A 101,233-nucleotide genomic window follows, 5' to 3' on the forward strand; every position below is an offset into this window, starting at 1 on the left:
GGGAAGGTGGAGCTGTGCACAGCCCCTTAGAGGAAGGTTGGAATGAATATGTGATAAATAAATAAAAGGGAAGGGAAGGGAAGCCATGGGCGGCCACAGTATTTCTTGAAGAATATTGTGCTTCCCACTTTCAATGGTACTCATGTGATCCTTGCAGACACAGTTAAGGGAGGTTATACTAGATCCAGCACTGCTGCTAGAGAAGCAAGTAAATGCAGCTGCGAAAAGGGCTTTCTCCCAACTCTGACTAGCCAGGAAGATGGCCCCTTACCTTGACAGGGCCAGTCTGGCCACCTGGATTCACACCTCAGTCACATCAAGACTAGACTACTGTAATACACTCAACACAGGTCTTCCCTCAAAGTCAGCTCAGAGACTCCAGCTGGTATAGAGAGCAACGGCTCAATTATGGTCAGGAACTAAGTAGTGTATGCATACTACTCCCATTCTGCAGTCGCTCCATTGGCTGCCTATCAGTTACCAGGCTCGATTCAAAGTTCTGACCGTCACATACAAAGCCCTCCATGGCAGGGCCATATTATTCCTAAGGCTGACTAGGCCGAAGCCTAGGGACTCCGCAGTTACTTGTGGTCCGTAAATGTTTTTTGCTGAGGCACACCCCTACATAAATTACAATTAATTGATTCTCTTATATAACCTCTTATATAACCTCTGTAATAAGATAATTAACTGCTTCCTTATTGAAATGAAACAAATTGTCTCTTATATTAAAATAATTATCCCTAAATTATATATTTAAAATAAATAATAAAAATTTTATTCACTTCAAAATATTACAGTATTGAACAATTATACCCCCAAAATGTGCTTTCCTAAAGAGTTCTACTCTCACAATAAAAATATTTTTAAAATTGTGAATAGGATTCTTCAGGAGACCCTCAAAACTGATATAGGGCTACGTACTGTGGTCTAGTACCTACTGTACCAAGGTCAGGCTGTCAGTTGTAGTGAGGCAAAAGACTGAAGTGCCGGAGGGGGCCCAAAATACCTGAAAGCCTAGGGGCCCAGCTATGGATTAATACGGCCCTGCTTCATGGTCTTGGCCCCTCAAATCTGCAGGACTGCAGGTTCACTTATCTGAAGAGGGCCTTCTGCAGATATCACCCTGCAAATGGACAAAATCAACAGCTGCCTGCAGATGCCTATTCTCTGTGGTGGTCTCCACCTTATGGAATGGGCTATCTGAAGTGAATGTATTCCTACGTTCTGCGTATAGAGGGCAAGCCAGGATATAATGAGGGAGGCCCTCCACTGAATGACCACATATACAGATGCGTTGGTCAACTGGCGTATTTTTATATTGACCCACTAGCATCTCCGTAGGCATTGTTTGAAAGCGCAATGAAGTAAAGGTCCTCCTAAGATTATACGCAGTTATGTTGGAGTTAAGTGACAGGGACTGTACACTATGCTACCGAATACTGTCTGTTGATGTCCTGCTTAATATGTTATGTCAAACTACTTATGTTTTGTTTCAGCAAGATCCATCTCTGTATTCCTGTATTTGAATTTATGCTAAAAAGATCTAAAAAGATTTCTGCTACGTGTACCATATGGTATTGTTTTTTGGAATGTCTCAGTTGTTGATCATATTTTCTTAAACTGCGTAATCCGCCTTGAGTCTCGGTGAGAAAGACAATGAAAAGATGAATGAATGAACTGAACTTCTGCCTGTCTTGGAGGTGTTTACATCTTAACATCACAACAAGCTCTTGAGGAAAGGCATTGAGTGCCACGGTGGTGTAGCCATTAGACGAGAACTTGAGAGGCCTAGGTTCCATTTTTATTCCAGCCATGACGCTGACTTTGGGGCTGCCACTGTCTAGCAGCCAAGGTTACCAACTGGCCAGAGGAAAAGGTCTTGTCCCTTTAACAGTTTAATGTGTGGAGCAAAATAATATTGTGTGATAATTGCTGCAGATCAGTTGATACTATAGAGACAGCAAGAAGGACCCATTTAAAAGTCAGCATCCTAACTCTCTGCTATCCAACCTCACAGGGCTGCTGTGAGGATAAAAGGATGAAGAAACTCCCTGAAGGAGGTGAGAAAAAAAGGGGGAATGAGCAAGCTGATTTCTTGGAGAGGCAATAAAGGGCATGCTTACTAAAGGGCTCTGAGCGACATGGAGGTGTAATATGGCAGGGTTGCCAACCTCTAGGTGAGGCCTGGAGATCTCCCAAAATTACCACTGACCTTCAGATAACAACGATCAATTCCTCTGGAGAAAATGGCTGCTTTGGAGGATGAGCCCTATGGCACTGTACCCCACTAAAGTCCCTCCCCAAAACCTCCAGAAATTTCCCAGCCTGGAGTTGGCAACCCTTTGGGGTGGGGTCCACCTTCCTCCAGAGAGAGATTCACCAATATATAGAGTTCACGAATGATTTTTAAAGTGAACCAGTCATGAGTTTTAACATGTTACATCACCATATCGCATTGGTAAATCTTCAACCTTTTAATCCCCCCCTCCATTCATTATTTGTGTTTCTTTTAAGCTCAAACTCTATATTTGATTGGCTGATGCCAACCAGCCCTGCGCCTCCGAGCCGTGACGTGCTCCATGACGCACGGGGAATAGCCTTTGCCGCCGGGGTGATGGAGACCGCTCTCGTCCAATCAGCATCTTGAGAGAGCTCGTTAGCATAATAAACCAGCTGGGGGAGGAAGAAAAGGGGAGGGGCTTCCCTTGTGAAAGAGAGACCGAAGAAAAGCAAGAAAGGAAGAGGAAAGTTTCGGGGAGCGAATTGATCTTTTTAATGGTGACGCTGGGGAATGGGAAGGCAGTTCTGGGGAGGCAAAAGGGCTGGGGCGTTGATCTGCGAGGGAAGGGGACGTAGGAGGCAGAAGGCAGCCAAGATTTGGGGGAAGGATAATGGGGGTAGTTGGAGGGATTAGGGTTACCAGCCTCCAGGTGGTAGCTGGAGATCTCCTGGCATTACAGCTGATCACCAGGCCACAGAGATCAGTTCCCCTGGAGAAAATTGATGCTTGGGAGAGTGGGCTGTATGGCGTTACGTCCTGCTGAGGTCCCTTCCCACCTCAAACTCCACCCTCTCCAAGCTCCACCCGCCCCCCCCCCCCCCGGCTCCAGGAATTTCCCAACTTGGAGCTGGCAACCCTAGGACTTCCTTTTCATCCCCACACTTTCCTTTTCCCAAGCACATGGGATGATGTTTTGCAATTTCCCCCACCCTCCTAGGCTGTGCCTGGTCTAGATTTGGGGATGTAGTCTCCCCTTTCAACTTTATCTGACCTGCTGGTCTGGTTTTAAGTTGGGAGTTTGGGGGAAAATGTCAGATGTAAGGATTGCCATCAGTTGAGTAATTAGTTATCATTGTATTATTAATGATCATAATGGATACTTAATGTGTGGAATTCACCAGCCAAAGTTCATTATTTGTTTTCTGTATCTGAAGAAGGGAAAATTGACTCTTGAAAGCTTATATGCTCAGAATCTCATTGGTTTCTAAAGTGCCAGTGCCCTCAGATCCCACCAACACAAATTATGATTTTATGATAGGCAGAGGCTGGCCATCAGTTTATCTAGCTCAGGGTTGCCTTATATTGCTGGTGGCTGCTGAGGGATAGAAAAGGAAAGATAGTTGACATCCTGGAGCTGGAGACACTGGGTATCCGACTTAGGGTTTTCATGCGTGCAAAGTATGCGCTCAGTCTTGGAGCCATGGCGCCTCTTTGCAAAATCGCAAGACATGCATGAAGCAGCTTCATATAGAGACAGACCACCCCAATGTTGTTTACTCTGAGTCTTGAGTGGCAATCGCTTTCCAGGATCTCAGGCCGAGAAATCCTTTTAACTGGAGAAGCCAGGGACTGAGCCTGAGACCTTTTGCAGGTAAAGCAGATGCTCTGTTGCTGGACCACAGCTCCCCCCCCCCAATGACATCTTAAAGGTATGACATCCCTTCCCTTCTGCCCTCCAGATGTGAACCTGCATGAAGGAATTTCCTGAATACCACCATGCCTGCTGCAAGATGTAACGGCCACTCAGAGAGTTTTGCAAAAGGATTCCACAAAGGCATGCAGATGGCAAAATAGAACCTCCATGTGCAGAGACAGGCTATTTCTGAGCAATTGAACCTGGGTCCAAACCATGGCAGAAAGCTGTCAACTTCATGGGCCTGTGGGCCTCTTGGAAGCATTTAGCTTGCTGTTGTTATCAGGAGCAGAAATCTGGATTATGCATACTCATAGGCTTGGATCCCGTGGATCTGTTCTATTAGTGTTGGTTAGAGATGAACCAAACTGTCACGAGCTGGGCCATTTTTTCGGTTTGTGAACCGGTGGTTTCTCAGAGCTCATTTCTGATGAACCGTGACGAACTGCTATGATTTTTAGAGTGGTCTGTATGGTTTGTTTTTTGATTCATCACTGCGCCAATCAATCTGTTACCTAGACAACGGGGGGATGGGCTTTCTGCAGACCTTCTGCAGCCCTGGAAGTGACGAGCCAAATGAACCAATTCGCGAACTGGGCAAGTTCATGGTGGTTCGTGAAACATGATGAACCACGAACCGCCATTTTCCCAGTTTGTGCCCGCCTCTAGTGGTGGTGATTTCCTCCCATTCAAGGGGCCTTTCTCTGCAGCAAGAAGCCCTTCTGAGCATCTTGTGATGTGAGGATAATAATAACAATAACATTTGATTTATATGCTGCCCTTTGGGATGACTTAACACCCACTCAGAGTGGTTTACAAAGTATGTCATTATTATCCCCACAACAAAACGCCCTGTGAGGTGGGTGGGGCTGAGGGAGCTCCTAGAAGCTGTGACTGACCCAAGGTCACCCAGCTGTCTTCAAGTGGAGGAGTGGGGAATCAAACCCGGTTCTCCAGATTAGAGTCCCATGCTCTTAACCACTACACCAAACTGGCTCTTCTTAAGCTGGAGAGAAGAGCCTTTGGAAGTGGAATGGATCTGCAGTATCCAGCCAGAGTTTTGCTGTGTAGTTTTGCTGTTTTCATTCTGGTGGCGTTATCCCATGTGAGAGGCATTTGCCCATGCAAAGCAAAAGAGTCATTGTAATTTGGGAATTTTTCCCAGTCTCTCCTTGTATCTTTCTCGGGGCTGGTGAGATGTATAATAACACAGAGCTGTCCTTCCAGGTTTGTCAGCAGGATTGGCTGTGGATAGTTCTCGATGCAAAGAACCAGCGATGTCCCACAGCACCAAACAGCATGCCACAGCTCTCCTGTGAGTGTTTGAATACCTTTCCTCCTTGCTGGGCATTGTGAACCTTTGTATTTTTTTACTTAAAGTTCTTTATACCTCCCCTTTTCAATCAAATTATGGTTTTTACCCAAGATGGCTTACAATATCATTTTTTTAAAAAAGTTTATGATAACCATGTGCTGAAAGCAAAAAAATAGATCAGCAGTAGCCCTGTAAATAACAGAGACAAAAATGCAGCAATTGTCACTCTGTGCTGAAGCCAAAGATAAAAACAGCAGGCATTAAAATAGCCAGCATCTCAAACTATTGCAAGAGGGCTGCATTTACATTCATGTGCTCATTTCACAGGTGTGTATGTGCACAGGATCTTTGGGGGTGGATGGGCTGCAAACTCATATGGTCTGTTCAGGACATTCCAGAAAGAAAGCTGACTCCCCCCTCCCCCTTTCTTTTAAGACTCGTGAGATTGTGACCTCTTCCACTCAGTTATTTGCCACAGGTCTGATGCTGCTGGGAGGGGGGGGGCGCCCCACTTCTCCACAGCATCATGGTGCATTCATGCCCCTGCTTGGGTTTCCTCGGCATTTCTCCGCTCTTCCCGAAATCTGCTTTGCTGCAGCATTTTGCAGGAAATCACAGCAAATCCTGGATGCCTGCCGTGTGAGTGTAGGGAAATACGGATTTCCCCAGTTGTGTTCACACAGCATCCATTTCCCCTTCCCTCGCCCCTACAGTGGCCATTCCCCATGCAAATGGCCCCTGGAAGTACTGGGGGAGAGAAAATGCAGGGAAACCACTATCTGGAAGTTACATTGCGCTGCAGTGCTTCTGTGCTGTACTGTATAGATTTAATTTTAATCGTGTATACTCAAGTTACAGATGTGTGTTTTAGTAAACTTTGTATGATCTTTAATGCCGTTCACTAGCAGATTGTGGGGAAATGCAGGTGTCCTTTTATCTTTGACAACCAAAGATAACCATGGTAGTTAGAAAAGAGTAGGTCAATGATTTTTTAATTGATAGAAAAGACTAAATATAATCTGTTAATCTAGTTTCAAAGATTTACAAGAAACCGAATCAGTGCAGGTGTGCGATGATACAGTAAGTTAGCTTCAGCAAAATGCCACATGATTAAAAATACAAAGAATCGGCTAAATTAAAGACCCATCACAGTTTTATATGTGATGGGTCTTTTATATATCACAGTGTTGTATGTTAAAGATCTTAGAGATGTCTCTACAGATAGCAAAGGTCATTGTATTAAAGGATGTCACCAAGATAAAAAATTAGGGATTTGATGGGAATCTCATGTACAAGATTTTAGGTGACAAATATTATAACAACAACAACATTCAATTTATATACTGCCCTTCACGACAACTTAATCCTCACTCAGAGTGGTTTACAAAGTATGCTATTATTATCCCCACAACAAAACACCCTGTGAGGTGGGTGGGGCTGAGAGAGCTCCAGAGAACTGTGACTTGTCCAAGGTCACCCAGCTGGCTTCAAGCGGAGGAGTGGGGAATCAAACCAGGCTCTAGAGATTAGAGTCCTGTGCTCTTAACCACTGCACCAAACTGGTTCCAGTGGTCCAGCAAGATATGTGTCTGGAAATTCCAATGCATTTCATAGTACGATCTAATTTTAAATAATTTATATTTAGTTTGCTTTGAGAAATGTTACGTGATTTAATTTTCATTTCATGCATAAATTCATCACTGGTTGGATTAAGTTTATTATGCATTTATATTTACTATCTCTACTGGACAGTTCCAAAATTTTAATTAGGTAGGGATAAATAAGACTGTTACAAAGCAGCCTTGCAAAGGAAAGCGTTGCCATGTGGAACAGTCCAGTCTAAATGGAATGGGGTGCGAGAGCGGGGCTCACGCTAAAATGTTTGTACCAGGCCCAAAGGCCTGATGCTGGAGACCTGCAACCCAAACCTCCACGTTCAGAGGTAGTATACCTTTGAATATCAGTTGCTGTAGGAGAAACATTGGAAGAGAGCTCTTGAGTACGTACCTTGCCCAACGCTTTCCCAAAGCTGCTTCTGTGAACAGTATACTAAACTAGGAAAGAGAGACTGTGTTATAGCAGTTAAATTGATTTGCTACGATCTGGTTCCAAAGCCTCATTCAGCCTGACCTCTCTCGTAGGGTTGTTGTGAGCCTAAAATGGAGCACTGGAGAGCCACCTTGAATTCCTTGGAGGAAGAGAGAGATAAAAATGGATAGATGGGTGCTTGACACAGTATTAGCTACCTAAACTAACAAATTCATTTCATGGCCAAATTTATTTTATGACGGATTCTCAGTTTCTGCTCCATTTTCTCCCTTGCGAGGGTACCTGGCTGGTGTTGTTTTGCCCGATCTCTTCCTTTGTTGATGGAGGCACTGGGGAGGGGGCCCGTGTTTTGCCGGTGCAGAAATCTAAGCTGTGATATGGCATGGTTCAATTGCAGAAATGCTGCCGGAAAGACCCAGCACGGAAGCTTCCTGGTGGCTGTTAAACAGGAGAAGGGTGAGGCCTTGCGGCCTGTTGGCGAGAAGCCCCATGGCGAAGAGGAGGTGAGCCCCCTGGTGCGTTCCCCTGGCCAGGCTGTGGCCGTTTCTTCCACCAACTTCTGACCGTTGGGGTTGGGAATGCTGGAATTTGGGGGGTTGGATTTCTTCTTGAAGGTCCCAGACTGGCTCAACCCTCTTCTTGTTGGTTTCCATTGCAAGATTTTTATTGGTTTTGGTGGGCAGCCTCTTGTGAGAAGGGAATGGGGAGACTTCTGGGAATTTGGGGGCCAAAAACTGAAGTGCATTACTTGGTATAATAAAGAGTCCCATAGCACCTATAAGACTAACCAACTTTATTGTACCATAAGCTTTTGAGAACCGCAGCTTTCTTCATCAGATGCATCTGCTGAAGAGAGCTGTGGTTCTCAAAAGCTTATGCTACAATAAAGTTGGTTAGTCTTAAAGGTGCTATGGGACTCTTTACTATTTTGCAACTAAAGACTAAGATGGCTAACTCCTCTGGATCTTGGTATAATCAGAATTTTTTTTTTTAAAGTTCCTGGGAATTGCAAACAGAATTTAATGCCTGGGCAATCCCAGCTCTTCCACAAGAAATCATTCTCCAATGTGCATAAATTATACAAAACAGTTGTTTAATTTTGCACGCTTTGCTGACCTACTGGGAGAGCTCAGCTTCCGGCCCGTAGCAATGAGGGAAGAGGCAGCGATTGTGTCGCTCTAGGGAGTGATCCAGGAGCTTAAACCAGTCCTGCTCCATACCTTACCAAGCATATCTTCACAACCATGAGGACTAGAGTCTTGATGGAGTGTTTAAACCTGAGCCACCATCCTTAGGAAGGTAGGTTCTGTGACCCGTAGCCATCTCGTGCTCCTGAGGATCTGCCGAATAAATCAGATACGCAGTGAGTTTGAGTCCCGATCATAGCCATCTCTGTTTTCGTTTACAGCCGGTGAAGAAGCGGGGCTGGCCGAAAGGCAAGAAGAGAAAGAAGATCCTCCCCAATGGGCCCAAGGCCCCGGTGACGGGCTACGTCCGCTTCCTGAATGAGCGGCGGGAGCAAATCCGCATGCAGCGCCCAGACTTGCCCTTTCCAGAGATCACAAAGATGCTGGGGGCCGAGTGGAGCAAACTGCAACCCACAGATAAGCAGGCAAGGCTTCTTTCTGGTTTGGAACTCCTGTGTATATTCTTCTTCTTCTTCTTCTTCTTCTTAAGCAAGACAGCTTAATTGTGGGGGAAGGAATAATTCGAGTGTGGCTATGTTAGTCCACATAGAGAATAATATTAAGGAAATCTAGCTTTTATTAAATACAGTTTCATTGGTAGTTCACAATATGCAGGCTTAACTGTAAATATACTCCCGAGGCACTGGTGTTGCCAGATCCTGAATGCAAATGTTTGCCATGTATTTTAGGAATGTGGTTAGAAAGTTGTGGCAAATGATACTGGCGTTAGTTAATGATACACTGGGATTTAACCTACCCCTGAGTCCTCAAGCTGCATTCCCTGAATATGTAAAGTGGGGACATGCGTGTGGAGGTTGATTTGTTCCTGCATTTTTGAGCTGTGTGGACTGTCTGCAGTTTTGCAAAAAAAAACCCAAGGCACTCTGTGCATGCCCAGAGGTGCTTTCATTTCTTTTCTTTTTTTAGCAGTCTTTTGCCCACTTGGTATTGTTTTCAGGGGCATCTCGTTGCTCACTGTGGGCAACCAGGTGCAGACTAGATAGACTGATCCACTGCGGCTTCTCTTACGTTTGTACGTTCCCAGAAAACATGGCTGTTGAGTTCTCTGGTGGCAAATGATCTTTTCTATATCATTGCACACACTGTCCTTGTTAGAGATGGCATGAATTGCCCCTGCCATTTCTTCCTCTGCTGCCTCAACATTTAGATTTCAATTTCCTCGCTTTTCTCTTTTTGCTTCTGAAGGTTTCTTAAAGGGCTATGAGCCCCAATGATGCTATTAACATAGTAAAGTAGTAGTAAGAAAGAGGTTTCAGGGATGGAGTAGGGAGGGTTTTATTTTATTTATTTCCTTTGTAGTATCTCTCCTTTCTCCCCAACGGTGACCCAAAGTGACTTACAGCTTCCTCCTCTCCGCCATTTTATCCTCACAACAGTCTTGTAAGGTAGGTGTATGACTGGCTCAAGGTGTTCATAGCAGAATGAGGGCTTGAATATGGATCTCCCAGATCCTAGACTGACACTACAAACCACTTCACCATGCTGGTTTGACTGTCGTATCGGAGAGACCTGAGTTCAAATCCTCACTGCACAAGAAACTTGCTGTGTTTCCTTGGGCCAATCATTCTCCTTCTGCATATCCTACCTCACAGAATTGTTTTGAGGAGGGACACAGAAGAGAGAGGCATACTCACCAAGCCGACCTCCTTGGGAGAAGGGTGAAATTTAAAATACATTAAATTGGGGGAAAGGGGTGCATTCCGATGTTGCAATAAACCCTGGTATGTGCAATGAATGTTGAGCCTTGCCGATGTCAGGAGCAAAGCCAGGTGTGTTTGCTTCCTGCCTTCCATCAGGGAGGACATCTTCCTTACACTGCCATCTCCATGGCTAGGCAGCTGTGAGTGATGGTACTCGTCGATGAATTCTCGTCTGTGATTTCGGACATAAATGACAAGAGAAGCGGTCATGAACAAAGCCTCCTCATCTGCCAGCCTTGGCTTGCTGGCCCCTCTGCATTTGCATATTGCAACTTCACCTGGTCTCGGACGCAAGTCTGATTTACAAGCCCCGGTTGGTTATGATGTCTGAATGTAGCCAATGGTTCTCTTTCTAGCGATACCTGGATGAGGCAGAGCGGGAGAAGCAGCAGTACATTAAAGAGCTGAGGGAATACCAGCAATCCGAGGCCTACAAAATGTGTGCTGAGAAGATGCAAGAGAAGAAGATCAAGAAAGGTGCGCTTGCATGTTCTTTCTGAGGCCGATCTGCTCAGCCTTAGGCCAGACAAGTTGGAAACCCAGTGCAGTTTCAGAAATGGAGACTTATTCACCAAACTGTGTATGCTACAATGTGACAGGATTAAACAAAGGTGCCCAGGAGCCCTGTTTGTGGAAGAGGCTTCTAGTTGTGTCTGTGCCACACTCCTTCTTGGGCAGTAGGCAGGGCTTTTTTTCTGGGGAAAGAGGTGGTGGAACTCAGTGGGTTGCCCTCAGAGAAAATGGTCACATGGCTGGTGGCCCTGCCCCCTGATCTCCAGACAGAGGGGAGTTGAGATTGCCCTCCCTGGAGAGCAATCTCAACTCCCCTCTGTCTGGAGATCAGGGGGGCGGGGCCACCAGCCATGTGACCATTTTCAAGAGGTTCCGGAACTCCGTTCCACTGCGTTCCAGCTGAAAAAAAGCCCTGGCAGTAGGTAATGTCTCTGTCGGAGGTGGGGGAAGTGGGCTCTTTCCGTTGTTTCTCTTGCTGCAAAGTACAGCAAAATGGCTCACTCAGAACAAGCTGCCTGCCAAGTCCCTGCATGAGTTACTGCTTTGGGGCTGGCCTCTTTCCTGGTAATAGATATCCCCAGTTTAGTAATTCTGTAGAAAAAGGGTGTGTGTCATGTCTGACTGTACCCATTCATAACATGCCAATGATATTTCTGTATATGTTGTATTGTCAGGGGTAAGTCCATTTCGCATGCTTCCATAGAATCTTGTTGCTAGCATTCCAGTGAGTTCTCACTCGTTCCCGGGTGTTTACCAGTTAGGTTTACTGCTGATGTTATGTCTTCTCCCTCTCTGGAACTGATAGCCAGAATGCAGGCTGTTCTCGCACATTTCACACAGCACCAAGTTGTTTAGGATAAGGGAGGGGGGATTGTAAGAGGCTTGTAATTTTCCTATGTAACCCTTCTGGTCAACTTTCTACTAGAGCTGCCTAGGGGCCTGCCTTGCTCTTAGGTAGACCTTTGGATCTGATTATGGGAAGAACTGATTTCTGAATAAAAGTCATTTAATCCAGCATCAATATCGTGTTGCAATGAACCAGGGATCTGTCTGGTGTAGTCTGTCATCCAGAGCCTGACAGTGTGTGTGTGTGTATTTATGCATACTCTTCTGAAATTAGATAATTCTGGCTCTTCCACCCTCTAAATGTAAACTTATTTTCAAACAGAAGAGTGAAGCATACTTCTATTTTTTTAAAAAAAGCATGGTTTGACTCTCTGGCCATTAATGGCGTAAAGGGCTAGGTTTGGATTTTAGGTTTGCATCCTGCTTGTGCTGCCAGGACGGTTCTCTAAGCAAGTCACCATCTTCCTCCCTTGGCTGACTTTTTTTTTTATCAATTCTTCTAGAGGATGCTGTGTCTGGAGCTGTCAATACCCTCCTGAACGGGTACAAAGTAAGTCCCTAGGCACAGTTTTGGGCCAGACCTGAAGTCTTCTCTTAAGTGCATCAAGCTTCTCTTACGTGGCAGTGGGGAATTTGGGGTGGGGGTTAATTATCCGGCTGCCAGAGCCCTTGGTTTCTTATAGTTCATTTAGCACTAGAGACAACAAACTTCTGGACATTTTGAAGCTGAGGAATCCCTCATCTTCCCCATTTTGGGAATGGGGAAAATAGAATTTTGGGGTTGTGATGGATTAATTAGTTTCTTATCAATGTTTTTCTACTGCTTTAACATCATAAAATGCATCAACTAATGAGCATATTTGTGAAATTTAGATGTATAAATGCCTTACAAGTGACATCCTAAAAACACTTCTAAGCCCTTCTGAACAGTGGGGTTCTGAGTAGACCTGTTAGGGATGGCATTGTTAGTTTTCTACAATTGAAATTGTGACTATACCCATTACTTGATAGAGAGGAAGCTGCTAACTGGTGCACCTGTCATGTTTTATCTTAATTTTTGCCATCTGAAAGGTAGAAAAATATAGGTTGAAAATACAAAACAAGTTTTGTAGTTAACAAAAAGGAATGTGTTACTTGAAGAGAAATATTTTCGTATGATCACAATAGGACTAGGAGCCCATTTGGATCTTGAGTTGGAACTGTGTGACATTAAAAACACTGAACTGTTCAATAGCATATTATACGTGTTATAGCATATTAAATGTGGACAAAACGACATGGCTTTTAGGGTCCTCTCTGACCCTGGCCATCTTATGTCTCTTTCCTCCTTGCCAGGCTGGGGAGAGTGGCGGTGATGGCTTCTCCACATTCGATACCCCCATCTTCACAGAAGAATTCTTGGACCAAAATAAAGGTACCAGCTGGCTGAGCAGAGATCGGGGGGGGGGGGGGCGGGCAGTGAATTAGTGGCTGGTTTTGACCAAACCAACAAAAAAGATTGACATTGACATTTGCCTCTAAACTCTGATCCCGAATGTTGCATACACAGCATTGAGTTGTAACTCTGCAGTGGTGGGAGAATTGCACTGTGTATGTGTTTAGCAGTACTCTTCTTCATCTGATTACTTTGTGTACATCAGGGACGATACCGTAGCATGGCAAGCAGGTTGAGTTGACTAGAAAGTTGTTCTTCCAGTTGGAGCATCCCCCAGTTTGAGAGAATGTTGCCACAAAGGGACTTGGAGGCGGATAGATTTGTCGAAGGGTATATGATGACTGAAGCGAGAAGGGTCCATGGAATTGATCTTTCTACTGCTCTCTGCTGTCTAGGAAAGGGTTATGGATCAGGGGTGGAGCATCCGTTTTGCCTGTATCCCACGTTTAATCTCTAGCATCAACAGATAAAGCATTTTATTTAGTTTTGCCACCAAGTCGCAGTTGACTTATGGCGACCTTGTATCTTTTTCAAAGCAAGAGGCATTCAGAGATGGTTTGCCATTGCCTGCCTCTGCATAGCAACCCTGGACTTCTCTGGTGGTCTCCCAGCCAAGTACTAACCAGGGCCAACCCTGATTAGTTTCCAAGATTTGAGGAGTTCAGACTAGCCTGGGCCATTCAGGTCAGGGCTCAAGTAATAGTTGCTACGAAAGACCCTTCTCTATCCCAATCAGTTTGGGCAGTCTTGAGCTATTGGGACCCATCTGTTATAAGGCAGCTTTATGTATTTATTAGTGAAAATTCACAACTGTGCTTGTAACTTGAGGGTCTGTTGCTCAGCTGTAGAACATCTATGATGCTTTGTTACAGGTGGTAGATTAGGGGCTCACCTTTATTCACCCTGATTTTGGGAGCAATGGGCAAGGCAGAACCAGGATGCAAACTTATCCATGCCTTTTGTCTCCCTCTCCCACCCCATCCTCGGAGCAGCCCGAGAAGCTGAGCTGCGGCGCCTGCGCAAAATGAACACCGAGTTTGAGGAGCAGAATGCCATTTTGCAGAAGCACACGGAGAGCATGAGCTGTGCCAAGGAACGGCTGGAGCAAGAGGTGGCCATGGAGGAAAGGCAGACGATGGCCCTGCAGCAGCAGCTCCAGGCTGTGCGCCAAGCTCTGACGGCCAGCTTTGCCAGCTTGCCCATCCCAGGTGTGTGTGTGTGGGGGGGCGATCTTGGAGCATTCCCTTCCACCTATGTAACAAAGAATCTCATGGTACTTTTAAACTTGAAACAGGTGCTTTTGTGAGCCAGAGAAGTCACCTTGTTCGATATGTGCAGCACCAGTGTTCAGTTGGCAGAAATATACATGCAAAGCAACAAACAGCCAAAGGCAGGGGAGGCTATTGCCAAGAGAGGGCAGACAGTCTAGTTTCCCGGCATGTAGACATGTTGCTAAGCACACGTAAAACCGAAATCAAATCAAAAGAATGATCGGCTGAGAATGACTAGTCCCAATGGGTGGCCAAAATAAGAATTGCGTACATGAACCTTGAAGGAGGAACAGTTACTCACTGCTCTGAGTCTTAGTCTGCAAATGAATCCCTGTCCCGCAGCTTCTCAGCAGTCTTTGCAATTCTTTTGTGGAGGGCTGCAATTTTTAAGACAATTACTTGAATGTCCAGGAGAGGTTTAAATACTCCCTATCTCTTAGGTTCGATTCACATGTGCAGGAGAAGGACGTGACAAAGCCTGAAGGGTGGTAGAATGGACAGCAGCACTTTAGACTGCAGTTGTGGGGGTTGCTGTTTTAAGTGGTCGTAGATCCAGAGGAGTTAGCCATGTTAGTTCGTAGTTGCGAAATAGTAAAGAGTCCGGTAGCACCTTTAAGACTAACTAACTTTATTGTAGCATAAGCTTTCGAGAGCCACAGCTCTCTTCGTCAGATGTATCGGATGTTTTTAGTGGGGGTGCAAAAACTCCCTGCGAGTAAAAAAAAAATCTAGCAAAGCAGGGACCAAGATCCTATCCTCCCTCTCTCTGTTTGCTGTGCTGCTTTTCTAGTTGCAGCAGGGTTTGTTAGTTTAGCCTAGGGAAGCATTTCAAAAGCACAGTCCTCGGTCTGAAGTGGTACAGACCATTTTACCACCTTGGGAGTCTGCTGCATCATTTCCACTTCCTTCTACGTAGGTGAACCAGGTCTAAGTCTGAGGATTTGGGAAGGAGCCAGGGATCGGAGGAGCAGAGCATGTGCTTTGCATGTAGAATTGCCCAGTTCCAGGGCTTTTTTTCTGGGAAAAGACGTGGTGGAACTCAGTGGGTTGCCCTCGGAGAAAATGGTCACATGGCCAGTGGCCCCGCCCCCTGATCTCCAGACAGAGGGGAGGTTAGATAGGGGAGGGCAATCTCAACTTCCCTCTGTCTGGAGATCAGGGGGCGGGGCCACCAGCCATGTGACCATTTTCAAGAGGTTCTGGAACTCCATTCCACTGTGTGTTTGTTGTTTTGGGGATAATAATAACATACTTTGTAAACCGCTCTGAGTGTGTATTAAGTCATCCTGAAGGATGGTATATAAATCGAATGTTGTTGTATTTCTAGCCCCTAGTGCTGCATAGAGGAGCTCGAAATTTAGGCAGGCATCCTCAGAAGCAGGGTGGCCAACTTGGTGACATTTTCAGTTGTCAGGCAGAGGGCCACTTTTCTACCCTTTCCCTCATCTGGTAGAATAAATTAGGCAAAACAAGTGGGTGTTAATAGGCATATTGTGATGGAGTCGACCCGGGCGACTAATGGGTTTCTCCTCAACAGGCACAGGAGAGACCCCCACGCTGGGCAGTCTGGATTTCTACATGGCGAAGCTGCACAGCGCCATTGAGAGCAACCCGCTGCAACATGAGAGGCTGGTGGTCCGAGTGAAGGAGATCCTGTCCCGTATTGCCAGGTGCGCTGAGGGGCTTATCCCCAAATGGGAGCAGGACTGTTGCAAGGCAACTTTGTGCTTGGGTGGGCTGGTCCTCTTGCCTGGGGGAGGGGGTTTATGGCTCTGGAAAGGTTATACGATGCACTCTATGGGTCCTGCAACGTCTTCTGCCCCTGTTGGTCCCACTTAGCACCCAGGGATGACAGGAATGGAGCTTCTGGGTTCTAGAACTCTGTGGTCACCGAGGGGCTGGTTCAGGTGGGGGGGGGCTTATACACATGGAGCAGGGAACTGTGGGATAAAAATTAATTTGTGCAGCCCCCAGCCTGCCTCAGAACCATGCAGTAAAGCTCCCTCGGATCTACCAGAACCCCTTCCTGCAGCCTGGTCCCCTCAAAGGGAGTGAAGCCCCATCCAAAATGGGCTGGATCCTGGATTTGGTAAAGGATTGACCAGCAGCGTCTCCACTCTGTCTGGAACTTCTGGGCTCCTGTTTTAGAAAACCTACTGCCTCACATGATGCTGTTCAAAAGGAAAACTAGATACGTTGGCACAGTTTGAGTCCTGGGCATTAAAAATCTTTGCATGCGAACAAGCAAGCAATTGCAAAAAGGTTTGACTTCTGCTTCTCTTTCCTACCCAGTGAGCACTTGTGAGCGGCCACGGCTCTCCCGGAGCAGCTTCACTACTTTCAGACTTTGAACCCGCTGTGGTGCTGGACTCCCCCTCACAGCTTGGCTGCCTTCAACCTCCAGAGCGTCTCTCTGTGCCTCTTCTCTTCAAGGAGCCTTGCGATCCCCTTCCTGTAACTCCCCTTCCATGCTCTACCCTCCATTCTCCCTGCTCTTGTCCGGCAGGCCGGTAGATTTCAGAATAGAGCTCAGCATAATGAATTTCCTTACCTGGGTGGGGTGGTGTCGGATTTTGTGCTCAGTGGAGTTCTGATTTTCACAGCACAACTTCTAGGTTGGGGGGGGGGCGGGGAGAGAGAAAAAAAAGTTGACAGTAGGGAGCTGGTGCTGCAAGACCAAAGAGGTTATCAGTACCTATCAGCCAGGGTGGCCCGAACACACCACCTCATCATGGGTAAGAGCTTTTTTGCTGCCCAGAGATGGAATTGTGATCTCTGGGGATGTGGCTGGCCGCTGTGGGAATGTTTGAATCCACTAGATCATGTAAAGATGGGCGCTAGGCAGAACTCTTTCCTCTAGTCCAGAGCTGTCATGGCTGGTAGCAGTCCTTCCAGTCTGAAAGCAGATCTCATCTTCCTCCCGGCCTCTCTCTGCTCATGATCATGTCTCTTTTTCCTCAGGGCTCTCCTCTTTGAACTTCTTAGAATATCTGCCTTGGAGCGAGTCAGACCCATGTAGTTATAGTGCCTCCTTTGACAGGCTGTGGCTCTCCAAGGTCTTGTGCAGAGAAAGGTCTTACTCTTATCAGAGAGTGCCATGGATTGGCCCTGGGACCTTCTTGCATGCAAGCTGTGTGTCCACCATGCAGCTCTTGGCCCTCTGGTTAAAAGCAGAAGAGCAGAATTGTCCATTTCTGCCTTGGGCAGAGTCAGAGCATTGGATCCTCCAGTTCAGAATTGTCTAGTCTGGCTGGCTGAAGCTCTCTGGCAGAGAAAGGCCTTCCCCGCAACTTGTTCCATTAAAACTTTTTTTTTTAACTGGAAATGTTGGGAATTGAACTTGGGTACCTTCTACATGCAAAGAAAGGTGCTCTGAGCTGTGTATACACCCTGGTGTTTTTGAGGGTGAACCCTGCTCGCTCCTTTCTGGTCTTGTCAGAAGCCATTCTGCATTTCCTTGATGGTGTATCTGTTCCATGCTTCCACGACAGCTGTACATGAGTGACCAGCCTTGGCAGTTGATGTCATAAGAAGCTTGCCTTTCTTCTCTTCATCAAAAATAAAAGCTTCTGGACCGTGTGGCTGCAATTGGATGCCCAGACACTGGTTGGAATTCAAAGACAGGAGGCCAAGTGGACTTCTAGCAAAGACGGCAGCTTCGGAGAGTAAACTGGCTTCTCATCAATTTTCAGGGTTAGAAAGGGCAATAAATAAATGCATACATTTGAATAATGCTTTGCATAATTATATCTAGTTGCAGGGTCTGGTTTGCCGGTGGAAAAATCTGAATTCCTGTGGTATAAAATTTGGACATAGGTATTTATTTTTAGCACACCCACACATACCCCTCCCAAGTCCCCTTTCTCCTGTGGCTCGTGGAGCAAATAACCAGTCTCTATTCCTTCCTATCTCTTGGTGAATTAGGTCCAGTTCATTCATTGAATCTCTTTTCTTAGTTTTATGTACTGAACCAAAAAAAAAAGAGGCTATTTTAGTGATGAGGATTATGAATGCAGGAACTGTTTGTGAACATAAAATAAAATATTTTTTAAAAACCCACTAATGAGTTTGTAGAAATTGGCTATCTTTCTTTCCCACTCGCCCACTTCAAGAGTGTTACCTGTCATGTATGTATAACTATTAAAAACATAAATAGCAATGGGGATCAATAAGGGAACACTAAACCAAACAAAAAGATCTTCAGCCACTGGCAGAAGATAATAGCTTTTATTTATTTGTTATTTATAGTCTGTCTCATTGAGACTCAAAGAGGATTACATAGCATGAGATTAGTACAGTGAATATCAAGGACATTTCAATAAACAATGCCATAGGGTATATAAATACGAATTTGCAAAGATATAACATCAGCAAAAATCCAATACAGAGTAGAAGACATGCAGAAACAGAGCATAAGTAATTCCAAGACTGACATACTAAACAACATAGAACTACCTAGTAGGATCATACTTAAATCTGGTAGAAAGCATTTTTTGCAGCTGCCTTAACTTGTTTTCCTAGCAGTAGCACTGGATCCAGTATAACCCCTAGATTCTTAACTGAGTCTGCAAGGGTGAGATGAACTCCATTAAAAGTGGGGAGTGCAATGTCCTTCAAGATCTCTGCCTTTCCAATGAGTATCACTTCGTCTTGTCTGGGTTCAGTTTAAATTTGTTCACTTTCATCCATTTGACCACAGCCGTCCGGCAGCAACCCAAGATCTCTACTGCATCCTATGTATTACAAAAATTCCCTCCTTGGGGAGGATACGCCACAGTTTTGGTCCCACAGCCAAAAAGCCCCTTTCCCGTGGGATGCTACTCATCAAGGGTTCCAGGGTGGTAGTGTACTTGCTATATTTTGTCCTCTTTTATACAGTGCATAATTAACTTTTGCCAACTCACTGCCAACACTGAGATGATGTGTTACTGCACAAGTGGCTTTAAATGGGATTTGGCAATTCATGGAGGAGACGTCCATCTATGACTATTTGGCTATGATTGGGGGGGGGCAATTTTATCTTGGTTTTAATTTGGAATTTTTAAAATTATTTTGTAAGCTGCCATGAACTATGTGGAAAGGCAGGGGATCAATGCTTTAATAAATAAAATTAATGGGACCTCTATGTTTAGAAGCAGTGTACCTCTGCCAGTTGCTGGGGGGCAGCAGCAGGGGGAAGCTTTGCCCTCCTCCATACCCTTTGATTATAGGGTTGTAAGCTCCAAGTTGGGAAATTTCTGGAGATTTGGGGGGTGAATCCTGGAGAAGGCAAGCTTTGGGGAGGGAAATGACTTCAGCAGGGCGTAATGCCATAGAGTCCACCCTCCAAAGCAGCCGTTTTCTCCCGGGGAACTGATCTCTTTCGCCTGGCAATCAGTTGTAATTCCGGGAGATCTTCAGCCACCATCTGGAGGCTGGCAACCCTACCTTTGAAGCATCTGGATTTCTGGACTAGCTTCCTGAAGCAGATCTGGGACTGGCCAGTGGCTGCATGGTTTTTTTTCCTATGAATCCTGTGTAAACTTAACTTAAGTTCCATGATCGAAGAAAGGCAAGATTTAAATATTAAACAATGCAATAATAAAAAACTGACAAAACTGGAGATGATTTTCGGAGATGTCAAAGGTTTTGCTTTCTTTTTTGGTGTAATAAATAGATACGGGGAGAGAATAAATAGATACGGGGAGAGAAATCTTTCTCTGTATCAGGGTTGGATGCCTTAGAGGGAAGACTTCTAACAGTGCAGTCCTAAGAAAAGTTACTCCTGTCTATGTGCATTGAAATCAATAGGATAACTGTCCATAAGATGCCACTGTTAAGATCTTAAAAAGGGAAATGCTGCATTTATTAAAATGCGTGCAACTATAAAACTGTTTTGGAAGATGCAGTGTATTTTTTTAAATAACTGAGTAATATGTAGCACTTTCCAGAGTTCAAAGGACTACCTTGCAATTGTTACGATAGCCTTATAAGGAAGTCCAGTGTTATTGCAGGTAGAAGAACAGAAGTGAAGAGAATGACTTATGGCAAATCACTGCAGAGGTAAGATTGGAACGGAAAGTTTCTTGATTCCTAGGTCAGTCTGTTAGTAACAATTTATTGTTGTTATTAATAATTAAAAAGAAGGAATAATAAAAGAATAATAAGGAATAAAAGAAAGAATAATAAAAAGCAAGTTTGGTGTAGTGGTTAAGAGCAGCAGGACTCTAATCTGAAGAACTGGGTTTGATTCCCCACTCCTCCACTTAAAGCCAGTTGGATGGCCTTGGGTCTGTCACAGCTCTTCCAGACCTCTCTCAGCCCCACCCACCTCACAGGATGTTTTGTTGTGGGGATAAAAATGACATACTTTGTAAACCTCTCTGAGATGCATATACCTGCATCTGATGAAGAGAACTGTGGTTCTTGAAAGCTTACGCTACCGTAAAGTTGGTTAGTCTTAAAGGTGCTGCTGGACTCTTTGCCATTTTACTATTATTACTATTATTTTCTTTTTGCATGCTTACTCCAAAGTGATGACAGACTTCAGAAGGACTTTATTCCCTACTAAGGCAGCAATACTACACATGCTTATTTATGGCCATATTGAGCATAGTGTGGCTTTCCTCTGAATAAAATACAGTTAGGATTGTGGTGGAAATGTGTTTAGGATCACAGCAATCCTGCGCACATATATGGGGGGGGGAGTAAACCCCATCAAATTCAGTGGGAGTTATAACATTCCCTTATGTGCCTTTCTTGCTGGTTCCCCTTCCCTCCGCGTTTTCTGTTACTATATACTATTTTTTAAAAAAAACTTTCCAAAATTTTAATTTAAACATGCAATTTATTGACATGTTCTTGATATTGACTGTACTAATCTCACTGTATGTAATCCGCCTTGAGTCTCAATGAGAAAGGCAATAAATAAATAAGTAGCAAAATCTCTTTCCCCCGCATACGGGGGAATTCATTAATTGATTCAATATCTGTTTTTTAATTGCCTTGCTGCCCTGCATGTAATAGACAAATAAGCAACGCCTTTCCGAGAGAGAGAGGGGGGGGGCTCTCAATTCCTTCTGATTTATCCTCTTCACCCCTCACTATTTGCTCTTTCTTTTATATGAATTTGTTTCGTTCCGTTTGGGTTGGGGGTGGGGGGTGGAGCAAGGGAGCCAGGCTCCACGAAGCGCAGTTAGGCCTCGGGCGTTGCCAGGGGCAACGGTCACGCTCCCCCTTGTATTGATTCGAACGAGGCGAATCAGAGGCGGCGGAGGGCGGGGCTGACGACTCTCCCTCCCGTGGTGCACCGCGCGCGGGCCTGGGAGGAGTGGGCGGGGCCAGGGCCGGGTAGGCGGGGAGGGGAGGGTAGAGAGCAATAGCGACGCCATATTGGACGGCCCCGGAGGAAGGGAGGAAGGAGGGCTTCCTGGGCAGGTGAGAGGGCGGTGTTGTTCTCCCTCCCCCGTGATGGCTTGAGGCAGGGCTTCCTTAGGGGGGGGGAGGGGGGTTGATTGACAGAAGCCCCCTCCTCCACCAACAAATAGGAGGGGGCCTGGGAGTGATGCCCCTCTTGGCTGTGGGGGTGCATGGGAAGGAGGCCTTGCGTTCCTGCAATGGAGTGAATTATTGAGGTGCAGTGGGGAGGGGCAATGCAGGGGAGGGGTCATGGTCAGAGCTGCTTGTTCGTCAGTGGCGTATTATGAGGATGGGGGTCGTGTCGTGTGAATTGACATTTGGGAGGGCCTGCGTTGTAGGTCGCGCATTTTTAGGGTAGAGTTCTCTTAAGGAAAAAGCCTCTCGGGGGTTATTGCAGAGGGGTGTGTGTGATTAGGTAGGTTTATGAGGGCGTGTGAGTATGTTAATAGGGTGGATTGTTGGAGTGTTTCTTGGTATGGAAAATATTTGGGATGAAGAACGGCTAGGGGTCATATTTGAGCTGCCAGTGTCCAGGCAGGCTAGTGTGAGGGGATGTGTGGGGTAAGATATCGACAATGGGGGTATGCATGGCATATTTGGGGCATAGATTGGCTCTGGTGGGGGGGGTGGCATATATTAGAGGATGCCTTTTTTTAAAAAAAAAGCCAGGGGTTATTTTAAGAGTTTTGGTAGCTGACCAATCCGTGGGGATGAATTATTGATTCTTAAGTGCGGTATAGAATATGGAGTGGGCAGTTGTACAGGGTAAGGTGGGTTGCCTTCATTGCAAGAAATGTATTGTGGGGGTAGATTTTAAGCCCAGTTTGGAGGTGGGGTGTAAATGCAGGGGGGTGCATTTAAATAGAGTGCCCTATAGCTTGTTGGAGGTGTGAGTTGCAGTGCTGGTGAATTTTGGCTGAAGGGGAATGGTGGATTACTGAGGCAGGTGGATTAGGGGGGGGGGGGTTAATGGTTATTGGAGGCTTTGCAATCTGTATGTTTAGTTGGGATTGATGGGAGAGAGAGGAAGTCCTCTATAAAGGGAATGTGGATTTTTTAAAAGGGTCACTTTATACCAGATGATCTGTTGGTTGCAAGGAGGTGATGAGATGGAATAGTGCATTTTAAGGAGCCAAGCTGAATAGGGGGGGAGGGGGATTAGGACTGATTGTGAGAGACAACTGCAGGTACTTTGGGGGAGGTAAATACTGAGGGAGATAATGTATTTGTGCCTATCCTTTCTTAAGAAACTCAGGGTAGGGCACATTCCAACCTTACTCCTTTTATCATCATAACAGCCCTGCAAGGTAGACTGACTGTGTAACTGGCCTAAATTTATCCGTTGAGCTTCAAAGGAGAGTGGGGGTTTGAACTTGCTTTCCCCCCCTTTTATAGTCTGCTTTTAAGTATGTCAATTTGTATGGGGAAGGGTGTGAATTAGTTTTAGAGGTGTATTGTGTCCATCAGGTCATTATTGGGGCTTTGTTGCAGCTTTGCAGAGCGGCGCAAGTGTCAGATTTGGAGAGGGAAGCCATGGGTTTGAATCATGTTACTCACTGAGTGACCTTAAGCCACCTGTTGCCTTCTGGCCCTGGCCTGCCTCTGAGAGTTGTAAAAAAAAATAAGGTATGTGCAAAACATCTTGAAAGAAAGATTGATGATGAGAATACTATTAGGAGGGTCACCACGCATGATTCTGTAGCCAGCTTTTGGGGGATGTTGTTAAAGGTAAGCCTTTATTGGGAGGAATTACCATTTAGGGTATGTGCTCCCAAAGAAATGTGGAAAGAACAGATGGGGGGGAGAGTCTTGGTGCTGAAGCAAAGGGGTTGCATAAACAGCCACAGTCAGCCTGATTTGGGAAGTTGGTGGGGATTTCTGTGCACGTTTGATGTATGTTTATTTCTTTTAAAGCATTTGTATGCCTCCTTTCTACCCAAATAGGGTTCCTAAGGCAGCAGACTTAAAAAATATAGAACAACGTTTTTAAAAGTATAAACACAATTCAATAAAATCACAGTGAACTGGGAGAAGATCCATTAATTGTTATTGGGGATATGCCAAACAAAAGCCTTTACTCGCTGGTGAGCAGTTAAGGGGGACAGACAAATCTCCACGGAAAGGAATTTCCAAAGCTTTGGTGCCACAACTCAGAAGGCCTTTTCTTGGGCCCATCTAACCTCAGATGATGGCAGCATCTGAAGCCAGACCTCCAGAGATGACTGGAGTGCATGGGTAGCTTCACCTTGGAGAAAGTGGTCCTTAAGGTATGCTGGCTGTCGCTGTATAGGGCTTTAAGGGTCAGTACCAGCACCTTAGCCCTGACCTGGATAGCCCAGACAAGCCTGATCTCATCATATCTTGGAGGCTAAGGGCCAGCCTTGGTTAGTAATTGGATGGGACACCTCCAAAGCAGACCAGGGTTGCAGAGGCAGGCAATGGCAAACCATCTCTATTAGTCTCTTACTTTTGAAAACCCCACCAGGGGTCACCATAAATCAACTATAACTTGACGCCACTCTCCACCACCAGCAGCACCTTGAATTGGGCCCAGAAACAAATTGGGAGCCAGAGCAGAAGGAACAAGACTGGTGTGATGTGGTCCCTGTGACCCACTCCAGTCAGCATTCTGGTCACAGCATTATGTACCGACTGTGGCTTCCGGACAGCTTCAATGGAGGCCCCGCATATAGCACATCACAGTAATTTAATGTAGACATTAACAGGGCATGTACTACTGTGGCAGGCTCTTTCCTGCCAGGGAAGTTGAAGCTGGTGAAAAGCACCCCTGACAACTGCTGCCACCTGTTTATCCAGCAAGAGGCCGGGATCCAGCAGCATCCACAAACTATGGACTTGGTCCTTTAAGTGGAAATGCAACCCATCTCGAACAGGAGAGAACACATTTCCTAGGTCAGATCTTCCCTGCACCGGTATCACCTCCATCTATTTTGCTGGGATTTAAGTTTCAGCTTGTTAGCCCTCATCCACTCCAAAACTGCCTCCAGGCACCTGTTCAGTTTCCACAGCCTCCCCAGGATCTGCTGCTAACGCAAGATAAGAGATGAATGTTATCCTCATGTTGGTGGCAACTCAGCCCAGCTCTCCAGATGACCTCTCTCAGCAGCTTTACATAAATGTTGAAGAACATGGGGGGGGGGGTGGAACCCACTAGGTCAGAGGTGAAGAGGCAGAGCAGCAGTGGCGGGGGGATATGGACAGCTGGGGGGGGGCAGAAATCAGGGTGGTTCTTCTCATACAGAAGGATTACTTTTGTGATGTATTCCTGCGATTCCATATTGGGCTGTGACCACTTAGCTACGTCAGTTGGAAGCGGAGGATACTGAGTGTTGAGAGACCACATACATATATATATACCTTAATTCTGCAATATAAATCATAGAATGTGGCACTGGGCATGGAATTCAGGTCCCTTAGAACATTGGCCTTTCATTTAAAAGAGAAAAAGGCAAACTTCGAGTCCTTTGGCTTGATGAAGAAGACTGCTGGCAGTTGCTTGAGAATATACCCCTCCCTGTGACCAATGGAAGCCGACTAAATTATATTAAAGTTATCATTCTAGTGGGTAATTTTATACAAGCTCATAGGATCCAGCTCTTCCTGGAGCAGAAATTTGATAATGCAGCAGCCCTCAACTTTTGCAGAACTGGCAGGACTTGAGCAACCTGGGTTTTGAATTGTTTGCAGCACTGATTTTCTGTAATAAAATTGCAATTCGTGTCCTTCACCTCATGATTGATAGCTGGGATGACAGCTTCCCAGTTTGTCTCATCCTTACTTGAACTGTCTGTTTTGCTGTGTAGCAGCAGATTACGTTGGAAACTCCATGTATGAAAGGACGTGAGGCTGTGGAAAGATACCTTGGCTGTCCTTCCTCTCTCTTCCAACCTTCTCCACCATGGACCAAGATTATGAAAGACGCCTCCTTCGCCAGATCAACATCCAGAATGAGAACATGATGCCTTGCGTGAGTTGCAAATTATTGTTTGATACACACTTAGGAATTGACCTAAATATCCAGTCCCCTTCCATGGCGATCTGCAGCGTCAATAGTCTCAGTGACACAGAAGGAGAGAAGAGGAAGAGGACAATGGAAAAACTCAGGGAAAACCAGGTGGGCTGGCTTCTTCAGGATTTGGGGTAGAATGGAGAGAAAATAGTGGCTGTGATGATGATTTCTAATAAAGTTATTGGCCCCTGTACAGGTGATGAAAGCAGGACAGTGTGTGAGTTGCAAATTATTGTTTGATTCACATTTAGGATATACATCCGCAGAACAGGTTGGGGTCTCTGCTCTCCAGGTATGGAGGAAAGATGTCTATGTACGTTATCCAAAGGTGGGGCGGGGCCTAAAACAGCCCTATGAAGATTGAGCATGCTGTAGAAGACAAATAGTTAAGAGTAACTGAGAGTCAGACAAAAAAAAAACGGGGAAGGGGAAATGAGCCTGTTGAAATCTCTGAAAGCTTATAGGATTCTGGGGAGAGTTGGGTGGGAAAGAAATGGGTTTTCCAGATTGTTTCCTTTCCCATTATTCTTGGTCATGAATTACACTACATTGGATTAAGCATTTACATCTGTGGACAGTGTGGACCAAGTACTATAATTCTTCTTGCCCTTTTCATCAGAATTAAGATTGTCATCTTCTCAGGGAAATAGCTGTCTCTTTAAAATGTCACATCACTGTCACAAAATAATATGAGAATTTTAAGCAAAGATAAGCCCTGAACTGGATGGTCCCGATAGTCTGATCTCACCAGATCTCTGAAGCTAAGCAGGGTCAGCCCTGGTCAGTATTAGGATGGGAGGCCACCAAGGAAGACCAGGGTTGCTATGCAGAGGCAGGCAATGGCAAAACCACCTCTGAACAGCTCTTGCCATGAAAACCCTACAGGGTTGCTATATATCAGCTGCAACTTGACAGCACAAAAAAAACAGATATATGGAATTTGTTTTCCTTTTTTAGCTCTGGAATATCATGTGCGTGTGTATTTTAACACCATGTTGGGTGCAGGTTTCAGAAGAAATACAGTGACTTGTAAATAATCCTCATGTTTCTTTCCTGGCATTTCACTGGCCATAGGTATACATGTTTTTTCCCATCCTATTTCAGGTAGCAGACATGAGGAGGACTCTGACCCCTTCCAATTCTCCCGTCTCCTCTCCTAGTAAGCACGGTGACAGGTTCATTCCATCCAGAGCTGGGGCAAACTGGAGCATCAGCTTCCACAGGATAAACGTGAGTGCTGCAGAAAGGCTGCAAGGAGACGGGTGAGCCTGGGGAGGAAGGGAGAGGGTGGCTGGAGAGTTTGGGGAAAGGCGTTACCTTTTCAAGAAGCTTGGCTGCGTGGCCCTGCTCTCTGGCTCTTGGCCGCCTCTTTTTCTGTGTTGCTTCTCCTTGCTTTGAGTTCCCTTTGCCATCACTTGCAGAGGAGCTGTGTAGTGGGCTGTGGGGTTCCTTGCTCTTAAGAGAGTGGGTTACTTTTACTTGCAGCTGACCTGGATGGTTAGCACAGGACTTTCCAGAGTCTGGCTCAAGGCAATTCTTGGGCTTTTTGGAAGCTTTTCAGGGGCTTCAGAAGCAGTGGGTGAGTTTTATTCTCAGAAAGAGAATCTGTAACACTGTTTTTTTTTTCATGCCAAGTGCTGCTGTTTGCAGTAGATGGATGTACTAAACGGTACTCTTGGTTCTAGAAGAGTTGTGGCTGGTGTTGCAAGCGCATGCAGTCCAGGCTGTGCCCCAGATCTTCAGGAGTGTGCTGGGGGGGGAGGGTTCATTGACAGATGAGCCAGGTGTGGTCAGGATTCTCTGCAGGCTGAAGGATTTTAGAAACCACTGGGTTACTGTTAATCTCTCTGCACCTCCAGGAAAATGAGAAGTCTCCAAGTCAGAACAGGAAAGCAAAAGATGCCACATCAGACAACGGCAAAGGTAGCTCTCTTTCACTTGCACATGTCCGTAAGCGTTGAAAGGTGGATTTGAACTGCACCGGGGACTAGGCCCAAGTGATCATCTTGGCACTGCATCTTTGCCCCTCAGATTCAGACCCAGTTTTAGAGTGTTGCATTAGGATCTGGGAGGCCCAGGTTCGAATCCCCCACTCTGCCATGGAAACTCGCTGGGTGACCTTAGGCTAGTTACACCCTTTCAGCCTAACTGAGAGGCGAGAAGAATGATGTAAGCTGCTTTGGGTCCCCTTTGGGGAGAAAGGGAGGGTATAAATAAAGAAAATAAATGCCAAACTTTTTTCCAAGCACCTTTCAAGATTCCATGCTTCCCCCCACCCCCCTTCTGTAGATGGCCTCGCTTATTCAGCCTTGCTGAAGAATGAGCTTTTAGGAGCTGGTATTGAGAAAGTGCAAGACCCCCAGACAGAGGACAGACGGCTGCAGCCCTCCACGCCTGAGAAAAAGAGTCTTTTCACGGTAGGGAGGAATGAATAAGCATGTCTGCGAGGGGTGGGCCTCGAGCTCAGGAATCCACCTGATTGGTGTGATGCATCTGTGGGGTCTCCTTTCCTGCCCCATTCTGTGGGTGGAGGCTGTAGTCTGCCAACAAGAGGGGAAGTGGGAGGGGTGCTTTTGGTCACCTTCCCTTCCCACTGTGGATGAATGGTGTCTCCAAGAGGACACGTGGTCTCATGGATACGCATGGATGTGTCCCTCCTTGCCTGCTCTTTTAAAGGGGCCATGAGCAATAGGAAGCTGCTCCCTGGATTTTGCGGCCTTGCCCCTTGTGACCCTTGACCTCCTGGACAGCTGCTTGTGCAGGAAGATTCCATACAAAACCTCCCCCCCCCTCCTTGTTGTCCTCTAGTACTCCCTGACCACAAAGCGCTCCAGCCCAGACGACGGCAACGAGGTCTCGCCATATTCGCTCTCCCCTGTCAGCAACAAAAGGTTGGCTACCAAGTGGGCGGGGGTGGGTGGGGGTGCGCTTGTTAATACAATGTGAGGCTTTTGGGCAGGGGGCTGTTTTCCCACCTGTAGCAAGGAGCTAGTATCCAGGTTTCCCTCCCTGTTTGGTCAGTGCTGTTTGGTGGTTGATGATTTTTGAGCTATGGGCTGGTGCAGAATTTAGCCCATTAAAGGATGCTGTCCTTTGCAATGTCCTTCCACCTCCATCTATTGGCCCATTAAGGGATCCTTTGCACTGTCCTTCCACCCCCATCTCTCTCCTCTTGCCCTTGGACAATAAGAGGGAGTGATGGGGGGACATGCTGCAAGAAGGGAGGAGATGGATGCCCTTTTCTCTGACCAGGTGTGTCCCGTGCTTACCGTTTCCAGTTTGCTCCATGAGTGGAGGGAGAAGAGGCAAATAATAGTCTGCCATGCTGCCTTATACTGAGTCAGATCATTTCCCCTTTACTTCAGTGTCCTCTGATCTGATTGGCGGTGGCGCTTCGGGCTCTTGGGCAGAGAGCAACTATGCTCAGCATCTGCTATTTGAGGTCCTTTAACTTTTTCCTCTGCCTCTATGGTACTATCATGCCCTTGGTCCATATAGTGTGCTCTGACTGGCTGTAGCACTTAAGGGTCTTGAGCAAAGATACCAGAGATGGCACCCACCACCCTCTGCATGCAATGCAGGGTCTGCGTCTCCTGAGACATAACCCCCTCCCTAGTATGTGTGAGATTGGGGGTGCTTCTGTTAAACCTCCTTAGACATTTTTATCCCTTTCCCCTCACATTGCTTATTTTAGTTAAGTGTAATAGGAAGATCTGTGGAAAGGGACAACTTAACATTTTCTAATATCTCCGTCCCCACCTTTCAAAAGTGGCTTCCTAGATCAAGTAACTTTTGGTCTGTTGGGACAGGAGGGATGCATGGCTGAGGAGTCAGAATTGTGAACAAAACACCTAGGAATGTTGCAGACAACGTCTCTCCATTTCGTGCGCACACACTTCTTCCATTTAGTCTATGGTACTGTACCCCAAACTATGACCTGTCTAGCCCAGGTGAGCCTAATCTCAGCTAAGCAAGGTCAGCCTTGGTTAGTAACTGGATAGGAGACCTCCAGTGAAGACCAGAGTTGCAGAGGCAGGCAATGGCAAACCACCTCTGTTAGTTTCTTGCCATGGAAACCCCACCAGGGGTCGCCATGAGTTAGCTATGACTTGATGGCACTCTCTACCACTGCTATAACCCAAAATATTGATTACCATTGGAAAATGTCATTTATCTCATTCTGTAAGAAGCATCAGTTCATGACCCACAGGTGTTAAGACAAATCAACTTTCTTTGTACCAGTGGAGCATGTTGTCAAACTCTGGTGTTTTCTGGTGACAGCCCTAGGGGTGCTGCCCATTTATTCCGGTGACTCATCCAGGGGCGTGCAGAAAGAACAATGTCTCATGGGTAAACACGGGGACAGGCTTTTGTGAAGATAGGTGACTCTGACATTTGTCCTCCTTGGCATCTCTTTTCTGTCTCTAGCCAAAAGTTGCTAAGATCCCCTCGAAAGCCCACAAGGAAAATCTCAAAGATTCCATTTAAGGTCTTGGACGCTCCAGAGCTGCAGGATGACTTCTACTTAAACCTGGTGGACTGGTCATCTCTCAATGTCCTTAGTGTTGGCCTCGGGACATGTGTCTACCTCTGGAGTGCCTGTACCAGCCAGGTGAGAACCCTCTTCCCTCCCTCTGAGCAGTTTGCAAGACCCTGGTGGCTTTCCTACACAGCACCTCTGAGATCCATCCGCCCACACTGCTGTGTAATTTTTTTAAAAAACCACTAAATTTTTCTCACCCTTTGTATCAAGGAACTCATAGCATTGTGCATCCCTCTCCTATCACTCACTGTGAAGTAGGTTAGGGCAGTTGAGGGGCTCTAGGATTAGCCACACAGCTAGACTCTGAAGCAGCAGCACAGAAATGTCCTAAATAATAAATACACGTGTGAGCCCCTGCCCTGCCCACCACTCCAGCCCCGCCCTCTGCCGTGACTGTCTCCTGCAGGGGCTCCTCCCTCCGCCTCAGATGTGGGTAGGGGAGGGGGTTAAGGCAACCCAGCTCCTCCTCCTACCCTGCTGAACTCTGGCCACCTCGCCCTCTCTCTGTGCCTGCGCCAGTAGCCTCAGCCATCTCCTTCCCGGCTTCATTGGGAAGGCCCTTTTATCCCGTCTCCCCCACCACTTCAGCCAATCCTGCCACCTTCCTCCTCCTTCCGCTTGCTCCACCTTCCCGCTAACCCTCGCCCCCTGTCCCTCTGATAGGTAAGCCCCTTCCCCGGGCCTGTCCTCCCCATTCGGCCAATTGCCTGCCCTCTTGTCCCCCTTGAGCCCTTCCCGTCTCCTCCCCCCACCCCATCCTTTGCCCAGGCTGGGCTCGCCCCTTTTCAGGCAGGCGTGACCATTTCCGGCCTGGCGGGGCGGTGGTCTCATGGCCAGCTGCCTGGTACAGCACGCTCCTCCCCACCCGGTTGGCCGCTGGGACGGGCGGCCAGGTGTCGGCAGCAGAGCCTCCTCTGATTGCCTCCGCCTCTGCCGCTGAGATTGCTGCGGCAGCATCCCGCTCACCAGCTGATTGGCAGTGGGCAGCGTCTTCCAGGCCGGCATCTCCCTGCTCTTTGGCTGCTGGGTCGGGCCGCCCCGTGGCTGCTGGGCCTCTTCCTGGTGCTGCGGGCTGGCCCCAGGTGAGGTAAGGGGGTCGGTTAGGCACAGGCCCTGGTGAACTGGGCACTCTGGGCAGAAGGGTGGCACCGGCTAACCCGGGGCCAAGTCTGGCCGTGCCGGACAACGTGGTTCTCCTCTCTGCTATCTTGTCCGCCTATCAACCATGTGATGTAGGTTAGGCTGAGTGAGAGCAACTTGCCCAAGGTCACCCAGTGATCTTCATGGTAGTGTGTGGATTTGAATCCGGGTCTCCTCAGTCCTAGTCTGATACTGTAAACCAGGGATCCCCAGACTGTTTTATTTTTGAAAGATTTTATTTAAAAAGAAAAGCTATAACAATAGAAAGTGCATAAAAACATGTACAAGCGCTACGTTTAAGATTAGATTAAACTAATAGAAAGATAGATACATTCAGAGTATCTAACAGCACAACTAAATTGTATAATAGCTCTCATTCCCTCTCCTTAGTTACTTATATCAGAACTTTCATATTGACAATTTTTAATTATTTCTCCTGTGTTTTATCCTTTGTATCAGGTTACCTTAATTTATCTTAGTGTTAACATAAATAATCAAAGAAATCTTTTCCATTTTCCCCAAAATTCAACTATTGGTCTATTATTTATTTATTTGATTTATACCCCACCCTCCCCACGAATGGGCTCTGGACAGCTCACAGCGTTCATAAAATACAATAAATTAATCATAAAACTATAAAATCAGTAGTAATCTTAAAAGTCATTAAAATAGTCCAGACACCGTATCCATGGGCTACTTAAATAAATAGTCAGGAGTCCATATAAAGGCATACATATGGCCAAGGGCATTCCAAGAAAAAGTGGTGGTCTTAGGTGGAAGGGGGGGGGACACCCGCTGGTCCTCAGCCAAAGGCCCGGTGGAACATCTCCGTTTTACAGGCCCTGCAGAACTGTAACAGGTCCCACAGGGACTGGATCTCCAGCAGGAGAGCGTTCCACCAGGCCGGGGCCAGGGCAGAAAAAACACATAAGAAGTTAATTTAGCCATTGATGCATATTCGTAGATCTTACCTATCCACTCTGACCTGTCAGGGCACAGATCGGTTTTTCATTTCACTGCATGGTGCTGTTGTCACCATGTACCGGAAAAGGGGGTCCCCAGCTTTTTTGAGCCTGCTGGCACCTTTGTAATTGTGACAGGATGTAGTGAGTGCAGCCACAAAACGGCTGCCAGAAAATTGCTGCTGCAGGAAGCTATGTTTATGGGAATATCCTTGAAATTGACTGTACTAATCTCACACTGTGTAATCCACCTTGAGTCTCAGTAAGAAAGGTGGACTATAAATGACATTAATAATAATAATAATAATAGCTGCCATGTTTTCAGTCACAAAGCAAAGATCCTTGTGTTGTGGTAGCTGGTGGCAAAGCAACATCTAAAAAAATCTACACAGCCAGTCAGAAGCCTTGCTGGGCAAAAGCCCCACCTGGCCCCACCGGCTTCATAAGAACACTTGGAGGGCAGCATGAAAGGTATTGGTGGGAACCGTGAGGCACCATGCTGGAGACCCCTGTTACCAGCTACCGCACTGGCTCTAAGTTATGTATTGTTGCAGTTATTTCACATACAAAATAAAAGATTGTAATATTGGCAAAATTTTATCATGGAGTGTGATCTTCTGCATTGGTTGGACTCCGCTGTGTTTCTGCATTCTTTCAGTGCAAAGTGTTTAGATGGATTTTGAAATGCGCAAGTACTGTTTTCACTACAAGGTGTCAGCAATTTAATTCTACCTCTAAACTGGTTTAGATATTTTTTATGGGTAAGTGGCATCTGAGTTTTGTAAATAAATACCTGCCTTTTCTCTCTCTCCTTAAGGTGACTCGGCTGTGTGACTTGTCCGTGGAAGGAGATTCTGTCACCTCCGTAGGGTGGTCGGAGCGGGTTAGTATGCAGCTGTTGAGGCGTAGAGCCAGAGGCCCAGTGCCTGCTGTGCAATTCGCCTGGAGGAGAGCTTCTCTGTTGATTTCTGTAAAGCGTAAACCTCTGCTGCTGCCTTTCGTGCAAGACGCTTCCTTGAGTCAGTTCAGCCAAGAGTCCTCTGGTTGTTGCCTCCAGTCAGAAAGTGAGGCTGATGTCACTGTCACAGCGCCAGCCCTTTGCAGTGGCCCTCTAGGATGGCCCTCTCTCCTGCCATGAGAACCACGTAGCCTCACCGCGGACCAGTGATCCTTCTAGGCTAGCATCCAGGTTAACACAGCCAGATGTACCCAGAAGACCAGCAAGTGGGACATGGAATCCAAAGCCCCTCCCCCCCCCTTGTTGGTGCTGCCTAGCAATAGAGGTTTCAGAGGTTTTCTTACTTTGAACCTGCAAGTTTCATTGAGTCATCGCACCTCATAGCCCCTCAGGGGACTTCACTGCCCTGTGACTTTTTCTAGCCCCCTTTTAAAGTCATCTGTGCTCGCATCCATCGCTTTAAACTTAACAGTCTCCAACTCTGCAGCCTTCTCTTGTAGGGAGAGCACTGCAGCCCTTTCTTCATCTTTTCCGGCCCAGCAGATGCCCTGGGGGTGGGCGCTGCGACTGTATGCAAAATGTGGATGCGCTGCAGGTTTACACGTGGTCATTGCAATATTGCAAAATAGTAAAGAGTCCAGTAGCACCTTCAAGACTAACCAGCTTTATTACAGCATAAGCTTTCGAGAACCACAGCTCTCTTTGTCAGATGCATCAGCAGACACAGACGCATCAGCAGATGCATCTGACGAAGAGAGCTGTGGTTCTCGAAAGCTTATGCTGTAATAAAGCTGGTTAGTCTTGAAGGTGCTACTGGACTCTTCACTATTTTGCAACTACAAACTAACAGGGCTAACTTGTCTGCCTCTATTACAGTATTGGCCATCCTGTTTTCAGTTTCTTTCCTAATCTTCCCTAGCGTAAAATTGGTCTTTCTTTCGGTTGCCGCACTGACGTGTAGTGTTCATTAGCTCTTCCTCGTGACTCTTCACGTTTCCTTCCTTGTTAGGATTTTTCACTCAACTGTAATCCATTTACAATGAACCTCCTTTGCTGTGTTGTTGCTCACAGATTTGATTTGGAGAGATCCTTTGGGGAGTCGTGAATGGTCAGGTGTGATTTCCAAACTTGTCGTTGTAGAGAATCTGAACCTTTTTCTTTTCATAAGGCACTTGATTAAAGCTGGTAGTTCTTTGTACCAAGACTGAGCCGCTTGTTTCATTTTTTTGCAAAGGGAAAAATGATTAGGAATAAAATCATCTTCCGCTTTTTTTAAAGTGCCATCAGAAATTTGTTTGCTAGAATTGGGATAAGCACAGAAAAAGCCAACACTGTTAAGCGATTTTAAGGGTGCAGCATTAATTAATTAAACAACTACTTTATGGCCAAAGCTTTTAATGGTGGTTGTATTTTGTGTTTTGGTGTAACTTGTCTCTCCGCCATGATTTGCTGGCCACAGTTGATACGGTATGTGAACTAGAGGCCCCTTGGCTGTCTTCGGGGTTAATATTTGATCATTTCAGCCCTCTCGGGAGGAGGTGGACAGGATCCTGCAAGTGGTGAGGCCTACCACTTGCCTGCCGGACTTGTGTCCATTCGGGCTGGTGAAAGCCAGTGTCGATGGACTACGGGATTCTTTGGAGGCTATCATTAACAAGTCCTTGGGCTCCGGGGTTTTCCCCGGGGTGCTTTAAGTAGGCGGTGCTGAGGCTTTTTTTAAAGAGATCTTTGGATCCCGCCGACCCGCTCAGTTACCGCCCAGTCTCGAATCTTCCATTTCTGGGCAGGGTGATTGAGCGGGCGGCGGAGAAACAGCTGCAGAGCTTCCTGAAGGAGACCTCGGCCCTGGATCCCTTCCAGTCCGGCTTCTGCCCAGGCCATGGGACCGAGACACTGCTGGTCGCTCTCACGGGCGATCTTTGCAGACACCTGGATCGAGGTGGCTCGGCACTGCTGATTTTACTAGATCTCTCAGCAGCATTCGATACGGTCGATTATGACCTTTTGACCCAACGCCTCACCAACGCGGGAATACAGGGGACGACGCTACGCTGGCTTGTCTCCTTTCTCCATGGTTGGGGACAGAGGGTGGCACTCGAGGAGGAGTTGTCATCCCGCCACCCACTAGTATGTGGTGTACTGCAGGGGGCAATACTCTTCCCGTTATTGTTCAACATCTATATGCGCCCCCTCGCCCAGCTGGTGCAAAGTTTTGGGCTTGGGTGTCATCAGTACACTGACGACACCCAGCTATATCTGCTGATGTACAGCCAGCCTGGATCAGCCCCAGATGCCCTGGAGCATGCTTTTGAAGCCGTGGCTGGATGGCTGTGACAGTCAGCTGACGTTGAACCCCTCAAAGACGGAGATCCTGTCCTTGAGTCGTGGGAACGTGGATTTGGGACTCCGGCTCCCTGTACTTGATGAGAGTTAGGAGCCTGGGGGTGATTCTGGATGCCTCCTTGAAAATGGAGGCCCAGATCATGGCGGTTGCCAGGTCATTGTTTTTCCATCTTCGACAGACCAGGCAACTCGCCCGCTATCTCCCGACTCGTGACTTAACTACAGTTTTCCAAGCAACGGTCACCTCTAGGCTAGACTACTGTAACACGCTCTACACAGAGCTTCCCTTGAACTTGATCCAGCAGTTGCAACTGGTCCAAAATGGGGCAGCGCAGGTCATCACCGGAGTGCCTTGCACTGCACATATAACACTGGTACTGCGCCAGCTGCATTGGTTACCGGTGGAGTACTGGATCAGATTCAAGGTTTTGGTACTAACCTATAAAGCCCTATGCGGACTGGGACCGGCGTATCTATAGGACTGCCTCTCCCCGTATGAGCCCCAGAGGACGCTTCGATCCAGTGATCAACAGCTGTTACTGGTCCCTGGCCCCAGGGAGGCCCATTTAGCGTCGACCAGAGCCAGGGCCTATTCAATCCTGGCTCCAACCTGGTGGAATGCTCTGTTTAAAGAGATCAGGGCCTGGCTGGATTTGCTATCCTTCTGCCTGGCCTTTAAGACAGCTGTTCTGCCAGGCATATGGTTGATGCCTTGGGCCTCCCTGCCGGCCTCCTAAAGGTAACTGTGGCCCTGCAAAGGGTATCTACTACCTAGCCTTTGCTATATATTTCTGAATGTGGTTGGGTGGTGGTTCCTGGCGGAATCTACTGCTATGTATCTTTTAAAAATCTGCTGTATTGATTGTTCTGTGTTTTTAAATATTTAAGGAGTTCTATTGGTTTTAAAGGTATTTGTATTTTATATTAGTGTATTAATTGTAATCTGCCCTGAGCCTGCTGATGCAGGGAGGGCAGAATATAAATAGAATTAAATAAATAAATAAATAATAAATTAACTAAAAAAGATAGGAAGGAAATAAACCCTCAGACGAGCTGATGAGGACTGAGCATGCATGCCGTGGGGAGGGACAGAAGGTTGAGAGCAGCTGAGAGCCACCTAATGTAAAAGGGGGGGGGTGTTGACCTGCTCAAGTCCTTGAGAGCCTACAGAATCCTCGAGGAGGCAGATCTTTGGGAACTGCCAAATTTTCCTCTCCTGCACTTGCTTGCAAGCCCTTAGTTTGTATAATCTTTACACTCAAAAGTTCTGCCTTGACCTGTAAAATCCAACAGTCCCACACTTTTGTATATACTTAGCATCTTTAAGGTGCTATTGGACCTGGATTTTGCTCTTCAACTGCAGACCAGCACAGCTACCCACTTGAAAATATGTACTTATGCTTTGCTTCAGTTCTGTTTTCAGATATCTGGTTGGTCCCAGGTTTGTGCAATTCAAATCGTACTGCATTGTTTATTGGATGTCACAGCCTGTTGATTGTGTTGACTTACTCTGTGTAATCCGCCTTGAGACCCCGTGAGAAAGGTGGACTATGAATAATGTAAATAAATAAATAATAACCTGACTTGTCATGGACTGACCGAGCTGTGTTTGAAAATGCGTGGTTGAGGTCTTCTGAGATAACAGCATCTGGCAAAAAGGGTTGGGTGTAAGGAACGTTGCTGGTGTTTGGGGGTGAGGTTTCTGTGCCTTTCTTACTCTTTGCCCTTAATAAGAAACACCAGGAAATCTATCGCAGGGCAACCCAGTAGAAATGGTATCGGGCGTTGCCGTGGTGGGCTTCTGCCAAGGCCCGTGGCCCAGCAGAGGGTCTGCTGGAAATGTTGTGTTGATCTCCCAAGGGAGAGATGTGCCTGGTGGCGGTAGAGGCAACAGAGTACTAAAGGGTTTCATGCTGTCCCTTTCTCCAGGCACTGCTCCCATCACGGGTGCCTGGAGAAAGCGACAGTTTGAAAGGGGCCATCACTCTAGAGGCTTCTGGGACATAGGAGTGGGCCTGTAGGGCCGCCTGGCATGAGGTGATGGGAGGGGCGCTGCAGGGGGTGGAGCCCTAACTCTTTTGAATGCCTTTTGGACCCACCATCAATAGAGCTAAAAGTAATGGGAGAGAATCAAGCTCCATTTTCACTGTGGCTGTGGGGAGCGGGTACAAACGCTGCCTGAGGTCCAGTTAAAAGACTTACAGTTGATCCTGTATCCCCAAACTGGAAGAGAGAGAGGTTCTTCAGTGTCTTAAAAGTGAACTAGAAAAAGAGTCCAGTAGCACCTTTAAGACTAACCAACTTTATTGCAGTATAAGCTTTCGAGACCCACAGCTCTCTTCATCAGATGCATCTGACAAAGAGAGCTGTGGTTCTCGAAAGCTTATGCTGCAGTAAAGTTGGTTAGTCTTAAAGGTGCTACTGGACTCAACTACAGACTTAACACGGCTAACTCCTCTGGATCTTAAAAGTGAACGGAAGGCTCCTCTGGACCCAGGATAAGGAAGCAATTTCCCGAGTTTTCATATCATTTTCCTGAAAGCCTTGGAGGCTTAGTACTCCTCCCCTCTCCCCTTGCAGAACCCTGAGTAGACCAGACCTTTGAACATCCTCCTTCCTTCCTCTTTCCTGTCTAGGGCAATTTGGTGGCCGTCGGGACCCACAAGGGCTTTGTCCAGATCTGGGATGCCGCGGCAGGGAAGAAGCTCTCCATGTTGGAGGGTCACACGGCCCGAGTGGGTAAGGAAGGCGGGCGAGGTGGCCCATGGGCTGTTGACGTGGCACTGCAGAATACTCCAAAAGAAAAGAAACCACTGAATGGCAGAAAGACGGAGAACCTCAAATAAATGTGATCACTTGTATCATTATGCAAGTGTGAAAAAATCACTTTCAAAAGCTGATTAGATTGCATGAGGCTAAAAGAATTCCATACGTGGTTGTGTTAACTTGGTCTGCGGGATTTCTGTATTTAACGCAACCCTGTGTGGAATTTTTTTAGGCCTGTGCTGTTCAGGTTTGATGGTTTCTTTTCCATATTTTCATGGCTATCCCAAGAGATGTGACAAACACAGGATCCAGTAAATTTTTGTGGGTTCTAAAGAAAGTGGATGCCGCAGGAAGGTTTAATAATCTCATTTTAGTTTCATAGAAATCAATTGTACTTGTGCAGTTTTGTGGTCATCTGCTAATCTACTGAGGCTTGTTTTTACCAACTAACTGGTAAATCTTGCCTTAATCATAGACGGTCCTAGATTTCCCAGAAACGGGTTAGAGGAGAAACCAATTTTGCCAACAGAATCGTCTCTGAAGCCATGCGTGAATTGTGTTTTATGCCCTCCCCCCACATCTTGCCAGTCAGAGTGAAACCCTTTCCTTTGCCGAATCAAGTGTTTGCAACTTTTGTTTGTTTGCCTTTTAACTTTTTGGATGTTTATGAATGCATTTCTGACCTCACAGCAGCTCAGGCAATAGGATTAAGCAGAGGAGAGAGGTGGTCCCTATGGTTGGCTGTCCCTTCTGCCAGTAACTTTCCTTTTCTCTTGGGCAGGCCTGTTAACGCTGAGGCAGTGTGCTCATTTCAACTCTTGTCATTGCAGGAGCCCTGGCTTGGAACGCGGACCAGCTTTCTTCCGGCAGTCGGGACAGGATGATCCTCCAGCGAGACATCAGGACCCCTCCCTTGCAATCTGAGCGGCGCCTCCAGGGCCACCGGCAGGAGGTGTGCGGGCTGAAATGGTCCACAGACCATCAGTTGCTGGCATCTGGTGGCAACGACAACAAGGTGCGGTGACAGGAGGAGGATGCAGTTCCAAGGGGGGCTCACGAAACGTTTCCCTCCCGCAGATGCATTTGCTTAGAAATCTTATACGCCGTGTGTTCTGTGACCTGCTCGAGTTGGCTCATAGCTCAAATAATACCGCATAACCAAAATGAGCCAGGGTGTAGAAACAGCATTTTAAAAACTGCTGAGCAGCCTCAAATGATAGTCATAAAACAGTCCTCCAGCTAAAATCAGACCATAAAACAGTTTAAAATGATGGACCTTTCCAGCCCATCAGGAATCCAGCCTTGCCCTCTGCGACAGCAAACAAGTCCTCGCCCTCTTCCGTGGGGCCACTGTCCCATGTGTTTGAACAGCATGATCGTAGTTCCTTTCAGTCTACGCCAAGCTAATCATCCCCGGTTCTTTCCTCGCAGGATTCATTTTCTGTGCCCTCAGCTAACTTTGTTTCCCGCCTCTGAAATTGAGGGAGAAGGGGAGGTAATCTTGGTTAAGATCCTGGTTACTGGAAAAGAAATCCTGGTGAAGAGGGAAGAAGAGTCTAGAAATTAACCATGGTGCCTGCCCTTTGTAAACAAGCTCAGTTCTACTCATCACACCTGAATTGAACTGTGTGTTGTTGTGAATAGTTGAGAACAACAAATCACTTACATGGGCCCATCCCAAGCGAGGCAGTGCTGTCGATCTCTTCTTCTAAGTAGCTAGTGGTACTTCCTAGACCTGCCCACATCTCTGCTACTTCCTCTCCCTCCAGTGATTGCTTTTCCCCCCTCCCAGTCACCACCGCCTCCACCGAAGTGGCTCCAATCCAGGGCCCCGTTTCCTCTTTGATGGTGATGCATATATTGTTGTCAGGGCAGCGGACGCAGTGTTGCGCACACAGCCCCTGGTCTTGAATCCCAAGGTTTTCATGAGCCTGTGTCTCTCTCCAGCTTCTCGTCTGGAACCACTCCAGCCTGAGCCCTGTCCAGCAGTACACGGAGCATCTGGCAGCTGTCAAAGCCATTGCCTGGTCCCCCCACCAGCACGGGCTGCTGGCCTCGGGGGGCGGGACAGCCGACCGCTGCATACGTTTCTGGAACACATTAACGGGGCAGCCTCTGCAGTGCATCGACACCGGGTCGCAAGTGTGTAACCTGGCCTGGTCCAAGCACGCCAACGAGTTGGTACGTGGCACCCCTGCGCGGTGGGGGAATGCTGCCTGTTCAAGGCTATTACGGGGGAGGAGGGAGGGGACTATCCATTTGCCGCCTCTTTAGCAGGGAGCTCTTGTGACATAACATGCAGCGTGGTAGGGTTGAGACTGGGGTCCCAAACTTTGGGCATGAAGCTAGCTCCTTGGGCCAACGGTGGGAGAAAAATGTAAGATGAAGGGAAGAGACGGCTGTCTACAGAGTCAGGCCAGCAGTCAGCCTATTTTGCTGGCAGCTGCTCTCTAGGGTCTTGAGCATTTGCTAGAACTGAGCTTGGATGGAACTGAGCATGCAAAGCATTTGTGTGCAAAGTGAGTGACTTGCGTGTATTTTTCAGGAACCTTTACAGGAAACCCTGGAAGGGAGGCCACGTCTTAGCACCACTTTGCAGCCACTGACGGGGAAGGGGAAGAACAGCTGCTTTGTGTGTCAGAATTCCCAGGCTCAACCCCTGACTTCTACAGTTAAAAGGACTCCTGGTGCTAAGTGTTAGGAAAGCCCTGCCTCTGCCAGTCAGAGGAGATGAATTTGGGCCAGATGGACCATGAACTGATTGGGTATCAGGCCATGTCTTCCTACTATGTAAAAAGGCAAGCCGTGTTAGCAATGACTCGTTTTTTATCCCCGTGCAGGATCACTCACAGGCCCCTCCATGGGGATACAAAGAGTTGTTGGCAACATAGCTTGCCTTCCCGCCACCATGACAGGCTCCTTGTTACCTCCAGAGGCCTGAGAAGGCTCAGCACAGCGGTAGGAAGCCCCAGTACAGTGGTGCAGCCCTCTGGTGGCCCCGAGGAAGCCAGTGCAGCGGCAGGAAGGCCCGGCACAGCGGTGCGGCCTTCTGGAGGCCATTTCCTAGAGCCCATTGTTTACACAACAGGCTTGGTTGCTAGTTTATTCATATATACATTCAAAGGTGACTTGAGATTTGGAAGCCCACACTTCGGAACCTCCTCAAGAGTTTAGTTCTCATTCCTCCCCTGCCCCTTTCTGGGACTGGAGTAAGCCCCATCATTGTATCCCCCTTTATCTTGACAGGTGAGCACTCACGGATACTCACAGAACCAGATCCTTGTCTGGAAATACCCGTCCTTGACTCAAGTGGCAAAGCTGACCGGGCACTCGTACAGAGTTCTCTACCTGGTAAGCATCCTCCTCCTCATCCCTCCCCAGTTTTGTATCTTGAGAGCAGCTGAGGTGTGTCCCTACCTCTCCCTCCTCAGCCCAGAGAAGGGACAGGGCCCTGGTTTCAGAGGGGCTCTGCCAAGGAGCATATGTAGTTGCCAATTGAGAGAACTCTTTGAGGACCAAACAGCCTTTTAAAAATTGCCAAATGTAATAAATCATAGAGTTGGAAGGGGACTTACAGGCCATCTAGTCCAACCCCTGCCAGTGCAGGAGCAGCCTAAAGCATCCCTGACAAGCAGCCGCTCCTTGAAGACTGCCAGTGAGGAGGAACCCACCACATCCCTAGGCAACCAATTCCCCTACTGAATTACTCTTAATGTGAAGAAGTTTTTCCTAATGTCCAGCAAGTACTTCCTGTAGTTTAAACCCATTGTTTTGAGTCCTATCATCTGTTGCCAACAGGAACAGCTCCCTTCCCTCTCTAAGTGACAGTCTCTTGAATATTTAGAGACAACAGTTCTGCCTCCCCTCAGTCTCCTCCAGACTGAACATGCCCAGGTTCTTCAGTCTTTCCTCGTAGGGCTTTGGTCTCCAGGCCCCTGATCATCCTGGTTGCTCTCCTCTGCACCCGTTCCAATTTCCCCACCTCCTTTTTGAAGTGAGGCCTCCAGAACTGCTCACAATACTCCAGGTGAGGTCTGACCAATGAGGTATATAGTGGGACAATGACATCCTGGGATTTGGGTGTTGTGCCTTTGTTGATTGCATTCACCTTTTTTGCTGCTGCATCACACTGGCTGCTCATATTTAGCTTCCCATCCACCCATATCCCAAGATCTTGTTCACTCCCACTGCTGCTCCGAAGTGTATCCCTCATCCAGTACACACGTTTTACATTTTTCTTACCCAGATGGAGAACTTGGCACTTACCCATGTTAAATTGCATCTTGTTCAAATCTGCCCACTTTTCCAGTGTACTCAGATCTTGTTAAATTCTATCCCTGTCTTCAAGTCTGTTTGCTCCTCCTTCCAGTTTGATGTGATCTGCAAATATAATGAGTAATCCCTTCACATCCTCATCCAGATATCATTGATAAAAATATTGAAAAGAACTGAGCCCTGTGGCACTCCACTGAACACTTCCCTCCAAACAAATATGATGCCGTTGACAACTATTCTTTGGGTGTAGTTACCCAGTCAGTTCCCTTTCCATCTGACCATCCTAGAATCTAGTCCACAGTCCGCTAGGGTACCCATCAGAACATCATGAGGAACCTTGTCAAAAGCTTTACTGAAATCCAGATAAACTACATCGACAGCATTCTTGTGATCCAGTAAGCCTGTCACTCGGTCATAGAAGGAAATGAGGGTCTGGCAGGGCTTCCCCGTATCACCATGTCACGTACTTGAAGACTGAAGCCTTTAATATCTGTTCCAGTATCTTCCCTGGGACAGAGGTCAGGCTGACTGGCCTGTAGTTCCCAAGAACGTCATTTTCCCCTTTCTTGAAGATTTGAGATGACTTTTGCCCTCCTCCAGTCTTCCGACACATCACCTGTCTTCCAAGAGGCCTGGAAGATGATTGACAGAGGGTCTGCTAGTTCTTTTGAAAGTTCTTTAAGCACTCTTGGGTGCACCCCATCCTGACCAGGGGATTTGTACTCATCCAGTGTAGAAAGGTGCTTTTCCACAAATTTTCTGCCCATGTCATCCCGCAGCTCCGAAGGCATGCTTTGCCTGCTACCATCTCTAGGAGGGCCTGTTCTCTCCTTCAGGGAGAAAACTGAGGCAAAGTAGGCATTGAGCCTTTCTTCCCCCTCTCTCTATCCTCTGTCAGAGTTTCTCCCATTTTCACAAGAGAGAAACTTTTTGTGTTTAAGGACATAAACCATCTTGAATTAGTTTAGTAAGTAACATTCTGCTCTACTTTAGGAGCTGGTTTGGGACTGCAAAGCAAGATAAATGTTTATTAATGTTTGTTTCTGGTGAAAGCAGCTGTGTGTGTGGGGGGGGGGTGTCCTTGACATCTGTTGGCATCCTTCCTCTCCTGCTTGTTCCTCTTTTCTAGCAGTGTAAACAAGGCTAATTTGAACCAATATTTAAACAAAATGCTTTTTATAATAATCCTTTATAAATGAATGCAACCTAATTATTATAAACCCGTTTACAACATATCTACAACGTATAAGTACTTTTACATCCAACCTTACAATACCTAGATACAGTGAAATATAAAGTCCACAATATTGTTATTAGCAGATGCCTTAAAATTATACATTCCAACTTCAAAAGAACGTGCTTTCTGTTTTGAACTACAGTTGCGGCTGACGGGTAGCCTCAGGTTATGCCTCGTTTCATCTTAGCTTTTATCAGAACCACGATTTCCACAAAAGACAAATAGCTTATCCATAAGGCACAACAACAACAACTCCAATTTAAGTACACTTTTAAGCCACATTAGCCATTAAACCATTTTCCTCCCGACCAGTGTCCTCCAGGATTCCCCTCTTGCAACTATACGTATAATAATTAGGTTGCATTTTTATAAAGCATAAAAGCATTTTGTTTAAACATTGGTTCAAATTAGTCTTTGTCACTATGGTTGTTCATATTGCTGTCACTACACTGTGTATCCTCCTTGTTATTGTTGTCCCTCTTTTCCAGGCAATGTCACCCGATGGAGAAGCCATAGTTACGGGTGCTGGGGATGAGACGCTGAGGTTTTGGAATGTCTTCAGCAAAACCCGCTCGACCAAGGTAAGACATCTGCATGTCAAGTTTTGCGCTACATGCAGTTTGAAAACAAACTCTTAAAAGCTCCAGAACCCTCTAGAGTCAAGTAATTTTGCTCTGTCTCAACGATGAAGTGTTTGATACAATTGTACCCAGTGCAGAAAACCTGTCCTTGGAAGAGGTCATTTGCCGTGCCTCTGTATGAGTTGCTGATTGGAGCTGAAGCACTCCTATAGTAGAACTGTGGACATAGTGAGTTGGTGACCTTGGAGGATAAATCCTACTATATAAAAGGCTAAGTGTATTCAAGGCAACTCACTTCCTACCCTGTTGCGCCATCAGAGGGCGCTGCTGTGGAGGGAAGCCCAGATGAGACAGCCAGACCTCCAGGGAGCACGACAGGGTGGGAAGCCCAGGCCGGGATCAGGTGTGAAGCAGGCAGCAACCCCCACCCTCCACCTTCACCCAGCTGGGATGAGGAGTGGAGCAGCTGGCAATGCCCATGCCCCACGTTCACCTAGCTGGGATCACGAGCGGAGCAGGTGGCAATGCCCACCTCTGCTTCACCCAGCCGGGATCAGGAGTGGAGCAGGTGACAATGCCCTCCCTCCATTCACCCAGCCAGAATCAGGTGCAGAGGAGGTGGCCATACCCCACCCCCCCAGCCTTCATCCAGCCGGGATCAGTGATGGGGGAGGAGGGAATGCCTGCCTGCCCGCCCTTCCCTTTCTAGAGCCTGTTATATTTTTTCCCACAACAGGCTTTGTTACTAGTAATATAATAGTAATATTTTATTTATATACTGCCCTTCAGGACAACTTAACGTCCACTCAGAGCGGTTTACAAAGTGTGTTGTTACTATCCTCACAACAATCACTCTTGAGGTGGGGCGGGGCTGAGAGAGCTCTGAGAGAGCTGTGACTGATCCAAGGCCGCCCAGCTGGCTTCAGGCAGAGAAGTGGAGAATCAAACCCAGCTCTCCAGATTAGCGTCCTGCCGTTCTTAACCATTACACCAAATCCTCCTTCCACAGTCTAAAACTGAACGGGCACTTCTGCTTGGACCCTAATGTAGTATATGGCACAGTATGTAATAAAAGCCTCGACCCCCAGTGCCTTTCTGCTCAGTTAGAGGGAAGCATGCCTGGAGGGTGGGGGTGGGGGGGTGAGTGTCTGAAGAGATGTGGTCGTGGAGTGCCCCTTAGGCAGGGTTCGCGGCAGCGGGGTGATGAGAGGGCTACGGGTTGCCTTTTCCAGGTGTTGCTTTGCTTCCTGCCCATTAAGGCTGGGTTTTTTGGCACATAACCCCTTGATGTGGTTGGCCGATGGGGTGGATCCTATAGCTGGTCTTCCCCCAGCAGTGGAAGGTCTTGTCACTCAGCCGTGACCCAATTATGATGCTACTGAAGGGGGGGGGGACTCATCATCTCTGTGTCTGAGCAGAGTGCTCCCTGCAGGAGGCCCCTTCCCCCACCAAGGCACGGGGTATCATGCTGACAGTATTTGCAAGTTCTTGTGTGTGTTTAGCCGTGCCGTAACTAAAAACGCTGCTTGAGTAGATGGTAAAGTTGATCAGCGAACTGAACCGTGTGCTCCTTACCTTACCTGTCCCTTCTCATCATAATGAGGCAGTAGATTGAGAACCAGCATGATGTGGCGGTTAGAGTGTTGGGCTAAGATTTGGGATTTTGATCTCTACGATGCCATAGAAGCTCATTGGGTGACCTCAGACAAGTCACACACTCTCAGCCCAGCCTGCCTGCACAGGGTTGTTGTGAGGATCAAATGGAGATAAAAGCTGCTGCACTGGGTCCCCACTGGGGAGAACGGCAGATGTAAGTAATAATAACGTAATAACAATTGATTTATATACCACCCTTCAGGACACAATGCCCACTCAGAGCGGTTTACAAAGTATGTAATTATTATCCCCACAACAAAACACCTTGTGAGGCGGGTGGGGCTGAGAGAGCTTTGAGAGAGCTGTGACTGACCCAAGGTCACCCAGCTGGCTTCAAGCGGAGGAGTGGGGAATCAAACCCGGCTCTCCAGATTAGAGTCCCGCAATCTTAACCACTACACCAAACTGGCTCTGGAGAGCCAGGTTTGATTCCCCACTCCTCTTGAAGCCAGCTGGGTGACCTTGGGTCAGTCACAGCTCTCTCAGAGCTCTCTCAGCCCCACCCACCTCACAGGGTGATTGTTGTAGGGATAACAATAATAACACACTTTGTATACCACTCTGAGCAGACATTAAGTTGTCCTGAAGGGTGGTATATAAATTAAATATTATTCTTGGGGCACAGATGTAGATTCCTTTAATCCTGGTCCAAACGACGAGTGTTTCCCTACTAATACATTGTTGGGGTTGAATACATCTCAAAATGTTATAAAAATTAGATTTTTAATTTCTAAAAAAAAGGGGGGGGAGCGGGTGATTTGCACTTAGCAAAGGAAAAAACCCAACCCTTTTATAAATATTTATCCTTGGCAGTAAAGAACAACAAAGACACTTGGGAGAAAATGAAAAACATGTCATTTTTCACTCTTATTTTGCTAACTTCTGTTCAACTGGGGATAAGAATCAGTCAATCTCCATGCAAGTATATACTGGAATTTACAAAAAATTATAAACTAGTAGGTAGGTGGGCGTATAACACCACAGGGTTGTTCATCTCCTGAAGGTTGCAGCATGTGAAACTGTCAAAGGTTAAACTGCGTTTTCTATCCTCTTGAGCCAGTTCATGATTTAAGGGCTAATTGCATAGAGGTTACAGTTTTCTGCTAAATGTTCAGGTTTAACATGGAGTTCAAAAGGACACATGCTAGTGGGTGATTTATGGTAGGAGAAATCTGTGTCTGTCTCATGGCTTTCTTTCCTTTTTTCCCAATCTTAGGAGTCTGTTTCAGTCCTTAACCTCTTCACCCGGATACGGTAAAGCCCGCCAAGGGTCTGTGCTTGGGAGAAGGCGGGAGAGGAAACCACTAACGTGATGTGCATGGAGCCTGACGTCATCGTCTGGGGGAGGGGTTGGGGGGAAATGCTATGTCAGTCTGTTCAGAAGGTCTTGGAGATGCTTATTAAACACCTGAGTATGAATGCTACCAGATGTTATTTGGGGGGGGGGGGGGGCGGGACTGGAAGCTGCCAAACTTTTTTTTCTTTTAGTCTCGTTTGGGTGAAGGAAACTGTAAATCTCATCCTATTCTTCCTTCCATGCAAGCAGTTGCCGTGGCTTCAGATGGAGAAAAGTGTTAATATTATATATTTGTGTGTTTGTGTACACACACACTGGACCTTTTTTTTAAAAAAAGAAACCAAGATCCAGCTTGTTTGCTAGTCTCTGTTGAGGATAAAGTTATCATTACTTTTGTCGGGTGCCTGGCAAGAAAAAGCCAGATTTTACCTTTTAAAAAAATGCAAAGAGCGTTGAGTGGTTGAGGGGGCAGACCAAGAAGATACGGACACCTCTTTGGCTCTGCACCAGTGAGCGTAGTTCTGACAATGGGTTCACTGCTGAGCTGGCTACCGGCAGGGGCACCAGAGCGTCACCCGTGTCAGGGAAGATCTTAAAGGGAAGAGGGAATGCCTCCAGCTGTCTGGGCACAGGGAGATAAATGACTGGAATTTCTTGTCCCAAAATGACCAACGCTCAGCCTTTTTGCCCTAAGCATGCTTCAGGTGAAAATCCTGTGGACTTTAACATTACTTGTCTCCAAGTAAGCCTGTATAGCATCATGGCCCACAAAGACCAGAGTGATGCCAGGTGTTCAGTTTTGCTTAAAGATTGGAGGGGAAGGGGGGGGGACTTAGTTTGGGATGAGGAGAATGTCCCTCAAGATTATATAGATTTTTTTTCCTCAGAGAGGAGGAAATGAATGTCTCCCTTCTATTGTTTCAAACATTCACACCAATCGAACTATGACCAATGCTGGTCCAAAGGTGGTTTTTCCTTTTGTTGGGGGGGAAGAGTTAGAACACACTCTGTTTAATGTGCGTACGTGTGTGTGAGAGAGAAAAGCACTTTGTGTTCTTACATGTTGCTTTGAATTCAAAGCTCTTCCAGCAGCCTGTCAGAGCCTGGTCTGTGTGCCAATTGACCCCAAGCTGTATGTTTTTGGGGAGGAGGGGTCGTTTTGCCTCTTGGGAAAGCAAATGCATGCTTGTGTGGGAGTTTGTATGTGTACAGAAAATAGACTGTGGTCTTCTTTGATGTATTGAGTGGGGGCGTGACTTCCTGGTGCTTTCAAACTGCGGAAGGGATGTGGGGAGGGAGGATCCTGTGTGCCAGTGCGTGTGTTTGTGTGTGTGTGGTCGCAGAAGCAGCCAAACCTTGTCTAATTCTCCCATCTGCACAAGCAGTGGGAACACCGTCTCAGACTTCTCCCAGCTTGGACTGGGTTTGAATGCTGTTTGTTAGGGGAAAGGGGATGCCTTCAGATCCCAGACTGCCAGACCTCTGGAATGCGCTCGTCCCACTGAAAGAGACCAGGCAGCACTTGCAAAAGGACGAGCGCCCGTGAGCCATGTGCAAAGCCAGCATTCTACTGAAACCGCCTCTCTCCCGTTGACACTCAAGAGACCTGGAAGGTGAAGAATGCGTCTCTTGACAACTGTGTGTTCCTTCGGAAGGAAGCCGTTCGAGTGTCCCGTTGCTGCAGGCGGGGATTTAAGGAACAAAAAGCTGCCTGTGGTGCTGTGTATTTGTGTGTGTGAAAACTCTCCTGTGAGTAGCAGGAAAAAACTGATAGCTGTGTTTTTTTTAAAAAAAAGTTTTGAGTGGGGGGGTTGGAGGGGGAGCATTGTAAGCTTGCAGTCCAGTATGTATTTTCCTTTCTGGCGGGAGTTCAGTCAGCAGGGGGGATTCTGATGGCATTCTTCCCGCCCTTTGGTGTTGTTATATATATACCATCTGTTGAAAAGAAACACGGAAATCCCTTGTCACTCAAAATACTGTAAAATTTAATGTACATGGCATTAAAGGGATTTGCTGATACGCTTTGTAAGAAGTGTGGTGTTTATCAGGGGTTGATGCAAAGTTGTAGAGGCCAGCATCGATTCTCTCTTCTCCACCCCCCCCCCCCTGCCCCACAGTATGTGCTACATCTGTGACCAAGGCTGCTGGAACAACCTCTTCTGCCCCCCAACTAGCCTCTGGGTCCTCGGAGAGATTGTTCCTTTTGGACAGAACAAAAGCAGAAAATGGGGGTGGGGAGGAATTATACCCAGGGCTGCGGCTGTATGTATATGGTTATGCCACAGGAGTACAGAAAACAGTATTGGGTTCAGGATTCACCTTCCTAAGCATCCATTTGGGTTGCAGTTTTCTCTGAAATAGTCCAGTAGCACTTTTAAGTCTAACCAACTTTATTTTCGCATAAGCTTTCGAGAACCACAGCTCTTTTCGTCAGATACATTGTCAGAATGCTGCATCTGACAAAGAGAGCTGTGGTTCTCGAAAGCTTATGCTACAATAAAGTTGGTTAGTCTTAGAGGTGCTACTGGACTCTTCGCTATTTTGCAAATACAGACTAACACAGCAAATTCCTCTGGATCTATGACCAATTTTATCTGGGTGTCTTTTCTAAAAAGAGATGAGTGGGCCAGGTAAGTGGGGGTGGAGATTGAGGATTTGTTTTGTTTTAGTTCTTGGCTTCTCCAGTTCAATAATCTGTAAAAAAAAAAAAAAAAGACCCCCTTTCTCTGCCAAAGCACCTGAAGTGCTGCTGTTTGTGGGAGAAAAGAGCGCTGAGCTTGAGGGGAGGAACTAGAGGCCTGGCTTGGTATCAAGAGGCATCATTTATTCAAGAGCCTCAATATACTGCGACATTCTGCCCAGAAGGCACAGACAGAGCATGAACCTTGCATGCCAGAAGGTTCAAGACTTGTCAGCTCTGGTTTAAAAGATCGGTAGTATCTGCTATGCGGGAGAGCGCTCTTTGCCTGAGACCCATTGCCTGTTGGAGTTGACAAGACTGAAACACGTGCTGTGACTCAGAATTAAAGGAGTTCTTTTAAACAGTCAATTCCTATGACCGGATATGTAGGGTTGCCAACCCCACTGTTATGACCTGTACTTTCTTTGGGGTAGATTTTTCTTTTAATCTTCCCCTTACACCCTCTGGGTAGTTTGCTGCCACCAGGAATATATTATTCCAAAATATTTTATTCAAATTTCCCCTTTGGTAATGTGTTTAAGCATCAGGCTCCTTCGTGGTTCTATGTGGCCCTGAGCATAGGAATGGGATATAGCAATGACAGCTACACTGGGATATAACAAAACAAAATAAATGTTTATTTTTCAAGAAGCGTATTGGTTTCATAAAAGTAGTTCTTAGTTCTTAAAGTTACTTCCTATAAACTCATTCACACAGATCTCTTCTAAGGCTTCACACACAGTTAGCCTCCTTCACTAGACTCAATAGTTCTCTCACAAATACTTCAAATATAGGCAGCACACAGCTAGCCTCTCTTTCTCTGACTCTCATTCACAGAAATATGAAACCTGCTCAGGCAGCCCACAGCTGGCCTCCCTTTCCCTGACTGAGTGTCCTTTCACAAACACGCTCAATTCAGGTTCCACACAGGTTATATTTCTGTCATAAATACTTCAACATACTCAGGCAGCACACAGCTAGCCTGCTTGCTTTGGACTGAAACCTTTTCTCCTCTGTCAGTCTATACTGCGTTCACTCCGCCCACACACTCAGTCATCAACCAATCACATCACTCGCTCTTCCCTCTCTCTCACCCCCACTCTTCACCTAGCTCAAACCAAGCATTTAAAGACACATGCACACATTTACTTGGAATCATTACACCCACCTTCAGAAATTGCTGGAGATTTAGGAGCCGTGCCTGGGGAGGGGCCTCTGGAGACGTGATGCCATACAGTGTGCCCTCCTAAGCTGATTTTCCTCAAGGGAAACTGATCCTTGTAACCTGGAGGTCAAGTGTGATTCCAGGAAGAACTCCAGGAGATTGATAACCATAGGTGTGTGTGTTAGGTGGGCAGCTATGTTGGTCTGTAGTAGGACAGCAGGATATGAGTACAGTGGCGCCTTAAGAGATCTACAGGATTTCTAGGGTATGAACTTTTTTAAAAAATAAAAAGGATACAGAAAGGGAAAAGGAATTTTATAACAGTTGCATAAATCATATATATATAAAAAAAACCACAAAGAATTTCTCCCCACCATCCCCTTCATCAATTTAAAAAAAATACTTCCTGTGAGATAAAGTAATACTTCTATTGAAATACATTTATATTCAACTTTTTGAGTTACAGATTTAATAGCTGATCTATTTATTGATCATTGTTCTTAGTTTTCAGCTACATAATCAAAAAAAGCTTTCAATTTTTCTGAAATTCTAGGATTGGCCTGGTGTGTGTATAAGATACTAACTTTGCCATTGGCGCATATTCATACAGCTTATTTGTCCATTCTGTCAAATCTGGACAGGATTCTGCCTTCCGTTTTGCTGCATATACTACTCTTGCCACTGTCACCATATATTTAAATAGTTTGCTGTGTATTTTTATATTACTTGGTAAGATATTTAATAACGTATTTTTAGGGTTCAGTCCAAATCAAAACTTTAATATCTTTTTAATTTCTTTGAGTATGTCTATCCAATATTTCCTTGCTTTCTTACATGTGCATCGCGTGATAGAATGTTGCATCTAAATTTTGACATTTCCAGCACTTTCCACTGGCTTTTGCAATGTCCTTATGAATAATATACAATCCGAAGAACATTTTATACCATTTCTCGCATAATATTTGATATTCTGTAAATTTAATTTCTTTAGTCTATAAATTTTCCCATTTCTGAACTTTTGCATCTATTTCATCACACGATTTTTACTTGTTCTAATTCTTTGGCATGTTGCAGTAAATTTTTATATACTTTTTCTAAGAGGCGTTTTGAATCTACAGTGATTAGTTGTTCTAACACTGTTTTCTCTCTTAGCCAACCACTGTATAGTTGGTCGTTGAGTTTAGACACTGTTTGGTAGTATATCAGCCAGGAATTTTTTTTCCTTGAGCTTGAATTTCTTGCCATGTTTTTATTTTTCCTTTTTTATCCATCATATGTTCATAGTTTATGTAATCAGTTTTGTTTCTTGTAATAATACCATAATAGGCATTGATTAAAGATGCCAACGGCCACGTTGGCAGACTTACTCTATTTCTGCATTGGAACCATGTTCTTAGCAGTCCATCCCTCAAGATATGAATGCCATCTTGCCTGTGAATAGTTTTTAATGATATCTTAATCCATAAATAATTAAAAATTCCTTCTTTGGTATCAATTTTCTCCAATTTTATATTTCTTCTGTTTGGATTTATAATCCATTCTGATATCCAAACCTAATGCAGCTGCTTGACGGTACAATTAAAGTGGGTTAGCAGAGTATGAGCTTTCTAGAGTCAGAGTTCCTTTCTTCAGATCCCTGATACCTAAAGAAGCAAGCTTTCACTCTTCAAAACTCATACCTGGAAAATCTTGGTCTCTAAAGTGCCACTGGACTCATAACCGTAGATGTGTTGCGAGTCAGACCTGAACCTCACTCACTCTCTTAATATTATTAGTAACATAATGCTTTCAGTGTTCAGATGGAGGTTTTAATCTTTTATTTAGACTTACTTCCTTCTGCTGATACAACATTAAAAACCCATACAACACTCCAATGAGAAAATCGTAAAAAAGATTAAAACCCAATTCTTTTGCTGAAAATGTTTCAGAGGAAATATTGTACAGAATAATGTGCCTCCCCCAGGTGGCTTGTAGCTTCAGAGATGGAGGAACTCTTCTCTGCTGCTGTGATTCCCCCTCCCAATTTGGATCTGTGTGTGTCCCGGAACCCCCCCAAAGCTGCCTGCTCTTTTCCTTAGGTTGCATGCTCCAGTTGCTAAGGGATGGTTGCCAAGAGGTGAGTATAGCAAACAATGACCCTTTTCTCACCTGCTAGCAAAAGGCAAACTCTCATAGGCTTGGAGGGAGTGGGGGACTTGGTGTCTGACCATGGATTGCCTTGGCTTGGATTACAGAGATCTGGTGTTAGATCGGCCTTATGTCCCCCAAAGCACTCTGGAGTCTGATTTTCCCACTCCGCTGTATAGGTGAGTGTCTTCCGCTTCCCTGCTCATTTTTGCAGATAGGTTGTCTTCCATCTCAGAGACCACTTCCTATGGTCTCGGAACCAATCACCTGCCTTCTGAACAAACGGTGTTTGAAATGAGGTTTATATTTGTGTTTTGCTGACTCCAGAGTAACTGCAACCGACTTTGTACAGAGCAGGCTAAAGATTTTTGTTTAGGAGAAAGTTGTGCAGTGGTTTGTAGTGGTGTCCCATGGTCAAGGGACACCAGACCATATCTGGCATTCCTCCACAGGTTCCTGTCAGGTCTTGCCAGGTACTTCCCAAACACTTCACTGCATCACTCAGGTGTATGAGTTAAAGATGTGTTTATTAAAGAAAGATACCAGTATCAAGATACTATGACAGGAAAATTGGCTGGAATGCCTAATGGTAGTAAAGCGGGGTCAGTTACAGGGTACAGTCTCGGCCCCACCCCACCCCCTCACAATGGGGCCGTTGAAGGTTTTGGCGCACATGGCATGGGAAGAGAAAGGAGTTCTATTCAGTCTCTACATTTAGTCCAAGATCATTTTCCGAGGCTTCAACAGGAACTCATCTCCAAAACCCCTTGCCTGAGAGAGAAGCGGTTAGCAACAAAGTAGACAGAATACCGGTTTCACTTTGCACCTACTCAGAGGCACTGCAGCACAATACTATAACACATTGCAGTTGATGCATGGCTGACAGCCTATTTGACAGTTCCTTAGTATATTGACACCAGAGGCCAGCCTTGTGTCCTGGAATTTTATTGTTTAAATTCAAGATACTTCAATCTAAATGTTGATAAAAGTAATTCAAGTAACAATATAATTTTTTTTTAAAGACACTTTATTTTAAATGGCTGCCTGCCTTTCTGCTGAAAGAACCTTCTCTCCAGTTTGCAAAATGAACATGAACTTCCCAAGAACATCAGCAAGCGCTGAACATCTGACAGGAAATGTGTGTGCATGCGTGCACCCACACAACACATCCTTCCTTTGATGATCAATGCAGTTCATGACCTTAAAACCTTCAGATCAGAATAGCTGCTAATGCAAGGATCCCCAAACTCTACCTATTTTAACTGGAATTATTCTAGGCTGGGGACTGGTTTTGGGTCACAGGGTGTGACTTGCCTCCAAGCAAAAACTGACTAAACAATGAGTAATTTTAAGCAGCTAAATGTTTTAGTACAAAATCCATGACCTGTAAAAAATTAAAAAGAGGGCTTTTGTCTACTAGTTCTAACTTGCTACCAAAAATGTTCTATTAATTATGATTACCATGGGGCAGTTGCTGCTACTTTATTGCTTCCCCAACTTGAGTCTCAAGAGTTCCTCCTCATTTCTAGAGGAGTTAGCTGTGTTAGTCTGTAGTAGCAAAATCAAAAAGAGTCCAGAAGCACCTTTAAGACTAACCAACTTTACTGTAGCATAAGCTTTCGAGAATCACAGTTCTCTTCGTCAGACGCATCTGATGAAGAGAACTGTGATTCTCGAAAGCTTATGCTACAGTAAAGTTGGTTAGTCTTAAAGGTGCTTCTGGACTCTTTTCCATTTTCCCCATTTCTAAACCTTGTCCCTCTAGATCTTTCTGTTACCCATTTCCACCTCTCCACTTTTGATGTAGTGGCATTTGAAGGAATACAGATGGCTTTTCAAAGTGACATTTGCTAAACAGAGCCTCCAGTTTCAGAAGCAGGTTACCTGCATCTGGGTTGCAAGCAAGTGAAGGCAGGTCCCTCAACCTTTTAAGAAAAAAAAATTCCACTGAAGCTGGGCCTGTTCTTTTTCGACTTGATGGAAAACTCCTGTGGTGACTGCGCTTAACGGGGCAGGGATGTATGGCTAGTCCAAAGCTTCCCCCACAATTCTGAGCTTTTTTTAAAAGCCAGTTTTTTAGTGTTCGAGGGATCAATTTCCTGCTTGTTCCCCAGGAGGGCTTTGCCATAATGATTTGTTACAACTGTGTAGAAGAGGCTTGCCTCCTGGTCTACTCACAACAGCCCTGGGAGGTAGGGGAGGCATTTTAAGTGACTGGGAACTGCAAGTCCTAGTTCATAACGGCTGTTCTCGCCACACCCCGCTGCCTCTGCACTTTCCTCCCTTTCTACAGTGATGAGTACCTAGCATTGAAGGCCCCCCGCAATGCGCCTGTCATCAAGGAGGCTGTGCGCTGGAAGTTCACCCCCATGGGATGGGATGCTATCCCTCAGACCTGGTACACAGGCTTAACCAACTGCCCCTACCGCGAAGCCTGGTACACACTCACTGACGGTGTTGGCAGGGAGGCCTACCACCGATGGTGTAAGTCCCATGCCAAACGGAAGAAGACTCTGCCAGCCGGTAAGGAAATGCTGATACTGGTCTTGTGTATCTCCCCTCAAACCAGACATTTGACTAAAGCAAACTTGTGTCCCGCCAAGACTATGTTCAAGTGGGCAACTGCAGGGATATATAGATCAAGATGGGCGGCCATGTTAGTCTGTCTGTAGCAGTGGAAAGGAGCCAAGAGTCCAGTAGCACCAATAAGACTAATAAAATCTATGGTAGGGTATGAGCTTTTGTGAGCCACAGCTCACTTCTTCAGCTACACGTGTATCTGGTACACATGCACACATTTGATTTTTGGTAGTGTTCAGTGCATTGGTACTTTGGTAAGAAGTATCTTGTTAGAGTCTTCCAACTGAAGCAAGGGTGCTTTTGGGGTGGTTTAAACTAAAAGTGTACATTTACATCAGTAGTACAAAGGGGTGAGGAGAGAAAAGACCAAATACTTGGGCAAATGCACAGTATAGGTCACAAATTTGGGCAATGGAGAAGTTGAACCTTTTGTGGAATTTCTATTTCAAAAATTATGCCACCTAACATAAACTTCCAAAAATGGGAGAGAAATTTTGGCTGAGGAGAATGTAAAACTCACTCTCAGATGGTTGCAGGGCGGGGCAGAGGGGGCAGGCAACGTGGCCCCAGTGAGCTGGCCCCCGATTCACAAAATGGGAGTGTGCCCTTTTGTGTGTGTGTGTGTGTGTGTGTGTGTGTGTGTGAGAGAGAGAGAGAGAGAGAGAGAGAAGTGCTATGAAGTTGCAGCTGATTTACGGTGACCCCTAATGGGGTTTTCATGGCAAGAAATGGGCAGAGGTGGTTTGCCATTGCCTGACTCTGCATAGCAACCCTGGTCTTACTAACCCTGCTTAGCTTCCAAACTCTGACACGATCGGACTATCCTAGGCCATCCAGGATAGGGCTAGAAAATGTAAAAGCTACTACCCTAAAGAAACAATGCCTCAAGGATTGTGTTGGCCTCTCACCAACTGTCTTTATTTTCATGCCATGCTTCCTTGCAGCTTATGACCAGCATTTGCGGGAGAGCAGCTGGTATGACCCAACTGTCCCTGCTCAGTATCTGAAACCCGCCACTCGCTGGGGTGCCTTTCTCTGGCAAGACAAGCCCGTTCCTGGAAAGGAATATGGTAAGAAAGCATTGGCACGGGGGAGATCTTTTGGTTGTTGCCCAAAGCACCTTGCCCACCTTGCACCTTCTTCCGCTCTTCAGAGCCCTGCAGTGGTTTTGTACAGAGATGCCACAAGTACGAGGAGGCACCATTCTCAGCAGCCTTTGCTTTGCATATAATTTCTATTACATGTTCATTATACCCTTCTTTCCCGTCCTCCAACAATTCTGTGAGGTTTTAGGGTGATAAAAGCTTTTGGTGCATCATGAACCTGGCATTCCCTCAACCTAGCTTACTCCTCCCCTGCCCCCCCTCGTACTGAAAGTTACTGGACTTCAGCTACTTCCATACAAACCTTCCTTACAGGGTTGGTATGTGGACAAAATGGAGGTAAGAACGCAGACTGCTAAACTGAGTTCCTTTAAGGAAGGGTGGGATTAAAAGAGATGATTGGCAAGCTCCCTTATGATGGGGGGCAGTTTGGTTTGGGACACTGGAGACTGAACATGAGACATTTCAGCCTGCAGAGTACTTCTACCAGCCATCACCCCACCAATTCTGCCTGCTTTCTCTACAGTTGTAAACCGCAATTGCAGTGCGAAAGAGCTACCAGGGAAGCCTGGCTACGTCCCGTCTCTGTCTCTATACACGCCCGTCTTCACAGCCAAGGACTATCGCACCTGGAGAATGTTCAGCCATCAACCTTCCACTAACAACCAATAAAACCTCTGCTGGAAGTGCCTTGCGTGACTCTGCCCCCAGGGTGCCCAGCAGCAGCAGCCTGGAACAGGGTTGTCTTGGGAAACTCCTGGAGATTTGGGGGTAGTTTGGGGTATACGAGGGGAGGGGAGGGACCTCTACAGCATACAACACTATAGATTTCACTATCTCAAGCTGTCTTTTTCTGAAGGGAAGCTACTTGCTGTAGTTGGGAGACTAGTTATCATTTGGGGGAAATTCCAGCTACCAGCTGTGGACCTGGTCCTAGGATTGCCAACTAACTTTATGGCTTGTGTGTGTGTGGGGGGGGGAGTAGTAACTCCTTTTCCTAAGCCCTCTGGCAGCCCACCTTGTGTGAAATGTCCCGAGCCTCCTGCATTTACTGCAGCGCACACAAAATTATGCCGTCATGACTTGACATATCCTGACTCCTCTGTCAGGTGCTTAGCATCACCTGTCATACCCAACAAGACCCTGTGTAATATTCATTTGTGCTCTGATGCTATGGGTATAACTAAAGGCTGAAGCTATTTCTTGACTGTGATGTGAAAGTACGCAAGGGAGGGGCGGTCTCTACCGTTACCTGTATGTTCTCCCACACCCCTCTTTCCTGGGTCTGAGGTGCTTGCACGGACACTCATGGCCTTGAGACTTTTCCTACATCAGCTCTGTTTTTTCCCACCTGGATGCTTCCTCTGGAACGTAGCTGACTGTTTCCTTAAGGAGGTGGGGATTTGGGAATTCACTCACGCTTAGGGCCCCGTGGCGCAGAGTGGTAAGCTGCAGTACTGCAGCCCAAGTTCTGCTCATGACCTGAGTTCGATCCTGGCAGAATCCGGGTTCAGGTCGCCGGCTCAAGGTTGACTCAGCCTTCCATCCTTCCTGAGGTCAGTAAAATGAGTACCCAGTTTCCCGGGGGTAAAGTGTAGATGACCGGGGAAGGCAATGGCCAACCACCCCATAACAAAAAGTCTGCAAAGAAAATGTCATGATGTGACGTCCCCCCATGAGTCAGTAATGACTTGGTGCTTGCACAGGGGACTACCTTTACCTTTACTAGAATCCTATATATGCTTTGTACTTGTACAGAAACGCCATTCCCCTCAAAGAGGGAGTAAGTTCCTGAAGCTAGCAGCTTACCAATAAAAAGGGCTTTTTTTCTGGGAAAAGAGGGGGTGGAACTCAGTGGGTTGCCCTCGGAGAAAATGGTCACATGGCTGGTGGCCCCGCCCCCTGATCTCCAGACAGAGGGGAGTTGAGATGGCCCTCCGCGCTTCTTGGTGGCGTGGAGGGCAATCTAAGCTCCCCTCTGTCTGGAGGTCAGGGGGCGGGGCCACCAGCCATGTGACCATTTTCAAGAGGTTCCAGAACTCCATTCCACCGCATTCCAGCTGAAAAAAAGCCCTGCCAATAAAGTTCTTTAACTCATGCAGTGAAGTCTTTCTGAGAGTTACCTGGCTGATCCTTACAGACTGACAGCAATGGCATTTCTCTCCAAGCACAAAAATCTGAGACATGTGCACCCTGTTTTCCATTTTAGCCTCTTCAAAAAAGACCTTGTATGTAGTTTGAAGAATGGAAAAACAAAAGTTCAATCTCTGTCCTTCACATGAATCTTGCAACCCACACGCACTAATACTGGACAATAGCCCCTAATCTCTTTAAGAAGCCCTACTGGAGGGATAGAGAGTTTTGCGAGTACAGATACATGGTGACAGACCCCTGTATGGATGTGTATACCCACAGGGTCACAGCCACCCCACTCCACCCCAAGATATACAGCAGTAACCCTAGGGCCTCTTGTGTGGGTGTCTTATGGTGGTACAGCCAGCACTTCAGTAAATGTTGTGTGAGAGGAAGAATGCTTCTTCCAGTCGTTGTCCTCAGGATTGGTTATAATTCTGCAACCTGGGCATATCAGTTCTGCAATCTAAAATGTCTTCACATAGGCTCTTTTACATAGTGGAGGCTGGAATTGGGGTGTGGTGTACCAGACAACCTTTTGCGGATTTAAAATATGACACTTTTGTGCATTCACAAGAGGCTGTTACCCCATCCCCACCACCTACTCTATCCCCCGGAAAAAGAAGTTTCCCCCCTTTCAATTAGTTCCGGCCGGTTCCCCCAGTACACCCACTTTCTGCTGTTTACAGCAAGGAATTAGAACAGCAGTTGCCAAGCATTTGCCTCTATTCCATTTGGCGTAGCAAAGCAAATGTTATGTTTTGCAATATAAATTGCTAGATTTTAATCTTCCAAATAGGGTTGGATTTAACACAACTGAACACATTCAATTCACTCCCCAACCTCTTGCTGCAAGAGAGCAAACCACACCCTCTGTTTCAAAATACTGTTCCTCTTCACTAGTTTAGCCAAATCTCTCAATAGCAGATGCAGCAATAATACGTCTGTGTGCTGAATCACAAAAGGCCAAGGAGTCAACCATCAGAGTGGCCAGGCAGCTGTCTTGGGAAAGGGCACCAGCGAAGTTTGAAGGTGCCAGACTCCCCCTACATGTTGCCAGAGGTAGACTGTCTCTGAACACAGAGGCTCCACTTTTAGCCATTATGAGTATCTTAGTAAAACTGATCCAATTGCCACATTTGGAAGGATGGGTTTTCCAAAAACTTGCCAGTGTATGAATGCTCTTGGGAAAACTTCCAAACTATTATGTTGGGGTTTTGTTTGGGCTAAGGAAGAACTTCAGATGTTGTAACTCTCTATAAAAACGAGAAACTTTTGTACTCCCCAAAAAAGTGACGTTAAAGCCAATTTCAGGATGTGTAAGTTTTGCCCCGAAGGAGCAAACAGCTGTCTCAGGCCAGAAAACAACAGGGGGAGTGGAAAAATGAGCATCCCCCTTCTTTGGTCCTAGTCCAAATCAAAGTTCTCCATCAGTCTGTTTTTAATTTTTAAAAATCCATTTGAGACCTTATTCATCAACGCATACGCCAAATACAGTGTCTGATTCAGTCTTCAGGCTGCTCTTCACGTTCTTCTCATTCCATCTTTGGTAGCTGAGGAGGTAGCCCAAATTTATCTCTGCTATCCAGGAGAAAAGACCTTGGAGCTGGTGTGTTATGAAGGTATCCCTGAAGTACATCTCAAAAAGAAACGGTAGCCTTGTTTCACCGGACGTTAACATTCGGCTTCTAACAAAACCTGTGGAGTTTCTTCCACAAACTGAACTTTTAGAGGATGGAGCCCCCCCCTCAACCAGCAGGAAAGACAACAGGCAAAAGTTTCATGCAAGACCCCCAGCAGGGGCCGGATCCAGCCTGCCTCAGCTTGCTTTGTACCTGTCAGAAGAGAAAACATATGGGGCTCAGCAAGACAGAGCATTAATCAATTGAATTTTTACCCTGTCCTTCCCCCCAAGGAGCTCAGTGGGACATATACAAGTCCTCCCTTCTTCTGTTATATATTCACAACCATCCTGTGAGGTAGGCTAAGCTAAGAATAACTGGCCCAAAATCAAGCTGCGAGCTCCACAGCCAAAAGGGGATTTTGTTCCCAAGTTATCCTAATGCCACATACTAATTGCTATAAATCACAGCCTCTCGCCAAGGGAAAACTTGGCTGGTTAAAGATAAATCCTGGAGGATAACTGATGGGTCATGAAGACAGTGATAAAACAGTTTTTTAAAAATAACAAAAATAGCAGGGGGGAAATCCATGGTTGGAAAGTGAAGGGGGGAAGGCCTTTACCCAAGGGCTGTATGGCCAAAGAGCCCCCAAAAGGCTTGCTTCCCTCTGTATTGGTAGCCATGGGCTACTAGCTGCCCCACGCTTGGGGGGTGGGCTCGAAGGATGCAGCTGGAGGTAAGAGATGGGGCTTCGGAGCTGGCTAACAGGAAGGGCAAGAAGGCATGGGCATTATCTGCGTGGCATCTGGAGACGCGTGTCTGCTTCCTGTCCCAGCACAGAGCCAGTTTGGTGTAGTGGTTAAGAGTGCAGGACTCTAATCTGGAGAGCCGGGTTTGATTCCCCCCATCCTCCACTTGAAGCCAGCTGGGTGACCTTGGGTCAGCCACAGCTTTTAGAAGCTCTGTCGGTCCCACTGCTCTGAGGGTCTCTCTACACAAGACCTCTTACATGAGGACGCTCAAGTGAAGGGAGATGCAGTGTTACCCAGGAATCTGCCAGTTTTACCTCTCTAGAGCCCCCAGAGATCTCCCCTCAGAGGGTTTGTTTATTTCATCTTTGCCTCTGAAGGGGAGGTGAAATTGACAGAGTCGTCCGGGAGGCAAAACAAACCCTCTGAGGAGCAATCCCTGCCAGCTCTAGAGAGGTGAAACTGGCAGAGTCTTTGGCTCTGTCTTTTAAAATACGCTTCCCGGATAACATGGCGTCTCCCTTCACTTGAGCATCGTCATGTAAGAGGTCTCATGTAGAAAGACTCTTGAGTAGGTGTTAAGTTGTCCTGAAGGGCAGTATATAAATCAAATGTTGTTGTTGTTGTTAATAATAATAATAGTTTTCTCAAACCATTTTAAAAACAGCTTTAAAATAAAATTTAAAAATGTAAAAGCCCTGAGCCTCTCCTTATATACACGCGAAAGGACACTTCGATCATCAGATAAACAGCTATTGGTGGTCCCTAGCCTCAGAGAGGCCCGCCTGGCCTCGACCAGAGTCAGGGCCTTTTCGGTCCTGGCCCCAGCCTGGACTCTTTCTTGAAACCAAAGCCCGGCAAGATTTGCTGTCCTTCCGCCAGGCCTGTAAGACAGAGATGTTCCACTGGGCATATGGTTGAGGCCCGCCCTGTAGTGGATGCATATTTAAATCCCTCCCCCACCAGATGTTTTTACCACCACCCTGTTCTAAAACTCTGTTTTATCCAAGTGAAGTTAAGTTAAAGCTATACTGTGGCTGTTGCCCTCTTGATACCTTCTTAGTTATTATTTAAATTGTGATTTTAATATTTTATATGGTTTTTATGAATTTGTAGATTGTTTCTGTTATTGTGATTGTGTTTTAACTGTTGTAATCCACCCTGAGCCCATTCGCAGGAAGGGCGGAATAGAAATATAATGAAATAAATAAATAAATAATTTGAAAAAGCAGGGCTTTTTTTCTGGGAAAAGAGGTGGTGGAACTCAGTGGGTTGCCCTCGGAGAAAATGGTCACGTGGCTGGTGGCCCCACCCCGATCTCCAGACAGAGGGGAGTTTAGATTGCCCGGCGCGCCACTCAGCGGCACGGAGGGCAATCGAAACTCCCCTCTGTCTGGAGATCGGGGGCGGGGCCACCAACCACGTGACCATTTTCAAGAGGTTCCAGAACTCTGTTCCACCGCATTCTAGCTGAAAAAAAAGCCCTGTGAAAAAGGACAAGAGAAATGTGCTGGTGAATTCTCCCTCTCCCTTTCCTCCATTCATTTATTGAGCTTTCGATGGCCCAGTTACCACAGTATCTGATATGGGCCTTGCTTGGCAAGTACGCGCATCCAAATCTCTCTCATGAATCCACATGGAAACAACTATCATATTTTCCCCAAACTAGCTTTAAGAGTCCCACGCTGGAGCAGCCGGAATGAGCCCAAACTTACAGGATGCACAAAAAGTGCACCTGTTTTAACGTACTGATGTACAGGCCTGTGCAAAACAAAAGGAAGCCAAAGGTTACAACATCCACCCCCGGCATTCTTCTGTAATGATGCTCCCTTGGATATGCGGAGCCTTGAAATTATTGGGAGGGGAGACTAATGATGAGCGAGAAAGACGTCCAATCAGACAAAGGGGGTGTGTTTGCAGAATGGAGTTCGATACTTGGATAAACATTCCTATACTGGGATTATGGAATCTCTCCACGGGGTGTGATCTTGTATGCCTTTCAGCTGTGATCCATCTAGATTATGGGCTCCTCAGAAAAACAGGTGCCGCCTCATCAAATGTATGCAACGATCGCAGGAAATGGAGGCAGGTGGTCAGTGTGAGAGAGAATACGGGCCTGTTTTGTGAGGTGTAATTTTGACTAGGAACAGGGAGGTGTCCAAACTAACCTCCCCCTTCTAGCATGAAGCTCACAAGGAGATTTGGGGCCAACCTCACAGAACTGATCTGAGGGTAAAACAGAGGAGAGCAGAACCATATTGGCTGCCCTGAGCTCTTTGGAAGGAGGGCAGGATTTTTAAAAAGTAAATAAAGTTAAGAAAAGAGAGGGTAAAGTTTCTAGACCTCATGATCCTTGATAAAGAAAAGGGAAAGAAGCCGATATCCAGTTAGGGTTGCCAGCTCCAGGTTGGGAAATTCCTGGCTATTTGGGGGGGTGGAGCTTGGAGTGGGTGGGGTTTGGGGGGGAGGGGCCTGCACAGAGTATAATACCAGAGTCCACCCTCCAAAGCAGTCATTTTCTCCAGGGCAATTGATCTCTGTCAGCTGGAGACCAGTTGTAATTCCGGGAGATCTCCAGCCATCACCTGGAGAATGGGAGCCCTATATGTGATTGTGATTCTTTATTACAGCACTTAGCCAGTACATTTACCATAGAAATTTAAGTGCACATTTTACCCTATATCCAGTAAGGCAACTTTCCACTGAACTTTGAGTGATTTGAGGCCTTCCTCTGAGACTGGTCACACCATGCATGGTGACCTCCCCAGTACAAAAGATCGACAAAACTACAAGGTGGGGGTTAGGAACCTTTCCTTAATTTTTTTTCAATGGAAAATATCAGTTTGTCGCCACATTCTGGGCATCATTTAAGTTTCTTACATGTTCCTCTTTTCCTTTTCATGGAGATATTTAACATATGTACAAAAGATCGACAAAACTACAAGGTGGGGGTTAGGAACCTTTCCTTAATTTTTTTTCAATGGAAAATAACAGTTTGTCGCCACATTCTGGGCATCATTTAAGTTTCTTACATGTTCCTCTTTTCCTTTTCATGGAGATATTTAACATATGTCAGGTTGAATTGTGTTACACAGCTCACTGCTCTCTTTGCTAATAAAAAACTGAGACAAGAAAAAGGGGAAAAGAAGATATTGTAACCAGACTTGGGGACGGGGGGGACACTCACTGCTGTTGCAGGTCCAGTTCTGGCCAGGCCCCCATCGAGGTCAGCTGCTCCTCCAGCTGGACGATGCGCAGACCGATGTATCCCGAGGAGAGAAGGAGGACCACCACCCTGAGCAAGAGAAGAGGCAGTTAAATGCACAAAACAAACTCTGGGAAGGCCTAGCAAACTGCCCTAGCAGGATTTGAGCATCCACAAGAGTTTCTTGCTCTCCTCGTCTTCCTTGGGGGTCCTTAGCAAGAGTCTGCTCAGCAGGCCCCTCTCTTTAATAGGGCTGCAGTGCAGAGAGAACCAGCTGGTGGATCTCCTAGCAGTTGTCACTTCTGGCTTCTCTGTCCTTTCCCCCTGGTTGACAGCTGCTGTGCCCAGTGGCCATCACTGCCCACTTGGGCAAGTAAGGGCACAATGGCATGCAGCAGCCACGGCTGACTACCTGGCAGAGGAGGCAGGGAAGAAGAGGGGAAGCCAGCATGCATGCCAAGGGAAGGAGAAGGGACCTGCGGGCCCAATCCCACCGTTGCCACCGACCAGAATCTGTGATCGATGCTACTGCATAGTGGCAGGCACTTCCAAGGCCACAGGGTCTGACAGCTGCTGACCCCTACTCCACCACGTGACTCTAACACCTCAACAACCGCACTTCTCATTTCCACAAACCATGCACAACTCAGCCTGCTTAGAGATGAATCACAGTCGCCTCAACAAAGATCTTTAAAAAATTATTTATTTCCTTCATTTATACTCTGCCTTTCTACTCAAAGTGACTCAAAGTGACTTACACTGTACTCCTTCCCTCCATTTTATAGAGCTTGTGAGTTGGCCAAGGTCATCCAGCAAGCTTCCACAGCAGAGTAGGAATTCGAACCCAGGCCTCTGAGATCCCAGGCCAACATTCCAGCCACTACGCCACACTTGCTCTCAAAATTTTAAAATATTTCTGAAGTCCTTAGAGTTGCATCCAACCCTGCTCATTGTTCATTTATTATTGAGCATAAATTTTACTCTGCACCTTTCTCCAAACAGCACAGTGTGTTATTTTATCTGCACAACAACTCAGTGAGGTTGGGCGGGCTGAGAGAGCACTAACTGGGCCAAAGTTCCCTCCCCTCCGGCAAATGTCATGGCTCAAGAGAAATTTGAACCTGGGTCTCCCTGCATTCTGTCCAGGTAAAGCCCACCCCTCCCCAAGACATACATCCAACTCACAAGAAGAGGTAGATAAGGATGACCACGTTGAAGGGGCTGAGGTGGGACCACCAGCTCTTCAGAGACTTTTTAGGGGGTTCCCTGCCTGCAAAAAGAGAGGGGAGGATCACTGAGGCGGCAAGAGGTGCTCAGAAATTCATCAAGTGGAGAATCCGCACACACACACCCTGTATCTTTAATTGCGTTTTCAAGTACTTTTTTTTGCTAGCTGACCATGCTTTGTGAAGCTAATTGCTCGCTAATGATTGGTTAATGATCCATTAGCGGGAGCCAGCAAAGGCCTCCCAATAGCTGTGAATCTCCCTCCACACAGCAAACCTGTCTCCTAACAGCAGACCAACTAGGGAGAGAAAAGGAGGGAGGGGAAAGGTGAGAGCCAGTTTAACCAGTATGCAGACGTCAACTGCCTCTGAACACAGAGGTTCCCCTCAAATCATCACGCTGCAATTGCCAGACCATCAGGAAAATATATACTGGAGTTGCCTCACTGTTTAGGCTGCGGACAGAGCAGCGGCCATGGGGGAGGGAGGCCTCGGGACTGTTGCCTAGTGGATGGAGCAGTAAAAGATGGGCTTACCCAAGTCAGCCAGTGTGGGAAGGCCAGACTCAACTCACCTCTGCTGGTGGCGGCCAGCATCTCAGCAGATGTTCGTGAGAGCTTCTGTGGTTCGCTCCCTCCATCTACAAAGAAGATCCTCCAGTCACTAAGGCAGGGGGGGCATAAATGAGACTGAAAAGGCATTGTGGTCCCCAGGGGGTTTCCATCTTCCTCCGCCAAAAGCCAAGGAAAACGCGCTTCTTTTCCAGTGTAACCAGCATCATAGGCAGCATTAACATATCACTTAGAATCATAGGGTTGGAAGGGACCTCTAGGGGCATCTAGTCCAACCCCCTGCACAAGGCAGGAAATTTACAAGTACCTCCCCCCACCCACCCACCCAGTGACCCTTACTCCATCCCCCTACACTCTGGCTGCTTCCACCCCAGGTGCTTTTCTGCAGCTGTCTGATGGTTGATGGAATTTTGTGTGAAATCTCCCTTGCAATGGAGATTCCAGACAGCCCAGGGTAATCCGTTTTATCTTCATTTTTAGCCTTTCACATCTGAATGGCATTCGACACTGCCACCCCCCACGCCCAGCTGTGTTCTCACATGACCGTCAAGATTATCTGCTCATCTTGTTTTATTTTTTTTCCCATTTTGAGGAACATAGGAATTACTGCCTTAAAATAATGCAAAAATAACACAAAAAACTTATTTTCAAACCCTCCATGTTTCTGAAATCACCTTCAACAATCCTCTCCCTTAAAAAACAGGGGAGCAGTGGGTGATTCTCTTCTTTTTTAAAAAAGAACATAGCCATGAGCAATGCCAGATAGGAATAATGCAATACCTTTACACAGGGCTTTTTTCTGGGAAAAGAGGTGGTGGAACTCAGTGGGTTGCCCTCGGAGAAAATGGTCACATGGCTGGTGGCCCCGCCCCCTGATCTCCAGACAGAGGGGAGTTGAGATTGCCCGGCGCGGAGGGCAATCTCAGCTCCCCTCTGTCTGGAGATCAGGGGGCGGGGCCACCAGCCATGTGACCATTTTCAAGAGGTTCCAGAACTCCGTTCCACCGCGTTCCAGCTGGAAAAAAGCCCTGCCTTTACAACCTTTAAAAAAATTCCTCCTACCCGGATCTCCTTCCCTCTGTCTACAAGGCAGGGAATTCTTGCTGGGGACTGGCCCCTTGAGGTTATCAACAAATGAACAAAGTAGCTGATTAACATTTCTTCAGAAACAAGAAACTGCTCAATGATGATTCCTTTTTCTTCTTTCCCCGGAAGAAAAAGGGGAGTTTTACAATTTTAAAATACAGCAGATTTTTTTTGTGGAACGGCTGTTGGTGGTCTGTGCACAAATAGAGGAGAATGGCAATGTCATGTGGACACATGGGGAAAAAATATATATGCACCAGCTGAGCAGCTGAAACCATGGGAAATCCTTCGTGTGGAAGCAGCTCCTGATGCAATGGTTGGAAAGGAGGAGCACAGCCAGGTCAGAATGCTCTCCAAGCCACTGAGACGTTAATATCTGGGTTGGTTAAGGGCCAAACTTACAACACCTACTCACTCACTGCCTTGTGACACTCTTTCACCATATACCTAATATGGTGACTTGTGAGCCGAAGGACCCAAGCTTTAGTTATCCAGACATGAACAACCTGGTTCCACAACTGCTAGTGCAACACAATTTTCAAAAAATCACATCACAATCACATCTATTTAAACTAATTGATTGCATAAGAAAGCACAATGTTCAAGCACTCAGTGGTAGCATAGCGCAAAAAGGGAAACCTCCCAGAATTTCCCAACCCAGAGACGGCAACCCTGTTTAAATATACAACCTACAGAAGGCCAGATGAACAGCTGGCAATGGAAAGGCAAATTTCTCCTGGAAGAGCACTGGATGATCATGGGGCCACTGCCCAAAAGACCATGTCATTCACCCTAGTTGGTTGCACTCAGATGGTGAAAGGATGCCTGGACAGGGCTTGGGTGTTGGTGTGGGAGGTCAGGAAGGCAGATCTCGAAGGAGACCTCTCTTAAAATAATCTTCATGGTGGAAAATGATTCATGAACCACTTTGAACTGGGCTGAGAAATAAATCAGCGCTGCTGAAACCACTTCTGGTCCATTCCACAAATAAGCTACCACGTTTGGGGCTCATGATAGCTTCGAAACACTCTCTAGGGGAAGCCCTGCATAAGAGGCATGATAATAATCCTGTCTAGGATATTGCGAGAGTATTGTTGGCGATAGGTTGTTTACAGTCCTTTAAAAAAAGAACACGGCTGGTGAGCAAATCAAAGATGCTCTTGGATTTTGGTACACGTGTACCCAGGGGGGCTAGAGGCAGAAAGTGTGTAGCCAAACAACATGTGCTGTGCAAACATTTCTCACCAGACTCCTCGGGAAGCATTTCATCCTCTGCTGCTGGGTTGTGGTCCAGCTGCCTTGAGGTCTATCAAGAAGGAAGAGCAAGGGTGAAAACAGAGGGAACATTTGCAGGCAGCAAAGCCGATCCACAAGCGCCCTCGTCTTGTTCCGTCCCAAAAGTACTTTCCCTCTCCAGGAAAATCACTGGAGGGAAAAATTGGTTCTACAGGACTGAAACAGAAGATGCCTGGGCAGACGCTGATTGGCTAGCTCCAATGCCCTCACCGACAACAGCTCCTGGCCAATCCCCAGAGGAGTTTTCACTTGAAAACACAAAAAAGGGGAATAAGCAAATAGAGAGACGCACGACTGCAGCTCTAATCTTTTATGCAAAGCTGACCTAGCAGCGGTCCTTTAGTACACAGGTCTGTGGTTTCAGCTGCAAAACCCAGCGGTGGAGTTATATGTCGTATCTGTCTTCAGCTTGAGAAAAGGCAGAAGCTTGTTCTCTTTGGGTTACAAAGGTTGAGATCCCCAGTGTTGTGGCTCAGGGGTTTGAACCTGGTGCTTTCACTAGCTTTGAACCCATGGAACTGGGGGTGCTCATCCCTTCTGGATCAAGGAAGATCAGGGAAGGGCATGCTCAGTAATAAATGGGAGAGGGAACAGAGCATCTGTTGGAAAGCAGAAGGTCCCAAGTTCAATCCCCTGTGTCCTCTATTAAAAGGATTCCAAGTACCAGGTCTGGGAAAGTCCCCTTCCTGAAACCTGAATAACTATACAAAAGAGCAAGAGTCCAGTAGTGCCTGTAAGACTAACAAAATTTGTGGTAGGGTAAGTGCAGAACCCACTATCGTGGTTTTATAAGAGTGAAAGACAGACTCTCTCTCTACACCATGCACAGTCTTAGAGACCTTTATCACATCCCATGCAAGCCATTTTTTTTCTGAGCAGAAAAGTCTGAAGCTCTTCAGGGTTTCCTTAGAGGAAAGATTGCCTATCAAGTAGCCAGAAACTGTTTGGTGATATTCAGGTCTCGGAAATTATATTGTACTGTAACTAGATGTTAATTTTAAATTGTTTTATTTTTTTATTGTATGTCTTGGATTTTCATTCTTAATGTAACTGTGTTGGTCAAATGAACGTAAACAAAGAACAAACGGATGACAGGAAAGCTGTTCCGACCTCATTTAGATTCCCCCTTTCTGCACCATTTCCAGTTGTGCAGTATCCTTTTTGAGATGGGGTGACCAGAACTATACAGCATCCCAAATATGGTGGCCGCATAGGAACTGTGGCTCAGTGGCAAAGCTCTTGCTTTGCATGAAGAACGTGGCAGATTTGGTCACCAGCATCGCCCTTAGCAGGCATCGAGAGAGACGCCCCAAAGCCACTGCTAGTTAGAAGAGACACTGCAGAGATGGCTTGGCCAACCATCTCTCTCTTCATACAAAAAACGGGATTGACTTTTGCTTCATGTTGCATTTTGTTTGGTGGTCCTTTCCTAATTAATGTCCAATGATACCATTCATGGCAGTCTTTCACCACCATACCCAACACTCACAATACTGCCTCTTACCAGAGATATCTTGAGGAGATGCTCAGAGTTGTTGGGAGTTCTGGTTGGACTAGGATTCCGGCTGCCATCCTTACAGAAAGGAAAAGAGAGAAACTGTTAGTCCCCCAGACACCCGGAGCACCTTTTGGGGCAGAGGTCTCAACACAGGGCCCCAACTGTGCATGACCCTGGAGTCCAGGGGAAGAGGGCGGGGCCAAACCAGGATAATTACCTGCAGATGTTTACAAAGAGAACGCAGGAGCTGGTAAGCGGTTTCTCGTGACCGCAATGATCCAAACACAAACTACAGAAGAAAAAGATGAAAAATTACATCATCACATTCCACAGAACAGTGATGAATTAACCTTCCCTATTTCATTCCTTTTCATATGCACTTCTTTTCTTTTTCTTTCTTGGCTCCATTGCATCCTCAAGCACAGCATCTCTGTGACATTGAAGCCAATGACAGCCAAGGCAGGAAGCTTTACCACCGAAGAGTGGAAGAAACTGTAGGAGTGCTTTAGGAGTGGATTTTGGACATTTTTTGTGTGATGTACAAGTGTTGTATTGTTTTAATTGCTTTAATTGCTTTTTATTGTTTTAATTGCTTTATTGTTTTATTGTTTTAATTGTATTGTTTTTAATTGTTTTTATTGTTTTAATTGCTTTAGGAGTGGATTTTGGACATTTTTTGTGTGATGTACAAGTGTTGTATTGTTTTTATGTGCCATTTATGCAGTTTTTAAGCAGATGGCATTGAAACATATGGGCTTACATCCAATAAAGTGTACATGGAAGGGCAAAAGCAACCTTCCTCCCTGTTGCACCAGTGCAGCTCTGCAGAAGGAAGAATGAGATGAGGGCTATTTCGCCCCTTCCACTTCCTCTCTGAGGTCCCTTGACCCACACAGCTATTCCTCTGCATGGGGTGCTGCAACCATCCTCAGCAAAGATATTTCCAAGGGTCAGAAGGGGCCACAGAAACAGAAGGGAATGCAGGAAAACTCCATCTGCCCTCTGCACGTTGTTTGCTGGATACCAGTCATCAATGAATGTTGACTGACTGGTGCAGAAATAAAACTGAAAACACATTTGGGGCGGGGTGCGTGTGGATTTTATGCAAAGATAAATTCAGTTCACACAGAAGGGGAAACTGAATAGCAAGGGGGATTTTTCAAGTAGAAGCAGCAGGAGAGAGAAATTCAAGACCTTCCCTGCCACGGAATGGATTCTATGAGAGTAAGAGACCCAGAACCCAAACGACTGAATACACAGCCAGGCCATTGGTCTATTGCGGTCAGTATTGTCAACTCTGACTGGCAGCTAATCCCCAAGGGTCAAGGGCTTTCCTATCACCTCCCATCTGATCCTTTTAACTGGAGGTGACCGAACCTGGGCCCTTCTGCATGCAAACCAGATGCTCTACCCACTGAGCCACAGAGCCTCCCCTTTGCTGAACCAATGGCATTTGTGCAAGACTAGGGGGAGGGGTGGCCACCATTTTCCTTCCTGGCAGAAATGAGCCCAAGGCTGCAGATTCTAAAAGATTAACTTCGCAAGCCTCTCCCTGTTCTCCACCTGAAATGACCATCCTGGATGAGGTGGGAATACATCACGACAGAAAGTCAAGGGAAGGAATGGAGGCTATGCTTGGGGAGTTACCCATCCCTCTGTATTAGTTCCCAGAAGAACATTCTGGCCTCAGGGAATCGATCAATATCAGAGTGACATCAGCAGCTATGATATCGTTCTGTATTCTCATCTCAGACCTATTTGCATGAGGTAAAGACTGTTGACTAGGTATTGGAAAATTGATGATGCAATTGATGATGAGTCCGTTAACACCACCTTCTTCTCAAGCCCTCAGAGAATGAGTTTGGTTCTTGCAATTTTCTTGTATCCAGTCTGAATTTTTGTATGCCCAAGATGAAGTGAGTTCTCTCACGAAACGGGTTAATGACAATTGCCTGCACATCCCCGTCGGCGTTGTTGGACAAATCTTGAATTTTGGGACTGGGAATGTTATTACATCTTCCACGATTCTCTCCATGGGCTTCCATATAAAAAATTTTTTGCATGTTGCACTTTAAATGAAAGCAAGGAACTATACGGACTGTAAAGACTTGTTTGAATAACGTATGTGCTGTATATGATTATACTGTGTATTTTTGTATTGTATATATTTGAACACATCGCACTTTGCACTTTGCACTTTTACATGTGGACAGGAATATATGTACATTCATTATAGTGGTGTCCTGGTATTGTGTGGTTTCTTGTTGACTAGGTATAGCAAAATGGTCAAAAAGGAATTTGGGGAGTCAGAGGTGATCTGCTCAGCAACCGCCAATCTTTATGGCCAGATTTCCAAATATGTGGGAATACATTTCAATAATGATCAAGTAAATAATAGACAAATATTAGGCTGAAAATTTCAGTATCTTTATCCCTTCAAAAAGAAGAAATGGTGAAAAAGAAGATTACTCTAAAACCCACAACCACTGGAAATCTTGGCCACTCCCTCCCTTCCACTTCTATGGTATTAATTTCTTTATATACTTTCAAACATAACCTTGTCAGCCTTAAGGACTAGCAGCTTAGGGATATTTTTAAAAGCACCATTGATTCTCAGGATGCTAGAGATTTCCAAAAAGACACATCTTTCTTCCTCTTGCCTCATTTCATAGCCTCTTACCTTCTCACCCTCAGCTGTTCGGATGCTGATAGCGTTGGGTACCAACAGAGCCGTGTTGGCCTTCTTGAGGATGCTAATGGTTACTATGGGAATGATGACCTGGTCCAGAGAGAGGAAGAGAGATTGTCAGGGGGGGTTGCTGCCCCTTAGTTAGTCCAGGAAGGTTTCTGTCTGGCCATCCACAACTCTAGAACTGGACTTCTCCAGCTCAGGATCCCCAACTGGTGGGTCTGAGGTGGAGTGATGTAAGCAGATGGTCCAGGTCTGTTGACCAAATGCAGGTCAGAATCCATTCCTGGCTTGACCAATCCAGAGGCTTCATATTACCAGCCAATTGGAAGGGACGCCAATGCTCAGAGACATCCTAGTTATCTCAGCAGGCTGCCACTGTCTTCCCATCCCCTTCAAACCCCTCCTGGCTACTGCTGCAGCCTACCCCTACCTTGACTTCGCGCCGAAGCATGCTACAGTAGAAGCAGACATGATCATGGGAAATGTACAGGCGGCCATGGTAGGGCACTTCCCGCTGCCAAGCACATGAGAAGGCTGTGGGAGAAAACAAAGGAAGAAGGACTGAGCGGGAGACCTAGAGAAGAACACGGCAAGGTGGGATCAGGGGGCTGGGGCCACGTACTGTCCAGGAGCACCTCCTCTTCAGGAAGGTCTTTAAAGGCCCGGTGGAAGTTCACAGAATGCTTCATCAGCTGGTGAGAAAGGAAAGGGAGAGATGGGTTAGCTGTCACCATCGCAAGAAAAGCATCCCATCTCCCCTGTGCTGTTTGCAGAACATGATGTTTGACTGGAATGATAGTGAATTTGGAGCTAGCTCTGAGTTTAAGGGGGCACCTGGGCACCCCACCCCCCACGTAAATGTGCTCCACCTCTCTCATCTGGAAGAGCGAATGGAGCATAAGACGGCTACACAACTTGCTTCCTGCCACCTAGATGAGGAAGACTGTCCTATTTGTAGCTAGGAGAGATGTCCAAGTCAGACAGATGCACTTCTATAAGCTTTTCAGTGCTCTGGGTAATCAGCAGGTTGCGGTGGGCCATTCACGGTTACAAGGCCCTGGCAGATGCCCACCATGGTGCCACCCCCCACCCCAGCACCAGCCCTGCATTTATATCGCTCCTTAGAAGCATTCAGAGGCCTGCATGATGGGGCTTTTGCTCATGGACATTTTCTGCACACTTTCCTTGGTCTTTTTTCCTGACTTTCCCCTTCCACATGTGCTCCACAGTGATTGGGGGGTGGGGTGGGGTGCTCTCACAGCAACTTGCCAACCCTCTTTTTCTTTACACATGTGCTAAAGCAATTGCCAGTTTTAAAAAAGCTGCCCTAAACTCCTCAGGTGAAATAAATGCTGGGAGAATGGTGCCTGGGAAGGATGGACAATAGGGAAAATGGTACCAATAAACCCTTTGGAGGGCAGGAAGATGCATTCCTTCCACACAATATGCTAACACACTTGGTCTGTGTTGTTTCCAAAAAGATCAGAGTAAAGCAGACTTGGAAAACAGCATATTGAGGAGGAGGGGAAAAACCTAGGAACAAAACAATTACAGCAGAATATCACAAGGAAGCTTCAAAAACAGGCACTTTGGCCTGGAAGCCGAGGCAGAGAAAAACCTCCATTTAGAAGCAGACACATTATTTCTGTAACCCTAGCAACAACCCTGAAAGGGAGGCTGGTGTTGGCTCGACATCCATTTATGGGCAAGACATAAATATTCCCGGCTATACACCCCCTTTGGGGGGATTCCTGTGGAAAATTCACCCCACTGTTGACAGAGACGTCCAGGTTCAGAGGAAACACACTGTAACCCTCTCTCCCTGCTCCCACTCCGCCTCCAAGTTTCTGGAGGGATGCTTTCAAACAAACAATTTTACATTTGCTACCAGCATCAAAATAAACAGAGCCAGGGCTGGATTTAGATTTAGCAAGAGGGCTGCCGTTCAAACACACAGGCTTCCACCCACTGGAAAGCAAGCTGATCCTGAGCTAAACACCAGCAGTTTTGAGTTTTTGACAAGTTCATTTTGTTCATAAAACTAAGCTTAAAGGAAACAAGTTCGCCTGTTTGCTTCTAATGCATAAAGCTTCAGTTTGCAAAATGACTGCCTTCTATTTTGGGAATAAAACAAAATCAGGAAATTGGGTATATGTTAAAAAAAAGAGAGAGAGATTAAAATATTTCACTAACAGACCAAACTGGGGTGGAGGGTAAAGAATCGGCCAAAGATGTTCCTTGCCAGGCAAGCCATTTGGTTTCAGGCCAGCTCCAAGCACATCGCTCTGCTTTTGGGTATGCCTCTGCGGACAGCCAAAATTCTCTTGATGCTCGTATGATAGATTGCAGGTGGCGACTGTTAAATTTACCCTTGGAGTTCTATCAGCAATTCAGTTTTCTTCAGATTAGATTTATAATGGGATTGTGTCTAACTTTGGTATGTAACTCCCAACTATTGCTTTATATACTTTTCAAAATCACATTTTATTTTAAGTAATACATTTTGTAGCTCAAGTTGTCTGCAGACTATCGCAGCCACCTGCAATCTTCCACTCTTTTGGGTGCTACCAAATTTAACCATCAGATTCTCCTACCAAAGATGATCTTCAGATGGAACTTCGTTTCTTTGCTGCCCTCCAACCACTAGGCCGTCATGTTCTCCAGACTGGTTCTATCGTTCTCAAGTGCATCTCCGCCAACAGATCTCTAGCTTTGTTAAGATAAGGAGGCTCATGTTTTTCTGTCTTAAAAGGAACCTGTATGTTCCCCATCAGCAGGGCTTTTTTTTCTAGGAAAGAAGGTGGTGGAACTCAGTGGGTTGCCCTCGGAGAAAATGGTCACATGGCTGGTGGCCCCGCCCCCTGATCTCCAGACAGAGGGGAGCTCGGCGGTGCAGAGGGCAATCTAAACTCCCCTCTGTCTGAAGATCAGGGGGCGGGGCCACCAGCCATGTGACCATTTTCAAGAGGTTCCGGAACTCTTTTCCACCACGTTCCTGCTAAAAAAAAACCCCTGCCCATCAGAGTGATCCAGGGAACTGCTGGCTTTGATCGTCTCAAAAGCAGGGTCACCATAAGTCGTCTGCAACTTGACGGCACTTTCTACCACTCCAAATGGAGAGCACCAAATTGTTTGCTTTTCTTCCCTAGTAACCTTCGGTGCATCTTGAAACCTGTTTTCCACCCAGCGCCTCCTAATCCAATTAAATGAGCGGCAACTTATCTTCCATTTCAAGACTTGACAGACTGCAGACTGGGAGCATATATATTCGCCACGTCCTGAAAGATCTTCGCTCCCCTCCTTTTTTCTCTTTCTGCTACATCCCTCCTGATGAACAGCTTTCTTCACTTGTAACATTTTGGTTAGTTGTAACAAAAAGGCATTATGGAGCAGTTCTGGGAATTTTGTAGGGTGCTTCTTCCTCTCGATCAGGAAGTATGTGTGTTAAACTCATTTTTTAAAATTACAAAAAATATCTCAGGTGAGCTGCTTCCTAGCCAGCACTCATATCCCGCCACCCACCCTTGTTCCTTTTGAACTTACATTGGTGATGGAGTTTCTGTGCTGGGTGGAACCGGATTCCTTTTCTACCTCTTTGGAGAAAGACAGGTCACAGGTTTTGGATCTAGATGAGAAAGAGAAGGGAACAAGAACAATGTTTCTTCACAGTATATCAAAATTGGGTTGCCCTGTCAAAAAAAATGTTCAGATCTTGCTTTTTAAATCCAGCGTGGAGGGAAATCTTGCTTCACGAGGCAGCCTTGGTAGCTCACTCCATCACATTTTTATCACACCCTTCCTCCAAAGAGCTCAGGGTGGCAAACACAACAACCCTGCAAGGTAGAATATGATGTGAAAGAGGGACTTGCTCCACCTCACCGAGTAAGCTTCATGGCACAGGGGGGATTTGAACCCAAATCTACCATGATCTAGTCTGACCCAGTGCTGAGACTCACCGTGATAAGGGGGGATTGGTCCCATTTTGGAGTCCCTCAGCAATGGGTTCCTCCAGGCTCTGCGACTTCTTTTGTTCCCACATCTTCTTCTTCCCCTTCTTGTGTTTCCCAGAGGGGTCAGGCATGCAGCTGCGAAGGAGAGAGGCTTGTTCAGTGACCTCATATAGCCCTCCCTCACCTTAAGCCACAGGGTGGATACCAGGATTTCCTCCAAGAGTGTCACCCTTGCAATAACCACCCATCATTATAATAACGAGGCAAGTCATTTTCCTAAATCCGAGTGTACAGACAGGCAACTGAGGCAGAGAATACAGAGGCACCATTTTAGATTTCAGTGGGTCAGTTGGACTTTGGGCTGCTATGTTGATGTTTATATGTATTTTAAATTGTGTAAATTTGGATGTTTTTATGGTTGCTAATTTATAGTAATTGTTTTATATATTTTAACCTCTATGTATTTGTAATCTGCCCTGAGCCTGCTGGAAATGTGGGAAGGGTGGAATATAAATAGAAAATAAATAAATAAATAAATAAAATAGATTTCAGCACAGGGAAGAAGGGATTACAGAGTCGCTGGTGAGAAAAAGTGGAGAACAAGATCCCTAGCTAGACACAAGGGCCTCTTCCTTAGATACATCAAGAATTAAGTTGATGCATCCGAGTTTAATTTAAACTGCTCTTTAAAATGTGCTGATAATCCATCACATTTTTACTAACCTTTCCTCCATGGACATTGTGATGTTTCTTCATACCTTCATCTTATCCTTACAACAGCCCTATGAGGTAGGTTAGGCTGAGAGATTGTGATAGGCCGAAAAGTTTTGTGACTGGACAGAGACTGTGAGGTGAGTCCTCCTGGCCTATATCTGGCCTATTCCACCACAGTCGCTCTCCTCTGTCTTTAACAAAGGTGGGGACTGGACGTTACTTTGTGTTCAATCCTGATGGTTATGGTAGATTAACCCTTTTAATATACCACTGAAACTCTATACTTTGATATTTTTATAACACTTTCAACGTTTTAAGGGTTTCCTAATAATAAGGTAATTATAATGTGGGGAAGGGGTTTCTCCCAAACCTCTTATTTGGTTATGCAAGCATTATAATCATCTCCTCTGGTCAGCTGCAGCTTTCCAAGATCTCAAAGCAGAGAAATCCCCCCCGCCCCCGCCAGTCACCTCTTTGCCTTGAGCTCAAGAAATATTTGGGTCCTTTGGCATGCTCATCTACAGACCCTTTCTGTTTTATTTCTCTGTACGAACCCTGTTTCATACTGTTTAAAATGTAATTAAAACATTCATATGCCAGCTTTATACCCAATTAGTGCCCTAAAGGCAGAGAACAATTAAAGAGATTTTTAAAAACGACATGTAGGTGCGGGTGCATGCAGAGAAACAGAGAAGTCTCTTCACCCACTGGTGGGAGACAATGATACTTCTATCATTGTCTCCCAGACAAATCTCTCCTTAATTCCATAATTTTGATGCCACAACCAAGAAGCAGGGTCGGATCGACGGGGGGGGGGGGGGTAGTCTGCCCCCGGCACCTCCAAAGAGGGGACGGCAGGCGCAGCTGCCAGCCCCGGGAGCGTGCAGACGGCAGGACGGGGCGCACTTGCTGTATGCCCTGTCCTGCGGGGCAGGCAAAAGGCAGCACGGGTGGCTGGGAGGCTGCCTGCGCCATTCACCTGCCCTGCAGGACAGGGGGCACGCGGCAAGCCAGCCACCCCATCCTGCGGGGCAGGCGAATGGTGCGGGCGGCCTCCCAGCCACTCGCGCTGCTGCCACCAGCTCCGCAGTGCACCGGGACAGCTGGCTTGCCACGGGACGGCACACGCTGCCCTGTGTGATGACGTCACGGAAGTGACATCATCACGCAGCGCCGGGAGTGTGCACATGCACGCGTGGCCAATCTTCAGTTGCCCTGGGCACCGGCAACTGTAGATCCGGCCCTGCCAAGAAGGCCCTCAGTTGATGGATATGCCAGAAGCAGGGTGGCTATAGTGGTCAGGTTGGTTCCTATGGGAACAGGTAGTCTTTAAGGTAGGCAGGCCCCAAGCCGTAAGTTTTGGCCCAGAAGCAGATCAGAAGCCAGTACAGATGAAACAAGACAGGAGCTATCAGGTCCCTGTAACCCACTCCAGACAGCATTCTTGCCACAGCATTCTGTACTAGGGGTTCCCAACCTCCAAGTGGTAGCAAGAGATCTTCTGGAATTACAAGTGATCTCTAGGCCGAAGAGACCAGTTCCCTCGGAGAAAATGACTATGTTGGGATGTGGACTTTATGGCCCTGTACCGGGTGAGTTTCCTCCCCTCCCCAAACCTCCCCCTCTCCCAAAAAAGTCTCCAGGAATTTCCCAACCCAGAGCTGGCAATCCTACCAGGCACCTGCATTTTCTGGACCCTCTTCAAGGACAACCCCACACAGAGCACAGTGTAGATGTTAGACAGAGCTGTTGGTCCACCTAGCTCAGCAATGCCTGGTTTGGTTACTAGTAAGGTCTCCATTCTTTCCAGCAACAACAGCAGGGCTTTTTTTCAGCAGGAATGCGGTGGAACGGAGTTCCGGACCTCTTGAAAATGGTCACATGGCTGGTGGCCCCGCCCCCTGATCTCCAGACAGAGGGGAGTTTAGATTGCACTCCATGCCACTCGGTGGTGCGGAGGGCCATCTCAACTCCCCTCTGTCTGGAGATCAGGGGGCGGGGCCACCAGCCATGTGACCATTTTCTCCGAGGGCAACCCACTGAGTTCCACCACCTCTTTTCCCACAAAAAAAGCCCTGAACAACAGTATCCTCTGCCAGCATCATCAACCTTGAAAGGATCATGGAAAGGAAACGGTGTGTGCGTTCACAGATTTGGAACCTGGGGTGGGGTGGGAGCGTTAGGCAGTTGTGAACTAAGCCCTCTTTCCACCTTGCTCCAGTTCTTGATCATTCTCAACTCCCACAGCCTCTCATTAGCAGGGAATTAATAAGGTGTCCCATCAATTGGCACCACGTTAATTAAGACGCCTCACCCCAACGCAAATGTTATTGCTTTATATAACTGCTCAGGTGGCAAGAGGGAAACAGCTCCCGGCATGACCTTCAGCCCTTAATACAAAGTTTCCCCAGTCAGCCCAGATTCCACAATGGAACCTCCATGTTCAGTGGGTGTGTACCTTTGAATGCCAGTTGGTAGAGGGCATGCAATGGTGAGGGGCTGACATCTCCATGCCCTGTTTGTCAGCTTTGAGGAGGTGTCCACTGCTGGTAAAGGGACCCCTGTTGGGAGAGAGCAAAAGTCTCCCCTGCCCTCTTGTATCTGTTACGTTAGAAAACCTGCTCTAGCTCCAGACATTTCACTGTGCGTTACACGTGTCTCTGTCTCTCTCACACACAGTTATTTTCATAGCCCCACAAGGGCTAGAAGCCCTCTTCATTTTTTAAAAAAGGCAGAAATTCTCAGGCTGCTAAATCTGGAACGATTACTAATTTCTTCAAGTTTCCTTTTTGCGCTGTTGTACAGAACAGACACAGCCCTTCTTATTTTGGGTTTTTAGTGTACTTTCCAGAATTGGTGATTTTCCATTGGGCTGAATAAACACACACGCACCTCTTTGAAAACAAAAGGGGGAAGCGGCAAGCACAACACAGATGTCATTTCTTTCTGCAGCAATGCCCCATCCGCCTGGAGCCTTAAAAGAAGCCGGGGTGAGCAAGCTTTGCCCTCACAGCCAGGCGGTATTCCTGCTTCCTCTCCGCCTGTGCCGATCCACTGGGATTTAAGATGCGGATGGTGCAGCTACAGCAACATAAAGGGAAGGATGCCCCCTAGGCATCCCCTAAAGACCCAGAAGACAGAGTGTCGGCTTTGGACTGGAGAGGAACCAGGGCTTTTTTTCAGGGGGAACGCGGGGGAACGGAGTTCCAGAACCTCTTGAAAATGGTCACATGGCTGGTGGCCCCACCCCCTGATCTCCAGACAGAGGGGAGTTGAGATTGCCCTCCGCGCCATGCGGCGCGGAGGGCAATCTCAACTCCCCTCTGTCTGGAGAGCAGGGGGCGGGGCCACCAGCCATGTGACCATTTTCCCCGAGGGCAACCCACTGAGTTCCACCACCTCTTTTCCCAGAAAAAAGCCCTGAGAGGAACAATTTCAAACTCTGACTCCTTGAAGTCGACCTTCAGGTAGTTTAAGCCTACTTCACAGGGTTGTTGTGACATAGGCACATAATATGTGTCACAACGACCCTGTGAAGGAGGCTTTGGCTTGAGAGGTCATGACTGCCCGAAGGACACCTTTAGGGAGCAAGAGGCTGAATTTGTCCAAAGCCAACAGGACTTGCTGCGCCTGGAAGCATAGCCCACCCCACTGAAGTCAGACATGCTCTACTCCACTGTAAAGGGAAAATCTGGTTGTGTGGGTTGGATCCAGAAACGAAGCATGGACTATGACCTATGACCTGCCTATGACCTCTCTCTCCCTGGAACAGTTCAGCAGTTTAAAAAAAAATCCTCAATTTAAGATTTAAGCCCCCAATAGATTTTTAAATTGCAGGAACACATGAGCAGCACTGACAAACTTTATTTGATGTTGAACACAGATCTCTAAGAACTTGGGTATTTTTCACAGCTAAATTTGCAACAGAATTGACAAGATAGAATAGAAATTCCCAAGGAACTGTAACCCTTAAACCGCCCCACCACAAAACCTCTGTCTATGAGCCTGAGTCAGTTGGATATCCGAGAAGAAAGGAGTCACAATTTCCTTTACCCTGCTGGCCCCTCCTCCTCATTGGAAGTTTCGAAGTTGGAAAATCCACTTCTCCAGACAGGATATGGGAAATGAGCAGATCCAGTTGCGCAGCGTCCACATTCCTGAGATTCTCCTGGAAGAGGAGTGCTGCCCGCGCAAGAACAGCTGGGCCCAACTGCAGCAACCTTGATGCCCTGTTGTATTGCCAGCCCGACTTTAACACAAACACACACACACCTCTGTGGCTGGCCCTGATCCATCATTCTTTTCCCCAGACGGAAATAAACATCTTATACGGGCAGTCAATCAAACTGTCACATTAGGCACAGACGGGCAGGTGCTCCCAAAGGAATCTGAACGCTTATCTTCTCCAGCCGCTCGCTCTAACCCACACGAGTTCTCAGGACAAGGGTTGGTCTTTGCCCCAAGTAGCTCCCGCTTCTACACATTTTCACTGGTGAGCACAAGAATGCTCACTGCAGAGGAGGAAGTCTCCAGTTCAAATCCTGCCTCAACCACCAGCCTCAACAGGTGTGGACTGGCAGCTGGGCCAACGGGGCAGGTTCGCCTGAGACCTCCCCCCATGGGAGTTGCCAGAAGTAGCTAGTCCTCCCTACATGGGGGGGGGGGCAAGGTTTGGCAGGGAGAGGCCGAGCCCTTTTGTCTTCTCATTCTGCCCCCTGCATAAAACCACCAAGCTGCCTTCTACCAAGTTAGACACTCAGTCTCCCAGTGTATGTATTCCCTATTAAACACGTGAACTTGCCCGATACCAAGTCAAGATCAGTCCTGTCTACTCAGATTGGCTACTGAGGGCCCAGCTAGAAGTGACGAATGACACTTGAATGGCAAGTGAACAGACTCACGTGTGTATTCCTCCCTGTTCACTTGCGCTCCACTTGCCCTCCACTGATTGACACTTCTAGCTTGGCCCTCAGTTGTGACTGAAGAAGGGAGCTCGTGAAAGCTTATGCCCTGGAAATCTTGTTGATGCCACTAGATTCAAATCAGACTGGCAGCAACTCTCCAGGGCGTCTCCGGCAGAAGCCTTTCAAGTCACCTGCTGCCTGGTCCTCTTAGCTACAGATGCCAGGAATCTGACTTCCTGTATGCCAAGCAGATATGTCCTGCCCATGGATCCACAGCTCCTGGGAACAGCTCTCTTGGGGCAGGGGGGCAGGCCGATGCCCACAATGCAAGATCTTGTCATTGGAGATGCCAGGGACTGCCCTTTCTCCATGTAAGGCAGGTGCTCTGCCCACCCACCCCCCAGCCCCACCCTCCTGGAACTTCTCCTTCCATTCTTTTCCAGAGAGCTCCCCCCACACACACCGAAAACCAACACGCTCTCACTCGAGGATGAGCCTGCAGGCACAGCCCTTTCATGCTGGTTCTGCCGCTCAAAGATGTGCCAGTTTAGACTTCTTGGCCAGGGTCAGGGGTAAGCACCCCAAATACAAAGGGATACAGTTCCTAAGCTTCAAATCCATATCTAATATATATAATGTATATATATCTAATGTGTATACACACACACACACACATCGCAGAACAGTGTATATACACACACACACACACATCGCAGAATAGATGGGGTACTTAGGGTTGCCAACCTCCAGGAAGTCTGGAATTACAACTGACCTCCAGACTTACAGAGACCCCCCCCCCCCCAAAGAACATAGCTGCTTGAGAAGGTGGACTCTATGGCATCATATCCTGCTGAGGTTGCTCCCCTTCCCTAAGCCCCACCTCTCTCAGGTTCCACCCCCAAATCTCCAGAAATTTCCCGACCTGGAGTTGGCAGCTCTAACATGCAATAGAAGGACTACAAAAAAGTCGAGGTGCCCCCGCATTCCCAGAAGTCCAACAGCGACCGTCGGGGCAATAGCGCCACTGATCATGTACAGAGTAAGTTTGCCCCAGCACCAATCTAGCACGTCCACAGGGGACAGGATACCAAAGGGAGGGGTACAAATTGGTAAGAGAGGAGGAAGTTCGGAGGACCCGGACGCCTGGGTTCCTTCTCGATTCCGAAAACTGAAACGCGCTTCAAATGGGAATAAAAAGTGTGGCTGAAAAGCCAGAACTCCTGGGTCCTTCTTATTATTACGCCCCAGTGACTTTTTGGGTGGGGTTAAATGGAAGGGAGTCTGGCTGGCAGTCAGGATGCTTTGGGGCAAAGAGTGGGAAACTGGAAGGAGCCGATCAGGCGAAAAGCCGGGGCGCCCGGGCTCTTTGCTCTGCTTAGGAGCGGGACCAAAGCCGGGGACGGGCTCTGGGTGCATTCGGGACAGAGCGGGGAGAGGGTACCTGATGCTGGCCCAAGCGAGGCTCTCGGGTCCCGAGGCGACTCCCAGTTTCACCATTCCAGAGACTGGCACGGCCAAAAGGGGCAGACCCGATGCCCGGGTGATGGGCGGAGACGGAGGGCGGGCGGGAGGCAGCCCTTCGCTGGCACGCGGCGCTCCCCGCCCTCGGCTCCCCGCCCCCTTCCCACCCCGGGCCGGGCGGATTTCGGAGATGCCGAACCCCGAATGGCAAAGCCTCCCTCGCCCTGGCCTCCAGGCCCCGACGCAGGGAAGTTCAGCTGCGCCGAGAAGCGCCGGTGTCGACTCCAGAGAGTTCAGGCGGCAGTTTCAAGGGCGGCAGGCCGAGCGGAGTTCGATTCGGAGCCATTGCAAACTAAGTGGCGTGACTCCGGAGCCAAAGGATGGAGAACCGCCGGTGTGCGCGGCGCCCCCTTGCGGACTCCTCGTGTAACTGTTAATACGGATCGCCCCTTTCCGTGACTATTTTTCCTTATTTATTTACGTCATTTACAGTCCGCCTTTCTCTCTGAGACGCGAGTCGGATTGCCCAGTTTGGGTCAGTACAGTCAATTTCAAAGACATTTCAATGGACAATGTAACAGATTTGTAATAAATTTGCAACGATTTAAAACCAGCAGGAATCCAATACAGAATTGAAATGAGATTCAAGTGGCCAGGAAGCAGATTTTTTAAAATTCGGAGCCATTGCAAACTAAGTGGCGTGACTCCGGAGCCAAAGGATGGAGAACCGCCGGTGCGCGCGGCGCCCCCTTGCCGATTCCTCATCATCAGCAGAGACTCTTAAACAGTCAAAAACGTCAAGCTGCAAGGCAGCAATGAAGAGTTTTTAAAATTTTAATTTAAAATTCAAGAACACAGATTAAAACGGTATCAAGGAACCGCCTGCAAATACCCTCCAGAATATAGAAGGTCCCCCCAACCTGTATCTATCCCAGGCAGCCTCACTTCACCCATGCAAGGCACCAGGCAGCGCTCTCAAAGATCAGCTGTTTCATGCAGGATCAACACAACTGCAATTGAGCTTACAACAGAGGTATTATAGCAACAGCTTTTGTTGAAATCATAACCATACACAGGGCTTTTTTTCTGGGAGAAGAGGTGGTGGAACTCAGAGCGGGACCACAAGTGACGCCTAACACAGGTTGGACACTTGCCAGCTTCCCTCAAGTTTTGATGGAAAATGTAGGCAGCTTGGCGGAATGTTGGACAAGTGACAGTTGAAAAGTCCATTGGACAGCAGTCGGAGAGCCAAGCTGCAAGACCAGGATGACTACATTTCCCATCAAAACTTGAGGGAAGCTGACAAGTGTCCAACCTGTGTCAGGCGTCACTTGTGGTCCCGCTCTCAGTGGGTTGCCCTCCGAGAAAATGGTCACATGGCTGGTGGCCCCACCCCCTGATCTCCAGACAGAGGGGAGTTGAGATGGCCCTCTGTGCAGCGGCACAGAGGGCCATCTCAACTCCCCTCTGTCTGGAGATCAGGGGGTGGGGCCACCAGCCATGTGACCATTTTCAAGAGGTTCCGGAACTCCATTCCACCACATTCCTGCTGAAAAAAAGCCCTGACCATACATGCTGGATTTTTTAAAAAATGGCTGTTGATAATTGCTGAGTTGAGAGATCGTCCTTTCCTGGCAAAGGCAGCAGCTCAGGGGTGCTGCCGGCTCCTGACCTGCAACTGGAGGCGCAGGTCACCTCCATGGGTTGTGGCATCTTTCTATCCCCTTTATCCGATACATCAGCTACAGGTCCTTCCTTTAAAACTATGATCCAGTCATGGGGATCCATGCGTTGAACACACCTAGGTTACATTACTGTAAAGCACTCTGTGTAGGTTGCGTTTTAATGTTTTCAGAAACTTCCCTTGGTTCAAAATGCAGCAGCCAGGTTATTGCCGACGCTGGACGCAGGTATCATCTTGCTCCTGCGCGGAACTCTCTGTACTGGCTGCTTATGTATTTCCAGGCATTCAGATTTCTTACCTTTATGACTTGGGGGTGCTTGTGGCCCACACTCTCTTGTCTCTTGCCAGCTCTGCTCTCTGTGCCCCGCATTCAGAGTCAGGGCTTTTTCAGTGGTACTTTTAGCAAAATCTTTTTTCCCTACCCAGGATTTTAACGGAGAGGCCTGTCTTTTAAAGCTGTTTTGGGGCTCTGCTTCTAACCTCAGGGCCACTTGATAGATTGCTTTAATATTGGTATCTGTTTTATTATTATTATTATTATTTGTTGCATAGCTTTCTAACTTTGCAAGCCACCTCGTGTGAGGTTTTGGAGAGGTGACATGCAAAGCTCAAGTCAGGACAGACAAAAGTACTATTTCACACATGGCATAAAACAACTTGTGGAACTCACTGCTACAAGATGTGGAAGTGAAGGCTAGTTCAGATGATTCCACAAATTCATGGAGGGCCACCAACAGCTATTGACTGTGACAGCCAAATGTAACATTGATGTCCTGAAGCAGTGTACCTCTAATTACAAGGGTTTTTTGGTGGGGGGGACAACAGGAAGGGAGAGCTCCCAAAAAATGTCTATTGTGAAAGGGAGATGTCAAGTCAAAGAGCCACCTTGGTCTGATTCAGTCTGGTTTGGATTGAACACTGGAACTAAAAGTATCTAAGCCTTAAATTCTCTCTCTGGGAGGCCTCTTTTTCACAAAATACATAAATATACTTCAAACCAAATCCTGGGAGATGTGGAAGGTTAACTTGCTTTTTAAATATCCTCCATGTATTTTTTGCTAGCTAACTGCAGCATCCCTGTCTTCTCAAAAGCTCCAACCTTTCCCCAAGCAAACTTGTATTTTTGGTGATTTGGCACAGAGTGGACATTCCGGACAGGGAATAACTTCAGGCTAAATACAAAAAGAGTGGCTATGCACATTGCAATGAAGAGACTTGTAGGACCCTAAGGTTAACAGATTTATTCAGGCAGAAGCTTTATGAGCCCACAGCATCCAATGAATGAAATTTTATTTTCACTCAAGAGGTGTGTAACACTGAGTATATTGCTTCACAAGTCTGACCAGGTTAGGGGGGGCCCAGCTTGCAAAATCTTTTGCCCCAATAAATCTGTCAGGCTTTAGAGTACCACAAGACCCTTCGTCGCCTGGACTTTGTTATTTCCAGGGGCACCTGAGCAGCATCTCAGGGTTTTCTTGATACTGAAATCCATATAGACCCCAGGACACTTCATGCTAAAAGGGGGGAATCCTCTGCAGGCTTTGCTCAGAAAATTCCCCATAAATGTTATCTGTTGTTCTACCCCCACACTGCAAGGATATATTTTATAAAATGTATGCACACCCAGTGTTTTGGTTTTTTTAATGAAAAACCACCATTGTTTTGCACATGCCTTGAATATCTTTTTCTGAGGTCACCATAAGCCAGTTGTGTCTTGACAGCTTGTACGTACATATATATGGGGGTAGGGTTGGTTTTAATGATATGCTTTTTATTATGTATATTTTAATTTGTATGCTTTTTATTATGTATGTTTTAATTTGTTAGCCATCTTGATGGCCATTATGTCATCAGAAAGTAAGAATATGAATTTATTTTGTAGAATAAAATACTAGAATTCTGTTGGTGTGTGGTCAATCAGGACAGAAGGAAATTCTCTTTCACTCACAGTAACTTACTTGTGGAATTCACTGCCACAGGATATGGTGGTGAGTGATAGTCAGCTGACTTTCAAGGGGAAATTGGAGAGATTTGTGGAAAATTACCATGGACAGCTCTGTTAACGATGATTAAATGAAACCCTCACATTTTGAAGCAGTAACCTGGATAGTCCAGGAGAGCCTGATATCATCAGAACTCAGAAGCTAAACAGGGTCAGCCTTGGTTGGATGGGAGACCTCCAACAAAAACCAGGGCTGCAGAGGCAGGCAATGGCAAACCACCTCTGTTAGTCTCCTGCCATAAAAACCCCACCAGGGGTCACATAAGTTAACTATGTCTTGAGGGCAGGATTTCATTTTTCAACCTTCTGCATACCCAGTGCTGGGTGGAACTCAATGGTCTGCTTGCCCTTATTATGAGTCTTCTGGGGTATCTGGTTGGCCACTGAAGGAAATAGGATGGTGGACTAGGTTGGGACACTGGCCTACTCTTACATTCTTGCTTTCATCTAAGACGGAGTTGCAGAGTAGCATATCAAGCGCTTTTAAAGCACTTCTGTATTCCTGGTCCTCAAATGGAAAGGGTTTTTTTTAATGGCAGCCAAGTTTGGGGGAGAAATTTGAGTGACGTTCTTTAGAGTGAATGTGGTGTGGGATGTTGAAGGTATCTCTTCCACTGCTTATAAAATATTTTACCTCCCTCTGCACTTTCACCTACAGAGAAGAGGCAACACATATGGCTTTTCTAAGAAATTAACTTTCCTAGCTTCCTTTTTTCCCCCTCTCCCTGACATCATTACACTTTGCGTGCCTTGATCTCTGGACCAGGCAAAGGAAAGGCATTCTGCCAGCTGCCATAAAGTGGCATTTATGGCACCAAAGGCCTTGCTCAAGGTTGACAAGCAACTTCGTGGCTGAGCTGGGAAGGGGATGAGAAGGCAGGGCTTCTCACTTCAGCTCATCACCTGATCAAAGGACTCTGCAGTCAAAGCTTCATCGTTAGTTAATTAAACCTGCTGACAGAAAGGGAAACCAATTGGAGGGAGAGTTTAGCAAAAGTCACCATCTCAAAAGATGGAACTCCTCCTCTCCCCCTGCCAGTCAGGATTTTTGGAAGCACTTGTATTTTATAAAAGTAACATGGTTACGTGTTTTTTTTAAAAACCTGCTGTCCAATTATTCATGATACCTTTAAAACCAAATAAAATTTGTGAAAAGACAGAAATAGTCAACTTTAAAAAGTTGCATTCATTCAATCAGTGTTTATTACGGTCACTGCCCAGCATAACGTAGACTCAAACAATTCGGTTACCATCAGTTGTTAAAAACAGCCATGAACAGGTTAGACTAGAGAAAATAATGTTTAATTACTTAAATAAGAATAGGCTGAATCTTGTAGATGTCTTCTGCTAGCAGTGATGCTTTCTGCTATCACAAGGAGCTGTCCCTTGATTTGAGAGGCTGTATGCAGAGGTCTCCTTGAGCCACAGGAAAGCACCATTGCTAGCCGAACAGGATCCAGCCCATCGTCATAATGAATGAACTTAAGACATATTCAAGATGCAAATATTTATTATTGATTATTATTTCTTTCGTTTATAGCCCGCCTTTCTCACCGAAGCCCAAGGTGGATTACATAATGTGAGATTAGTACAGTCAGTATCAAGGACATTTCAATAAACAATGCCATAGGGTATAGAAACGCAAATGTGCAAAGATGTAACTCTTAATTTTCGTATATGTTTATTGATTTAATAATAGCGTAATTATCCTCAATAAATAGGAAGAGGTATTGGAAGCACAATTGCAATCTAGCTTATTTTTATTATAAATATTAAGCATATCAACATTCAGAGCTTTTCCCAGGGTACTGTACATGGACCACTTTCCTGAAACCCATACGTAATTCCAGCATAAGAAACATGCTTTGATGTCCAGGTCCCTTGGCAGCGCCAGTGCTGGAGGCTGGCACGACTGGGCAGCTGCCACAGCTCAAACTCTCCAGGGGACCCACAGCCAACTCCTGAACTGCAAGTAGCAACTAGCAACTGACCCATAGCTGGGCTGAGGCAGCAGTAGGACCCATCTTTTCATAGGACTGCACTATGCACAACAGCAGAGGAGTTAGCCATGTTAGTCTGTAGTAGCAAAATCAAAAAGAGTCCAGTAGCACCTTTAAGACTAACCACCTTTATTGTAGCATAAGCTTTCGAGAATCACAGTTCTCTTCATCAGATGCATGGAGGGCAAGAAGAAACTGGTCAGATATATAGGTGGAGAGGGGAGGGGGAATATCCCTGCTGCCTACTACGATAGCTTGAGTTCTTTGTCTCTCCCACTATTCAGGCTGAGAGTTATCTCAGGAGGGAGAGGCAACCAGGGACATATTGCCACAAACCCTGGACTCGTTCCACTCTCTTCCCCCATCTTCTGCCGCCCTCTTATGATACTTAAACGCTGCAAGCTTGCATTTAGATTCCACATTTTGAGTCTTTTAACTTGCTTGAAATCCCTCCCCGCACCATTTGCATGATGCCACCTCTCTCCTTCAACAAAACCCTTATTTTCCTCGGACGACTTTATTTCAACCTTATCATCATCTAAAATAAAGCCTGCATATAGCTGTATCCAGCCCTTTAACCCCCTTTTCTGCCCTCTGTTACATCCCACACAACTGAATTCTACATAATAATATCCTCGGGACAACTTTTTGTGGTTATGTTCCCCTGAGGCACTATAATCATAAATAATTTTAGTGTCTTTGCCTTGAAGTTTTAAGCAAAGAGATAAAATGATTACCAAGGCAATGGACACAAACTCCAGAGGGATCCAGCTGCGTAGAAGTTGGCAAGATAAAATGAACAGGAGATGGACTGGACATGCATTTCAGCTATTAACTTCAGCCAATTTATTGATACCAAACACCGGCTTCAGCTACCAGCCCCTCATGGATTTGGGGGATGAGAGAATCCCTTAAAACAATTCCATACTACTGTCCTGCTCAGAAGTAAGCCCCACTGAATTCCAAGATGCATGGGATTGCAACCCAAACTAATTTTCTATATTTTCTGGAAAAGAGATTTTTGTGAGATATGGCTTGAATGTATAGAGGTGCAAATGGGATTTCAATGTCAGAAACTCATCTGTCTAGCACATTTCTATCCCTTCCAAAGAGGTCAGGGTAGCATACATGGTGCTCCTCTCCTGTGTCAACCTCACAACAACCCTGTGGGGTAGGCTGGCTGAGTGGGAGACTTCAATATCACCCTTCATAGCAGAGTGGAGATTTGCACCTTGGTCTCCACAGTCTTAGTCTAACACTCTGACCACTACACAACACTATCTCCCTTCCTTCTCAACCGTGTACGAGGCTTTTCTTTAACAGCGCCCAGAAGATTTTTGTTATTACAGTTTACTTATACAAAACATGTATTAAAATGGTATAATTTAAGATAGGGGTGGAAAGTACAGGAGTTTATGACCTTTTATGCATCAGGGGAAAGTTAATAATCTAGGCTGCAAATTAAAACTATTGAATGAAAGAATATACTTAGCTGCCCCTAAGGTGCAAATTCACTCACAGCTCGCTCGGCTGCCCCAAGGAAGCACCGTCCTGTTCCATCTCTAGCTTCTGCTGGCTGCTTTGGTCTGTCTGTCAAGTTTCTTCTGGTGAGTAGCTGGTTTTATCAATGAACAAGGTGAGAAGAGTCCAAAGCTCACGCCTGGATAGGATTTCACCTGCCGCAGGGACGCTGGGAAAGCAGCAGCAGCTTGAGTGAAAGGCCTCAGAGAAAGTAAGGCAGGTGACTCCTTTCTAGCTTCGGTTGCCTAGAGACACCCCCACTTCAAATAGTTTCCACGGTGACTGCAGGTTGACTTCTCTACTCTCAAGGAGGCGAAGCGTTGTCGCAAATGCTGCCTCTGCATTACTGACAGAGACGCAAATCCACTTAAAATAGCACCACCCTCACCTACACACCACGCAAAAGGTGGACGTGTGCTTGCGCACCCAACAACGCACAAGAAGGGAACAAAAACAAGAAAGTGGGGCCGACGTAGAATGTGTTCTTGTTTCTGTGTCAAAAGATGCCGTTCAAGAACCTATGCAGGCACCTAATCCTTCCCAACAGTTCAGTTTAAGGCAAATATTGTCTCCCGAACTTCACACAAGCTGCCATCTTATTTAAAGTGGGTGGCCTCGCCTATGCACAAAGCTTGCACATGTCACAACGCTGTGGGCAGGACAAGTGGGGAACAAGTGTGCAGTTTCTGCCTACATTGCAAGTTGAGAGACCAGCGAAAACTGAAAGATGACCCCCACAATAAGGTTTCCTGCGCATGTCTGGCAATGCGTTTAAGAGGGGCAACAGGTTGGGTGGGGGAGTGTGTGTACTGCAATGTGACTTGGTCTTTTTAAAAAGCCCAGAAGTGCTATGAGTCACACTACCCTGGAAAAACATTCTACACATGTTCTGAGGCACACACTCTTAAATTTCCCAATTCACACACATACTAAGCAGAATCAGGTGCTTAGCGTTGTTGAGTCTGTGTTGGAATAGGCTGAAATTACATTTTACCTTCTTTCTCTACTGATGGGTGGACCCTGCAATATAATAAAGTTACCTATTTTTGATGGCTGGGGGGTGGGGAGGTTTAAAAGCAGGGATCTGTCCCCATCCAGGAATTCAGCAATGTGAGGGAGCCTTCTAAATCCTAAGATGCTTGAACACATGAAGCTGCCTATTGTGTAGTGGAACAAACAACAAAACACCCAGTCTCCTTAGACTTGAAAGTTTCATTAACAGTAACTGTCAGGCAGGTAACCTGACTTGGAAAAAAAAAGATGTAAGAATACTGAACAAAGGACAGTTCATGTCTATTAGGCCCAGGGTTGTCCTGGCCTGTTTCAGCCCAACCCTAAAGCCATGGCTCCACCCTGAAGCATCTGTTGATTTGACAAAATTTGCAATTCATCTTCCCAGCACTCAAGAAATCTTTGGGGAGGATTACAGAAGTGAAAAAAAAACCCAACATGTTTTCACCAAGGACAGAACAGACTCAAAGAGTAAACTCACTGAGAGTAATGACATGAATATATAAATGTATAAATATTTTATATAAATGTTTAGTTATAGTTATAAACCAGCCAATATTATAAAGTGCAAGTGTCTAAAGGTGCTCAAGGGGTAAACCAATGCAAAAGTTCAAGCAGTTAATCAAAAAACGATAGTCACATTCATAACCTTCAATCAAATATGGTACACAGTTAATATAATTGACATGATTATTTCCAGCAAAAGTTCCAAGTAAGTCCAAGGTGAGTAGATGTCTGTTAGAAACTGATATATATTCTTCTTTTTCTTTTTCAACAGAGATGCACAACAGACTCCAGGCTGTTCTAAGCTTGACAATTCCAGCGCAGTATTATAGATTGCTTTCACCATATTAACTGTGTACCATATTTGATTGAGGGTTATGAATGGAACTATTGTATTTTGAGTAACTGTTTGAACTTTTGCATTGGTGAGCACCTTGAAGCACTTGCACTTTATAATAGTGGGTGATTTATAACTATAACTAAACATTTATATAAAAATATTTATACATTTATATATTCATATCATTACTCTCGGTGAGATTGCTCTTTGTGTCTGTTTTGCCTGTAACCGAGATAGCCTTCTGTTTGAGTTGTATTCACTAGGGACAGGCCTAGTCATTTGCTTGAAGGAATGGCAAACCCCAGATCTCCTACCAAAAGGCCCACAAACACCTGGATGTGGTTCGGTTGACATCCCAAGAGAGAAGGAAAGAGACAGAAATAGCAACACATCAAAAGCAAGGGACCCATGCAGAAGACGGTGGCACATAATGTATTTGTCAGAAGTCAACAACCTTTGGGAATGTAGGCAACACTTTCTGAAGGGGGGGTTCCTGCAGACCCTAAAAGTCCCTTTTGAAGTACCTCTGGCTCTAATGGGGTTGATGAGATACAGAGAGGTGGGGAGCTCCCCTTCACTGGCAGTTTTCAAGAAGAGGCTGGATGAATATTTGTCAGGGATGCTTTAGGCTCATCCTGCCTTGGGCAGGGGGTTGGACTAGAAGGTCTGTATGGACCCTTCCAGCTCTGTGATTCTGTGATTCTCTCTCTCTCTTTGGGCTTTTGGGGTGGAGGATATGGGCACCAAGAAGCAGATGGGTGGGCAACACATAGTCCTACGATTATTATATGAACCTGCTGAATCAAGCCATTGGTCCAGTGAGGTCAGTATTGTCTTCTTACAGCCAAGCTACAAGTGACGAATGACACTTGAATGGCAAGTGAACAGACTCACGTGTTCACTTGTGCTCCACTTGCACTCCACTCGATGGAGTGGACAAGTGAACAGTGAGCAAGTGAACAGACTCACGAGTGGGCGAGTGGGCAAGTGAACAGACTCACGTGTATTCCTCCCTGTTCACTTGTGCTCCACTTGCACTCCACTCGATCAAGTGGACAAGTGGACAGTGGGCAAGTGAACAGACTCACGAGTGAGTGAGTGGGCAAGTGAACAGACTCACGTGTATTCCTCCCTGTTCACTTGTGCTCCACTTGCACTCCACTCGATGGAGTGGACAAGTGAACAGTGGGCAAGTGAACAGACTCACGAGTGGGCGAGTGGGCAAGTGAACAGACTCACGTGTATTCCTCCCTGTTCACTTGTGCTCCACTTGCACTCCACTCAACTGAGTGAAGTGCAAGTGGAGCGCAAGTGAACAGGGAGGAATACACATGAGTCTGTTCACTTGCCGTTCAAGTGTCATTTGTCACTTGTAGCTTGGCCCTCAGACAGACTGTGCTCTCCAGGGTCTTAGGCAGAAGTCTTACATGTCCCTTTGTATCCATTTTTATTACCTGGAAATTCTGGGAATTGAACTTATTTATTTTATTTATGCCATTTATAGTTCGCCTTTCTAACTGAGGCTCAAGACAGAAAACACAGTGTGAGATTAGTACAGTCAGTATCAAGGACATTTCCATAAACAATGCCATAAGGTCAAGAAACACAAGTTTACAAAACATAGCATTAGCAAGAATCCAATACAAAGTTGAAGAAATGCTGAAACAGAACGGAAGCAATTCTAGGCTGACATTAGACAGCATGAATCTCAGGTAGCTCACAGGAGCACATCAGTTGGGACCTTCTGCAGGCCAATCAGATGCTCAATACCTAAGCCACAATCCCTTCGCATTATTCCACACTCTACTGCAGATGTGGCTCACCCCCAGCCAATAACAAATGCTACAGATCCTTGCACCAAGATCTAGTGCCCGTTGAGGGTCTCCTCCCACGCACCCCCTGGGCTCCAGTGACAGGGCAGCTAGGGGGAGGATTGTAAGCAGCTCTATTCTTGGTTGCCAGGCCCAGCCCGGAAACCAGCAGGAAACCGAGGTGGGGGAGCGAGGACAAGAGTGGCAACCATCAGCAACAATGTGACACCACTTCCAGGAAAACCTAAGAAAGTTGTGACCTTTTTAGGAACCTATGGATTCTTAGAGAAGTGTGACATCATGGCTATCTTTTCCTAGAAGTGACATCATGCTGTGGTAAAAGGCAATAGTTTCCTTCCAGTGACCGCTGGACTGCTGGTGGGCAAAGCCTGTTGGGCGGGGGGGGGGGAAGATTTCCTGCCCCCAGGAGACAAATGGCATCCTTACCTATTACCCCCCCCCCCAAATACACACACACTGCAGCTGGATTGATCACTTCTTCCAACAATTTACATTTTAACTATGGCTGCCACAACTATGAATGCACATTTACTGGGGGGTGGGGGTGGGCTTTCTTCCTTTAGTGTAGCTTGCTTCTTTCACTATATCTTGGTTACGCTTTGCTGAGAGGTGTTATCAGTCTGGGAAACGACCGTGGGAAATTAAGCTTTGCATCTTTTTCAGGACTTTCGCTGACATCAACTGACTTGTTTGAACTGGGGGGAGAGGACTGGGGGTATAACCTCTCGGGGAAGACTTTGCTTCAGCATTCTAGGCAATCTCTATGTATCAGTGCATTTTGTGGGAGTTTATCTGAATAAAGACCATTAACAGATACAACCGTGTTGGATGAAGTGGAGAGTCTGAGAGAATCCCCAACTTTACATTAGGGAATTCCGGAAGATTTGGGGGTGGGGCATTTGGAAGGTGGAGTTTGGGGAGGGGAGGGACTTCAGCAGAGTATAACGCCATACAGTCCACCCTTTCTCCAGGGGAACTGATCTCTGTCATCTGGAGATCAGTTGTAATTCTGGGAGATTTTCAGGGCCTGCTTGGTAGTTGGCAGGCTCTATTTAGACCAATTTGCATAGAGGGTTTTTTTTTAAAAAAAATCCCTTGAACTGCTTCAGGAGCAAAACCAGAATACAGCACTCATCCCTGAAAGCTGTGCACAAAAGTTGCAGCTTGCAGTTAAACGGGTGTTTCCAGCAAGCAGAAAGTCCTTGCAGGCCTTATTTCTTACTCTTCCTTGCAGGATTGAACCAGGTCCAAGGCCATTTTGATACCCATGGATCTTTAGCCAAGAATGTCCCACCCCTTTCAAAGAACATGACTGAGCCTATATCCCAGCTCCTTTGGGCAAAGTTAAACCAGCTTGGATTTTGGACGATGGAGCCATATCCCATATAGCAGAAACAGCTCAGAGGACTAAATCAGGTAGAGAACAACATTTGATGGATCTTCTGTTGTGTTTCCCATCACCACCAATGCTAAGCAACCATTTGTAGAGGAGTATTACTGAGCACACAAAAAGGGACAGGAAATGCCTTTACTGGGCCAATACAGGGTAAATAGAGAATTCAGATGATTAAGGACAGATTTTGAAAATGGGAGGTGCAAAAGGTTGAGCTGTCCTGGAAAGCAGTCTTGGCCTTCTCTAAAACTCTTCCCACAAAAACAAGAGGAAGCTATGCAGTATTGGGATACTCTCTGTAGTAACCGTAGAGTACTGGGGAAGGTTTACAAAAGGAGATACCTTTCTGAGGCAAAATGGGCAAGCAGCTAAGACAGGGCCTTTTCTGTTGTGGCACCCCCCCCCCCCATTACAGCATTAGTGACAAGGCTAAGTTTCAAAAGCTGGCTAGATCAAGATGTGTAGCCATGTTAGTCTATCTGTAGCAATAGAAAAGAGCAAGAGTCCAGTAGCACCTATAAGACTAACAGTGGCCAGCCGCTCAGTGAAAGGCAGGGGATTAGAAGGGCACAGCAGGCAAACCAAGCCAGCTGAATTCGTATTTCCATATTTTAACTGGACTGCGATTTTAAAGTGGGTAACTTTCTTGGGGGTGACCATCTCCCCCTTATGCTAACTCTAACTGTAGATGAACAAGCAGTTAAGCTACCATCTCCAACTGCGTACATAGGGCAGACCAACCAGAGTATAAAAATAAGGAAATGGACACCACTGATATCACAAGAAATTGGCTCAATAATCCATTCGCAAGGATGTCAGCTCTCGCACAATAAATGTGCCTCAGCAGTCGATGTGACATCTTATTACGATCCTTTGAGTCAGATAATAGATCTTTGTAAATCTGTATACCAGCTGCCTTGCTTTAATCGATCAAAGCAAAGGAAGAATGATTGGTGTGATTATGAATGCCAGACCCTCCTAAGAAAAGTGAGAGCCTATCACAAGGAGTTTAGACTGAAGAGATCAAGATATACTTTAACCAGACTTAAGATGGCTAAGGAGAGATGGAAACTACTAGTCATCTATAAGAAAAGGGTAATTTTGATGAAAAAGTTGAGAGCTTTGATATCTGCTACTTGTGATGGAAACAACAGGGAGTTTTGGTGTATTGTAAACAACAGAACTAAGAATGTTTCATTTATCCCCTTTTGCATCTCCTTGGATGTATGGTTTACTTTCTTTAATCATCTATATGAAGGGGACACAACCAGTAACAGAGAAGAGGAAAATTTGGTTGAGATTGGGGAATTGGAAACCTGGCCACCCGTGTCAGTTGAGACCATTGAACACCTAATAAAGAACAGGAAATTGGAAAAAGCACCAGGAATGGATGGAGTACCGATAGATCTATTATAATCAAACCCAAAGTGGTGAGCAGAAGTTTTGACTCCCCTCTTTTCTATGATAAATGATTCGGGATGTATTCCACCCATCTGGAAGAAAGCTCTGGTGGTACCGATTTTCAAGAATAAAGGGGAAAGGGAGGATCCACAGAATTATCACCCAATTTCCATCCTCTTAGTAATCAGGAAACTATATGAAGTTTATTTAAGCATAAGATTGAAAGAATGGATGGAGGAGTTAGAAATTTTGAGTGAAGAACAAGGTGGGTTCCGCCAAGGATGCTCTGCAGTCGATCCTTGCTTGGTCTTGGCTCATTTGATTGAAAAGTATACCACTACAGAAAATAATCATTTATATGTAGCCTTCATGAGCTTATGCTCTGCATTTGACAGCATATCTAGAACTTGACTATGGCAGAAGCTAAAGGAAACTACGATCAGCAGGTGCTTGCTTTGGCTATTGACTAGATTGTATTGTGACACAGAAGTGAAAATCAAATGTAGCCCTGAAGGCCCGACTGCATACCCCATCCCAACCTCTAAAGGTGTCCAACACCTTTTATCCCCCTATTTATTCAATCTTTAAATCCATGATATCGTTAAAATGGTTTCAGGACCGACCCCCCATGCACCCACCCTCAACAATCAAGATCTCTCAATCCTAATTTATGCTGATGTTACTGCTCTACTATCTCGCACATCGATAGGATTGAAACGCACGCTGGCTAGTTAACTCCTACTGTGCTGATGAAGGCTTAACTATAAATGCTGAAAAATCCAAAGTAGTTGTCTTTGCAAGAGGATGCCGCCTGAGGAAAAAGGATTGGAGGATGGCAGATACCAGCACTGAACAAGTAACAACATTTAGATATTTAGTCATTACATTCTCCCAAGACCTATCTTGGAAAAATCAGTCCCAATCCATACCCTACAAGATAACACCATATTTAAATGCCTTGACACGTTTTTTTTCACACAGAAGCAGGGAAATATTACCCAGCAACTATAAAGACCTTTTAGGGTAAAATAAATCAAATGATACTTTATGGTGCCGGAGTGTGGGTTGAAGCTATATCTGAGACTATTGATTCCTTTTTATTAAAATTCCTGAGAAAAATAACCAGGTTACCAAAGTGCGTATCCAGTATAGCTATCCATCAAGAATTTGCAATCCCTTAATTAGAATCACTAGCTTGGCTGGATACATTTAGACTTCGAATCAAGATCCTCTTTAACTACAGATTTAAACTACTTTTTAGATTAAGAGAAGATCCCTTCCAGAGTAAATAGAAGAGGCTGGTCGACCAGAGGCTGGAACAATTTGGCTTTACTCCAATTTTACTACTTTCTGAAGTGAGAAAACCACTTTCCAAAGGGTCAAAAAGCAGTTATTGCTGCTAGATTTCAGAAGCACAAATCAGCAAGCAAGAAGGGTCTGTTCCATTGCCTATAATGGACTTGAACCTCCAGATACTTTACCAGCATATTTAAAGTCCATGACAACATCTTGCTATCGAGATATTTTCTTAGCTGCTAGACTGAACACTGTACTGACCCCAGAAATGAAAGGTTGCTTTTTGAAAATTCCCTTCTCAGAACGTAAATGTTTCTGTAATACAGGGAAGATAGGCACCTTGGCTCACCTAGTAACTGAATGCCCAAATTTCAGTGAGGAGAGACAAAGATGGATTACTCTGATACTTGAGAAGAACGAGCTCACAAATATTAATCGGAGCCTTTCTTTTCTTTTACAAGATAAGGACCCATGCGTAACCAGGTCACTGGCATCTTACCTTTTAGTAATCCAGCCTAAGATTAGGAAATGTTTGTGACTGGAGAGAGATTCTTTTATCACTATATTGGCAATAGTAGTTTTAGTATTCCAGTCCTTGTTGGTTTGTTTGTTAACGTAGGATCAGGCTTAAGGCTATGGCCAAAAGAGCTGTACCAGGAAAGGACTCCACGGAAGATCAGCACCACAGTTTTCTTTCAAACACCTTACTAACCAGACAAGGAAAGCAGAGGCTGGGGGTGGGGTGGGGGGCACTGCAACCTCTAAAAGGTTCCACATTGGTGCCAGCTACATACCATCTGCCAGCAGTTTAATCATTGTCCAGTGCCCTGGTAATTATAGGGTGGCCTTTGCCTCTGAAAACCTCAGTTTTGCTCAGCAGATGGAAAGCCTGATTGTAAAAGGCAGACGGGGACCCTAACCTGAACTCTGTTAAAAAATAACCTGTGCCCAGCCAAGGTGGAAGCACTCGTGACTGGTCGGGCTTCTGAACTCAGATCCAAATTATAAGAACACAATACAAGCTGCGTTAGATCAGGCCTAAGCCTTGCGTGTCTACCATCCCATTTCTCAATGTGGCCAGCTAATTGCCTCTGGGAAGGCATGAAAGCAATAGCCTGCCCTGTCAGTGGTGCTTGGAGGTAGACAGTTTCCGAACATGGAGGTTCTATTTTGCTGTTGTGGCTATGTGGCAGCAAATGACTTATTTCTCTTTTAAAATAAAGCCAGTGGCAATGAATCTTGCAAGTTAATTACGACTTGTCTAGAATGGTGCACTTTTTTGCCTGCTAATTTCATGAGAAGGAAGAAAAATGTCATCCGCTTTCTACAAATCATCATCTCACAAAGCTCTTGTTTTCTAAACTATAAATCCTGAGTCTCTTGAGCCTCACTCAAGAGCATCTGATGAAGAGAACTGTGATTCTCGAAAGCTTACGCTACAGTAAAACTGGTTAGTCTTAAAGGTGCAACTGGATTCTTTTCTATTGAGCCTCACTGGCATACAAACAGCCAACTAATGAAAACCAGCAGCTCAATACCAATGGGCCACCTAACAGAAACATGGAATCAGCTGCCATAGGCCAGATGCCAGCTATGTACCCAGATACCCTCAGGACTCAACAGCCTCACAAAAGGTGAAAATAGAATCATAGTGTTGGAAGGTATGTCTAGGGTCATCTAGTCCAGCCCCCTGCACAATGCAGGAAATTCACAAATCCCCCCCCCTCCCCACACACACACACTATGACCTTCTCTCCATGCCCAGAAGATGGCAAAACACTGCCAGGATCCCTAGCCAAACTGGTCTGGGGGAAATTGCTACCTGACCCCAATGTGGCGATCCGCCTTACTCTGGGTATGTAAGAAGGGGCCACAAGAACTAAGCACTGATGAAACCCTTCATACTTTCCCCCTCATGATCTGCCCAGGTTCACAGAATCAGCATTGCTGTCAGATGGCCATCTAGCCTCTGCTTAGAAACCTCCAAAGAGGGAGAGCCCACCACCTCCCGAGGAAGCCTGTTCCACTGAGGGACCGCTCTGACTG

The 101,233-nt window shown here is 46.3% G+C and overlaps 4 protein-coding genes across 7 annotated transcripts; 3 read left to right on the plus strand and 1 right to left on the minus strand.

Annotated features, from left to right (window-relative positions):
- The first annotated feature begins 4,650 nt into the window (after positions 1 to 4,650).
- On the plus strand, positions 4,651 to 18,313 carry HMG20B (high mobility group 20B). Of its 2 annotated transcripts, none has more exons than XM_054981635.1 (9): positions 4,651 to 5,232; positions 7,679 to 7,796; positions 8,690 to 8,893; positions 10,546 to 10,666; positions 12,052 to 12,098; positions 12,884 to 12,962; positions 13,976 to 14,191; positions 15,792 to 15,924; positions 16,547 to 18,313. In XM_054981635.1, exons 1-9 carry the CDS (start codon positions 5,195 to 5,197, stop codon positions 16,557 to 16,559), a joined length of 969 nt encoding a protein of 322 aa, XP_054837610.1. In that variant the 5' UTR covers positions 4,651 to 5,194; the 3' UTR covers positions 16,560 to 18,313. The 2 variants fall into 2 exon arrangements, with proteins under 2 accessions (XP_054837610.1, XP_054837611.1); XM_054981636.1 differs by having other exon boundaries at positions 4,652 to 5,232; positions 7,679 to 7,784.
- A 3,288-nt stretch (positions 18,314 to 21,601) lies between these two features.
- FZR1 (fizzy and cell division cycle 20 related 1) lies at positions 21,602 to 49,440 on the plus strand. Of its 2 annotated transcripts, none has more exons than XM_054981035.1 (14): positions 21,602 to 21,670; positions 25,480 to 25,640; positions 26,787 to 26,912; positions 27,542 to 27,605; positions 27,972 to 28,099; positions 28,491 to 28,573; positions 30,111 to 30,294; positions 33,145 to 33,210; positions 38,265 to 38,367; positions 39,225 to 39,409; positions 40,342 to 40,575; positions 41,641 to 41,745; positions 44,395 to 44,487; positions 47,360 to 49,440. In XM_054981035.1, exons 2-14 carry the CDS (start codon positions 25,572 to 25,574, stop codon positions 47,399 to 47,401), a joined length of 1,482 nt encoding a protein of 493 aa, XP_054837010.1. In that variant the 5' UTR covers positions 21,602 to 21,670; positions 25,480 to 25,571; the 3' UTR covers positions 47,402 to 49,440. The 2 variants fall into 2 exon arrangements, with proteins under 2 accessions (XP_054837010.1, XP_054837009.1); XM_054981034.1 differs by having other exon boundaries at positions 21,605 to 21,670; positions 25,477 to 25,640.
- Positions 49,441 to 53,448: 4,008 nt separating this feature from the next.
- On the plus strand, positions 53,449 to 57,847 carry TEKTIP1 (tektin bundle interacting protein 1). The gene is made up of 4 exons (XM_054981783.1): positions 53,449 to 53,591; positions 55,706 to 55,935; positions 56,937 to 57,062; positions 57,622 to 57,847. The coding sequence occupies exons 1-4, from the start codon at positions 53,494 to 53,496 to the stop codon at positions 57,765 to 57,767; spliced, it is 600 nt and encodes a 199-aa protein (XP_054837758.1). The 5' UTR covers positions 53,449 to 53,493; the 3' UTR covers positions 57,768 to 57,847.
- A 2,163-nt stretch (positions 57,848 to 60,010) lies between these two features.
- On the minus strand, positions 60,011 to 91,466 carry LOC129330668 (GRAM domain-containing protein 2A-like). 2 transcript variants are annotated; one of them, XM_054980807.1, is made up of 13 exons: positions 91,409 to 91,466; positions 77,131 to 77,259; positions 76,718 to 76,799; positions 73,797 to 73,866; positions 73,605 to 73,708; positions 73,163 to 73,261; positions 70,700 to 70,771; positions 70,489 to 70,557; positions 68,934 to 68,994; positions 66,605 to 66,670; positions 65,990 to 66,074; positions 64,787 to 64,894; positions 60,011 to 61,063 (listed from the first exon to the last, which is right to left on the minus strand). In XM_054980807.1, the coding sequence occupies exons 1-13, from the start codon at positions 91,447 to 91,449 to the stop codon at positions 61,048 to 61,050; spliced, it is 1,002 nt and encodes a 333-aa protein (XP_054836782.1). In that variant the 5' UTR covers positions 91,450 to 91,466; the 3' UTR covers positions 60,011 to 61,047. The 2 variants fall into 2 exon arrangements, with proteins under 2 accessions (XP_054836782.1, XP_054836781.1); XM_054980806.1 differs by lacking the exon at positions 91,409 to 91,466 and adding an exon at positions 84,184 to 84,308.
- Between the last annotated feature and the right edge of the window lie 9,767 nt (positions 91,467 to 101,233).

Source organism: Eublepharis macularius, chromosome 5 (assembly GCF_028583425.1).
Source record: "Eublepharis macularius isolate TG4126 chromosome 5, MPM_Emac_v1.0, whole genome shotgun sequence".
Classification (NCBI taxonomy): Eukaryota; Metazoa; Chordata; class Lepidosauria; order Squamata; family Eublepharidae; genus Eublepharis; species Eublepharis macularius.

Bases quoted from the DNA above. Each gene is read 5' to 3' on its own strand.
- TEKTIP1 (XM_054981783.1), top strand. From the start codon at position 53,494: ATGGATTGCCTTGGCTTGGATTACAGAGATCTGGTGTTAGATCGGCCT. The intron at 53,592-55,705 runs GTGAGTGTCTTC...CCCTTTCTACAG, and splicing joins TTTCCCACTCCGCTGTATAG to TGATGAGTACCTAGCATTGA. The intron at 57,063-57,621 runs GTAAGAAAGCAT...CTTTCTCTACAG, and splicing joins CGTTCCTGGAAAGGAATATG to TTGTAAACCGCAATTGCAGT.
- FZR1 (XM_054981035.1), top strand. From the start codon at position 25,572: ATGGACCAAGATTATGAAAGACGCCTCCTTCGCCAGATCAACATCCAG. The intron at 28,574-30,110 runs GTTGGCTACCAA...TTCTGTCTCTAG, and splicing joins TCCCCTGTCAGCAACAAAAG to CCAAAAGTTGCTAAGATCCC. The intron at 38,368-39,224 runs GTAAGGAAGGCG...TTGTCATTGCAG, and splicing joins GGGTCACACGGCCCGAGTGG to GAGCCCTGGCTTGGAACGCG.
- LOC129330668 (XM_054980806.1), bottom strand. From the start codon at position 84,239: ATGGTGAAACTGGGAGTCGCCTCGGGACCCGAGAGCCTCGCTTGGGCC. The intron at 76,800-77,130 runs GTGAGTCTCAGC...TTTCTCATCTAG, and splicing joins ACCAATCCCCCCTTATCACG to ATCCAAAACCTGTGACCTGT. The intron at 73,867-76,717 runs GTAAGTTCAAAA...CTTTCTCACCAG, and splicing joins ACAGAAACTCCATCACCAAT to CTGATGAAGCATTCTGTGAA.
- HMG20B (XM_054981635.1), top strand. From the start codon at position 5,195: ATGTCCCACAGCACCAAACAGCATGCCACAGCTCTCCT. The intron at 5,233-7,678 runs GTGAGTGTTTGA...GTTCAATTGCAG, and splicing joins CAGCATGCCACAGCTCTCCT to AAATGCTGCCGGAAAGACCC. The intron at 8,894-10,545 runs GCAAGGCTTCTT...TTCTCTTTCTAG, and splicing joins TGCAACCCACAGATAAGCAG to CGATACCTGGATGAGGCAGA.